The sequence below is a fragment of the Stenella coeruleoalba genome, assembly GCF_951394435.1.
Source record: "Stenella coeruleoalba genome assembly, contig: scaffold_84, whole genome shotgun sequence".
Lineage (NCBI taxonomy): Eukaryota > Metazoa > Chordata > Mammalia > Artiodactyla > Delphinidae > Stenella > Stenella coeruleoalba.
Genome location: NW_027646246.1, coordinates 1,202,940 through 1,347,118, shown reverse-complemented (window position 1 = coordinate 1,347,118; position 144,179 = coordinate 1,202,940).

Here is a 144,179-nt window from a genome sequence, read left to right as displayed (position 1 = left end):
AGCCTGACCATCACCCGTCGCCTAATCCTAACCCGTACGCTAACACTAACCCGCGCCCTCACACGCACGCTCCCCCTAAAGTGTTGCCGTACACTCACCTGGACCCTAAACCGTCCCCGTCCCCTAACCCTAACCCTAACCCGAACCCTAACCCTAACCCTTAGCCGAAGCCTGACCCTCACCCGTCGCCTAATCCTAACCCGTACGCTAACACTAACCCGCGCCCTCACACGCACGCTCCCCCTAAAGCGTTGCCGAACACTCACCTGGACCCTAAACCGTCCCCGTCCCCTAACCATAACCCTAGCCCGAACCCTAACCCTAACCCTTCCCTGAAGCCTGACCCTCACCCGTCGCCTAACCCTAACCCGTACGCTAACACTAACCCGCGCCCTCACACGCACGCTCCCACTAAAGCGTTGCCGTACCCTCACCTGGACCCTAAACCGTCCCCGTCCCCTAACCCTAACCCTAGCCCGAACCCTAACCCTAACTCCTCCCCGAAGCCTGACCCTCACCCGTCCCCTAATCCTAACCCGTACGCTAACACTAACCCGCGCCCTCACACGCACGGTCACCCTAAAGCGTTGCCGTACCCTCACCTGGACCCTAAACCGTCCACGTCCCCTAACCCTAACCCTAGCCCGAACCCTAAGCCTAAACCTTCCCCGAAGCCTGACCCTCACCCGTCCCCTAATCCTAACCCGTACGCTAACACTAACCCGCGCCCTCACACGCACGCTCCCCCTAAAGCGGTGCCGTACCCTCACCTGGACCCTAAACCGTCCCCATCCCCTAACCCTAACCCTAGCCCGAACCCTAACCCTAACCCTTCCCCGAAGCCTTACCCTCACCCGTCCCCTAATCCTAACCCGTACGCTAAAACTAACCCCCGCCCTCACACGCACGCTCCCCCTAAAGCGTTGCCGTACCCTCACCTGGACCCTAAACCGTCCCCGTCCCCTAACCCTAACCCTAGCCCGAACCCTAACCCTAACCCTTCCCCGAAGTCTGACCCTCACCCGTGCCCTAATCCTAACCCGTACGCTAACACTAACCCGCGCCCTCACACGCACGCTCCCCCTAAACCGTTGCCGTACCCTCACCTGGACCCAAAACCGTCCCCGTCCCCTAACCCTAACCTTAGCCCGAACCCTAACCCTAACACTTCCCCGAAGCCTGACCCTCACCCGTCCCCTAATTCTAACCCGTACGCTAACACTAACCCGCGCCCTCACACGCACGCTCCCCCTAAAGCGTTGCCGTACCCTCACCTGGACCCTAAACCGTCCCCGTCCCCTAACCCTAACCCTAGCCCGAACCCTAACCCTAACCCTTCCCCGAAGCCTGACCCTCACCCGTCACCTAATCCTAACCCGTACGCTAACACTAACCCGCGCCCTCACACGCACGCTCCCCCTAAAGCGTTGCCGTACGCTCACCTGGACCCTAAACCGTCCCCATCCCCTAACCCTAACCCTAGCCCGAACCCTAACCCTAACCCTTCCCCGAAGCCTGACCCACACCCGTCCCCTAATCCTAACCCGTACGCTAACACTAACCCGCGCCCTCACACGCACGCTCCCCCTAAAGCGTTGCCGTACCCTCACCTGGACCCTAAACCGTCCCCGTCCCCTAACCCTAACCCTAGCCCGAACCCTAACCCTAACCCTTCCCCGAAGCCTGACACTCACCCGTCCCCTAATCCTAACCCGTACGCTAACACTAACCCGCGCCCTCACACGCACGCTCCCCCTAAAGCGTTGCCGTACCCTCACCTGGACCCTAAACCGTCCCCGTCCCCTAACCCTAACCCTAGCCCGAACCCTAACCCTAACCCTTCCCCGAAGCTTGACCCTCACCCGTCCCCTAATCCTAACCCGTACGCTAACACTAACCCGCGCCCTCACACGCACGCTCCCCCTAAAGCGTTGCCGTACCCTCACCTGGACCCTAAACCGTCCCCGTCCCCTAACCCTAACCCTAGCCCGAACCCTAAGCCTAAACCTTCCACGAAGCCTGACCCTCACCCGTCCCCTAATCCTAACCCGTACGCTAACACTAACCCGCGCCCTCACACGCACGCTCCCCCTAAAGCGGTGCCGTACCCTCACCTGGACCCGAAACCGTCCCCGTCCCCTAACCCTAACCCTAGCCCGAACCCTAACCCTAACACTTCCCCGAAGCCTGACCCTCATCCGTCCCATAATCCTAACCCGTACGCTAACACTAACCTGCATCCTCACACGCACGCTCCCCCTAAAGCGTTGCCGTACCCTCACCTGGACCCTAAACCGTCCCCGTCCCCTAACCCTAACCCTAGCCCGAACCCTAACCCTAACCCTTCCCCGAAGCCTGACCCTCACCCGTCCCCTAATCCTAAGCCGTACGCTAACACTAACCAGCGCCCTCACACGCACGCTCCCCCTAAAGCGTTGCCGTACCCTCACCTGGACCCTAAACCGTCCCCGTCCCCTAACCCTAACCCTAGCCCGAACCCTAAGCCTAACCCTTCCCCGAAGCCTGACACTCACCCGTCCCCTACTCCTAACCCGTACGCTAACACTAACCCGCGCCCTCACACGCACGCTCCCCCTAAAGCGTTGCCGTACGCTCACCTGGACCCTAAACCGTCCCCGTCCCCTAACCCTAACCCTAGCCCGAACCCTAACCCTAACCCTTCCCGAAGCCTGACCCACACCCGTCCCATAATCCTAACCCGTACGCTAACACTAACCCGCGCCCTCACACGCACGCTCCCCCTAAAGCGTTGCCGTACCCTCACCTGGACCCTAAACCGTCCCCGTCCCCTAACCCTAACCCTAGCCCGAACCCTAACCCTAACCCTTCCCCGAAGCCTGACCCTCACCCGTCCCCTAATCCTAACCCGTACGCTAACACAAAACCACGCCCTCACACGCACGCTCCCCCTAAAGCGTTGCCGTACCCTCACCTGGACCCTAAACCGTCCCCGTCCCCTAACCCTAACCCTAGCCCGAACCCTAACCCTAACCCTTCCCCGAAGCCTGACCATCACCCGTCGCCTAATCCTAACCCGTACGCTAACACTAACCCGCGCCCTCACACGCACGCTCCCCCTAAAGTGTTGCCGTACACTCACCTGGACCCTAAACCGTCCCCGTCCCCTAACCCTAACCCTAACCCGAACCCTAACCCTAACCCTTAGCCGAAGCCTGACCCTCACCCGTCGCCTAATCCTAACCCGTACGCTAACACTAACCCGCGCCCTCACACGCACGCTCCCCCTAAAGCGTTGCCGAACACTCACCTGGACCCTAAACCGTCCCCGTCCCCTAACCATAACCCTAGCCCGAACCCTAACCCTAACCCTTCCCTGAAGCCTGACCCTCACCCGTCGCCTAACCCTAACCCGTACGCTAACACTAACCCGCGCCCTCACACGCACGCTCCCACTAAAGCGTTGCCGTACCCTCACCTGGACCCTAAACCGTCCCCGTCCCCTAACCCTAACCCTAGCCCGAACCCTAACCCTAACTCCTCCCCGAAGCCTGACCCTCACCCGTCCCCTAATCCTAACCCGTACGCTAACACTAACCCGCGCCCTCACACGCACGGTCACCCTAAAGCGTTGCCGTACCCTCACCTGGACCCTAAACCGTCCACGTCCCCTAACCCTAACCCTAGCCCGAACCCTAAGCCTAAACCTTCCCCGAAGCCTGACCCTCACCCGTCCCCTAATCCTAACCCGTACGCTAACACTAACCCGCGCCCTCACACGCACGCTCCCCCTAAAGCGGTGCCGTACCCTCACCTGGACCCTAAACCGTCCCCATCCCCTAACCCTAACCCTAGCCCGAACCCTAACCCTAACCCTTCCCCGAAGCCTTACCCTCACCCGTCCCCTAATCCTAACCCGTACGCTAAAACTAACCCCCGCCCTCACACGCACGCTCCCCCTAAAGCGTTGCCGTACCCTCACCTGGACCCTAAACCGTCCCCGTCCCCTAACCCTAACCCTAGCCCGAACCCTAACCCTAACCCTTCCCCGAAGTCTGACCCTCACCCGTGCCCTAATCCTAACCCGTACGCTAACACTAACCCGCGCCCTCACACGCACGCTCCCCCTAAACCGTTGCCGTACCCTCACCTGGACCCAAAACCGTCCCCGTCCCCTAACCCTAACCTTAGCCCGAACCCTAACCCTAACACTTCCCCGAAGCCTGACCCTCACCCGTCCCCTAATTCTAACCCGTACGCTAACACTAACCCGCGCCCTCACACGCACGCTCCCCCTAAAGCGTTGCCGTACCCTCACCTGGACCCTAAACCGTCCCCGTCCCCTAACCCTAACCCTAGCCCGAACCCTAACCCTAACCCTTCCCCGAAGCCTGACCCTCACCCGTCACCTAATCCTAACCCGTACGCTAACACTAACCCGCGCCCTCACACGCACGCTCCCCCTAAAGCGTTGCCGTACGCTCACCTGGACCCTAAACCGTCCCCATCCCCTAACCCTAACCCTAGCCCGAACCCTAACCCTAACCCTTCCCCGAAGCCTGACCCACACCCGTCCCCTAATCCTAACCCGTACGCTAACACTAACCCGCGCCCTCACACGCACGCTCCCCCTAAAGCGTTGCCGTACCCTCACCTGGACCCTAAACCGTCCCCGTCCCCTAACCCTAACCCTAGCCCGAACCCTAACCCTAACCCTTCCCCGAAGCCTGACACTCACCCGTCCCCTAATCTAACCCGTACGCTAACACTAACCCGCGCCCTCACACGCACGCTCCCCCTAAAGCGTTGCCGTACCCTCACCTGGACCCTAAACCGTCCCCGTCCCCTAACCCTAACCCTAGCCCGAACCCTAACCCTAACCCTTCCCCGAAGCTTGACCCTCACCCGTCCCCTAATCCTAACCCGTACGCTAACACTAACCCGCGCCCTCACACGCACGCTCCCCCTAAAGCGTTGCCGTACCCTCACCTGGACCCTAAACCGTCCCCGTCCCCTAACCCTAACCCTAGCCCGAACCCTAAGCCTAAACCTTCCCCGAAGCCTGACCCTCACCCGACCCCTAATCCTAACCCGTACGCTAACACTAACCCGCGCCCTCACACGCACGCTCCCCCTAAAGCGGTGCCGTACCCTCACCTGGACCCGAAACCGTCCCCGTCCCCTAACCCTAACCCTAGCCCGAACCCTAACCCTAACACTTCCCCGAAGCCTGACCCTCATCCGTCCCATAATCCTAACCCGTACGCTAACACTAACCTGCATCCTCACACGCACGCTCCCCCTAAAGCGTTGCCGTACCCTCACCTGGACCCTAAACCGTCCCCGTCCCCTAACCCTAACCCTAGCCCGAACCCTAACCCTAACCCTTCCCCGAAGCCTGACCCTCACCCGTCCCCTAATCCTAAGCCGTACGCTAACACTAACCAGCGCCCTCACACGCACGCTCCCCCTAAAGCGTTGCCGTACCCTCACCTGGACCCGAAACCGTCCCCGTCCCCTAACCCTAACCCTAGCCCGAACCCTAACCCTAACCCTTCCCCGAAGCTTGACCCTCACACGTCCCCTAATCCTAACCCGTACGCTAACACTAACCCGCGCCCTCACACGCACGCTCCCCCTAAAGCGTTGCCGTACCCTCACCTGGACCCTAAACCGTCCCCGTCCCCTAACCCTAACCCTAGCCCGAACCCTAAGCCTAAACCTTCCCCGAAGCCTGACCCTCACCCGTCCCCTAATCCTAATCCGTACGCTAACACTAACCCGCGCCCTCACACGCACGCTCCCCCTAAAGCGGTGCCGTACCCTCACCTGGACCCTAAACCGTCCCCATCCCCTAACCCTAACCCTAGCCCGAACCCTAACCCTAACCCTTCCCCGAAGCCTGACCCTCACCCGTCCCCTAATCCTAACCCGTACGCTAAAACTAACCCGCGCCCTCACACGCACGCTCCCCCTAAAACGTTGCCGTACCCTCACCTGGACCCGAAACCGTCCCCGTCCCCTAACCCTAACCCTAGCCCGAACCCTAACCCTAACCCTTCCCCGAAGTCTGACCCTCACCCGTCCCCTAATCCTAACCCGTACGCTAACACTAACCCGCGCCCTCACACGCACGCTCCCCCTAAACCATTGCCGTACCCTCACCTGGACCCACAACCGTCCCCGTCCCGTAACCCTAACCTTAGCCCGAACCCTAATCCTAACCCTTCCCCGAAGCCTGACCCTCACCCGTCGCCTAATTCTAACCCGTACGCTAACACTAACCCGCGCCCTCACACGCACGCTCCCCCTAAAGCGTTGCCGTACCCTCACCTGGACCCTAAACCGTCCCCGTCCCCTAACCCTAACCCTAGCCCGAACCCTAACCCTAACCCTTCCCCGAAGCCTGACCCTCACCCGTCCCCTAATCCTAACTCGTACGCTAACACAAACCCACGCCCTCACACGCACGCTCCCCCTAAAGCGTTGCTGTACCCTCACCTGGACCCTAAACCGTCCCCGTCCCCTAACCCTAACCCTAGCCCGAACCCTAACCCTAACCCTTCCCCGAAGCCTGACCATCACCCGTCGCCTAATCCTAACCCGTACGCTAACACTAACCCGCGCCCTCACACGCACGCTCCCCCTAAAGTGTTGCCGTACACTCACCTGGACCCTAAACCGTCCCCGTCCCCTAACCCTAACCCTAGCCCGAACCCTAACCCTAACCCTTAGCCGAAGCCTGACCCTCACCCGTCGCCTAATCCTAACCCGTACGCTAACACTAACCCGCGCCCTCACACGCACGCTCCCCCTAAAGCGTTGCCGTACACTCACCTGGACCCTAAACCGTCCCCGTCCCCTAACCATAACCCTAGCCCGAACCCTAACCCTAACCCTTCCCCGAAGCCTGACCCTCACCCGTCGCCTAATCCTAACCCGTACGCTAACACTAACCCGCGCCCTCACACGCACGCTCCCACTAAAGCGTTGCCATACCCTCACCTGGACCCTAAACCGTCCCCGTCCCCTAACCCTAACCCTAGCCCGAACCCTAACCCTAACTCCTCCCCGAAGCCTGACCCTCACCCGTCCCCTAATCCTAAACCGTACGCTAACACTAACCCACGCCCTCACACGCACGCTCACCCTAAAGCGTTGCCGTACCCTCACCTGGAACCTAAACCGTCCCCGTCCCCTAACCCTAACCCTAGCCCGAACCCTAACCCTAACACTTCCCCGAAGCCTGACCCTCACCCGTCCCATAATCCTAACCCGTACGCTAACACTAACCTGCGTCCTCACACGCACGCTCCCCCTAAAGCGTTGCCGTACCCTCACCTGGACCCTAAACCGTCCCCGTCCCCTAACCCTAACCCTAGCCCGAACCCTAACCCTAACCCTTCCCCGAAGCCTGACCCTCACCCGTCCCCTAATCCTAAGCCGTACGCTAACACTAACCCGCGCCCACACACGCACGCTCCCCCTAAAGCATTGCCGTACCCTCACCTGGACCCGAAACCGTCCCCGTCCCCTAACCCTAACCCTAGCCCGAACCCTAACCCTAACCCTTCCCCGAAGCCTTACCCTCACCCGTCCCCTAATCCTAACCCGTACGCTAAAACTAACCCGCGCCCTCACACGCACGCTCCCCCTAAAGCGTTGCCGTACCCTCACCTGGACCCTAAACCGTCCCCGTCCCCTAACCCTAACCCTAGCCCGAACCCTAACCCTAACCCTTCCCCGAAGTCTGACCCTCACCCGTCCCCTAATCCTAACCCGTACGCTAACACTAACCCGCACCCTCACACGCACGCTCCCCCTAAACCGTTGCCGTACCCTCACCTGGACCCAAAACCGTCCCCGTCCCCTAACCCTAACCTTAGCCGGAACCCTAACCCTAACACTTCCCCGAAGCCTGACCCTCACCCGTCCCCTAATTCTAACCCGTACGCTAACACTAACCCGCGCCCTCACACGCACGCTCCCCCTAAAGCGTTGCCGTACCCTCACCTGGACCCTAAACCGTCCCCGTCCCCTAACCCTAACCCTAGCCCGAACCCTAACCCTAACCCTTCCCCGAAGCCTGACCCTCACCCGTCACCTAATCCTAACCCGTACGCTAACACTAACCCGCGCCCTCACACGCACGCTCCCCCTAAAGCGTTGCCGTACGCTCACCTGGACCCTAAACCGTCCCCGTCCCCTAACCCTAACCCTAGCCCGAACCCTAACCCTAACCCTTCCCCGAAGCCTGACCCACACCCGTCCCCTAATCCTAACCCGTACGCTAACACTAACCCGCGCCCTCACACGCACGCTCCCCCTAAAGCGTTGCCGTACCCTCACCTGGACCCTAAACCGTCCCCGTCCCCTAACCCTAACCCTAGCCCGAACCCTAACCCTAACCCTTCCCCGAAGCCTGACACTCACCCGTCCCCTAATCCTAACCCGTACGCTAACACTAACCCGCGCCCTCACACGCACGCTCCCCCTAAAGCGTTGCCGTACCCTCACCTGGACCCTAAACCGTCCCCGTCCCCTAACCCTAACCCTAGCCCGAACCCTAACCCTAACCCTTCCCCGAAGCTTGACCCTCACCCGTCCCCTAATCCTAACCCGTACGCTAACACTAACCCGCGCCCTCACACGCACGCTCCCCCTAAAGCGTTGCCATACCCTCACCTGGACCCTAAACCGTCCCCGTCCCCTAACCCTAACCCTAGCCCGAACCCTAAGCCTAAACCTTCCCCGAAGCCTGACCCTCACCCGTCCCATAATCCTAACCCGTACGCTAACACTAACCCGCGCCCTCACACGCACGCTCCCCCTAAAGCGGTGCCGTACCCTCACCTGGACCCTAAACCGTCCCCGTCCCCTAACCCTAACCCTAGCCCGAACCCTAACCCTAACACTTCCCCGAAGCCTGACCCTCATCCGTCCCATAATCCTAACCCGTACGCTAACACTAACCTGCGTCCTCACACGCACGCTCCCCCTAAAGCGTTGCCGTACCCTCACCTGGACCCTAAACCGTCCCCGTCCCCTAACCCTAACCCTAGCCCGAACCCTAACCCTAACCCTTCCCCGAAGCCTGACCCTCACCCGTCCCCTAATCCTAAGCCGTACGCTAACACTAACCCGCGCCCTCACACGCACGCTCCCCCTAAAGCGTTGCCGTACCCTCACCTGGACCCGAAACCGTCCCCGTCCCCTAACCCTAACCCTAGCCCGAACCCTAACCCTAACCCTTCCCCGAAGCCTGACCCTCACCCGTCCCCTAATCCTAAGCCGTACGCTAACACTAACCCGCGCCCTCACACGCACGCTCCCCCTAAAGCGTTGCCGTACCCTCACCTGGACCCGAAACCGTCCCCGTCCCCTAACCCTAACCTTAGCCCGAACCCTAACCCTAACACTTCCCCGAAGCCTGACCCTCACCCGTCCCCTAATTCTAACCCGTACGCTAACACTAACCCGCGCCCTCACACGCACGCTCCCCCTAAAGCATTGCCGTACCCTCATCTGGACCCTAAACCGTCCCCGTCCCCTAACCCTAACCCTAGCCCGAACCCTAACCCTAACCCTTCCCCGAAGCCTGACCCTCACCCGTCACCTAATCCTAACCCGTACGCTAACACTAACCCGCGCCCTCACACGCACGCTCCCCCTAAAGCGTTGCCGTACGCTCACCTGGACCCTAAACCGTCCCCGTCCCCTAACCCTAACCCTAGCCCGAACCCTAACCCTAACCCTTCCCCGAAGCCTGACCCACACCCGTCCCCTAATCCTAACCCGTACGCTAACACGAACCCGCGCCCTCACACGCACGCTCCCCCTAAAGCGTTGCCGTACCCTCACCTGGACCCTAAACCGTCCCCGTCCCCTAACCCTAACCCTAGCCCGAACCCTAACCCTAACCCTTCCCCGAAGCCTGACACTCACCCGTCCCCTAATCCTAACCCGTACGCTAACACTAACCCGCGCCCTCACACGCACGCTCCCCCTAAAGCGTTGCCGTACCCTCACCTGGACCCTAAACCGTCCCCGTCCCCTAACCCTAACCCTAGCCCGAACCCTAACCCTAACCCTTCCCCGAAGCTTGACCCTCACCCGTCCCCTAATCCTAACCCGTACGCTAACACTAACCCGCGCCCTCACACGCACGCTCCCCCTAAAGCGTTGCCGTACCCTCACCTGGACCCTAAACTGTCCCCGTCCCCTAACCCTAACCCTAGCCCGAACCCTAAGCCTAAACCTTCACCGAAGCCTGACCCTCACCCGTCCCCTAATCCTAACCCGTACGCTAACACTAACCCGCGCCCTCACACGCACGCTCCCCCTAAAGCGGTGCCGTACCCTCACCTGGACCCTAAACCGTCCCCGTCCCCTAACCCTAACCCTAGCCCGAACCCTAAACCTAACACTTCCCCGAAGCCTGACCCTCATCCGTCCCATAATCCTAACCCGTACGCTAACACTAACCTGCGTCCTCACACGCACGCTCCCCCTAAAGCGTTGCCGTACCCTCACCTGGACCCTAAACCGTCCCCGTCCCCTAACCCTAACCCTAGCCCGAACCCTAACCCTAACCCTTCCCCGAAGCCTGACCCTCACCCGTCCCCTAATCCTAAGCCGTACGCTAACACTAACCCGCGCCCTCACACGCACGCTCCCCCTAAAGCGGTGCCGTACCCTCACCTGGACCCTAAACCGTCCCCGTCCCCTAACCCTAACCCTAGCCCGAACCCTAAGCCTAAACCTTCCCCGAAGCCTGACCCTCACCCGTCCCCTAATCCTAATCCGTACGCTAACACTAACCCGCGCCCTCACACGCACGCTCCCCCTAAAGCGGTGCCGTACCCTCACCTGGACCCTAAACCGTCCCCATCCCCTAACCCTAACCCTAGCCCGAACCCTAACCCTAACCCTTCCCCGAAGCCTGACCCTCACCCGTCCCCTAATCCTAACCCGTACGCTAAAACTAACCCGCGCCCTCACACGCACGCTCCCCCTAAAACGTTGCCGTACCCTCACCTGGACCCGAAACCGTCCCCGTCCCCTAACCCTAACCCTAGCCCGAACCCTAACCCTAACCCTTCCCCGAAGTCTGACCCTCACCCGTCCCCTAATCCTAACCCGTACGCTAACACTAACCCGCGCCCTCACACGCACGCTCCCCCTAAACCGTTGCCGTACCCTCACCTGGACCTAAAACCGTCCCCGTCCCGTAACCCTAACCTTAGCCCGAACCCTAACTCTAACCCTTCCCCGAAGCCTGACCCTCACCCGTCCCCTAATTCTAACCCGTACGCTAACACTAACCCGCGCCCTCACACGCACGCTCCCCCTAAAGCGTTGCCGTACCCTCACCTGGACCCTAAACCGTCCCCGTCCCCTAACCCTAACCCTAGCCCGAACCCTAACCCTAACCCTTCCCCGAAGCCTGACCCTCACCCGTCCCCTAATCCTAACCCGTACGCTAACACAAAACCACGCCCTCACACGCACGCTCCCCCTAAAGCGTTGCCGTACCCTCACCTGGACCCTAAACCGTCCCCGTCCCCTAACCCTAACCCTAGCCCGAACCCTAACCCTAACCCTTCCCCGAAGCCTGACCATCACCCGTCGCCTAATCCTAACCCGTACGCTAACACTAACCCGCGCCCTCACACGCACGCTCCCCCTAAAGTGTTGCCGTACACTCACCTGGACCCTAAACCGTCCCCGTCCCCTAACCCTAACCCTAGCCCGAACCCTAACCCTAACCCTTAGCCGAAGCCTGACCCTCACCCGTCGCCTAATCCTAACCCGTACGCTAACACTAACCCGCGCCCTCACACGCACGCTCCCCCTAAAGCGTTGCCGAACACTCACCTGGACCCTAAACCGTCCCCGTCCCCTAACCATAACCCTAGCCCGAACCCTAACCCTAACCCTTCCCCGAAGCCTGACCCTCACCCGTCCCCTAATCCTAAGCCGTACGCTAACACTAACCCGCGCCCTCACACGCACGCTCCCCCTAAAGCGTTGCTGTACCCTCACCTGGACCCGAAACCGTCCCCGTCCCCTAACCCTAACCCTAGCCCGAACCCTAACCCTAACCCTTCCCCGAAGCTTGACCCTCACCCGTCCCCTAATCCTAACCCGTACGCTAACACTAACCCGCGCCCTCACACTCACGCTCCCCCTAAAGCGTTGCCGTACCCTCACCTGGACCCTAAACCGTCCCCGTCCCCTAACCCTAACCCTAGCCCGAACCCTAAGCCTAAACCTTCCCCGAAGCCTGACCCTCACCCGTCCCCTAATCCTAATCCGTACGCTAACACTAACCCGCGCCCTCACACGCACGCTCCCCCTAAAGCGGTGCCGTACCCTCACCTGGACCCTAAACCGTCCCCATCCCCTAACCCTAACCCTAGCCCGAACCCTAACCCTAACCCTTCCCCGAAGCCTGACCCTCACCCGTCCCCTAATCCTAACCCGTACGCTAAAACTAACCCGCGCCCTCACACGCACGCTCCCCCTAAAACGTTGCCGTACCCTCACCTGGACCCGAAACCGTCCCCGTCCCCTAACCCTAACCCTAGCCCGAACCCTAACCCTAACCCTTCCCCGAAGTCTGACCCTCACCCGTCCCCTAATCCTAACCCGTACGCTAACACTAACCCGCGCCCTCACACGCACGCTCCCCCTAAACCGTTGCCGTACCCTCACCTGGACCCAAAACCGTCCCCGTCCCGTAACCCTAACCTTAGCCCGAACCCTAACCCTAACCCTTCCCCGAAGCCTGACCCTCACCCGTCCCCTAATTCTAACCCGTACGCTAACACTAACCCGCGCCCTCACACGCACGCTCCCCCTAAAGCGTTGCCGTACCCTCACCTGGACCCTAAACCGTCCCCGTCCCCTAACCCTAACCCTAGCCCGAACCCTAACCCTAACCCTTCCCCGAAGCCTGACCCTCACACGTCCCCTAATCCTAACCCGTACGCTAACACAAAACCACGCCCTCACACGCACGCTCCCCCTAAAGCGTTGCCGTACCCTCACCTGGACCCTAAACCGTCCCCGTCCCCTAACCCTAACCCTAGCCCGAACCCTAACCCTAACCCTTCCCCGAAGCCTGACACTCACCCGTCCCCTAATCCTAACCCGTACGCTAACACTAACCCGCGCCCTCACACGCACGCTCCCCCTAAAGCGTTGCCGTACCCTCACCTGGACCCTAAACCGTCCCCGTCCCCTAACCCTAACCCTAGCCCGAACCCTAACCCTAACCCTTCCCCGAAGCTTGACCCTCACCCGTCCCCTAATCCTAACCCGTACGCTAACACTAACCCGCGCCCTCACACGCACGCTCCCCCTAAAGCGTTGCCGTACCCTCACCTGGACCCTAAACCGTCCCCGTCCCCTAACCCTAACCCTAGCCCGAACCCTAAGCCTAAACCTTCCCCGAAGCCTGACCCTCACCCGTCCCCTAATCCTAACCCGTACGCTAACACTAACCCGCGCCCTCACACGCACGCTCCCCCTAAAGCGGTGCCGTACCCTCACCTGGACCCGAAACCGTCCCCGTCCCCTAACCCTAACCCTAGCCCGAACCCTAACCCTAACACTTCCCCGAAGCCTGACCCTCATCCGTCCCATAATCCTAACCCGTACGCTAACACTAACCTGCGTCCTCACACGCACGCTCCCCCTAAAGCGTTGCCGTACCCTCACCTGGACCCTAAACCGTCCCCGTCCCCTAACCCTAACCCTAGCCCGAACCCTAACCCTAACCCTTCCCCGAAGCCTGACCCTCACCCGTCCCCTAATCCTAAGCCGTACGCTAACACTAACCAGCGCCCTCACACGCACGCTCCCCCTAAAGCGTTGCCGTACCCTCACCTGGACCCGAAACCGTCCCCGTCCCCTAACCCTAACCCTAGCCCGAACCCTAACCCTAACCCTTCCCCGAAGCTTGACCCTCACACGTCCCCTAATCCTAACCCGTACGCTAACACTAACCCGCGCCCTCACACGCACGCTCCCCCTAAAGCGTTGCCGTACCCTCACCTGGACCCTAAACCGTCCCCGTCCCCTAACCCTAACCCTAGCCCGAACCCTAAGCCTAAACCTTCCCCGAAGCCTGACCCTCACCCGTCCCCTAATCCTAATCCGTACGCTAACACTAACCCGCGCCCTCACACGCACGCTCCCCCTAAAGCGGTGCCGTACCCTCACCTGGACCCTAAACCGTCCCCATCCCCTAACCCTAACCCTAGCCCGAACCCTAACCCTAACCCTTCCCCGAAGCCTGACCCTCACCCGTCCCCTAATCCTAACCCGTACGCTAAAACTAACCCGCGCCCTCACACGCACGCTCCCCCTAAAGCGTTGCCGTACCCTCACCTGGACCCGAAACCGTCCCCGTCCCCTAACCCTAACCCTAGCCCGAACCCTAACCCTAACCCTTCCCCGAAGTCTGACCCTCACCCGTCCCCTAATCCTAACCCGTACGCTAACACTAACCCGCGCCCTCACACGCACGCTCCCCCTAAACCGTTGCCGTACCCTCACCTGGACCCAAAACCGTCCCCGTCCCCTAACCCTAACCTTAGCCCGAACCCTAACCCTAACCCTTCCCCGAAGCCTGACCCTCACCCGTCGCCTAATTCTAACCCGTACGCTAACACTAACCCGCGCCCTCACACGCACGCTCCCCCTAAAGCGTTGCCGTACCCTCACCTGGACCCTAAACCGTCCCCGTCCCCTAACCCTAACCCTAGCCCGAACCCTAACCCTAACCCTTCCCCGAAGCCTGACCCTCACCCGTCCCCTAATCCTAACTCGTACGCTAACACAAACCCACGCCCTCACACGCACGCTCCCCCTAAAGCGTTGCCGTACCCTCACCTGGACCCTAAACCGTCCCCGTCCCCTAACCCTAACCCTAGCCCGAACCCTAACCCTAACCCTTCCCCGAAGCCTGACCATCACCCGTCGCCTAATCCTAACCCGTACGCTAACACTAACCCGCGCCCTCACACGCACGCTCCCCCTAAAGTGTTGCCGTACACTCACCTGGACCCTAAACCGTCCCCGTCCCCTAACCCTAACCGTAGCCCGAACCCTAACCCTAACCCTTAGCCGAAGCCTGACCCTCACCCGTCGCCTAATCCTAACCCGTACGCTAACACTAACCCGCGCCCTCACACGCACGCTCCCCCTAAAGCGTTGCCGTACACTCACCTGGACCCTAAACCGTCCCCGTCCCCTAACCATAACCCTAGCCCGAACCCTAACCCTAACCCTTCCCCGAAGCCTGACCCTCACCCGTCGCCTAATCCTAACCCGTACGCTAACACTAACCCGCGCCCTCACACGCACGCTCCCACTAAAGCGTTGCCGTACCCTCACCTGGACCCTAAACCGTCCCCGTCCCCTAACCCTAACCCTAGCCCGAACCCTAACCCTAACTCCTCCCCGAAGCCTGACCCTCACCCGTCCCCTAATCCTAAACCGTACGCTAACACTAACCCACGCCCTCACACGCACGCTCACCCTAAAGCGTTGCCGTACCCTCACCTGGAACCTAAACCGTCCCCGTCCCCTAACCCTAACCCTAGCCCGAACCCTAACCCTAACACTTCCCCGAAGCCTGACCCTCACCCGTCCCATAATCCTAACCCGTACGCTAACACTAACCTGCGTCCTCACACGCACGCTCCCCCTAAAGCGTTGCCGTACCCTCACCTGGACCCTAAACCGTCCCCGTCCCCTAACCCTAACCCTAGCCCGAACCCTAACCCTAACCCTTCCCCGAAGCCTGACCCTCACCCGTCCCCTAATCCTAAGCCGTACGCTAACACTAACCCGCGCCCACACACGCACGCTCCCCCTAAAGCATTGCCGTACCCTCACCTGGACCCGAAACCGTCCCCGTCCCCTAACCCTAACCCTAGCCCGAACCCTAACCCTAACCGTTCCCCGAAGCCTTACCCTCACCCGTCCCCTAATCCTAACCCGTACGCTAAAACTAACCCGCGCCCTCACACGCACGCTCCCCCTAAAGCGTTGCCGTACCCTCACCTGGACCCTAAACCGTCCCCGTCCCCTAACCCTAACCCTAGCCCGAACCCTAACCCTAACCCTTCCCCGAAGTCTGACCCTCACCCGTCCCCTAATCCTAACCAGTACGCTAACACTAACCCGCACCCTCACACGCACGCTCCCCCTAAACCGTTGCCGTACCCTCACCTGGACCCAAAACCGTCCCCGTCCCCTAACCCTAACCTTAGCCCGAACCCTAACCCTAACACTTCCCCGAAGCCTGACCCTCACCCGTCCCCTAATTCTAACCCGTACGCTAACACTAACCCGCGCCCTCACACGCACGCTCCCCCTAAAGCGTTGCCGTACCCTCACCTGGACCCTAAACCGTCCCCGTCCCCTAACCCTAACCCTAGCCCGAACCCTAACCCTAAACCTTCCCCGAAGCCTGACCCTCACCCGTCACCTAATCCTAACCCGTACGCTAACACTAACCCGCGCCCTCACACGCACGCTCCCCCTAAAGCGTTGCCGTACGCTCACCTGGACCCTAAACCGTCCCCGTCCCCTAACCCTAACCCTAGCCCGAACCCTAACCCTAACCCTTCCCCGAAGCCTGACCCACACCCGTCCCCTAATCCTAACCCGTACGCTAACACTAACCCGCGCCCTCACACGCACGCTCCCCCTAAAGCGTTGCCGTACCCTCACCTGGACCCTAAACCGTCCCCGTCCCCTAACCCTAACCCTAGCCCGAACCCTAACCCTAACCCTTCCCCGAAGCCTGACACTCACCCGTCCCCTAATCCTAACCCGTACGCTAACACTAACCCGCGCCCTCACACGCACGCTCCCCCTAAAGCGTTGCCGTACCCTCACCTGGACCCTAAACCGTCCCCGTCCCCTAACCCTAACCCTAGCCCGAACCCTAACCCTAACCCTTCCCCGAAGCTTGACCCTCACCCGTCCCCTAATCCTAACCCGTACGCTAACACTAACCCGCGCCCTCACACGCACGCTCCCCCTAAAGCGTTGCCATACCCTCACCTGGACCCTAAACCGTCCCCGTTCCCTAACCCTAACCCTAGCCCGAACCCTAAGCCTAAACCTTCCCCGAAGCCTGACCCTCACCCGTCCCATAATATTAACCCGTACGCTAACACTAACCCGCGCCCTCACACGCACGCTCCCCCTAAAGCGGTGCCGTACCCTCACCTGGACCCTAAACCGTCCCCGTCCCCTAACCCTAACCCTAGCCCGAACCCTAACCCTAACACTTCCCCGAAGCCTGACCCTTATCCGTCCCATAATCCTAACCCGTACGCTAACACTAACCTGCGTCCTCACACGCACGCTCCCCCTAAAGCGTTGCCGTACCCTCACCTGGACCCTAAACCGTCCCCGTCCCCTAACCCTAACCCTAGACCGAACCCTAACCCTAACCCTTCCCCGAAGCCTGACCCTCACCCGTCCCCTAATCCTAAGCCGTACGCTAACACTAACCCGCGCCCTCACACGCACGCTCCCCCTAAAGCGTTGCCGTACCCTCACCTGGACCCGAAACCGTCCCCGTCCCCTAACCCTAACCCTAGCCCGAACCCTAACCCTAACCCTTCCCCGAAGCCTGACCCTCACCCGTCCCCTAATCCTAAGCCCTACGCTAACACTAACCCGCGCCCTCACACGCACGCTCCCCCTAAAGCGTTGCCGTACCCTCACCTGGACCCGAAACCGTCCCCGTCCCCTAACCCTAACCTTAGCCCGAACCCTAACCCTAACCCTTCCCCGAAGCCTGACCCTCACCCGTCCCCTAATCCTAAGCCGTACGCTAACACTAACCCGCGCCCTCACACGCACGCTCCCCCTAAAGCGTTGCCGTACCCTCACCTGGACCCTAAACCGTCCCCGTCCCCTAACCCTAACCCTAGCCCGAACCCTAACCCTAACCCTTCCCCGAAGCCTGACACTCACCCGTCCCCTAATCCTAACCCGTACGCTAACACTAACCCGCGCCCTCACACGCACGCTCCCCCTAAAGCGTTGCCGTACCCTCACCTGGACCCTAAACCGTCCCCGTCCCCTAACCCTAACCCTAGCCCGAACCCTAACCCTAACCCTTCCCCGAAGCTTGACCCTCACCCGTCCCCTAATCCTAACCCGTACGCTAACACTAACCCGCGCCCTCACACGCACGCTCCCCCTAAAGCGTTGCCGTACCCTCACCTGGACCCTAAACTGTCCCCATCCCCTAACCCTAACCCTAGCCCGAACCCTAAGCCTAAACCTTCCCCGAAGCCTGACCCTCACCCGTCCCCTAATCCTAACCCGTACGCTAACACTAACCCGCGCCCTCACACGCACGCTCCCCCTAAAGCGGTGCCGTACCCTCACCTGGACCCTAAACCGTCCCCGTCCCCTAACCCTAACCCTAGCCTGAACCCTAACCCTAACACTTCCCCGAAGCCTGACCCTCATCCGTCCCATAATCCTAACCCGTACGCTAACACTAACCTGCGTCCTCACACGCACGCTCCCCCTAAAGCGTTGCCGTACCCTCACCTGGACCCTAAACCGTCCCCGTCCCCTAACCCTAACCCTAGCCCGAACCCTAACCCTAACCCTTCCCCGAAGCCTGACCCTCACCCGTCCCCTAATCCTAAGCCGTACGCTAACACTAACCCGCGCCCACACACGCACGCTCCCCCTAAAGCATTGCCGTACCCTCACCTGGACCCGAAACCGTCCCCGTCCCCTAACCCTAACCCTAGCCCGAACCCTAACCCTAACCCTTCCCCGAAGCCTTACCCTCACCCGTCCCCTAATCCTAACCCGTACGCTAAAACTAACCCGCGCCCTCACACGCACGCTCCCCCTAAAGCGTTGCCGTACCCTCACCTGGACCCTAAACCGTCCCCGTCCCCTAACCCTAACCCTAGCCCGAACCCTAACCCTAACCCTTCCCCGAAGTCTGACCCTCACCCGTCCCCTAATCCTAACCCGTACGCTAACACTAACCCGCACCCTCACACGCACGCTCCCCCTAAACCGTTGCCGTACCCTCACCTGGACCCAAAACCGTCCCCGTCCCCTAACCCTAACCTTAGCCCGAACCCTAACCCTAACCCTTCCCCGAAGCCTGACCCTCACCCGTCCCCTAATTCTAACCCGTACGCTAACACTAACCCGCGCCCTCACACGCACGCTCCCCCTAAAGCGTTGCCGTACCCTCACCTGGACCCTAAACCGTCCCCGTCCCCTAACCCTAACCCTAGCCCGAACCCTAACCCTAACCCTTCCCCGAAGCCTGACCCTCACCCGTCACCTAATCCTAACCCGTACGCTAACACTAACCCGCGCCCTCACACGCACGCTCCCCCTAAAGCGTTGCCGTACGCTCACCTGGACCCTAAACCGTCCCCGTCCCCTAACCCTAACCCTAGCCCGAACCCTAACCCTAACCCTTCCCCGAAGCCTGACCCACACCCGTCCCCTAATCCTAACCCGTACGCTAACACTAACCCGCGCCCTCACACGCACGCTCCCCCTAAAACGTTGCCGTACCCTCACCTGGACCCTAAACCGTCCCCGTCCCCTAACCCTAACCCTAGCCCGAACCCTAACCCTAACCCTTCCCCGAAGCCTGACACTCACCCGTCCCCTAATCCTAACCCGTACGCTAACACTAACCCGCGCCCTCACACGCACGCTCCCCCTAAAGCGTTTCCGTACCCTCACCTGGACCCTAAACCGTCCCCGTCCCCTAACCCTAACCCTAGCCCGAACCCTAACCCTAACCCTTCCCCGAAGCTTGACCCTCACCCGTCCCCTAATCCTAACCCGTACGCTAACACTAACCCGCGCCCTCACACGCACGCTCCCCCTAAAGCGTTGCCATACCCTCACCTGGACCCTAAACCGTCCCCGTCCCCTAACCCTAACCCTAGCCCGAACCCTAAGCCTAAACCTTCCCCGAAGCCTGACCCTCACCCGTCCCATAATCCTAACCCGTACGCTAACACTAACCCGCGCCCTCACACGCACGCTCCCCCTAAAGCGGTGCCGTACCCTCACCTGGACCCGAAACCGGCCCCGTCCCCTAACCCTAACCCTAGCCCGAACCCTAACCCTAACACTTCCCCGAAGCCTGACCCTTATCCGTCCCATAATCCTAACCCGTACGCTAACACTAACCTGCGTCCTCACACGCACGCTCCCCCTAAAGCGTTGCCGTACCCTCACCTGGACCCTAAACCGTCCCCGTCCCCTAACCCTAACCCTAGCCCGAACCCTAACCCTAACCCTTCCCCGAGGCCTGACCCTCACCCGTCCCCTAATCCTAAGCCGTACGCTAACACTAACCCGCGCCCTCACACGCACGCTCCCCATAAAGCGTTGCCGTACCCTCACCTGGACCCGAAACCGTCCCCGTCCCCTAACCCTAACCCTAGCCCGAACCCTAACCCTAACCCTTCCCCGAAGCCTGACCCTCACCCGTCCCCTAATCCTAAGCCGTACGCTAACACTAACCCGCGCCCTCACACGCACGCTCCCCCTAAAGCGTTGCCGTACCCTCACCTGGACCCGAAACCGTCCCCGTCCCCTAACCCTAACCTTAGCCCGAACCCTAACCCTAACACTTCCCCGAAGCCTGACCCTCACCCGTCCCCTAATTCTAACCCGTACGCTAACACGAACCCGCGCCCTCACACGCACGCTCCCCCTAAAGCGTTGCCGTACCCTCACCTGGACCCTAAACCGTCCCCGTCCCCTAACCCTAACCCTAGCCCGAACCCTAACCCTAACCCTTCCCCGAAGCCTGACACTCACCCGTCCCCTAATCCTAACCCGTACGCTAACACTAACCCGCGCCCTCACACGCACGCTCCACCTAAAGCGTTGCCGTACCCTCACCTGGACCCTAAACCGTCCCCGTCCCCTAACCCTAACCCTAGCCCGAACCCTAACCCTAACCCTTCCCCGAAGCTTGACCCTCACCCGTCCCCTAATCCTAACCCGTACGCTAACACTAACCCGCGCCCTCACACGCACGCTCCCCCTAAAGCGTTGCCGTACCCTCACCTGGACCCTAAACTGTCCCCGTCCCCTAACCCTAACCCTAGCCCGAACCCTAAGCCTAAACCTTCCCCGAAGCCTGACCCTCACCCGTCCCCTAATCCTAACCCGTACGCTAACACTAACCCGCGCCCTCACACGCACGCTCCCCCTAAAGCGGTGCCGTACCCTCACCTGGACCCTAAACCGTCCCCGTCCCCTAACCCTAACCCTAGCCCGAACCCTAACCCTAACACTTCCCCGAAGCCTGACCCTCATCCGTCCCATAATCCTAACCCGTACGCTAACACTAACCTGCGTCCTCACACGCACGCTCCCCCTAAAGCGTTGCCGTACCCTCACCTGGACCCTAAACCGTCCCCGTCCCCTAACCCTAACCCTAGCCCGAACCCTAACCCTAACCCTTCCCCGAAGCCTGACCCTCACCCGTCCCCTAATCCTAAGCCGTACGCTAACACTAACCCGCGCCCTCACACGCACGCTCCCCCTAAAGCGTTGCCGTACCCTCACCTGGACCCGAAACCGTCCCCGTCCCCTAACCCTAACCCTAGCCCGAACCCTAACCCTAACCCTTCCCCGAAGCTTGACCCTCACCCGTCCCCTAATCCTAACCCGTACGCTAACACTAACCCGCGCCCTCACACTCACGCTCCCCTAAAGCGTTGCCGTACCCTCACCTGGACCCGAAACCGTCCCCGTCCCCTAACCCTAACCCTAGCCCGAACCCTAAGCCTAAACCTTCCCCGAAGCCTGACCCTCACCCGTCCCCTAATCCTAATCCGTACGCTAACACTAACCCGCGCCCTCACACGCACGCTCCCCCTAAAGCGGTGCCGTACCCTCACCTGGACCCTAAACCGTCCCCATCCCCTAACCCTAACCCTAGCCCGAACCCTAACCCTAACCCTTCCCCGAAGCCTGACCCTCACCCGTCCCCTAATCCTAACCCGTACGCTAAAACTAACCCGCGCCCTCACACGCACGCTCCCCCTAAAACGTTGCCGTACCCTCACCTGGACCCGAAACCGTCCCCGTCCCCTAACCCTAACCCTAGCCCGAACCCTAACCCTAACCCTTCCCCGAAGTCTGACCCTCACCCGTCCCCTAATCCTAACCCGTACGCTAACACTAACCCGCGCCCTCACACGCACGCTCCCCCTAAACCGTTGCCGTACCCTCACCTGGACCCAAAACCGTCCCCGTCCCGTAACCCTAACCTTAGCCCGAACCCTAACCCTAACCCTTCCCCGAAGCCTGACCCTCACCCGTCCCCTAATTCTAACCCGTACGCTAACACTAACCCGCGCCCTCACACGCACGCTCCCCCTAAAGCGTTGCCGTACCCTCACCTGGACCCTAAACCGTCCCCGTCCCCTAACCCTAACCCTAGCCCGAACCCTAACCCTAACCCTTCCCCGAAGCCTGACCCTCACCCGTCCCCTAATCCTAACTCGTACGCTAACACAAACCCACGCCCTCACACGCACGCTCCCCCTAAAGCGTTGCCGTACACTCACCTGGACCCTAAACCGTCCCCGTCCCCTAACCCTAACCCTAGCCCGAACCCTAACCCTAACCCTTCCCCGAAGCCTGACCATCACCCGTCGCCTAATCCTAACCCGTACGCTAACACTAACCCGCGCCCTCACACGCACGCTCCCCCTAAAGTGTTGCCGTACACTCACCTGGACCCTAAACCGTCCCCGTCCCCTAACCCTAACCCTAGCCCGAACCCTAACCCTAACCCTTAGCCGAAGCCTGACCCTCACCCGTCGCATAATCCTAACCCGTACGCTAACACTAACCCGCGCCCTCACACGCACGCTCCCCCTAAAGCGTTGCCGTACACTCACCTGGACCCTAAACCGTCCCCGTCCCCTAACCATAACCCTAGCCCGAACCCTAACCCTAACCCTTCCCCGAAGCCTGACCCTCACCCGTCGCCTAATCCTAACCCGTACGCTAACACTAACCCGCGCCCTCACACGCACGCTCCCACTAAAGCGTTGCCGTACCCTCACCTGGACCCTAAACCGTCCCCGTCCCCTAACCCTAACCCTAGCCCGAACCCTAACCCTAACTCCTCCCCGAAGCCTGACCCTCACCCGTCCCCTAATCCTAACCCGTACGCTAACACTAACCCACGCCCTCACACGCACGCTCACCCTAAAGCGTTGCCGTACCCTCACCTGGAACCTAAACCGTCCCCGTCCCCTAACCCTAACCCTAGCCCGAACCCTAACCCTAACACTTCCCCGAAGCCTGACCCTCACCCGTCCCATAATCCTAACCCGTACGCTAACACTAACCTGCGTCCTCACACGCACGCTCCCCCTAAAGCGTTGCCGTACCCTCACCTGGACCCTAAACCGTCCCCGTCCCCTAACCCTAACCCTAGCCCGAACCCTAACCCTAACCCTTCCCCGAAGCCTGACCCTCACCCGTCCCCTAATCCTAAGCCGTACGCTAACACTAACCCGCGCCCACACACGCACGCTCCCCCTAAAGCATTGCCGTACCCTCACCTGGACCCGAAACCGTCCCCGTCCCCTAACCCTAACCCTAGCCCGAACCCTAACCCTAACCCTTCCCCGAAGCCTTACCCTCACCCGTCCCCTAATCCTAACCCGTACGCTAAAACTAACCCGCGCCCTCACACGCACGCTCCCCCTAAAGCGGTGCCGTACCCTCACCTGGACCCTAAACCGTCCCCATCCCCTAACCCTAACCCTAGCCCGAACCCTAACCCTAACCCTTCCCCGAAGCCTGACCCTCACCCGTCCCCTAATCCTAACCCGTACGCTAAAACTAACCCGCGCCCTCACACGCACGCTCCCCCTAAAACGTTGCCGTACCCTCACCTGGACCCGAAACCGTCCCCGTCCCCTAACCCTAACCCTAGCCCGAACCCTAACCCTAACCCTTCCCCGAAGTCTGACCCTCACCCGTCCCCTAATCCTAACCCGTACGCTAACACTAACCCGCGCCCTCACACGCACGCTCCCCCTAAACCGTTGCCGTACCCTCACCTGGACCCAAAACCGTCCCCGTCCCGTAACCCTAACCTTAGCCCGAACCCTAACCCTAACCCTTCCCCGAAGCCTGACCCTCACCCGTCCCCTAATTCTAACCCGTACGCTAACACTAACCCGCGCCCTCACACGCACGCTCCCCCTAAAGCGTTGCCGTACCCTCACCTGGACCCTAAACCGTCCCCGTCCCCTAACCCTAACCCTAGCCCGAACCCTAACCCTAACCCTTCCCCGAAGCCTGACCCTCACCCGTCCCCTAATGCTAACTCGTACGCTAACACAAACCCACGCCCTCACACGCACGCTCCCCCTAAAGCGTTGCCGTACCCTCACCTGGACCCTAAACCGTCCCCGTCCCCTAACCCTAACCCTAGCCCGAACCCTAACCCTAACCCTTCCCCGAAGCCTGACCATCACCCGTCGCCTAATCCTAACCCGTACGCTAACACTAACCCGCGCCCTCACACGCACGCTCCCCCTAAAGTGTTGCCGTACACTCACCTGGACCCTAAACCGTCCCCGTCCCCTAACCCTAACCCTAGCCCGAACCCTAACCCTAACCCTTAGCCGAAGCCTGACCCTCACCCGTCGCCTAATCCTAACCCGTACGCTAACACTAACCCGCGCCCTCACACGCACGCTCCCCCTAAAGCGTTGCCGTACACTCACCTGGACCCTAAACCGTCCCCGTCCCCTAACCATAACCCTAGCCCGAACCCTAACCCTAACCCTTCCCCGAAGCCTGACCCTCACCCGTCGCCTAATCCTAACCCGTACGCTAACACTAACCCGCGCCCTCACACGCACGCTCCCACTAAAGCGTTGCCGTACCCTCACCTGGACCCTAAACCGTCCCCGTCCCCTAACCCTAACCCTAGCCCGAACCCTAACCCTAACTCCTCCCCGAAGCCTGACCCTCACCCGTCCCCTAATCCTAACCCGTACGCTAACACTAACCCGCGCCCTCACACGCACGCTCACCCTAAAGCGTTGCCGTACCCTCACCTGGACCCTAAACCGTCCCCGTCCCCTAACCCTAACCCTAGCCCGAACCCTAACCCTAACACTTCCCCGAAGCCTGACCCTCACCCGTCCCATAATCCTAACCCGTACGCTAACACTAACCTGCGTCCTCACACGCACGCTCCCCCTAAAGCGTTGCCGTACCCTCACCTGGACCCTAAACCGACCCCGTCCCCTAACACTAACCCTAGCCCGAACCCTAACCCTAAACCTTCCCCGAAGCCTGACCCTCACCCGTCCCCTAATCCTAAGCCGTACGCTAACACTAACCCGCGCCCACACACGCACGCTCCCCTTAAAGCATTGCCGTACCCTCACCTGGACCCGAAACCGTCCCCGTCCCCTAACCCTAACCCTAGCCCGAACCCTAACCCTAACCCTTCCCCGAAGCTTGACCCTCACCCGTCCCCTAATCCTAACCCGTACGCTAACACTAACCCGCGCCCTCACACGCACGCTCCCCCTAAACCGTTGCCGTACCCTCACCTGGACCCAAAACCGTCCCCGTCCCCTAACCCTAACCTTAGCCCGAACCCTAACCCTAACACTTCCCCGAAGCCTGACCCTCACCCGTCCCCTAATCCTAACCCATACGCTAACACTAACCCGCGCCCTCACACGCACGCTCCCCCTAAAGCGTTACCGTACCCTCACCTGGACCCTAAACCGTCCCCGTCCCCTAACCCTAACCCTAGCCCGAACCCTAACCCTAACCCTTCCCCGAAGTCTGACCCTCACCCGTCCCCTAATCCTAACCCGTACGCTAACACTAACCCGCGCCCTCACACGCACGCTCCCCCTAAAGCGTTGCCGTACCCTCACCTGGACCCAAAACCGTCCCCGTCCCCTAACCCTAACCTTACCCCGAACCCTAACCCTAACCCTTCCCCGAAGCCTGACCCTCACCCGTCCCCTAATTCTAACCCGTACGCTAACACTAACCCGCGCCCTCACACGCACGCTCCCCCTAAAGCGTTGCCATACCCTCACCTGGACCCTAAACCGTCCCCGTCCCCTAACCCTAACCCTAGCCCGAACCCTAACCCTAACCCTTCCCCGAAGCCTGACCCTCACCCGTCTCCTAATCCTAACCCGTACACTAACACTAACCCGCGCCCTCACACGCACGCTCCCCCTAAAGCGTTGCCGTACCCTCACCTGGACCCGAAACCGTCCCCGTCCCCTAACCCTAACCCTAGCCCGAACCCTAACCCTAACCCTTCCCCGAAGCTTGACCCTCACCCGTCCCCTAATCCTAAGCCGTACGCTAACACTAACCCGCGCCCTCACACGCACGCTCCCCCTAAAGCGTTGCCGTACCCTCACCTGGACCCTAAACCGTCCCCGTCCCCTAACCCTAACCCTAGCCCGAACCCTAACCCTAACCCTTCCCCGAAGCCTGACCCTCACCCTTCACCTAATCCTAACCCGTACGCTAACACTAACCCGCGCCCTCACACGCACGCTCCCCCTAAAGCGTTGTCGTACGCTCACCTGGACCCTAAACCGTCCCCGTCCCCTAACCCTAACCCTAGCCCGAACCCTAACCCTAACCCTTCCCCGAAGCCTGACCCACACCCGTCCCCTAATCCTAACCCGTACGCTAACACTAACCCGCGCCCTCACACGCACGGTCCTCCTAAAGCGTTGCCGTACCCTCACCTGGACCCTAAACCGTCCCCGTCCCCTAACCCTAACCCTAGCCCGAACCCTAACCGTAACCCTTCCCCGAAGCCTGACCCTCACCCGTCCCCTAATCCTAACCCGTACGCTAACACTAACCCACTCCCTCACACGCACGCTCCCCCTAAAGCGTTGCCGTACCCTCACCTGGACCCTAAACCGTCCCCGTCCCCTAACCCTAACACTAGCCCGAACCCTAACCCTAACCCTTCCCCGAAGCCTGACCCTCACCCGTCGCCTAATCCTAACCCGTACGCTAACACTAACCCGCGCCCTCACACCCACGCTCCCCCTAAAGCGTTGCCGTACACTCACCTGGACCCTAAACCGTCCCCGTCCCCTAACCCTAACCCTAGCCCGAACCCTAACCCTAACCCTTCCCCGAAGCCTGACCCTCACCCGTACGCTAACACTAACCCGCGCCCTCACACGCACGCTCCCCCTAAAGCGTTGCCGTACCCTCACCTGGACCCTAAACCGTCCCCGTCCCCTAACCCTAACCCTAGCCCGAACCCTAAGCCTAAACCTTCCCCGAAGCCTGACCCTCACCCGTCCCCTAATCCTAACCCGTACGCTAACACTAACCCGCGCCCTCACACGCACGCTCCCCCTAAAGCGGTGCCGTACCCTCACCTGGACCCGAAACCGTCCCCGTCCCCTAACCCTAACCCTAGCCCGAACCCTAACCCTAACACTTCCCCGAAGCCTGACCCTCATCCGTCCCATAATCCTAACCCGTACGCTAACACTAACCTGCGTCCTCACACGCACGCTCCCCCTAAAGCGGTGCCGTACCCTCACCTGGACCCTAAACCGTCCCCGTCCCCTAACCCTAACCCTAGCCCGAACCCTAACCCTAACCCTTCCCCGAAGCCTGACCCTCACCCGTCCCCTAATCCTAAGCCGTACGCTAACACTAACCAGCGCCCTCACACGCACGCTCCCCCTAAAGCGTTGCCGTACCCTCACCTGGACCCGAAACCGTCCCCGTCCCCTAACCCTAACCCTAGCCCGAACCCTAACCCTAACCCTTCCCCGAAGCTTGACCCTCACACGTCCCCTAATCCTAACCCGTACGCTAACACTAACCCGCGCCCTCACACGCACGCTCCCCCTAAAGCGTTGCCGTACCCTCACCTGGACCCTAAACCGTCCCCGTCCCCTAACCCTAACCCTAGCCCGAACCCTAAGCCTAAACCTTCCCCGAAGCCTGACCCTCACCCGTCCCCTAATCCTAATCCGTACGCTAACACTAACCCGCGCCCTCACACGCACGCTCCCCCTAAAGCGGTGCCGTACCCTCACCTGGACCCTAAACCGTCCCCATCCCCTAACCCTAACCCTAGCCCGAACCCTAACCCTAACCCTTCCCCGAAGCCTGACCCTCACCCGTCCCCTAATCCTAACCCGTACGCTAAAACTAACCCGCGCCCTCACACGCACGCTCCCCCTAAAACGTTGCCGTACCCTCACCTGGACCCGAAACCGTCCCCGTCCCCTAACCCTAACCCTAGCCCGAACCCTAACCCTAACCCTTCCCCGAAGTCTGACCCTCACCCGTCCCCTAATCCTAACCCGTACGCTAACACTAACCCGCGCCCTCACACGCACGCTCCCCCTAAACCGTTGCCGTACCCTCACCTGGACCCAAAACCGTCCCCGTCCCCTAACCCTAACCTTAGCCCGAACCCTAACCCTAACCCTTCCCCGAAGCCTGACCCTCACCCGTCGCCTAATTCTAACCCGTACGCTAACACTAACCCGCGCCCTCACACGCACGCTCCCCCTAAAGCGTTGCCGTACCCTCACCTGGACCCTAAACCGTCCCCGTCCCCTAACCCTAACCCTAGCCCGAACCCTAACCCTAACCCTTCCCCGAAGCCTGACCCTCACCCGTCCCCTAATCCTAACTCGTACGCTAACACAAACCCACGCCCTCACACGCACGCTCCCCCTAAAGCGTTGCCGTACCCTCACCTGGACCCTAAACCGTCCCCGTCCCCTAACCCTAACCCTAGCCCGAACCCTAACCCTAACCCTTCCCCGAAGCCTGACCATCACCCGTCGCCTAATCCTAACCCGTACGCTAACACTAACCCGCGCCCTCACACGCACGCTCCCCCTAAAGTGTTGCCGTACACTCACCTGGACCCTAAACCGTCCCCGTCCCCTAACCCTAACCCTAGCCCGAACCCTAACCCTAACCCTTAGCCGAAGCCTGACCCTCACCCGTCGCCTAATCCTAACCCGTACGCTAACACTAACCCGCGCCCTCACATGCACGCTCCCCCTAAAGCGTTGCCGTACACTCACCTGGACCCTAAACCGTCCCCGTCCCCTAACCATAACCCTAGCCCGAACCCTAACCCTAACCCTTCCCCGAAGCCTGACCCTCACCCGTCGCCTAATCCTAACCCGTACGCTAACACTAACCCGCGCCCTCACACGCACGCTCCCACTAAAGCGTTGCCGTACCCTCACCTGGACCCTAAACCGTCCCCGTCCCCTAACCCTAACCCTAGCCCGAACCCTAACCCTAACTCCTCCCCGAAGCCTGACCCTCACCCGTCCCCTAATCCTAAACCGTACGCTAACACTAACCCACGCCCTCACACGCACGCTCACCCTAAAGCGTTGCCGTACCCTCACCTGGAACCTAAACCGTCCCCGTCCCCTAACCCTAACCCTAGCCCGAACCCTAACCCTAACACTTCCCCGAAGCCTGACCCTCACCCGTCCCATAATCCTAACCCGTACGCTAACACTAACCTGCGTCCTCACACGCACGCTCCCCCTAAAGCGTTGCCGTACCCTCACCTGGACCCTAAACCGTCCCCGTCCCCTAACCCTAACCCTAGCCCGAACCCTAACCCTAACACTTCCCCGAAGCCTGACCCTCACCCGTCCCCTAATCCTAAGCCGTACGCTAACACTAACCCGCGCCTACACACGCACGCTCCCCCTAAAGCATTGCCGTACCCTCACCTGGACCCGAAACCGTCCCCGTCCCCTAACCCTAACCCTAGCCCGAACCCTAACCCTAACCGTTCCCCGAAGCCTTACCCTCACCCGTCCCCTAATCCTAACCCGTACGCTAAAACTAACCCGCGCCCTCACACGCACGCTCCCCCTAAAGCGTTGCCGTACCCTCACCTGGACCCTAAACCGTCCCCGTCCCCTAACCCTAACCCTAGCCCGAACCCTAACCCTAACCCTTCCCCGAAGTCTGACCCTCACCCGTCCCCTAATCCTAACCCGTACGCTAACACTAACCCGCACCCTCACACGCACGCTCCCCCTAAACCGTTGCCGTACCCTCACCTGGACCCTAAACCGTCCCCGTCCCCTAACCCTAACCCTAGCCCGAACCCTAAGCCTAAACCTTCCCCGAAGCCTGACCCTCACCCGTCCCCTAATCCTAATCCGTACGCTAACACTAACCCGCGCCCTCACACGCACGCTCCCCCTAAAGCGGTGCCGTACCCTCACCTGGACCCTAAACCGTCCCCATCCCCTAACCCTAACCCTAGCCCGAACCCTAACCCTAACCCTTCCCCGAAGCCTGACCCTCACCCGTCCCCTAATCCTAACCCGTACGCTAAAACTAACCCGCGCCCTCACACGCACGCTCCCCCTAAAACGTTGCCGTACCCTCACCTGGACCCGAAACCGTCCCCGTCCCCTAACCCTAACCCTAGCCCGAACCCTAACCCTAACCCTTCCCCGAAGTCTGACCCTCACCCGTCCCCTAATCCTAACCCGTACGCTAACACTAACCCGCGCCCTCACACGCACGCTCCCCCTAAACCGTTGCCGTACCCTCACCTGGACCCAAAACCGTCCCCGTCCCCTAACCCTAACCTTAGCCCGAACCCTAACCCTAACCCTTCCCCGAAGCCTGACCCTCACCCGTCGCCTAATTCTAACCCGTACGCTAACACTAACCCGCGCCCTCACACGCACGCTCCCCCTAAAGCGTTGCCGTACCCTCACCTGGACCCTAAACCGTCCCCGTCCCCTAACCCTAACCCTAGCCCGAACCCTAACCCTAACCCTTCCCCGAAGCCTGACCCTCACCCGTCCCCTAATCCTAACTCGTACGCTAACACAAACCCACGCCCTCACACGCACGCTCCCCCTAAAGCGTTGCCGTACCCTCACCTGGACCCTAAACCGTCCCCGTCCCCTAACCCTAACCCTAGCCCGAACCCTAACCCTAACCCTTCCCCGAAGCCTGACCATCACCCGTCGCCTAATCCTAACCCGTACGCTAACACTAACCCGCGCCCTCACACGCACGCTCCCCCTAAAGTGTTGCCGTACACTCACCTGGACCCTAAACCGTCCCCGTCCCCTAACCCTAACCCTAGCCCGAACCCTAACCCTAACCCTTAGCCGAAGCCTGACCCTCACCCGTCGCCTAATCCTAACCCGTACGCTAACACTAACCCGCGCCCTCACATGCACGCTCCCCCTAAAGCGTTGCCGTACACTCACCTGGACCCTAAACCGTCCCCGTCCCCTAACCATAACCCTAGCCCGAACCCTAACCCTAACCCTTCCCCGAAGCCTGACCCTCACCCGTCGCCTAATCCTAACCCGTACGCTAACACTAACCCGCGCCCTCACACGCACGCTCCCACTAAAGCGTTGCCGTACCCTCACCTGGACCCTAAACCGTCCCCGTCCCCTAACCCTAACCCTAGCCCGAACCCTAACCCTAACTCCTCCCCGAAGCCTGACCCTCACCCGTCCCCTAATCCTAAACCGTACGCTAACACTAACCCACGCCCTCACACGCACGCTCACCCTAAAGCGTTGCCGTACCCTCACCTGGAACCTAAACCGTCCCCGTCCCCTAACCCTAACCCTAGCCCGAACCCTAACCCTAACACTTCCCCGAAGCCTGACCCTCACCCGTCCCATAATCCTAACCCGTACGCTAACACTAACCTGCGTCCTCACACGCACGCTCCCCCTAAAGCGTTGCCGTACCCTCACCTGGACCCTAAACCGTCCCCGTCCCCTAACCCTAACCCTAGCCCGAACCCTAACCCTAACACTTCCCCGAAGCCTGACCCTCACCCGTCCCCTAATCCTAAGCCGTACGCTAACACTAACCCGCGCCTACACACGCACGCTCCCCCTAAAGCATTGCCGTACCCTCACCTGGACCCGAAACCGTCCCCGTCCCCTAACCCTAACCCTAGCCCGAACCCTAACCCTAACCGTTCCCCGAAGCCTTACCCTCACCCGTCCCCTAATCCTAACCCGTACGCTAAAACTAACCCGCGCCCTCACACGCACGCTCCCCCTAAAGCGTTGCCGTACCCTCACCTGGACCCTAAACCGTCCCCGTCCCCTAACCCTAACCCTAGCCCGAACCCTAACCCTAACCCTTCCCCGAAGTCTGACCCTCACCCGTCCCCTAATCCTAACCCGTACGCTAACACTAACCCGCACCCTCACACGCACGCTCCCCCTAAACCGTTGCCGTACCCTCACCTGGACCCAAAACCGTCCCCGTCCCCTAACCCTAACCTTAGCCCGAACCCTAACCCTAACACTTCCCCGAAGCCTGACCCTCACCCGTCCCCTAATTCTAACCCGTACGCTAACACTAACCCGCGCCCTCACACGCACGCTCCCCCTAAAGCGTTGCCGTACCCTCACCTGGACCCTAAACCGTCCCCGTCCCCTAACCCTAACCCTAGCCCGAACCCTAACCCTAACCCTTCCCCGAAGCCTGACACTCACCCGTCCCCTAATCCTAACCCGTACGCTAACACTAACCCGCGCCCTCACACGCACGCTCCCCCTAAAGCGTTGCCGTACCCTCACCTGGACCCTAAACCGTCCCCGTCCCCTAACCCTAACCCTAGCCCGAACCCTAACCCTAACCCTTCCCCGAAGCTTGACCCTCACCCGTCCCCTAATCCTAACCCGTACGCTAACACTAACCCGCGCCCTCACACGCACGCTCCCCCTAAAGCGTTGCCATACCCTCACCTGGACCCTAAACCGTCCCCGTTCCCTAACCCTAACCCTAGCCCGAACCCTAAGCCTAAACCTTCCCCGAAGCCTGACCCTCACCCGTCCCATAATCCTAACCCGTACGCTAACACTAACCCGCGCCCTCACACGCACGCTCCCCCTAAAGCGGTGCCGTACCCTCACCTGGACCCTAAACCGTCCCCGTCCCCTAACCCTAACCCTAGCCCGAACCCTAACCCTAACACTTCCCCGAAGCCTGACCCTTATCCGTCCCATAATCCTAACCCGTACGCTAACACTAACCTGCGTCCCCACACGCACGCTCCCCCTAAAGCGTTGCCGTACCCTCACCTGGACCCTAAACCGTCCCCGTCCCCTAACCCTAACCCTAGCCCGAACCCTAACCCTAACCCTTCCCCGAAGCCTGACCCTCACCCGTCCCCTAATCCTAAGCCGTACGCTAACACTAACCCGCGCCCTCACACGCACGCTCCCCCTAAAGCGTTGCCGTACCCTCACCTGGACCCGAAACCGTCCCCGTCCCCTAACCCTAACCCTAGCCCGAACCCTAACCCTAACCCTTCCCCGAAGCCTGACCCTCACCCGTCCCCTAATCCTAAGCCGTACGCTAACACTAACCCGCGCCCTCACACGCACGCTCCCCCTAAAGCGTTGCCGTACCCTCACCTGGACCCGAAACCGTCCCCGTCCCCTAACCCTAACCTTAGCCCGAACCCTAACCCTAACACTTCCCCGAAGCCTGACCCTCACCCGTCCCCTAATTCTAACCCGTACGCTAACACGAACCCGCGCCCTCACACGCACGCTCCCCCTAAAGCGTTGCCGTACCCTCACCTGGAGCCTAAACCGTCCCCGTCCCCTAACCCTAACCCTAGCCCGAACCCTAACCCTAACCCTTCCCCGAAGCCTGACACTCACCCGTCCCCTAATCCTAACCCGTACGCTAACACTAACCCGCGCCCTCACACGCACGCTCCCCCTAAAGCGTTGCCGTACCCTCACCTGGACCCTAAACCGTCCCCGTCCCCTAACCCTAACCCTAGCCCGAACCCTAACCCTAACCCTTCCCCGAAGCCTGACCCTCACCCGTCCCCTAATCCTAACCCGTACGCTAACACTAACCCGCGCCCTCACACGCACGCTCCCCCTAAAGCGTTGCCGTACCCTCACCTGGACCCTAAACTGTCCCCATCCCCTAACCCTAACCCTAGCCCGAACCCTAAGCCTAAACCTTCCCCGAAGCCTGACCCTCACCCGTCCCCTAATCCTAACCCGTACGCTAACACTAACCCGCGCCCTCACACGCACGCTCCCCCTAAAGCGGTGCCGTACCCTCACCTGGACCCTAAACCGTCCCCGTCCCCTAACCCTAACCCTAGCCTGAACCCTAACCCTAACACTTCCCCGAAGCCTGACCCTCATCCGTCCCATAATCCTAACCCGTACGCTAACACTAACCTGCGTCCTCACACGCACGCTCCCCCTAAAGCGTTGCCGTACCCTCACCTGGACCCTAAACCGTCCCCGTCCCCTAACCCTAACCCTAGCCCGAACCCTAACCCTAACCCTTCCCCGAAGCCTGACCCTCACCCGTCCCCTAATCCTAAGCCGTACGCTAACACTAACCCGCGCCCACACACGCACGCTCCCTATAAAGCATTGCCGTACCCTCACCTGGACCCGAAACCGTCCCCGTCCCCTAACCCTAACCCTAGCCCGAACCCTAACCCTAACCCTTCCCCGAAGCCTTACCCTCACCCGTCCCCTAATCCTAACCCGTACGCTAAAACTAACCCGCGCCCTCACACGCACGCTCCCCCTAAAGCGTTGCCGTACCCTCACCTGGACCCTAAACCGTCCCCGTCCCCTAACCCTAACCCTAGCCCGAACCCTAACCCTAACCCTTCCCCGAAGTCTGACCCTCACCCGTCCCCTAATCCTAACCCGTACGCTAACACTAACCCGCACCCTCACACGCACGCTCCCCCTAAACCGTTGCCGTACCCTCACCTGGACCCAAAACCGTCCCCGTCCCCTAACCCTAACCTTAGCCCGAACCCTAACCCTAACACTTCCCCGAAGCCTGACCCTCACCCGTCCCCTAATTCTAACCCGTACGCTAACACTAACCCGCGCCCTCACACGCACGCTCCCCCTAAAGCGTTGCCGTACCCTCACCTGGACCCTAAACCGTCCCCGTCCCCTAACCCTAACCCTAGCCCGAACCCTAACCCTAACCCTTCCCCGAAGCCTGACCCTCACCCGTCACCTAATCCTAACCCGTACGCTAACACTAACCCGCGCCCTCACACGCACGCTCCCCCTAAAGCGTTGCCGTACGCTCACCTGGACCCTAAACCGTCCCCGTCCCCTAACCCTAACCCTAGCCCGAACCCTAACCCTAACCCTTCCCCGAAGCCTGACCCACACCCGTCCCCTAATCCTAACCCGTACGCTAACACTAACCCACGCCCTCACACGCACGCTCCCCCTAAAGCGTTGCCGTACCCTCACCTGGACCCTAAACCGTCCCCGTCCCCTAACCCTAACCCTAGCCCGAACCCTAACCCTAACCCTTCCCCGAAGCCTGACACTCACCCGTCCCCTAATCCTAACCCGTACGCTAACACTAACCCGCGCCCTCACACGCACGCTCCCCCTAAAGCGTTGCCGTACCCTCACCTGGACCCTAAACCGTCCCCGTCCCCTAACCCTAAACCTAGCCCGAACCCTAACCCTAACCCTTCCCCGAAGCTTGACCCTCACCCGTCCCCTAATCCTAACCCGTACGCTAACACTAACCCGCGCCCTCACACGCACGCTCCCCCTAAAGCGTTGCCATACCCTCACCTGGACCCTAAACCGTCCCCGTCCCCTAACCCTAACCCTAGCCCGAACCCTAAGCCTAAACCTTCCCCGAAGCCTGACCCTCACCCGTCCCATAATCCTAACCCGTACGCTAACACTAACCCGCGCCCTCACACGCACGCTCCCCCTAAAGCGGTGCCGTACCCTCACCTGGACCCGAAACCGTCCCCGTCCCCTAACCCTAACCCTAGCCCGAACCCTAACCCTAACACTTCCCCGAAGCCTGACCCTTATCCGTCCCATAATCCTAACCCGTACGCTAACACTAACCTGCGTCCTCACACGCACGCTCCCCCTAAAGCGTTGCCGTACCCTCACCTGGACCCTAAACCGTCCCCGTCCCCTAACCCTAACCCTAGCCCGAACCCTAACCCTAACCCTTCCCCGAAGCCTGACCCTCACCCGTCCCCTAATCCTAAGCCGTACGCTAACACTAACCCCCGCCCTCACACGCACGCTCCCCCTAAAGCGTTGCCGTACCCTCACCTGGACCCGAAACCGTCCCCGTCCCCTAACCCTAACCCTAGCCCGAACCCTAACCCTAACCCTTCCCCGAAGCCTGACCCTCACCCGTCCCCTAATCCTAAGCCGTACGCTAACACTAACCCGCGCCCTCACACGCACGCTCCCCCTAAAGCGTTGCCGTACCCTCACCTGGACCCGAAACCGTCCCCGTCCCCTAACCCTAACCTTAGCCCGAACCCTAACCCTAACACTTCCCCGAAGCCTGACCCTCACCCGTCCCCTAATTCTAACCCGTACGCTAACACGAACCCGCGCCCTCACACGCACGCTCCCCCTAAAGCGTTGCCGTACCCTCACCTGGACCCTAAACCGTCCCCGTCCCCTAACCCTAACCCTAGCCCGAACCCTAACCCTAACCCTTCCCCGAAGCCTGACACTCACCCGTCCCCTAATCCTAACCCGTACGCTAACACTAACCCGCGCCCTCACACGCACGCTCCCCCTAAAGCGTTGCCGTACCCTCACCTGGACCCTAAACCGTCCCCGTCCCCTAACCCTAACCCTAGCCCGAACCCTAACCCTAACCCTTCCCCGAAGCTTGACCCTCACCCGTCCCCTAATCCTAACCCGTACGCTAACACTAACCCGCGCCCTCACACGCACGCTCCCCCTAAAGCGTTGCCGTACCCTCACCTGGACCCTAAACTGTCCCCGTCCCCTAACCCTAACCCTAGCCCGAACCCTAAGCCTAAACCTTCCCCGAAGCCTGACCCTCACCCGTCCCCTAATCCTAACCCGTACGCTAACACTAACCCGCGCCCTCACACGCACGCTCCCCCTAAAGCGGTGCCGTACCCTCACCTGGACCCTAAACCGTCCCCGTCCCCTAACCCTAACCCTAGCCCGAACCCTAACCCTAACACTTCCCCGAAGCCTGACCCTCATCCGTCCCATAATCCTAACCCGTACGCTAACACTAACCTGCGTCCTCACACGCACGCTCCCCCTAAAGCGTTGCCGTACCCTCACCTGGACCCTAAACCGTCCCCGTCCCCTAACCCTAACCCTAGCCCGAACCCTAACCCTAACCCTTCCCCGAAGCCTGACCCTCACCCGTCCCCTAATCCTAAGCCGTACGCTAACACTAACCCGCGCCCTCACACGCACGCTCCCCCTAAAGCGTTGCCGTACCCTCACCTGGACCCGAAACCGTCCCCGTCCCCTAACCCTAACCCTAGCCCGAACCCTAACCCTAACCCTTCCCCGAAGCTTGACCCTCACCCGTCCCCTAATCCTAACCCGTACGCTAACACTAACCCGCGACCTCACACTCACGCTCCCCCTAAAGCGTTGCCGTACCCTCACCTGGACCCTAAACCGTCCCCGTCCCCTAACCCTAACCCTAGCCCGAACCCTAAGCCTAAACCTTCCCCGAAGCCTGACCCTCACCCGTCCCCTAATCCTAATCCGTACGCTAACACTAACCCGCGCCCTCACACGCACGCTCCCCCTAAAGCGGTGCCGTACCCTCACCTGGACCCTAAACCGTCCCCATCCCCTAACCCTAACCCTAGCCCGAACCCTAACCCTAACCCTTCCCCGAAGCCTGACCCTCACCCGTCCCCTAATCCTAACCCGTACGCTAAAACTAACCCGCGGCCTCACACGCACGCTCCCCCTAAAACGTTGCCGTACCCTCACCTGGACCCGAAACCGTCCCCGTCCCCTAACCCTAACCCTAGCCCGAACCCTAACCCTAACCCTTCCCCGAAGTCTGACCCTCACCCGTCCCCTAATCCTAACCCGTACGCTAACACTAACCCGCGCCCTCACACGCACGCTCCCCCTAAACCGTTGCCGTACCCTCACCTGGACCCAAAACCGTCCCCGTCCCGTAACCCTAACCTTAGCCCGAACCCTAACCCTAACCCTTCCCCGAAGCCTGACCCTCACCCGTCCCCTAATTCTAACCCGTACGCTAACACTAACCCGCGCCCTCACACGCACGCTCCCCCTAAAGCGTTGCCGTACCCTCACCTGGACCCTAAACCGTCCCCGTCCCCTAACCCTAACCCTAGCCCGAACCCTAACCCTAACCCTTCCCCGAAGCCTGACCCTCACCCGTCCCCTAATCCTAACTCGTACGCTAACACAAACCCACGCCCTCACACGCACGCTCCCCCTAAAGCGTTGCCGTACCCTCACCTGGACCCTAAACCGTCCCCGTCCCCTAACCCTAACCCTAGCCCGAACCCTAACCCTAACCCTTCCCCGAAGCCTGACCATCACCCGTCGCCTAATCCTAACCCGTACGCTAACACTAACCCGCGCCCTCACACGCACGCTCCCCCTAAAGTGTTGCCGTACACTCACCTGGACCCTAAACCGTCCCCGTCCCCTAACCCTAACCCTAGCCCGAACCCTAACCCTAACCCTTAGCCGAAGCCTGACCCTCACCCGTCGCCTAATCCTAACCCGTACGCTAACACTAACCCGCGCCCTCACATGCACGCTCCCCCTAAAGCGTTGCCGTACACTCACCTGGACCCTAAACCGTCCCCGTCCCCTAACCATAACCCTAGCCCGAACCCTAACCCTAACCCTTCCCCGAAGCCTGACCCTCACCCGTCGCCTAATCCTAACCCGTACGCTAACACTAACCCGCGCCCTCACACGCACGCTCCCACTAAAGCGTTGCCGTACCCTCACCTGGACCCTAAACCGTCCCCGTCCCCTAACCCTAACCCTATCCCGAACCCTAACCCTAACTCCTCCCCGAAGCCTGACCCTCACCCGTCCCCTAATCCTAAACCGTACGCTAACACTAACCCACGCCCTCACACGCACGCTCACCCTAAAGCGTTGCCGTACCCTCACCTGGAACCTAAACCGTCCCCGTCCCCTAACCCTAACCCTAGCCCGAACCCTAACCCTAACACTTCCCCGAAGCCTGACCCTCACCCGTCCCATAATCCTAACCCGTACGCTAACACTAACCTGCGTCCTCACACGCACGCTCCCCCTAAAGCGTTGCCGTACCCTCACCTGGACCCTAAACCGTCCCCGTCCCCTAACCCTAACCCTAGCCCGAACCCTAACCCTAACCCTTCCCCGAAGCCTGACCCTCACCCGTCCCCTAATCCTAAGCCGTACGCTAACACTAACCCGCGCCTACACACGCACGCTCCCCCTAAAGCATTGCCGTACCCTCACCTGGACCCGAAACCGTCCCCGTCCCCTAACCCTAACCCTAGCCCGAACCCTAACCCTAACCGTTCCCCGAAGCCTTACCCTCACCCGTCCCCTAATCCTAACCCGTACGCTAAAACTAACCCGCGCCCTCACACGCACGCTCCCCCTAAAGCGTTGCCGTACCCTCACCTGGACCCTAAACCGTCCCCGTCCCCTAACCCTAACCCTAGCCCGAACCCTAACCCTAACCCTTCCCCGAAGTCTGACCCTCACCCGTCCCCTAATCCTAACCCGTACGCTAACACTAACCCGCACCCTCACACGCACGCTCCCCCTAAACCGTTGCCGTACCCTCACCTGGACCCAAAACCGTCCCCGTCCCCTAACCCTAACCTTAGCCCGAACCCTAACCCTAACACTTCCCCGAAGCCTGACCCTCACCCGTCCCCTAATTCTAACCCGTACGCTAACACTAACCCGCGCCCTCACACGCACGCTCCCCCTAAAGCGTTGCCGTACCCTCACCTGGACCCTAAACCGTCCCCGTCCCCTAACCCTAACCCTAGCCCGAACCCTAACCCTAAACCTTCCCCGAAGCCTGACCCTCACCCGTCACCTAATCCTAACCCGTACGCTAACACTAACCCGCGCCCTCACACGCACGCTCCCCCTAAAGCGTTGCCGTACGCTCACCTGGACCCTAAACCGTCCCCGTCCCCTAACCCTAACCCTAGCCCGAACCCTAACCCTAACCCTTCCCCGAAGCCTGACCCACACCCGTCCCCTAATCCTAACCCGTACGCTAACACTAACCCGCGCCCTCACACGCACGCTCCCCCTAAAGCGTTGCCGTACCCTCACCTGGACCCTAAACCGTCCCCGTCCCCTAACCCTAACCCTAGCCCGAACCCTAACCCTAACCCTTCCCCGAAGCCTGACACTCACCCGTCCCCTAATCCTAACCCGTACGCTAACACTAACCCGCGCCCTCACACGCACGCTCCCCCTAAAGCGTTGCCGTACCCTCACCTGGACCCTAAACCGTCCCCGTCCCCTAACCCTAACCCTAGCCCGAACCCTAACCCTAACCCTTCCCCGAAGCTTGACCCTCACCCGTCCCCTAATCCTAACCCGTACGCTAACACTAACCCGCGCCCTCACACGCACGCTCCCCCTAAAGCGTTGCCATACCCTCACCTGGACCCTAAACCGTCCCCGTTCCCTAACCCTAACCCTAGCCCGAACCCTAAGCCTAAACCTTCCCCGAAGCCTGACCCTCACCCGTCCCATAATCCTAACCCGTACGCTAACACTAACCCGCGCCCTCACACGCACGCTCCCCCTAAAGCGGTGCCGTACCCTCACCTGGACCCTAAACCGTCCCCGTCCCCTAACCCTAACCCTAGCCCGAACCCTAACCCTAACACTTCCCCGAAGCCTGACCCTTATCCGTCCCATAATCCTAACCCGTACGCTAACACTAACCTGCGTCCTCACACGCACGCTCCCCCTAAAGCGTTGCCGTACCCTCACCTGGACCCTAAACCGTCCCCGTCCCCTAACCCTAACCCTAGCCCGAACCCTAACCCTAACCCTTCCCCGAAGCCTGACCCTCACCCGTCCCCTAATCCTAAGCCGTACGCTAACACTAACCCGCGCCCTCACACGCACGCTCCCCCTAAAGCGTTGCCGTACCCTCACCTGGACCCGAAACCGTCCCCGTCCCCTAACCCTAACCCTAGCCCGAACCCTAACCCTAACCCTTCCCCGAAGCCTGACCCTCACCCGTCCCCTAATCCTAAGCCGTACGCTAACACTAACCCGCGCCCTCACACGCACGCTCCCCCTAAAGCGTTGCCGTACCCTCACCTGGACCCGAAACCGTCCCCGTCCCCTAACCCTAACCTTAGCCCGAACCCTAACCCTAACACTTCCCCGAAGCCTGACCCTCACCCGTCCCCTAATTCTAACCCGTACGCTAACACGAACCCGCGCCCTCACACGCACGCTCCCCCTAAAGCGTTGCCGTACCCTCACCTGGAGCCTAAACCGTCCCCGTCCCCTAACCCTAACCCTAGCCCGAACCCTAACCCTAACCCTTCCCCGAAGCCTGACACTCACCCGTCCCCTAATCCTAACCCGTACGCTAACACTAACCCGCGCCCTCACACGCACGCTCCCCCTAAAGCGTTGCCGTACCCTCACCTGGACCCTAAACCGTCCCCGTCCCCTAACCCTAACCCTAGCCCGAACCCTAACCCTAACCCTTCCCCGAAGCCTGACCCTCACCCGTCCCCTAATCCTAACCCGTACGCTAACACTAACCCGCGCCCTCACACGCACGCTCCCCCTAAAGCGTTGCCGTACCCTCACCTGGACCCTAAACTGTCCCCATCCCCTAACCCTAACCCTAGCCCGAACCCTAAGCCTAAACCTTCCCCGAAGCCTGACCCTCACCCGTCCCCTAATCCTAACCCGTACGCTAACACTAACCCGCGCCCTCACACGCACGCTCCCCCTAAAGCGGTGCCGTACCCTCACCTGGACCCTAAACCGTCCCCGTCCCCTAACCCTAACCCTAGCCTGAACCCTAACCCTAACACTTCCCCGAAGCCTGACCCTCATCCGTCCCATAATCCTAACCCGTACGCTAACACTAACCTGCGTCCTCACACGCACGCTCCCCCTAAAGCGTTGCCGTACCCTCACCTGGACCCTAAACCGTCCCCGTCCCCTAACCCTAACCCTAGCCCGAACCCTAACCCTAACCCTTCCCCGAAGCCTGACCCTCACCCGTCCCCTAATCCTAAGCCGTACGCTAACACTAACCCGCGCCCACACACGCACGCTCCCTATAAAGCATTGCCGTACCCTCACCTGGACCCGAAACCGTCCCCGTCCCCTAACCCTAACCCTAGCCCGAACCCTAACCCTAACCCTTCCCCGAAGCCTTACCCTCACCCGTCCCCTAATCCTAACCCGTACGCTAAAACTAACCCGCGCCCTCACACGCACGCTCCCCCTAAAGCGTTGCCGTACCCTCACCTGGACCCTAAACCGTCCCCGTCCCCTAACCCTAACCCTAGCCCGAACCCTAACCCTAACCCTTCCCCGAAGTCTGACCCTCACCCGTCCCCTAATCCTAACCCGTACGCTAACACTAACCCGCACCCTCACACGCACGCTCCCCCTAAACCGTTGCCGTACCCTCACCTGGACCCAAAACCGTCCCCGTCCCCTAACCCTAACCTTAGCCCGAACCCTAACCCTAACACTTCCCCGAAGCCTGACCCTCACCCGTCCCCTAATTCTAACCCGTACGCTAACACTAACCCGCGCCCTCACACGCACGCTCCCCCTAAAGCGTTGCCGTACCCTCACCTGGACCCTAAACCGTCCCCGTCCCCTAACCCTAACCCTAGCCCGAACCCTAACCCTAACCCTTCCCCGAAGCCTGACCCTCACCCGTCACCTAATCCTAACCCGTACGCTAACACTAACCCGCGCCCTCACACGCACGCTCCCCCTAAAGCGTTGCCGTACGCTCACCTGGACCCTAAACCGTCCCCGTCCCCTAACCCTAACCCTAGCCCGAACCCTAACCCTAACCCTTCCCCGAAGCCTGACCCACACCCGTCCCCTAATCCTAACCCGTACGCTAACACTAACCCACGCCCTCACACGCACGCTCCCCCTAAAGCGTTGCCGTACCCTCACCTGGACCCTAAACCGTCCCCGTCCCCTAACCCTAACCCTAGCCCGAACCCTAACCCTAACCCTTCCCCGAAGCCTGACACTCACCCGTCCCCTAATCCTAACCCGTACGCTAACACTAACCCGCGCCCTCACACGCACGCTCCCCCTAAAGCGTTGCCGTACCCTCACCTGGACCCTAAACCGTCCCCGTCCCCTAACCCTAAACCTAGCCCGAACCCTAACCCTAACCCTTCCCCGAAGCTTGACCCTCACCCGTCCCCTAATCCTAACCCGTACGCTAACACTAACCCGCGCCCTCACACGCACGCTCCCCCTAAAGCGTTGCCATACCCTCACCTGGACCCTAAACCGTCCCCGTCCCCTAACCCTAACCCTAGCCCGAACCCTAAGCCTAAACCTTCCCCGAAGCCTGACCCTCACCCGTCCCATAATCCTAACCCGTACGCTAACACTAACCCGCGCCCTCACACGCACGCTCCCCCTAAAGCGGTGCCGTACCCTCACCTGGACCCGAAACCGTCCCCGTCCCCTAACCCTAACCCTAGCCCGAACCCTAACCCTAACACTTCCCCGAAGCCTGACCCTTATCCGTCCCATAATCCTAACCCGTACGCTAACACTAACCTGCGTCCTCACACGCACGCTCCCCCTAAAGCGTTGCCGTACCCTCACCTGGACCCTAAACCGTCCCCGTCCCCTAACCCTAACCCTAGCCCGAACCCTAACCCTAACCCTTCCCCGAAGCCTGACCCTCACCCGTCCCCTAATCCTAAGCCGTACGCTAACACTAACCCCCGCCCTCACACGCACGCTCCCCCTAAAGCGTTGCCGTACCCTCACCTGGACCCGAAACCGTCCCCGTCCCCTAACCCTAACCCTAGCCCGAACCCTAACCCTAACCCTTCCCCGAAGCCTGACCCTCACCCGTCCCCTAATCCTAAGCCGTACGCTAACACTAACCCGCGCCCTCACACGCACGCTCCCCCTAAAGCGTTGCCGTACCCTCACCTGGACCCGAAACCGTCCCCGTCCCCTAACCCTAACCTTAGCCCGAACCCTAACCCTAACACTTCCCCGAAGCCTGACCCTCACCCGTCCCCTAATTCTAACCCGTACGCTAACACGAACCCGCGCCCTCACACGCACGCTCCCCCTAAAGCGTTGCCGTACCCTCACCTGGACCCTAAACCGTCCCCGTCCCCTAACCCTAACCCTAGCCCGAACCCTAACCCTAACCCTTCCCCGAAGCCTGACACTCACCCGTCCCCTAATCCTAACCCGTACGCTAACACTAACCCGCGCCCTCACACGCACGCTCCCCCTAAAGCGTTGCCGTACCCTCACCTGGACCCTAAACCGTCCCCGTCCCCTAACCCTAACCCTAGCCCGAACCCTAACCCTAACCCTTCCCCGAAGCTTGACCCTCACCCGTCCCCTAATCCTAACCCGTACGCTAACACTAACCCGCGCCCTCACACGCACGCTCCCCCTAAAGCGTTGCCGTACCCTCACCTGGACCCTAAACTGTCCCCGTCCCCTAACCCTAACCCTAGCCCGAACCCTAAGCCTAAACCTTCCCCGAAGCCTGACCCTCACCCGTCCCCTAATCCTAACCCGTACGCTAACACTAACCCGCGCCCTCACACGCACGCTCCCCCTAAAGCGGTGCCGTACCCTCACCTGGACCCTAAACCGTCCCCGTCCCCTAACCCTAACCCTAGCCCGAACCCTAACCCTAACACTTCCCCGAAGCCTGACCCTCATCCGTCCCATAATCCTAACCCGTACGCTAACACTAACCTGCGTCCTCACACGCACGCTCCCCCTAAAGCGTTGCCGTACCCTCACCTGGACCCTAAACCGTCCCCGTCCCCTAACCCTAACCCTAGCCCGAACCCTAACCCTAACCCTTCCCCGAAGCCTGACCCTCACCCGTCCCCTAATCCTAAGCCGTACGCTAACACTAACCCGCGCCCTCACACGCACGCTCCCCCTAAAGCGTTGCCGTACCCTCACCTGGACCCGAAACCGTCCCCGTCCCCTAACCCTAACCCTAGCCCGAACCCTAACCCTAACCCTTCCCCGAAGCTTGACCCTCACCCGTCCCCTAATCCTAACCCGTACGCTAACACTAACCCGCGACCTCACACTCACGCTCCCCCTAAAGCGTTGCCGTACCCTCACCTGGACCCTAAACCGTCCCCGTCCCCTAACCCTAACCCTAGCCCGAACCCTAAGCCTAAACCTTCCCCGAAGCCTGACCCTCACCCGTCCCCTAATCCTAATCCGTACGCTAACACTAACCCGCGCCCTCACACGCACGCTCCCCCTAAAGCGGTGCCGTACCCTCACCTGGACCCTAAACCGTCCCCATCCCCTAACCCTAACCCTAGCCCGAACCCTAACCCTAACCCTTCCCCGAAGCCTGACCCTCACCCGTCCCCTAATCCTAACCCGTACGCTAAAACTAACCCGCGGCCTCACACGCACGCTCCCCCTAAAACGTTGCCGTACCCTCACCTGGACCCGAAACCGTCCCCGTCCCCTAACCCTAACCCTAGCCCGAACCCTAACCCTAACCCTTCCCCGAAGTCTGACCCTCACCCGTCCCCTAATCCTAACCCGTACGCTAACACTAACCCGCGCCCTCACACGCACGCTCCCCCTAAACCGTTGCCGTACCCTCACCTGGACCCAAAACCGTCCCCGTCCCGTAACCCTAACCTTAGCCCGAACCCTAACCCTAACCCTTCCCCGAAGCCTGACCCTCACCCGTCCCCTAATTCTAACCCGTACGCTAACACTAACCCGCGCCCTCACACGCACGCTCCCCCTAAAGCGTTGCCGTACCCTCACCTGGACCCTAAACCGTCCCCGTCCCCTAACCCTAACCCTAGCCCGAACCCTAACCCTAACCCTTCCCCGAAGCCTGACCCTCACCCGTCCCCTAATCCTAACTCGTACGCTAACACAAACCCACGCCCTCACACGCACGCTCCCCCTAAAGCGTTGCCGTACCCTCACCTGGACCCTAAACCGTCCCCGTCCCCTAACCCTAACCCTAGCCCGAACCCTAACCCTAACCCTTCCCCGAAGCCTGACCATCACCCGTCGCCTAATCCTAACCCGTACGCTAACACTAACCCGCGCCCTCACACGCACGCTCCCCCTAAAGTGTTGCCGTACACTCACCTGGACCCTAAACCGTCCCCGTCCCCTAACCCTAACCCTAGCCCGAACCCTAACCCTAACCCTTAGCCGAAGCCTGACCCTCACCCGTCGCATAATCCTAACCCGTACGCTAACACTAACCCGCGCCCTCACACGCACGCTCCCCCTAAAGCGTTGCCGTACACTCACCTGGACCCTAAACCGTCCCCGTCCCCTAACCATAACCCTAGCCCGAACCCTAACCCTAACCCTTCCCCGAAGCCTGACCCACACCCGTCCCCTAATCCTAACCCGTACGCTAACACTAACCCGCGCCCTCACACGCACGCTCCCCCTAAAGCGTTGCCGTACCCTCACCTGGACCCTAAACCGTCCCCGTCCCCTAACCCTAACCCTAGCCCGAACCCTAACCCTAACCCTTCCCCGAAGCCTGACACTCACCCGTCCCCTAAATCTAACCCATACGCTAACACTAACCCGCGCCCTCACACGCACGCTCCCCCTAAAGCGTTGCCGTACCCTCACCTGGACCCTAAACCGTCCCCGTCCCCTAACCCTAACCCTAGCCCGAACCCTAACCCTAACCCTTCCCCGAAGCTTGACCCTCACCCGTCCCCTAATCCTAACCCGTACGCTAACACTAACCCGCGCCCTCACACGCACGCTCCCCCTAAAGCGTTGCCGTACCCTCACCTGGACCCTAAACCGTCCCCGTCCCCTAACCCTAACCCTAGCCCGAACCCTAAGCCTAAACCTTCCCCGAAGCCTGACCCTCACCCGTCCCCTAATCCTAACCCGTACGCTAACACTAACCCGCGCCCTCACACGCACGCTCCCCCTAAAGCGGTGCCGTACCCTCACCTGGACCCTAAACCGTCCCCGTCCCCTAACCCTAACCCTAGCCCGAACCCTAACCCTAACACTTCCCCGAAGCCTGACCCTCATCCGTCCCATAATCCTAACCCGTACGCTAACACTAACCTGCGTCCTCACTCGCACGCTCCCCCTAAAGCGTTGCCGTACCCTCACCTGGACCCTAAACCGTCCCCGTCCCCTAACCCTAACCCTAGCCCGAACCCTAACCCTAACCCTTCCCCGAAGCCTGACCCTCACCCGTCCCCTAATCCTAAGCCGTACGCTAACACTAACCCGCGCCCTCACACTCACGCTCCCCCTAAAGCGTTGCCGTACCCTCACCTGGACCCGAAAACGTCCCCGTCCCCTAACCCTAACCCTAGCCCGAACCCTAACCCTAACCCTTCCCCGAAGCTTGACCCTCACCCGTCCCCTAATCCTAACCCGTACGCTAACACTAACCCGCGCCCTCACACGCACGCTCCCCCTAAACCGTTGCCGTACCCTCACCTGGACCCTAAACCGTCCCCGTCCCCTAACCCTAACCCTAGCCCGAACCCTAAGCCTAAACCTTCCCCGAAGCCTGACCCTCACCCGTCCCCTAATCCTAATCCGTATGCTAACACTAACCCGCGCCCTCACACGCACGCTCCCCCTAAAGCGGTGCCGTACCCTCACCTGGACCCTAAACCGTCCCCATCCCCTAACCCTAACCCTAGCCCGAACCCTAACCCTAACCCTTCCCCGAAGCCTGACCCTCACCCGTCCCCTAATCCTAACCCGTACGCTAAAACTAACCCGCGCCCTCACACGCACGCTCCCCCTAAAACGTTGCCGTACCCTCACCTGGACCCGAAACCGTCCCCGTCCCCTAACCCTAACCCTAGCCCGAACCCTAACCCTAACCCTTCCCCGAAGTCTGACCCTCACCCGTCCCCTAATCCTAACCCGTACGCTAACACTAACCCGCGCCCTCACACGCACGCTCCCCCTAAACCGTTGCCGTACCCTCACCTGGACCCAAAACCGTCCCCGTCCCGTAACCCTAACCTTAGCCCGAACCCTAACCCTAACCCTTCCCCGAAGCCTGACCCTCACCCGTCCCCTAATTCTAACCCGTACGCTAACACTAACCCGCGCCCTCACACGCACGCTCCCCCTAAAGCGTTGCCGTACCCTCACCTGGACCCTAAACCGTCCCCGTCCCCTAACCCGAACCCTAGCCCGAACCCTAACCCTAACCCTTCCCCGAAGCCTGACCCTCACCCGTCCCCTAATGCTAACTCGTACGCTAACACAAACCCACGCCCTCACACGCACGCTCCCCCTAAAGCGTTGCCGTACCCTCACCTGGACCCTAAACCGTCCCCGTCCCCTAACCCTAACCCTAGCCCGAACCCTAACCCTAACCCTTCCCCGAAGCCTGACCATCACCCGTCGCCTAATCCTAACCCGTACGCTAACACTAACCCGCGCCCTCACATGCACGCTCCCCCTAAAGTGTTGCCGTACACTCACCTGGACCCTAAACCGTCCCCGTCCCCTAACCCTAACCCTAGCCCGAACCCTAACCCTAACCCTTAGCCGAAGCCTGACCCTCACCCGTCGCCTAATCCTAACCCGTACGCTAACACTAACCCGCGCCCTCACACGCACGCTCCCCCTAAAGCGTTGCCGTACACTCACCTGGACCCTAAACCGTCCCCGTCCCCTAACCATAACCCTAGCCCGAACCCTAACCCTAACCCTTCCCCGAAGCCTGACCCTCACCCGTCGCCTAATCCTAACCCGTACGCTAACACTAACCCGCGCCCTCACACGCACGCTCCCACTAAAGCGTTGCCGTACCCTCACCTGGACCCTAAACCGTCCCCGTCCCCTAACCCTAACCCTAGCCCGAACCCTAACACTAACCCCTCCCCGAAGCCTGACCCTCACCCGTCCCCTAATCCTAACCCGTACGCTAACACTAACCCGCGCCCTCACACGCACGCTCCCCCTAAAGCGTTGCTGTACCCTCACCTGGACCCTAAACCGTCCCCGTCCCCTAACCCTAACCCTAGCCCGAACCCTAACCCTAACACTTCCCCGAAGCCTGACCCTCACCCGTCCCATAATCCTAACCCGTACGCTAACACTAACCTGCGTCCTCACACGCACGCTCCCCCTAAAGCGTTGCCGTACCCTCACCTGGACCCTAAACCGACCCCGTCCCCTAACCCTAACCCTAGCCCGAACCCTAACCCTAACCCTTCCCCGAAGCCTGACCCTCACCCGTCCCCTAATCCTAAGCCGTACGCTAACACTAACCCGCGCCCACACACGCACGCTCCCCCTAAAGCATTGCCGTACCCTCACCTGGACCCGAAACCGTCCCCGTCCCCTAACCCTAACCCTAGCCCGAACCCTAACCCTAACCCTTCCCCGAAGCTTGACCCTCACCCGTCCCCTAATCCTAACCCGTACGCTAACACTAACCCGCGCCCTCACACGCACGCTCCCCCTAAACCGTTGCCGTACCCTCACCTGGACCCAAAACCGTCCCCGTCCCCTAACCCTAACCTTAGCCCGAACCCTAACCCTAACACTTCCCCGAAGCCTGACCCTCACCCGTCCCCTAATCCTAACCCATACGCTAACACTAACCCGCGCCCTCACACGCACGCTCCCCCTAAAGCGTTACCGTACCCTCACCTGGACCCTAAACCGTCCCCGTCCCCTAACCCTAACCCTAGCCCGAACCCTAACCCTAACCCTTCCCCGAAGTCTGACCCTCACCCGTCCCCTAATCCTAACCCGTACGCTAACACTAACCCGCGCCCTCACACGCACGCTCCCCCTAAAGCGTTGCCGTACCCTCACCTGGACCCAAAACCGTCCCCGTCCCCTAACCCTAACCTTACCCCGAACCCTAACCCTAACCCTTCCCCGAAGCCTGACCCTCACCCGTCCCCTAATTCTAACCCGTACGCTAACACTAACCCGCGCCCTCACACGCACGCTCCCCCTAAAGCGTTGCCATACCCTCACCTGGACCCTAAACCGTCCCCGTCCCCTAACCCTAACCCTAGCCCGAACCCTAACCCTAACCCTTCCCCGAAGCCTGACCCTCACCCGTCTCCTAATCCTAACCCGTACACTAACACTAACCCGCGCCCTCACACGCACGCTCCCCCTAAAGCGTTGCCGTACCCTCACCTGGACCCGAAACCGTCCCCGTCCCCTAACCCTAACCCTAGCCCGAACCCTAACCCTAACCCTTCCCCGAAGCTTGACCCTCACCCGTCCCCTAATCCTAACCCGTACGCTAACACTAACCCGCGCCCTCACACGCACGCTCGCCTAAAGCGTTGCCGTACCCTCACCTGGACCCTAAACCGTCCCCGTCCCCTAACCCTAACCCTAGCCCGAACCCTAACCCTAACCCTTCCCCGAAGCCTGACCCTCACCCGTCACCTAATCCTAACCCGTACGCTAACACTAACCCGCGCCCTCACACGCACGCTCCCCCTAAAGCGTTGTCGTACGCTCACCTGGACCCTAAACCGTCCCCGTCCCCTAACCCTAACCCTAGCCCGAACCCTAACCCTAACCCTTCCCCGAAGCCTGACCCACACCCGTCCCCTAATCCTAACCCGTACGCTAACACTAACCCGCGCCCTCACACGCACGGTCCCCCTAAAGCGTTGTCGTACCCTCACCTGGACCCTAAACCGTCCCCGTCCCCTAACCCTAACCCTAGCCCGAACCCTAACCGTAACCCTTCCCCGAAGCCTGACCCTCACCCGTCCCCTAATCCTAACCCGTACGCTAACACTAACCCACTCCCTCACACGCACGCTCCCCCTAAAGCGTTGCCGTACCCTCACCTGGACCCTAAACCGTCCCCGTCCCCTAACCCTAACACTAGCCCGAACCCTAACCCTAACCCTTCCCCGAAGCCTGACCCTCACCCGTCGCCTAATCCTAACCCGTACGCTAACACTAACCCGCGCCCTCACACCCACGCTCCCCCTAAAGCGTTGCCGTACACTCACCTGGACCCTAAACCGTCCCCGTCCCCTAACCCTAACCCTAGCCCGAACCCTAACCCTAACCCTTCCCCGAAGCCTGACCCTCACCCGTCCCATAATCCTAACCCGTACGCTAACAATAACCCGCGTCTTCACACACACGCTCCCCCTAAAGCGTTGCCGTACCCTCACCTGGACCCTAAACCGTCCCCGTCCCCTAACCCTAACCCTAGCCCGAACCCTAACCCTTCCCCGAAGCCTGACCCTCACCCGTCCCCTAATCCTAACCCCTACGCTAACACTAACCCGCGCCCTCACACGCACGCTCCCCCTAAAGCGTTGCCCTACCCTCACCTGGACACTAAACCGTCCCCGTCCCCTAACCCTAACCCTAGCCCGAACCCTAACCCTAACCCTTCCCCGAAGCCTGACCCTCACCCGTCCCCTAATCCTAACCCGTATGCTAACACTAACCCGCGCCCTCATACGCACGCTCCACCTAAAGCGTTGCCGTACCCTCACCTGGACCCGAAACCGTCCCCGTCCCCTAACCCTAACGCTAGCCCGAACCCTAACCCTAACCCTTCCCCGAACCTTGACCCTCACCCGTCCCCTAATCCTAACCCGTACGCTAACACTAACCCACACCCTCACACGCACGCTCCCCCTAAAGCGTTGCCGTACCCTCACCTGGACCCTAAACCGTCCCCGTCCCCTAACCCTAACCCTAGCCCGAACCCTAACCCTAACCCTTCCCCGAAGCCTGACCCTCACCCGTCCCCTAATCCTAACCCGTACGCTAACACTAACCCGTGCCCTCACACACACGCTCCCCGTAAAGCGTTGCCGTACCCTCACCTGGACCCGAAACCGTCCCCGTCCCCTAACCCTAACCCTAGCCCGAACCCTAACCCTAACCCTTCCCCGAAGCCTGACCCTCACCCGTCCCCTAATCCTAACCCCAAGCTAACACTAACCCGCGCCCTCACACGCACGCTCCCCCTAAAGCGTTGCCGTACCCTCACCTGGACACTAAACCGTCCCCGTCCCCTAACCCTAACCCTAGCCCGAACCCTAAACCTAACCCTTCCGCGAAGCCTGACCCTCACCCGTCCCCTAATCCTAACCCGTACGCTAACACTAACCCGCGTCCTCACACGCACGCTCCCCCTAAAGCGGTGCCGTACCCTCACCTGGACCCTAAACCGTTCCCGTCCCCTAACCCTAACCCTAGCCCGAACCCTAACCCTAACCCTTCCCCGAAGCCTGACCCTCACCCGTCCCCTAATCCTAACCCCTACGCTAACACTAACCCGCGCCCTCACACGCACGCTCCCCCTAAAGCGTTGCCGTACCCTCACCTGGACACTAAACCGTCCCCGTCCCCTAACCCTAACCCTAGCCCGAACCCTAACCCTAACCCTTCCCCGAAGCCTGACCCTCACCCGTCCCCTAATCCTAACCCGTATGCTAACACTAACCCGCGCCCTCACACGCACGCTCCCCCTAAAGCGTTGCCGTACCCTCACCTGGACCCGAAACCGTCCCCGTCCCCTAACCCTAACCCTAGCCCGAACCCTAACCCTAACCCTTCCCCGAAACTTGACCCTCACCCGTCCCCTAATCCTAACTCGTACGCTAACACTAACCCACGCACTCACACGCACACTCCCCCTAAAGCGTTGCCGTACCCTCACCTGGACCCTAAACCGTCCCCGTCCCCTAACCCTAACCCTAGCCCGAACCCTAACCCTAAACCTTCCCCGAAGCCTGACCCTCACCCGTCCCCTAATCCTAACCCGTACGCTAACACTAACCCTTGCCCTCACACACACGCTCCCCCTAAAGCGTTGCCGTACCCTCACCTGGACCCTAAACCGTCCCCGTCCCCTAACCCTAACCCTAGCCCGAACCCTAACCCTAACCCTTCCCCGAAGCCTGACCCTCACCCGTCCCCTAATCCTAACCCGTACGCTAACACTAACCCGCGCCCTCACACGCACGCTCCCCCTAAAGCGTTGCCGTACCCTCACCTGGACCCTAAACCGTCCCCATCCCCTAACCCTAACCCTAGCCCGAACCCTAACCCTAACCCTTCCCCGAAGCCTGACCCTCACCCGTCCCCTAATCCTAACCCGTACGCTAACACTAACCCGCGTCCTCACACGTATGCTCCCCCTAAAGAGTTGCCGTACCCTCACCTGGACCCTAAACCGTCCCCGTCCCCTAACCCTAACCCTAGGCCGAACGCTAACACTAACCCTTCCCCGAAGCCTGACCCTCACCCGTCCCCTAATCCTAACCCGTACGCTAACACTAACCTGCGCCCTCACACGCACGCTCCCCCTAAAGCGTTGCCGTACCCTCACCTGGACCCTAAACCGTCCCCGTCCCCTAACACTAACCCTAGCCCGAACCCTAAACCTAACCCTTCCCCGAAGCCTGACCCTCACCCGTCCCCTAATCCTAAGCCGTACGCTAACACTAACCCGCGCCCTCACACGCACGCTCCCCCTAAAGCTTTGCCGTACCCTCACCTGGACTCTAAACCGTCCCCGTCCCCTAACCCTAACCCTAGCCCGAACTCTAACCCTAAGACCTTCCCCGAAGCCTGACCCTCACCCGTCCCCTAATCCTAACACGTACGCTAACACTAACCCGCGCCCTCACACGCACGCTCCCCCTAAAGCGTTGCCGTACCCTCACCTGGACCCTAAACCATCCCCGTCCCCTAACCCTAACCCTAGCCCGAACCCTAAACCTAACCCTTCCCCGAAGCCTGACCCTCACCCGTCCCCTAATCCTAACCCGTACGCTAACACTAACCCACGCCCTCACACGCACGCTCCCCCTAAAGCGTTGCCGTACCCTCACCTGGACCCTAAACCGTCCCCGTCCCCTAACCCTAACCCTAGCCCGAACCCTAACCCTAACACTTTCCCGAAGCCTGACCCTCACCCGTCCCCTAATCCTAACCAGTACGCTAACACTAACCCGCACCCTCACACGCACGCTCCCCCTAAAGCGTTGCCGTACCCTCACCTGGACCCTAAACCGTCCCCGTCCCCTAACCCTAACCCTAGCTCGAACCCTAACGCTAACCCTTCCCCGAAGCCTGACCCTCACCCGTCCCCTAATCCTAACCCGTACGCTAACACTAACCCGCGCCCTCACACGCACGCTCCCCCTAAAGCGTTGCCGTACCCTCACCTGGACCCTAAACCGTCCCCGTCCCCTAACCCTAACCCTAGCCCGAACCCTAACCCTAACCCTTCCCCGAAGCCTGACCCTCACCCGTCCCCTAATCCTAACCCGCACGCTAACACTAACCCGCGCCCTCACACGCACGCTCCCCTTAAAGCGTTGCCATACCCTCACCTGGACCCTAAACCGTCCCCGTCCCATAACCCTAACCCTAGCCCGAACCCTAACCCTAACCCTTCCCCGAAGCCTGACCCTCACCCGTCCCCTAATCCTAACCCGTACGCTAACACTAACCCGCGCCCTCACACGCACGCTCCCCCTAAAGCGTTGCCGTACCCTCACCTGGACCCTAAACCGTCCCCGTCCCCTAACCCTAACCCTAGCCCGAACCCTAACCCTAACCCTTTCCCGACGCCTGACCCACACCCGTCCCCTAATCCTAACCCGTACGCTAACACTAACCCGCGCCCTCACACGCACGCTCCCCCTAAAGCGTTGCCGTACCCTCACCTGGACCCTAAACCTTCCCCGTCCCCTAACCCTAACCCTAGCCAGAACCCTAACTGTAACCCTTCCCCGAAGCCTGACCCTCACCCGTCCCCTAATCCTAACCCGTACGCTAACACTAACCCGTGCCCTCACATGCACGCCCCCCCTAAAGTGTTTCCATACCCTCACCTGGACCCTAAGCCGTCCCCGTCCCCTAACCCTAACCATTCCCCGAAGCCTGACCCTCAACCGTCCCCTAATCCTAACCCGTACGCTAACACTAACCCGCACCCTCACACGCACGCTCCCCCTAAAGCGTTGCCGTACCCTCACCTGAAACCTAAACCTTCCCCGTCCCCTAACCCTAATCCTAGCCCGAACCCTAACACTAACACTTCCCCGAAGCCTGACCCTCACCCATCCCCTAATCCTAACCCGTACGCTAACACTAACCCGCGCCCTCACACGCACGCTCCCCCTAAATCGTTGCCGTACCCTCACCTGGACCCTAAACCGTCCCCGTCCCCTAAAGCTAACCCTAGCACGAACCCTAACCCTAACCCTTCCCCGAAGCCTGAACCTCACCCGTGCACTAATCCTATCCCGTACGCTAACACTAACCCGCGCCCTCACTCGCACGCTCCCCCTAAAGCGTTGCCGTACCCTCACCTCGACCCTAAACCGTCCCCGTCCCCTAACCCTAACCCTAGGCCGAACCCTAACCCTAACCCTTCCCCGAAGCCTGAGCCTCACCCGTCCCCTAATCCTAACCCGTACGCTAACACTAACCCGCGCCCTCACACGCACGCTCCCCCTAAAGCGTTGCCGTACCCTCACCTGGACCCTAAACCGTCCCCTAACACTAACCCTAACCCTAGACCGAACCCTATCCCTAACCCTTCCCCGAAGCCTGACCCTCACTCGTCCCCTAATCCTAACACGTACGCTAACACTAACCCGCGCCCTCACACGCACACTCCCCATAAAGCGTTGCCGTACCCTCACCTGAACCCTAAACCGTCCCCGTCCCCTAACCCTAACCCTAGCCCAAACCCTAACCCTTACCCTAACCCTTCCCCGAAGCCTGACCCTCACCCGTCCCATAATCCTAACCCGTACGCTAACACTAACCCGCGCCCTCACACGCACGCTCCCCCTAAAGCGTTGCCGTACCCTCACCTGGACCCTAAACCGTCCCCGTCCCCTAACCCTAACCCTAGCCCGAACCCTAACCCTAACCCTTCCCCGAAGCCTGACCCTCAATCGTCCCCTAATCCTAACCCGTACGCTAACACTAACGCGCGCCCTCACACCACGCTCCCCATAAAGCGTTGCCGTACCCTCACCTGGACCCTAAACCGTCCCCGTCCCCTAACCCTAACCCTAACCCGAACCCTAACCCTAACCCTTCCCCGAAGCCTGACCCTCACCCGTCCCCTAATCCTAAGCCGTATGCTAACACTAACCCGCGCCCTCACACGCACGCTCCCCCTAAAGCATTGCCGTACTCTCACCTGGACCCTAAACCGTCCCCGTCCCCTAACCCTAACCCTAGCCCGAACCCTAACCCTAACCCATCCTCGAAGCCTGACCCTCACCTGTCCGCTAATCCTAAGCCGTACGCTAACACTAACGCCCGCCTTCACACGCATGCTCCCCCTAAAGCGTTGCCGTACCCTCACCTGGACCCTAAGCCGTCCCCGTCCCCTAACCCTAACCCTAGCCCGAACCCTAACCCTAACCCTTCCCCGAAGCCTGACCCTCACCCGTCCCCTAATCCTAACCCGTACGCTAACACTAACCCGCGCCCTCACACGCACGCTCCCCCTAAAGCGTTGCCGTAACCTCACCTGGACCCTAAACCGTCCCCGTCCCCTAACCCTAACCCTAGCCCGAACCCTAACCCTAACCCTTCCCCGAAGCCTGACCCTCACCCGTTCCCTAATCCTAACCCGTACGCTAACACTAACCCGGGCCCTCACACGCACGCTCCCCCTAAAGCGTTGCCGTACCCTCACCTGGACCCTAAACCGTCCCCGTCCCCTAACCCTAACCCTAGCCCGAACCCTAACCCTAACCCTTCCCCGAAGCCTGACCCTCACCCGTCCCCTAATCCTAACCCGTACGCTAACATTAACCCGCGCCCTCACACGCACGCTCCCCCTAAAGCATTGCCGTACCCTCACCTGGACCCTAAACCGTCCCCATCCCCTAACCCTAACACTAGCCCGAACCCTAACCCTAACCCTTCCCCGAAGCCTGACCCTCACCCTTCCCCTAATCCTAACCCGTACGCTAACACTAACCCGCGCCCTCACACCCACGCGCCCCCTAAAGCGTTGCCATACCCTCACGTGGACCCTAAACCGTCCCCGTCCCCTAACCCTAACCCTAGCCCGAACCCTAACCCTATCCCTTCCCTGAAGCCTGACCCTCCCCCGTCTCCTAATCCTAACCCGTACGCTAACACTAACCTGTGCCCTCACACGCATGCTCCCGCTAAAGCGTTGCCGTAACCTCACCTGGACCCTAAACCGTCCCAGTCCCCTAACCCTAACCCTAGCCCGAACCCTAACGCTAACCCTTCCCCGAAGCCTGACCCTCACCCGTCCCCTAATCCTAACCCGTACGCTAACACTAACCCGCGCCCTCACACGCACGCTCCCCCTAAAGCGTTGCCGTACCCTCACCTGGACCCTAAACCGTCCCCGTCCCCTAACCCTAACCCTAGCCCGAACCCTAACCCTAACCCTTCCCCGAAGCCTGACCCTCACCCGTCCCCTAATCCTAACCCGTACGCTAACACTAACCCGCGCCCTCACACGCACGCTCCCACTAAAGCGTTGCCGTACCCTCACCTGGACCCTAAACCGTCCCAGTCCCCTAACCCTAAACCTAGCCCGAACCCTATCCCTAACCCTTCCCCGAAGCCTGACCCTCACCCATCCCCTAATCCTAACCCGTACGCTAACACTAACCCGCGCCCTCACACGCATGCTCCCTCTAAAGCGTTGCCGTACCCTCACCTGGACCCTAAACTGTCCCCGTCCCCTAACCCTAACCCTAGCCCGAACCCTAACCCTAACCCTTCCCCGAAGCCTGACCCTCACCCGTCCCCTAATCCTAACCCGTACGCTAACACTAACCCGCGCCCTCACACGCACGCTCCCCCTAAAGCGTTGCCATGCCCTCACCTGGACCCTAAACCGTCCCCGTCCCCTAACCCTAACCCTAGCCCGAACCCTAAACCTAAACCTAACCCTTCCCCGAAGCCTGACACTCACCCGTCCCCTAATCCTAACCCGTACGCTAACACTAACCCGCGCCCTCACACGCACGCTCCCCCTAAAGCGTTGCCGTACCCTCACCTGGACCCTAAACCGTCCCCTTCCCCTAACCCTAACCCTAGCCCGAACCCTAACCCTAACCCTTCCCCGAAGCATGACCCTCAGCCGTCCCCTAATCCTAACCCGTACGCTATCACTCACCCGCGCCCTCACACGCACGCTCCCCCTTAAGCGTTGCCGTACCCTCAACTGGACCCTAAACCGTCCCCGTCCCCTAACCCTAACCCTAGCCCGAACCCTAACCCTAACCCTTCCCCGAAGCCTGACCCTCACCCATCCCCTAATCCTAACCCGTACGCTAACACTAACCCTCGCCCTCACACGCACGCTCCCCCAAAGCGTTGCCGTACCCTCACCTGGACCCTAAACTGTCCCCGTCCCCTAACCCTAACCCTAGCCCGAACCCTAACCCTAACCCTTCCCCGAAGCCTGACCCTCACCCGTCCCCTACTCCTAACCCGTACTCTAACACTAACCCGCGCCCTCACACACACGCTCCCCCTAAAGCGTTGCCGTACCCTCACCTGGACCCTAAACCGTCCCTGTCCCGTAACCCTAACCCTAGCCCCAACCCTAACCCTAACCCTTCCCAGAAGCCTGACACTCACCCGTCCCCTAATCCTAACCCGTACGCTAACACTAACCCGCGCCCTCACACGCACGCTCCCCCTAAAGCATTGCCGTACACTCACCTGGACCCTAAACCGTCCCCGTCCCCTAACCCTAACCCTAGCCCGATCCCTAAACCTAACCCTTTCCCGAAGCCTGACCCTCACCCGTCCCCTAATCCTAACCCGTACGCTAACACTAACCCGCGCCCTCCCACGCACGCTCTCCCTGAAGCGTTGCCGTACCCTCACCTGGACCCTAAACCGTCCCCGTCCCCTTACACTAACCCTAGCCCGAACCCAAACTCTAACCCTTCCCTGAAGCCTGACCCTCAGCCGTCCCATAATCCTAACCCGTACGCTAACACTACCCCGCACCCTCACACGCACGCTCCCCCTAAAGCGTTGCCGTACCCTCACCTGGACCCTAAACCGTCCCCGTCCCCTAACCCTAACCCTAGCCCGAACCCTAACCCTAACCCTTCCCCGAAGCCTGACCCTCACCCGTCCCCTAATCCTAACCCGTACGCTAACACTAACCCGAGCCCTCACACGCACGCTCCCCCTAAAGCGTTGCCGTACCCTCACCTGGACGCTAAACCGTCCCCGTCCCCTAACCCTAACCCTAGCCCGAACCCTAACCCTAACCCTTCCCCGAAGCCTGACCCTCACACGTCCCATAATCCTAACCCGTACGCTAACACTAACCCGCCCCCTCACACGCACGCTCCCCCTAAAGCGTTGACGTACCCTCACCTGGACCCTAAACTGTCCCCGTCCCCTAACCCTAACCCTAGCCCGAACCCTAACACTAACCCTTCCCCGAAGCCTGACCCTCTACCGTCCCCTACTCCTAACCCGTACGCTAACACTAACCCGCGCCCTCACACACACGCTCCCCCTAAAGCGTTGCCGTACCCTCACCTGGACCCTAAACTGTCCCTGTCCGGTAACCCTAACCCTAGCCCGAACCCTAAACCTAACCCTTCCCCGAAGCCTGAGCCTCACCTGTCCCCTAATCCTAACCCGTACGGTAACACTAACCCGCGCCCTCACACGCACGCTCCCCCTAAAGCGTTGCCATACCCTCACCTGGACCCTAAACCGTCCCCGTCCCCTAACCCTAACCCTAGCCCGCACCCTAACCCTAACCCTTCCCCGAAGCCTGACCCTCACCCGTCCCCTAATCCTAACCCATACGCTAACACTAACCCGCGCCCTCACACGCACGCTCCCCCTAAAGCGTTGCCGTACCCTCACCTGGACCCTAAACCGTCCCCGTCCCCTAACCCTAACCCTAGCCCGAACGCTAACCCTAACCCTTCCCCGAAGCCTGACCCTCACCCGTCCCTTAATCCTAACCCGTACACTAACACTAACCCGCCCCCTCACACACACGCTCCCCCTAAAGCGTTGCCGTACCCTCACCTGGACCCTAAACCGTCCCCGTCCCCTAACCCTAACCCTAGCCCGAACCCTAAACCTAACCCTTCCCCGAAGCCTGACCCTCACCCGTCCCCTAATCCTAACCCGTACGCTAACACTAACCCACACCCTCACACGCACGCTCCTCCTAAAGCGTTGCCGTACCCTCACCGGGAACCTAAACCGTCCCTGTCCCCTAACCCTAACCCTAGCCCGAAACTTAACCCTAACCCTTCCCCGAAGCCTGACCCTCACCCGTCCCCTAATCCTAACCCGTACGCTAACACTAACCCGCGCCCTCACACGCACGCTCCCCCTAAAGCGTTGCCGTACCCTCACCTGGACCCTAAACCGTCCCCGTCCCCTAACCCTAACCCTAGCCCGAACCCTAACCCTAACCCTTCCCCGAAGCATGACCCTCAGCAGTCCCCTAATCCTAACCCGTACGCTATCACTCACCCGCGCCCTCACACGCACGCTCCCCCTTAAGCGTTGCCGTACCCTCAACTGGACCCTAAACCGTCCCCGTCCCCTAACCCTAACCCTAGCCCGAACCCTAACCCTAACCCTTCCCCGAAGCCTGACCCTCACCCATCCCCTAATCCTAACCCGTACGCTAACACTAACCCTCGCCCTCATACGCACGCTCCCCCTAAAGCATTGCCGTACACTCAACTGGACCCTAAACCGTCCCCGTCCCCTAACCCTAACCCTAGCCCGATCCCTAAACCTAACCCTTTACCGAAGCCTGACCCTCACCCGTCCCCTAATCCTAACCCGTACGCTAACACTAACCCACGCCCTCCCACGCACGCTCCCCCTGAAGCGTTGCCGTACCCTCACCTGGACCCTAAACCGTCCCCGTCCCCTTACACTAACCCTAGCCCGAACCCAAACTCTAACCCTTCCCCGAAGCCTGACCCTCACCCGTCCCATAATCCTAACCCGTATGCTAAAACTACCCCGCACCCTCACACGCACGCTCCCCCTAAAGCGTTGCCGTACCCTCACCTGGACCCTAAACCGTCCCCGTCCCCTAACCCTAACCCTAGCCCGAACCCTAACCCTAACCCTTCCCCGAAGCCTGACCCTCACCCGTCCCCTAATCCTAACCCGTAAGCTAACACTAACCCACGCCCTCACATGCACGCTCCCCCTAAAGCGTTGCCGTACCCTCACCTGGACCCTAAACCGTCCCCGTCCCCTAACACTAACCCTAGCCAGAACCCTAACCCTAACCCTTACCCGAAGCCTGACCCTCACCCGTCCCCTAATCCTAACCCGTACGCTAACACTAACCCGCGCCCTCACACGCACGCTCCCCCTAAAGCGTTGCCGTACCCTCACCTGGACCCTAAACTGTCCCTTTCCCGTAACCCTAACCCTAGCCCGAACCCTAAACCTAACCCTTCCCCGAAGCCTGACCCTCACCCGTCCCCTAATCCTAACCCGTACGGTAACACTAACCCGCGCCCTCACACGCACGCTCCCCCTAAAGCGTTGCCATACCCTCACCTGGACCCTAAACCGTCCCCGTCCCCTAACCCTAACCCTAGCCCGCACCCTAACCCTAACCCTTCCCCGAAGCCTGACCCTCACCCGTCCCCTAATCCTAACCCATACGCTAACACTAACCCGCGCCCTCACACGCACGCTCCCCCTAAAGCGTTGCCGTACCCTCACCTGGACCCTAAACCGTCCCCGTCCCCTAACCCTAACCCTAGCCCGAACGCTAACCCTAACCCTTCCCCGAAGCCTGACCCTCACCCGTCCCTTAATCCTAACCCGTACACTAACACTAACCCGCCCCCTCACACACACGCTCCCCCTAAAGCGTTGCCGTACCCTCACCTGGACCCTAATCCGTCCCCGTCCCCTAACCCTAACCCTAGCCCGAACCCTAAACCTAACCCTTCCCCGAAGCCTGACCCTCACCCGTCCCCTAATCCTAACCCGTACGCTAACACTAACCCACACCCTCACACGCACGCTCCACCTAAAGCGTTGCCGTACCCTCACCGGGAACCTAAACCGTCCCTGTCCCCTAACCCTAACCCTAGCCCGAAACTTAACCCTAACCCTTCCCCGAAGCCTGACTCTCACCCGTCCCCTAATCCTAACCCGTACGCTAACACTAACCCGCGCCCTCACACGCACGCTCCCCCTAAAGCGTTGCCGTACCCTCACCTGGACCCTAAACCGTCCCCGTCCCCTAACCCTAACCCTAGCCCGAACCCTAACCCTAACCCTTCCCCGAAGCCTGACCCTCACCCGTCCCCTAATCCTAACCCGTACGCTAACACTAACCCGCGCCCTCACACGCACGCTCCCCCTAAAGCGTTGCCGTACCCTCACCTGGACCCTAAACCGTCCCCGTCCCCTAACCCTAACCCTAGCCCGAACCCTAACCCTAACCCTTCCCCGAAGCCTGACCCTCACCCGTCCCCTACTCCTAACCCGTACGCTAACATTAACCCGCGCCCTCACACGCACGCTCCCCCTAAAGCGTTGCCGTACCCTCACCTGGACCATAAACCGTCCCCGTCCCCTAACCCTAACCCTAGCCCGAACCCTAACCCTAACCCTTCCCCGAAGCCTGACCCTCACCCGTCCCCAATCCTAACCCGTATGCTAACACTAACCCGCGCCCTCACACGCACGCTCCCCCTAAAGCTTTGCCGTACCCTCACCTGGACTCTAAACCGTCCCCGTCCCCTAACCCTAACCCTAGCCCGAACCATAACCCTAACCCTTCCCTGAAGCCTGACCCTCACCCGTCCCCTAATCCTAATCCGTACGCTAACACTAACCCGCGCCCTCACACGCACGCTCCCCCTAAAACGCTGCCGTACCCTCACCTGGACCCTAAACCGTCTCCGTCCCCTAACCCTAACCCTAGCCCGAACCCTAACCCTAACCCTTCCCCGAAGCCTCACCCTCACCCGTCCCCTAATCCTAACCCGTACGCTAACACTAACCCGCGCCCTCACACGCACGCTCCCCCTAAAGCGTTGCCGTACCCTCACCTGGACCCTAAACCGTCCCCGTCCCCTAACACTAACCCTAGCCCGAACCCTAACCCTAACCCTTCCCCGAAGCCTGACCCTCACCCGTCCCCTAATCCTAACCCGTACGCTAACACTAACCCGAGCCCTCACACGCACGCTCCCCCTAAAGCGTTGCCGTACCCTCACCTGGACGCTAAACCGTCCCCGTCCCCTAACCCTAACCCTAGCCCGAACCCTAACCCTAACCCTTCCCCGAAGCCTGACCCTCACACGTCCCATAATCCTAACCCGTACGCTAACACTAACCCGACCCCTCACACGCACGCTCCCCCTAAAGCGTTGCCATACCCTCACCTGGACCCTAAACCGTCCCCGTCCCCTAACCCTAACCCTAGTCCGAACCCTAACCCTATCCCTTCCCTGAAGCCTGACCCTCCCCCGTCCCCTAATCCTAACCCGTACGCTAACACTAACCCGTGCCCTCACACGCATGCTCCCGCTAAAGCGTTGCCGTAACCTCACCTGGACCCTAAACCGTCCCAGTCCCCTAACCCTAACCCTAGCCCGAACCCTAACGCTAACCCTTCCGCGAAGCCTGACCCTCACCCGTCCCCTAATCCTAACCCATACGCTAACACTAACCCGCGCCCTCACACGCACGCTCCCCCTAAAGCGTTGCCGTACCCTCACCTGGACCCTAAACCGTCCCCGTCCCCTAACCCTAACCCTAGCCCGAACCCTAACCCTAACCCTTCCCCGAAGCCTGACCCTCACCCGTCCCCTAATCCTAACCCGTACGCTAACACTAACCCGCGCCCTCACACGCACGCTCCCCCTAAAGCGTTGCCATACCCACACCTGGACCCTAAACCGTCCCCGTCCCCTAACCCTAACCCTATCCCGAACCCTAAACCTAAACCTAACCCTGCCCCGAAGCCTGACACTCACCCGTCCCCTAATCCTAACCTGTACGCTAACACTAACCCGCGCCCTCACACGCACGCTCCCCCTAAAGCGTTGCCGTACCCTCACCTGGACCCTAAACCGTCCCCTTCCCCTAACCCTAACCCTAGCCCGAACCCTAACCCTAACCCTTCCCCGAAGCATGACCCTCAGCCGTCCCCTAATCCTAACCCGTACGCTATCACTCACCCGCGCCCTCACACGCACGCTCCCCCTTAAGCGTTGCCGTACCCTCAACTGGACCCTAAACCGTCCCCGTCCCCTAACCCTAACCCTAGCCCGATCCCTAAATCTAACCCTTTCCCGAAGCCTGACCCTCACCCGTCCCCTAATCCTAACCCGTACGCTAACACTAACCCGCGCCCTCCCACGCACGCTCCCCCTGAAGCGTTGCCGTACCCTCACCTGGACCCTAAACCGTCCCCGTCCCCTTACTCTAACCCTAGCCCGAACCCAAACTCTAACCCTTCCCCGAAGCCTGACCCTCACCCGTCCCATAATCCTAACCCGTATGCTAACACTACCCCGCACCCTCACACGCACGCTCCCCCTAAAGCGTTGCCGTACCCTCACCTGGACCCTAAACCGTCCCCGTCCCCTAACCCTAACCCTAGCCCGAACCCTAACCCTAACCCTTCCCCGAAGCCTGACCCTCACCAGTCCCCTAATCCTAACCCGTAAGCTAACACTAACCCACGCCCTCACATGCACGCTCCCCCTAAAGCGTTGCCGTACCCTCACCTGGACCCTAAACCGTCCCCGTCCCCTAACACTAACCCTAGCCAGAACCCTAACCCTAACCCTTACCCGAAGCCTGACCCTCACCCGTCCCCTAATCCTAACCCGTACGCTAACACTAACCCGCGCCCTCACACGCACGCTCCCCCTAAAGCGTTGCCGTACCCTCACCTGGAACCTAAACCGTCCCCGTCCACTAACCCTAACCCTAGCCCGAACCCTAACCCTAACCTTTCCCCGAAGCCTTACCCTCACCCGTCCCCTAATCCTAACCCGTACGCTAACACTAACCCGAGCCCTCACACGCACGCTCCCCCTAAAGCGTTGCCGTACCCTCACCTGGACGCTAAACCGTCCCCGTCCCCTAACCCTAACCCTAGCCCGAACCCTAACCCTAACCCTTCCCCGAAGCCTGACCCTCACACGTCCCATAATCCTAACCCGTACGCTAACACTAACCCGCCCCCTCACACGCACGCTCCCCCTAAAGCGTTGACGTACCCTCACCTGGACCCTAAACTGTCCCCGTCCCCTAACCCTAACCCTAGCCCGAACCCTAACACTAACCCTTCCCCGAAGCCTGACCCTCTGCCGTCCCCTACTCCTAACCTGTACGCTAACACTAACCCGCGCCCTCACACACACGCTCCCCCTAAAGCATTGCCGTACCCTCACCTGGACCCTAAACCGTCCCCATCCCCTAACCCTAACACTAGCCCGAACCCTAACCCTAACCCTTCCCCGAAGCCTGACCCTCACCCTTCCCCTAATCCTAACCCGTACGCTAACACTAACCCGCGCCCTCACACCCACGCGCCCCCTAAAGTGTTGCCATACCCTCACGTGGACCCTAAACCGTCCCCGTCCCCTAACCCTAACCCTAGCCCGAACCCTAACCCTATCCCTTCCCTGAAGCCTGACCCTCCCCCGTCTCCTAATCCTAACCCGTACGCTAACACTAACCTGTGCCCTCACACGCATGCTCCCGCTAAAGCGTTGCCGTAACCTCACCTGGACCCTAAACCGTCCCAGTCCCCTAACCCTAACCCTAGCCCGAACCCTAACGCTAACCCTTCCCCGAAGCCTGACCCTCACCCGTCCCCTAATCCTAACCCGTACGCTAACACTAACCCGCGCCCTCACACGCACGCTCCCCCTAAAGCGTTGCCGTACCCTCACCTGGACCCTAAACCGTCCCCGTCCCCTAACCCTAACCCTAGCCCGAACCCTAACCCTAACCCTTCCCCGAAGCCTGACCCTCACCCGTCCCCTAATCCTAACCCGTACGCTAACACTAACCCGCGCCCTCACACGCACGCTCCCACTAAAGCGTTGCCGTACCCTCACCTGGACCCTAAACCGTCCCAGTCCCCTAACCCTAAACCTAGCCCGAACCCTATCCCTAACCCTTCCCCGAAGCCTGACCCTCACCCATCCCCTAATCCTAACCCGTACGCTAACACTAACCCGCGCCCTCACACGCATGCTCCCTCTAAAGCGTTGCCGTACCCTCACCTGGACCCTAAACTGTCCCCGTCCCCTAACCCTAACCCTAGCCCGAACCCTAACCCTAACCCTTCCCCGAAGCCTGACCCTCACCCGTCCCCTAATCCTAACCCGTACGCTAACACTAACCCGCGCCCTCACACGCACGCTCCCCCTAAAGCGTTGCCATGCCCTCACCTGGACCCTAAACCGTCCCCGTCCCCTAACCCTAACCCTAGCCCGAACCCTAAACCTAAACCTAACCCTTCCCCGAAGCCTGACACTCACCCGTCCCCTAATCCTAACCCGTACGCTAACACTAACCCGCGCCCTCACACGCACGCTCCCCCTAAAGCGTTGCCGTACCCTCACCTGGACCCTAAACCGTCCCCTTCCCCTAACCCTAACCCTAGCCCGAACCCTAACCCTAACCCTTCCCCGAAGCATGACCCTCAGCCGTCCCCTAATCCTAACCCGTACGCTATCACTCACCCGTGCCCTCACACGCACGCTCCCCCTTAAGCGTTGCCGTACCCTCAACTGGACCATAAACCGTCCCCGTCCCCTAACCCTAACCCTAGCCCGAACCCTAACCCTAACCCTTCCCCGAAGCCTGACCCTCACCCATCCCCTAATCCTAACCCGTACGCTAACACTAACCCTCGCCCTCACACGCACGCTCCCCCAAAGCGTTGCCGTACCCTCACCTGGACCCTAAACTGTCCCCGTCCCCTAACCCTAACCCTAGCCCGAACCCTAACCCTAACCCTTCCCCGAAGCCTGACCCTCACCCGTCCCCTACTCCTAACCCGTACTCTAACACTAACCCGCGCCCTCACACACACGCTCCCCCTAAAGCGTTGCCGTACCCTCACCTGGACCCTAAACCGTCCCTGTCCCGTAACCCTAACCCTAGCCCCAACCCTAACCCTAACCCTTCCCAGAAGCCTGACACTCACCCGTCCCCTAATCCTAACCCGTACGCTAACACTAACCCGCGCCCTCACACGCACGCTCCCCCTAAAGCATTGCCGTACACTCACCTGGACCCTAAACCGTCCCCGTCCCCTAACCCTAACCCTAGCCCGATCCCTAAACCTAACCCTTTCCCGAAGCCTGACCCTCACCCGTCCCCTAATCCTAACCCGTACGCTAACACTAACCCGCGCCCTCCCACGCACGCTCTCCCTGAAGCGTTGCCGTACCCTCACCTGGACCCTAAACCGTCCCCGTCCCCTTACACTAACCCTAGCCCGAACCCAAACTCTAACCCTTCCCTGAAGCCTGACCCTCACCCGTCCCATAATCCTAACCCGTACGCTAACACTACCCCGCACCCTCACACGCACGCTCCCCCTAAAGCGTTGCCGTACCCTCACCTGGACCCTAAACCGTCCCCGTCCCCTAACCCTAACCCTAGCCCGAACCCTAACCCTAACCCTTCCCCGAAGCCTGACCCTCACCCGTCCCCTAATCCTAACCCGTACGCTAACACTAACCCGAGCCCTCACACGCACGCTCCCCCTAAAGCGTTGCCGTACCCTCACCTGGACGCTAAACCGTCCCCGTCCCCTAACCCTAACCCTAGCCCGAACCCTAACCCTAACCCTTCCCCGAAGCCTGACCCTCACACGTCCCATAATCCTAACCCGTACGCTAACACTAACCCGCCCCCTCACACGCACGCTCCCCCTAAAGCGTTGACGTACCCTCACCTGGACCCTAAACTGTCCCCGTCCCCTAACCCTAACCCTAGCCCGAACCCTAACACTAACCCTTCCCCGAAGCCTGACCCTCTACCGTCCCCTACTCCTAACCCGTACGCTAACACTAACCCGCGCCCTCACACACACGCTCCCCCTAAAGCGTTGCCGTACCCTCACCTGGACCCTAAACTGTCCCTGTCCGGTAACCCTAACCCTAGCCCGAACCCTAAACCTAACCCTTCCCCGAAGCCTGAGCCTCACCTGTCCCCTAATCCTAACCCGTACGGTAACACTAACCCGCGCCCTCACACGCACGCTCCCCCTAAAGCGTTGCCATACCCTCACCTGGACCCTAAACCGTCCCCGTCCCCTAACCCTAACCCTAGCCAGCACCCTAACCCTAACCCTTCCCCGAAGCCTGACCCTCACCCGTCCCCTAATCCTAACCCATACGCTAACACTAACCCGCGCCCTCACACGCACGCTCCCCCTAAAGCGTTGCCGTACCCTCACCTGGACCCTAAACCGTCCCCGTCCCCTAACCCTAACCCTAGCCCGAACGCTAACCCTAACCCTTCCCCGAAGCCTGACCCTCACCCGTCCCTTAATCCTAACCCGTACACTAACACTAACCCGCCCCCTCACACACACGCTCCCCCTAAAGCGTTGCCGTACCCTCACCTGGACCCTAAACCGTCCCCGTCCCCTAACCCTAACCCTAGCCCGAACCCTAAACCTAACCCTTCCCCGAAGCCTGACCCTCACCCGTCCCCTAATCCTAACCCGTACGCTAACACTAACCCACACCCTCACACGCACGCTCCACCTAAAGCGTTGCCGTACCCTCACCGGGAACCTAAACCGTCCCTGTCCCCTAACCCTAACCCTAGCCCGAAACTTAACCCTAACCCTTCCCCGAAGCCTGACCCTCACCCGTCCCCTAATCCTAACCCGTACGCTAACACTAACCCGCGCCCTCACACGCACGCTCCCCCTAAAGCGTTGCCGTACCCTCACCTGGACCCTAAACCGTCCCCGTCCCCTAACCCTAACCCTAGCCCGAACCCTAACCCTAACCCTTCCCCGAAGCATGACCCTCAGCAGTCCCCTAATCCTAACCCGTACGCTATCACTCACCCGCGCCCTCACACGCACGCTCCCCCTTAAGCGTTGCCGTACCCTCAACTGGACCCTAAACCGTCCCCGTCCCCTAACCCTAACCCTAGCCCGAACCCTAACCCTAACCCTTCCCCGAAGCCTGACCCTCACCCATCCCCTAATCCTAACCCGTACGCTAACACTAACCATCGCCCTCACACGCACGCTCCCCCAAAGCGTTGCCGTACCCTCACCTGGACCCTAAACTGTCCCCGTCCCCTAACCCTAACCCTAGCCCGAACCCTAACCCTAACACTTCCCCGAAGCCTGACCCTCACCCGTCCCCTACTCCTAACCCGTACTCTAACACTAACCCGCGCCCTCACACACACGCTCCCCCTAAAGCGTTGCCGTACCCTCACCTGGACCCTAAACCGTCCCTGTCCCGTAACCCTAACCCTAGCCCCAACCCTAACCCTAACCCTTCCCCGAAGCCTGACACTCACCCGTCCCCTAATCCTAACCCGTACGCTAACACTAACCCGCGCCCTCACACGCACGCTCCCCCTAAAGCATTGCCGTACACTCAACTGGACCCTAAACCGTCCCCGTCCCCTAACCCTAACCCTAGCCCGATCCCTAAACCTAACCCTTTACCGAAGCCTGACCCTCACCCGTCCCCTAATCCTAACCCGTACGCTAACACTAACCCACGCCCTCCCACGCACGCTCCCCCTGAAGCGTTGCCGTACCCTCACCTGGACCCTAAACCGTCCCCGTCCCCTTACACTAACCCTAGCCCGAACCCAAACTCTAACCCTTCCCCGAAGCCTGACCCTCACCCGTCCCATAATCCTAACCCGTATGCTAAAACTACCCCGCACCCTCACACGCACGCTCCCCCTAAAGCGTTGCCGTACCCTCACCTGGACCCTAAACCGTCCCCGTCCCCTAACCCTAACCCTAGCCCGAACCCTAACCCTAACCCTTCCCCGAAGCCTGACCCTCACCCGTCCCCTAATCCTAACCCGTAAGCTAACACTAACCCACGCCCTCACATGCACGCTCCCCCTAAAGCGTTGCCGTACCCTCACCTGGACCCTAAACCGTCCCCGTCCCCTAACACTAACCCTAGCCAGAACCCTAACCCTAACCCTTACCCGAAGCCTGACCCTCACCCGTCCCCTAATCCTAACCCGTACGCTAACACTAACCCGCGCCCTCACACGCACGCTCCCCCTAAAGCGTTGCCGTACCCTCACCTGGACCCTAAACTGTCCCTGTCCCGTAACCCTAACCCTAGCCCGAACCCTAAACCTAACCCTTCCCCGAAGCCTGACCCTCACCCGTCCCCTAATCCTAACCCGTACGGTAACACTAACCCGCGCCCTCACACGCACGCTCCCCCTAAAGCGTTGCCATACCCTCACCTGGACCCTAAACCGTCCCCGTCCCCTAACCCTAACCCTAGCCCGCACCCTAACCCTAACCCTTCCCCGAAGCCTGACCCTCACCCGTCCCCTAATCCTAACCCATACGCTAACACTAACCCGCGCCCTCACACGCACGCTCCCCCTAAAGCGTTGCCGTACCCTCACCTGGACCCTAAACCGTCCCCGTCCCCTAACCCTAACCCTAGCCCGAACGCTAACCCTAACCCTTCCCCGAAGCCTGACCCTCACCCGTCCCTTAATCCTAACCCGTACACTAACACTAACCCCCCCCCTCACACACACGCTCCCCCTAAAGCGTTGCCGTACCCTCACCTGGACCCTAATCCGTCCCCGTCCCCTAACCCTAACCCTAGCCCGAACCCTAAACCTAACCCTTCCCCGAAGCCTGACCCTCACCCATCCCCTAATCCTAACCCGTACGCTAACACTAACCCACACCCTCACACGCACGCTCCACCTAAAGCGTTGCCGTACCCTCACCGGGAACCTAAACCGTCCCTGTCCCCTAACCCTAACCCTAGCCCGAAACTTAACCCTAACCCTTCCCCGAAGCCTGACTCTCACCCGTCCCCTAATCCTAACCCGTACGCTAACACTAACCCGCGCCCTCACACGCACGCTCCCCCTAAAGCGTTGCCGTACCCTCACCTGGACCCTAAACCGTCCCCGTCCCCTAACCCTAACCCTAGCCCGAACCCTAACCCTAACCCTTCCCCGAAGCCTGACCCTCACCCGTCCCCTAATCCTAACCCGTACGCTAACACTAACCCGCGCCCTCACACGCACGCTCCCCCTAAAGCGTTGCCGTACCCTCACCTGGACCCTAAACCGTCCCCGTCCCCTAACCCTAACCCTAGCCCGAACCCTAACCCTAACCCTTCCCCGAAGCCTGACCCTCACCCGTCCCCTACTCCTAACCCGTACGCTAACATTAACCCGCGCCCTCACACGCACGCTCCCCCTAAAGCGTTGCCGTACCCTCACCTGGACCATAAACCGTCCCCGTCCCCTAACCCTAACCCTAGCCCGAACCCTAACCCTAACCCTTCCCCGAAGCCTGACCCTCACCCGTCCCCAATCCTAACCCGTATGCTAACACTAACCCGCGCCCTCACACGCACGCTCCCCCTAAAGCTTTGCCGTACCCTCACCTGGACTCTAAACCGTCCCCGTCCCCTAACCCTAACCCTAGCCCGAACCATAACCCTAACCCTTCCCTGAAGCCTGACCCTCACCCGTCCCCTAATCCTAATCCGTACGCTAACACTAACCCGCGCCCTCACACGCACGCTCCCCCTAAAACGCTGCCGTACCCTCACCTGGACCCTAAACCGTCTCCGTCCCCTAACCCTAACCCTAGCCCGAACCCTAACCCTAACCCTTCCCCGAAGCCTCACCCTCACCCGTCCCCTAATCCTAACCCGTACGCTAACACTAACCCGCGCCCTCACACGCACGCTCCCCCTAAAGCGTTGCCGTACCCTCACCTGGACCCTAAACCGTCCCCGTCCCCTAACACTAACCCTAGCCCGAACCCTAACCCTAACCCTTCCCCGAAGCCTGACCCTCACCCGTCCCCTAATCCTAACCCGTACGCTAACACTAACCCGAGCCCTCACACGCACGCTCCCCCTAAAGCGTTGCCGTACCCTCACCTGGACGCTAAACCGTCCCCGTCCCCTAACCCTAACCCTAGCCCGAACCCTAACCCTAACCCTTCCCCGAAGCCTGACCCTCACACGTCCCATAATCCTAACCCGTACGCTAACACTAACCCGACCCCTCACACGCACGCTCCCCCTAAAGCGTTGCCATACCCTCACCTGGACCCTAAACCGTCCCCGTCCCCTAACCCTAACCCTAGCCCGAACCCTAACCCTATCCCTTCCCTGAAGCCTGACCCTCCCCCGTCCCCTAATCCTAACCCGTACGCTAACACTAACCCGTGCCCTCACACGCATGCTCCCGCTAAAGCGTTGCCGTAACCTCACCTGGACCCTAAACCGTCCCAGTCCCCTAACCCTAACCCTAGCCCGAACCCTAACGCTAACCCTTCCGCGAAGCCTGACCCTCACCCGTCCCCTAATCCTAACCCATACGCTAACACTAACCCGCGCCCTCACACGCACGCTCCCCCTAAAGCGTTGCCGTACCCTCACCTGGACCCTAAACCGTCCCCGTCCCCTAACCCTAACCCTAGCCCGAACCCTAACCCTAACCCTTCCCCGAAGCCTGACCCTCACCCGTCCCCTAATCCTAACCCGTACGCTAACACTAACCCGCGCCCTCACACGCACGCTCCCCCTAAAGCGTTGCCATACCCACACCTGGACCCTAAACCGTCCCCGTCCCCTAACCCTAACCCTATCCCGAACCCTAAACCTAAACCTAACCCTGCCCCGAAGCCTGACACTCACCCGTCCCCTAATCCTAACCTGTACGCTAACACTAACCCGCGCCCTCACACGCACGCTCCCCCTAAAGCGTTGCCGTACCCTCACCTGGACCCTAAACCGTCCCCTTCCCCTAACCCTAACCCTAGCCCGAACCCTAACCCTAACCCTTCCCCGAAGCATGACCCTCAGCCGTCCCCTAATCCTAACCCGTACGCTATCACTCACCCGCGCCCTCACACGCACGCTCCCCCTTAAGCGTTGCCGTACCCTCAACTGGACCCTAAACCGTCCCCGTCCCCTAACCCTAACCCTAGCCCGATCCCTAAATCTAACCCTTTCCCGAAGCCTGACCCTCACCCGTCCCCTAATCCTAACCCGTACGCTAACACTAACCCGCGCCCTCCCACGCACGCTCCCCCTGAAGCGTTGCCGTACCCTCACCTGGACCCTAAACCGTCCCCGTCCCCTTACTCTAACCCTAGCCCGAACCCAAACTCTCACCCTTCCCCGAAGCCTGACCCTCACCCGTCCCATAATCCTAACCCGTATGCTAACACTACCCCGCACCCTCACACGCACGCTCCCCCTAAAGCGTTGCCGTACCCTCACCTGGACCCTAAACCGTCCCCGTCCCCTAACCCTAACCCTAGCCCGAACCCTAACCCTAACCCTTCCCCGAAGCCTGACCCTCACCAGTCCCCTAATCCTAACCCGTAAGCTAACACTAACCCACGCCCTCACATGCACGCTCCCCCTAAAGCGTTGCCGTACCCTCACCTGGACCCTAAACCGTCCCCGTCCCCTAACACTAACCCTAGCCAGAACCCTAACCCTAACCCTTACCCGAAGCCTGACCCTCACCCGTCCCCTAATCCTAACCCGTACGCTAACACTAACCCGCGCCCTCACACGCACGCTCCCCCTAAAGCGTTGCCGTACCCTCACCTGGACCCTAAACCGTCCCCGTCCACTAACCCTAACCCTAGCCCGAACCCTAACCCTAACCTTTCCCCGAAGCCTGACCCTCACCCGTCCCCTAATCCTAACCCGTACGCTAACACTAACCCGAGCCCTCACACGCACGCTCCCCCTAAAGCGTTGCCGTACCCTCACCTGGACGCTAAACCGTCCCCGTCCCCTAACCCTAACCCTAGCCCGAACCCTAACCCTAACCCTTCCCCGAAGCCTGACCCTCACACGTCCCATAATCCTAACCCGTACGCTAACACTAACCCGCCCCCTCACACGCACGCTCCCCCTAAAGCGTTGACGTACCCTCACCTGGACCCTAAACTGTCCCCGTCCCCTAACCCTAACCCTAGCCCGAACCCTAACACTAACCCTTCCCCGAAGCCTGACCCTCTGCCGTCCCCTACTCCTAACCTGTACGCTAACACTAACCCGCGCCCTCACACACACGCTCCCCCTAAAGCGTTGCCGTACCCTCACCTGGACCCTAAACTGTCCCTGTCCCGTAACCCTAACCCTAGCCCGAACCCTAAACCTAACCCTTCCCCGAAGCCTGACCCTCACCCGTCCCCTAATCCTAACCCGTACGGTAACACTAACCCGCGCCCTCACACGCACGCTCCCCCTAAAGCGTTGCCGTACCCTCACCTGGACCCTAAACCGTCCCCGTCCCCTAACCCTAACCCTAGCCCGAACGCTAACCCTAACCCTTCCCCGAAGCCTGATCCTCACCCGTCCCTTAATCCTAACCCGTACACTAACACTAACCCGCCCCCTCACACACACGCTCCCCCTAAAGCGTTGCCGTACCCTCACCTGGACCCTAAACCGTCCCCGTCCCCTAACCCTAACCCTAGCCCGAACCCTAAACCTAACCCTTCCCCGAAGCCTGACCCTCACCCGTCCCCTATTCCTAACCCGTACGCTAACACTAACCCACACCCTCACACGCACGCTCCACCTAAAGCGTTGCCGTACCCTCACCGGGAACCTAAACCGTCCCTGTCCCCTAACCCTAACCCTAGCCCGAAACTTAACCCTAACCCTTCCCCGAAGCCTGACCCTCACCCGTCCCCTAATCCTAACCCGTACGCTAACATTAACCCGCGCCCTCACACGCACGCTCCCCCTAAAGCGTTGCCGTACCCTCACCTGGACCATAAACCGTCCCCGTCCCCTAACCCTAACCCTAGCCCGAACCCTAACCCTAACCCTTCCCCGAAGCCTGACCCTCACCCGTCCCCAATCCTAACACGTATGCTAACACTAACCCGCGCCCTCACACGCACGCTCCCCCTAAAGCTTTGCCGTACCCTCACCTGGACTCTAAACCGTCCCCGTCCCCTAACCCTAACCCTAGCCCGAACCCTAACCCTAACCCTTCCCTGAAGCCTGACCCTCACCCGTCCCCTAATCCTAATCCGTACGCTAACACTAACCCGCGCCCTCACACGCACGCTCCCCCTAAAACGCTGCCGTACCCTCACCTGGACCCTAAACCGTCTCCGTCCCCTAACCCTAACCCTAGCCCGAACCCTAACCCTAACCCTTCCCCGAAGCCTCACCCTCACCCGTCCCCTAATCCTAACCCGTACGCTAACTCTAACCCGCGCCCTCACACGCACGCTCCCCCTAAAGCGTTGCCGTACCCTCACCTGGACCCTAAACCGTCCCCGTCCCCTAACACTAACCCTAGCCTGAACCCTAAACCTAACCCTTCCCCGAAGCCTGACCCTCACCCGTCCCCTAATCCTAAGCCGTACACTAACACTAACCCGCGCCCTCACACGCACGCTCCCCCTAAAGCTTTGCTGTACCCTCACCTGGACCCTAAACCGTTCCCGTCCCCTAACCCTAACCCTAGCCCGAACCCTAACCCTAACACTTTCCCGAAGCCTGACCCTCACCCGTCCCCTAATCCTAACCCGTACGCTAACACTAACCCGCACCCTCACACGCACGCTCCCCCTAAAGCGTTGCCGTACCCTCACCTGGACCCTAAACCGTCCCCGTCCCCTAACCCTAACCCTAGCTCGAACCCTAACGCTAACCCTTCCCCGAAGCCTGACCCTCACCCGTCCCCTAATCCTAACCCGTACACTAACACTAACCCGCGCCCTCACACGCACGCTCCCCCTAAAGCGTTGCCGTACACTCACCTGGACCCTAATCCGTCCCCGTCCCCTAACCCTAACCCTAGCCCGAACCCTAACCCTAACCCTTCCCCGAAGCCTGACCCTCACCCGTCCCCTAATCCTAACCGGCACGCTAACACTAACCCGCGCCCTCACACGCACGCTCCCCCTAAAGCGTTGCCATACCCTCACCTGGACCCTAAACCGTCCCCGTCCCCTAACCCTAACCCTAGCCTGAACCCTAACCCTAACCCTTCCCCGAAGCCTGACCCTCACCCGTCCCCTAATCCTAACCCGTACGCTAACACTAACCCGCGCCCTCACACGCACGCTCCCCCTAAAGCGTTGCCGTACCCTCACCTGGACCCTAAACCGTCGATGTCCCCTAACCCTAACCCTAGCCCGAACCCTAACCCTAACCCTTCCCCAAAGCCTGACCCTCACCCGTCCCCTAATCCTAAGCCGTACGCTAACACTAACCCGCGCCCTCACACGCACGCTCCCCCTAAAGCGTTTCAGTACCCTCACCTGGACCCTAAACCGTCCCCGTCCCCTAACCCTAACCCTAGCCCGAACCCTAACCCTAACCCTTTCCCGACGCCTGACCCTCACCCGTCCCCTAATCCTAACCCGTACGCTAACACTAACCGGCGCCCTCACACGCACGCTCCCCCTAAAGCGTTGCCGTACCCTCACCTGGACCCTAAACCTTCCCCGTCCCCTAACCCTAACCCTAGCCCGAACCCTAACCGTAACCCTTCCCCGAAGCCTGACCCTCACCCGTCCTCTAATCCTAACCCGTACGCTAACACTAACCCGTGCCCTCACATTCACGCCTCCCCTAAATTGTTTTCATACCCTCACCTGGACCCTAAGCCGTCCCCGTCCCCTAACCCTAACCATTCCCCGAAGCCTGACCCTCAACCGTCCCCTAATCCTAACCCCTACGCTAACACTAACCCGCGCCCTCAAACGCACGCTCCCCCTAAAGCGTTGCCGTACCCTCACCTGAACCCTAAACCATCCCCGTCCCCTAACCCTAACCCTAGCCCGAACCCTAACCCTAACCCTTCCCCGAAGCCTGACCCTCACCCGTCCCCTAATCCTAAGCCGTACGCTAACACTAACCCGCGCCCTCACACGCACGCTCCCCCTAAAGAATTGCCGTACCCTCACCTGGACCCTAAACCGTCCCCGTCCCCTAACCCTAACCCTAGCCCGAACCCTAACCCTAACACTTCCCCGAAGCCTGGCCCTCACCCGTCCCCTAATCCTAACCCGTACGCTAACACTAACCCGCGCCCTCACACGCACGCTCCCCCTAAAGCGTTGCCGTACCCTCTTCTGGAACCTAAACCGTCCCCGTCCCCTAACCCTAACCCTAGCCCGAACCCTAACCCTAACGCTTCCCCGAAGCCTGACCCTCACCCGTCCCCTAATCCTAACCCGTACGCTAACACTAACCCGCGCCCTCACACGCACGCTCCCCCTAAAGCGTTGCCGTACACTCACCTGGACCCTAAACCGTCCCCTTCCGCTAACCCTAACCCTAGCCCGAAACCTAACCCTAACCCTTCCCCGAAGCCTGACCCTCACCCGTCCCCTAATCCTAACCCGTACACTAACACTAACCCGCGCACTCACACGCACGCTCCTCCTAAAGCGTTGCCGTACCCTCACCTGGACCCTAAACCGTCCCCGTCCCCTAAACCTAACCCTAGCCCGAACCCTAACCCTAACACTTCCCCGAAGCCTGACCCTCACCCGTCCCCTAATCCTAACACGTACGCTAACACTAACCCGCACCCTCACACGCACGCTCCCCCTAAAGCGTTGCCGTACCCTCAGCTGGACCCTAAACCGTCCCCGTCCCCGTCCCCTAACCCTAGCCCGAACCCTAACCCTAACCCTTCCCCGAAGCCTGACCCTCACCCATCCCCTAATCCTAACCCGTACGTTAACACTAACCCGCGCCCTCACACGCACGCTCCCCCTAAAGCGTTGCCGTACCCTCACCTGGACCCTAAACCTTCCCCGTCCCCCAACCCTAACCCTAGCCCGTACCCTAACCCTAACCCTTCCCCGAAGCCTGACCCTCACCCGTCCCCTAATCCTAACCCGTACGCTAACACTACCCCGCGCCCTCACACGCACGCTCCCACTAAAGCGTTGCCGTACCCTCACCTGGACCCTAAACCGTCCCCGTCCCCTAACTCTAACCCTAGCCCGAACCCTAACCCTAACCCTTCCCCGAAGCATGACCCTCAACCGTCCCCTAATCCTAACCCATACGCTAACACTAACCCGCGCCCTCACACGCACGCTCCCCCTAAAGCGTTGCCATACCCTCAACTCGACCCTAAACCGTCCCCGTCCCCTAACCCTAACCCTAGCCCGAACCCTAACCCTAACACTTCCCCAAAGCCTGACCGTCACCCGTCCCCTAATGCTAACCCGTACGATAACACTAACCCGCGCCCTCACACGCACGCTCCCCCTAAAGCGTTGCCGTACCCTCACCTGGACCCTAAACCGTCCCCGTCCCCTAACCCTAACCCTAGCCCGAACCCTAACCCTAACACTTCCCCGAAGCCTGACCCTCACCCGTCCCCTAATCCTAACCCGTACGCTAACACTAACCCGCGCCCTCACACGCATGCTCCCCCTAAAGCGTTGCCGTACCCTCACCTGGACCCTAAACTGTCCCCGTCCCCTTACCCTAACCCTAGCCCGAACCCTAACCCTAACCCTTCCCCGAAGTCTGACCCTCACCCGTCCCCTACTCCTAATCCGTACGCTAACACTACCCCGCGCCCTCACACGCACGCTCCCCCTAAAGCGTTGCCGTACCCTCACCTGGACCCTAAACCGTCCCCGTCCCCTAACCCTAACCCTAGCCCGAACCCTAACCCTAACCCTTCCCCGAAGCATGACCCTCAACCGTCCCCTAATCGTAACCCGTACGCTAACACTAACCCACGCCCTCACACGCACGCTCCCCCTAAAGCGTTGCTGTACCCTCACCTGGACCCTAAACCGTCCCCGTCCCCTAACCCTATCCCTAGCCCGAACCCTAACCCTAACCCTTCCCCGAAGCCTGACCCTCACCCGTCCCCTAATCCTAACCCGTACGCTAACACTAACCCGCGCCCTCACACGCACGCTCCCCCTAAAGCGTTGCCGTACCCTCACCTGGACCCTAAACCGACCCCGTCCCCTAACCCTAACCCTAGCCCGAACCCTAACCCTAACCCTTCCCCGAAGCCTGACCCTCACCCGTCCCCTAATCCTAACCCGTACGCTAACACTAACCGGCACTCTCACATGCATGCTCCCCCTAAAGCGTTGCCGTACCCTCACCTGGACCCTAAACCGTCCCCATCCCCTAACCCTAACCCTAGCCCGAACCCAAACCCTAACCCTTCCCCGAAGCCTGACCCTCACCCGTCCCCTAATCCTAACCCGTACGCTAACACTAACCTGCGCCCTCACACGCACGCTCCCCCTAAAGCGTTGCCGTACCCTCACCTGGACCCTAAACCGTCCCCGTCCCCTAACCCTAACCCTAGCCCGAACCCTAACCCTAACCCTTCCCCGAAGCCTGACGCTCACCCATCCACTAATCCTAAACCGTACACTAACACTAACCCGCGCCCTCACACCCACGCTCCCCCTAAAGCGTTGCCATACCCTCACCTGGACCCTAAACCATCCCCGTCCCCTAACCTTAACCCTAGCCCGAACCCTAACCCTAACCCTTCCCCGAAGCCTGACCCTCACCCGTCCCCTAATCCTAACCCGTACGCTAACACTAACCCGCGCCCTCACACGAACGCTCCCCCTAAAGCGTTGCCGTACCCTCACCTGGACCCTAAACCGTCCCCGTCCCCTAACCCTAACCCTAGCCCGAACCCTAACCCTAACCCTTCCCCGAAGCCTGACCCTCACCCGTCCCCTAATCCTAACCCGTACGCTAACACTAACCCGCGCCCTCACACGCACGCTCCCACTAAAGCGTTGCCGTACCCTCACCTGGACCCTAAACCGTCCCAGTTCCCTAACCCTAAACCTAGCCCGAACCCTAACCCTAACCCTTCCCCGAAGCCTGACCCTCACCCGTCCCCTAATCCTAACCCGTACGCTAACACTAACCCGCGCCCTCACACGCATGCTCCCTCTAAAGCGTTGCCGTACCCTCACCTGGACCCTAAACCGTCCCCGTCCCCTAACCCTAACCCTAGCCCGAACCCTAACCCTAACCCTTCCCCGAAGCCTGACCCTCACCCGTCCCCTAATCCTAACCCGTACGCTAACACTAACCCGCGCCCTCACACGCACGCTCCCCCTAAAGCGTTGCCATACCCTCACCTGGACCCTAAACCGTCCCCGTCCCCTAACCCTAACCCTAGCCCGAACCCTAACCCTAAACCTAACCCTTCCCCGAAGCCTGACACTCACCCGTCCCCTAATCCTAACCCGTACGCTAACACTAACCCGCGCCCTCACACGCACGCTCCCCCTAAAGCGTTGCCGTACCCTCACCTGGACCCTAAACCGTCCCCTTCCCCTAACCCTAACCCTAGCCCGAACCCTAACCCTAACCCTTCCCCGAAGCCTGACCCTCACCCTTCCCCTACTCCTAACCCGTACTCTAACACTAACCCACGCCCTCACACACACGCTCCCCCTAAAGCGTTGCCGTACCCTCACCTGGACCCTAAACCGTCCCTGTCCCGTAACCCTAACCCTAGCCCGAACCCTAACCCTAACCCTTCCCAAAAGCCTGACCGTCACCCGTCCCCTAATCCTAACCCGTACGCTAACACTAACCCGCGCCCTCACACGCACGCTCCCCCTAAAGTGTTGCCGTACCCTCACCTGGACCCTAAACCGTCCCCGTCCCCTAACCCTAGCCCGAACCCTAACCCTAAACCTTCCCCGAAGCCTGACCCTCACCCGTCCCCTAATCCTAACCCGTACGCTAACACTAACCCGCGCCCTCACACGCACGCTCCCCCTAAAGCGTTGCCGTACCCTCACCTGGACCCTAAACCGTCCCCGTCCCCTAACCCTAACCCTAGCCCGAACCCTAACCCTAACCCTTCCCCGAAGCCTGACCCTCACCCGTCCCCTAATCCTAACCCGTACGCTAACACTAACCCGCGCCCTCACACGCACGCTCCCCCTAAAGCGTTGCCGTACCCTCACCTGGACCCTAAACCGTTCCCGTCCCCTAACCCTAACCCTAGCCCTTAACACTAACCCTAACCCTTCCCCGAAGCCTGACCCTCACCCGTCCCCTAATCCTAACCCGTACGCTAACACTAACCCGCGCCCTCACACGCACGCTCTCCCTAAAGCGTTGCCGTACCTTCACCTGGACCCGAAACCGTCCCCGTCCCCTAACCCTAACCCTAGCCCGAACCCTAACCCTAACCCTTCCCCGAAGCCTGACCCTCACCCGTCCCCTAATCCTAACCCGTACGCTAACACTAACCCGCGCCCTCACACGCACGCTCCCCCTAAAGCGTTGCCGTACCCTCAGCTGGACCCAAAACCGTCCCCATCCCCGTCCCCTAACCCTAGCCCGAACCCTAACCCTAACCCTTCCCCGAAGCCTGACCCTCACCCATCCCCTAATCCTAACCCGTACGTTAACACTAACCCGCGCCCTCACACGCACGCTCCCCCTAAAGCGTTGCCGTACCCTCACCTGGACCCTAAACCTTCCCCGTCCCCCAACCCTAACCCTAGCCCGTACCCTAACCCTAACCCTTCCCCGAAGCCTGACACTCACCCGTCCCCTAATCCTAACCCGTACGCTAACACTACCCCGCGCCCTCACACGCACGCTCCCACTAAAGCGTTGCCGTACCCTCACCTGGACCCTAAACCGTCCCCGTCACCTAACTCTAACCCTAGCCCGAACCCTAACCCTAACCCTTCCCCGAAGCATGACCCTCAACCGTCCCCTAATCCTAACCCATACGCTAACACTAACCCGCGCCCTCACACGCACGCTCCCCCTAAAGCGTTGCCGTACCCTCACCTGGACCCTAAACCGTCCCCATCCCCTAACCCTAACCCTAGCCCGAACCCTAACCCTAACCCTTCCCCGAAGCATGACCCTCAACCGTCCCCTAATCGTAACCCGTACGCTAACACTAACCCGCGCCCTCACACGCACGCTCCCCCTAAAGCGTTGCTGTACCCTCACCTGGACCCTAAACCGTCCCCGTCCCCTAACCCTATCCCTAGCCCGAACCCTAACCCTAACCCTTCCCCGAAGCCTGACCCTCACCCGTCCCCTAATCCTAACCCGTACGCTAACACTAACCCGCGCCCTCACACGCACTCTCCACCTAAAGCGTTGCCGTACCCTCACCTGGAACCTAAGCCGTCCCCGTCCCCTAACCCTAACCCTAGCCCGAACCCTAACCCTAACCCTTCCCCGAAGCCTGACCCTCACCCGTCCCCTAATCCTAACCCGTACGCTAACACTAACCAACGCCCTCACATGCCTGCTCCCCCTAAAGCTTTGCCGTACCCTCACCTGGACTCTAAACCGTCCCCGTCCCCTAACCCTAACCCTAGCCCGAACCCTAACCCTAACCCTTCACCGAAGCCTGACCCTCACCCGTCCCCTAATCCTAACCCGTACGCTAACACTAACCCGCGCCCTCACACGCACGCTCCCCCTAAAGCGTTGCCGTACCCTCACCTGGACCCTAAACCGTCCCCATCCCCTAACCCTAACCCTAGCCCGAACCCAAACCCTAACCCTTCCCCGAAGCCTTACCCTCACCCGTCCCCTAATCCTAACCCGTACGCTAACACTAACCCGCGCCCTCACACGAACGCTCCCCCTAAAGCGTTGCCGTACCCTCACCTGGACCCTAAACCGTCCCCGTCCACTAACCCTAACCCTATCCCGAACCCTAACCCTAACCCTTCCCCAAAGCCTGACCGTCACCCGTCCCCTAATCCTAACCCGTACGCTAACACTAACCCGTGCCCTCACACGCACGCTCCCCCTAAAGCGTTGCCGTACCCTCACCTGGACCCTAAACCGTCCCCGTCCCCTAACCCTAACCCTAGCCCGAATCCTAACCCTAACACTTCCCCGAAGCCTGACCCTCACCCGTCCCCTAATCCTAACCCGTACGCTAACACTAACCCGCGCCCTCACAAGCACGCTCCCCCTAAAGCGTTGCCCTACCCTCACCTGGACCCTAAACCGTCCCCGTCCCCTTACCCTAACCCTAGCCCGAACCCTAAACCTAACCTTTCCCCGAAGCCTGACCCTCACCCGTCCCATAATCCTAACCCGTACGCTAACACTAACCCGCGCCCTCACATGCACGCTCCCCCTAAAGCGTTGCCGTACCCTCACCTGGACCCTATACCGTCCCCGTCACCTAACCCTAACCCTAGCCCGAACCCTAACCCTAACCCTTCCCCGAAGCATGACCCTCAACCGTCCCCTAATCCTAACCCGTACGCTAACACTAACCCGCGCCCTCACACACACGCTCCCCCTAAAGCGTTGCCGTACCCTCACCTGGAACCTAAACCGTCCCCGTCCCCTAACCCTAACCCTAGCCCGAACCCTAACCCTAACCCTTCCCCGAAGCCTGACCCTCACCCGTCCCCTAATCCTAACCCGTACGCTAACACTAACCCACGGCCTCACACGCACGCTCCCCCTAAAGCGTTGCCGTACCCTCACCTGGACCCTAAACCGTCCCCGTCCCCTAACCCTAACCCTAGCCCGAACCCTAAACCTAACCTTTCCCCGAAGCCTGACCCTCACCCGTCCCATAATCCTAACCCGTACGCTGACACTAACCCGCGCCCTCACATGCACGCTCCCCCTAAAGCGTTGCCGTACCCTCACCTGGACCCTATACTGTCCCCGTCACCTAACCCTAACCCTAGCCCGAACCCTAACCCTAACCCTTCCCCGAAGCATGACCCTCAACCGTCCCCTAATCCTAACCCGTACGCTAACACTAACCCACGCCCTCACATGCACGCTCCCCCTAAAGCGTTGCCGTACCCTCACCTGGACCCTAAACCGTCCCCGTCCCCTAACCCTAACCCTAGCCCGAACCCTAACCCTAACCCTTCCCCGAAGCCTGACCCTCACCCGTCCCCTAATCCTAACCCGTACGCTAACACTAACCCACGCCCTCACACGCACTCTCCCCCTAAAGCGTTGCCGTACCCTCACCTGGACCCTAAACCGTCCCCGTCCCCTAACCCTAACCCTAGCCCGAACCCTAACCCTAACCCTTCCCCGAAGCCTGACCCTCACCCGTCCCCTAATCCTAACCCGTACGCTAACACTAACCCGCGCCCTCACACCCACGCTCCCCCTAAAGCGTTGCCGTACCCTCACCTGGACCCTAAACCGTCCCCGTCCCCTAACCCTAACCCTAGCCCGAACCCGAACCCTAACCCTTCCCCGAAGCCTGACCCTCACCCGTCCCCTAAGCCTAACCCGTACGCTAACACTAACCCGCGCCCTCACACGCACGCTCCCCCTAAAGCGTTGCCGTACCCTCACCTGGACCCTAAACCGTCCCCGTCCCCTAACCCTAACTCTAGCCCGAACCCTAACCCTAACCCTTCCCCGAAGCCTGACCCTCACCCGTCCCCTAATCCTAACCCGTACGCTAACACTAACCCACGCCCTCACACACACGCTCCCCCTAAAGCGTTGCCGTACCCTCACCTGGACACTAAACCGTCCCCGTCCCCTAACCCTAACCCTAGCCCGAACCCTAACCCTAACCCTTCCCCGAAGCCTGACCCTCACCCGTCCCCTAATCCTAACCCGTACGCTAACACTAACCCGCGCCCTCACACGCACGCTCCCCGTAAAGTGTTGCCGTACCCTCACCTGGACCCTAAACTGTCCCCGTCCACTAACCCTAGCCCGAACCCTAACCCTAACCCTTCCCCAAAGCCTGACCCTCACCCGTCCCCTAATCCTAACCCGTACGCTAACACTAACACGCGCCCTCACACGCACGCTCCCCCTAAAGCGTTGCCGTACCCTCACCTGGACCCTAAACCGTCCCCGTCCCCTAACCCTAACCCTAGCCCGTACCCTAACCCTAACCCTTCCCCGAAGCCTGACACTCACCCGTCCCCTAATCCTAACCGGTACGCTAACACTAACCCGCGCCCTCACACTCACGCTCCCCCTAAAGCGTTGCCGTACCCTCACCTGGACCCTAAACCGTCCCCGTTCCCTTACCCTAACCCTAGACCGAACCCTAACCCTAACCCTTCCCCGAAGCCTGACCCTCACCCGTCCCATAATCCTAACCCGTACGCTAACACTACCCCGCGCCCTCACACGCACGCTCCCACTAAAGCGTTGCCGTACCCTCACCTGGACCCTAAACCGTCCCCGTCACCTAACTCTAACCCTAGCCCGAACCCTAACCCTAACCCTTCCCCGAAGCATGACCCTCAACCGTCCCCTAATCGTAACCCGTACGCTAACACTAACCCGCGCCCTCACACGCACGCTCCCCCTAAAGCGTTGCCGTACCCTCACCTGGACCCTAAACCGTCCCCGTCTCCTAACCCTAACCCTAGCCCGAACCCTAACCCTAACCCTTCCCCAAAGCCTGACCGTCACCCGTCCCCTAATGCTAACCCGTACGCTAACACTAACCCGCGCCCTCACACGCACGGTCCCCCTAAAGCGTTGCCGTACCCTCTTCTGGAACCTAAACCGTCCCCGTCCCCTAACCCTAACCCTAGCCCGAACCCTAACCCTAACCCTTCCCCGAAGCCTGACCCTCACCCGTCCCCTAATCCTAACCTGTACGCTAACACTAACCCACGCCCTCACACGCACGCTCCCCCTAAAGCTTTGCCGTACCCTCACCTGGACTCTAAACCGTCCCCGTCCCCTAACCATAACCCTAGCCCGAACCCTAACCCTAACCCTTCACCGAAGCCTGACCCTCACCCGTCCCCTAATCCTAACACGTACGCTAACACTAACCCTCGCCCTCACACGCACGCTCCCCTTAAAGCGTTGCCGTACTCTCACCTGGACCCTAAACCGTCCCAATCCCCTAACCCTAACTCTAGCCCGAACCCTAACCCTAACCCTTCCCCAAAGCCTGACCCTCACCCGTCCCCTAATCCTAACCCGTACGCTAACACTACCCCGCGCCCTCACACGCACGCTCCCCCTAAAACGTTGCCGTACCCTCACCTGGACCCTAAACCGTCCCCGTCATCTAACCCTAACCCTAGCCCGAACCCTAAACCTAACCCTTCCCCGAAGCATGACCCTCAACCGTCCCCTAATCCTAACCCGTACGCTAACACTAACCCGCGCCCTCACACGCACGCTCCCCCTAAAGCGTTGCCGTACCCTCACCTGGACCCTAAACCGTCCCCGTCCCCTAACCCTAACCCTAGACCGAACCCTAACCCTAACCCTTCCCCGAAGCCTGACCCTCACCCGTCCCCTAATCCTAACCCGTACGCTAACACTACCCCGCGCCCTCACACGCACGCTCCCCCTAAAGCGTTGCCGTACCCTCACCTGGACCCTAAACCGTCCCCGTACCCTAACCCTAACCCTAGCCCGAACCCTAACCCTAACCCTTCCCCGAAGCCTGACCCTCACCCGTCCCCTAATCCTAACCCGTACGCTAACACTAACCCGCACTCTCACATGCATGCTCCCCCTAAAGCGTTGCTGTACCCTCAACTGGACCCTAAACCGTCCCCATCCCCTAACACTAACCCTAGCCCGAACCCTAACCCTAACCCTTCCCCGAAGCCTGACCCTCACCCGTCCCCTAATCCTAACCCGTACGCTAACACTAACCCGCGCCCTCACATGCACGCTCCCCCTAAAGCGTTGCCGTACCCTCACCTGGACCCTAAACCGTCCCCATCCCCTAACCCTAACCCTAGCCCGAACCCTAACCATAACCCTTCCCCGAAGCCTGACCCTCTCCCGTCCCCTAATCCTAACCCGTACGCTAACACTAACCCGCGCCCTCACACGCACGCTCCCCCTAAAGTGTTGCTGTACCCTCACCTGGACCCTAAACCGTCACTGTCCCGTAACCCTAACCCTAGCCCGAACCCTAACCCTAACCCTTCCCCGAAGCCTGACCCACACCCGTCCCCTAATCCTAACCCGTAAGCTAACACTAACCCGCGCCCTCACACGCAGTCTCCCCTTAAAGCGTTGCCGTACCCTCACCTGGACCCTAAACCGTCCCCGTCCCCTAACCCTAACCCTAGCCCGAACCCTAATCCTAACCCTTCCCCGAAGCCTGACCCTCACCCGTCCCCTAATCATAACCCGTACGCTAACACTAACCCACGCCCTCACACGCACGCTCCCCCTAAAGCGTTGCCGTACCCTCACCTGGACCCTAAACCGTCCCCGTCCCCTAAACCTAACCCTAGCCCGAACCCTAACCCTAACCCTTCCCCGAAGCCTGACCCTCACCCGTCACCTAATCCTAACCCGTACGCTAACACTAACCCGCGCCCTCACACGCACGCTCCACCTAAAGCGTTGCCGTACCCTCACCTGGAACCTAAACCGTCCCCATCCCCTAACCCTAACCCTAGCCCGAACCCTAACCCTAAACCTTCCCCGAAGCCTGACCCTCACCCGTCCCCTAATCCTAACCCGTACGCTAACACTAACCCACGCCCTCACACGCACGCTCCCCCTAAAGCATTGCCGTACCCTCACCTGGACCCTAAACCGTCCCCATCCCCTAACCCTAACCCTAGACCGAACCCTAACCCTAACCGTTCCCCGAAGCCTGACCCTCACCCGTCCCCTAATCCTAACCCGTACGCTAACACTAACCCGCGCCCTCACACGCACGCTCCCCCTAAAGCGTTGCCGTACCCTCACCTGGACCCTAAACCGTCCCCGTCCCCTAACCCTAACCCTATCCCGAACCCTAACCCTAACCCTTCCCCAAAGCCTGACCGTCACCCGTCCCCTAATCCTAACCCGTACGCTAACACTAACCCGCGCCTTCACAAGCACGCTCCCCCTAAAGCGTTGCCGTACCCTCACCTGGACCCTAAACCGTCCCCGTCCCCTTACCCTAACCCTAGCCCGAACCCTAAACCTAACCTTTCCCCGAAGCCTGACCCTCACCCGTCCCATAATCCTAACCCGTACGCTAACACTAACCCGCGCCCTCACATGCACGCTCCCCCTAAAGCGTTGCCGTACCCTCACCTGGACCCTATACTGTCCCCGTCACCTAACCCTAACCCTAGCCCGAACCCTAACCCTAACCCTTCCCCGAAGCCTGACCCTCACCCGTCCCCTAATCCTAACCCGTACGCTAACACTAACCCACGCCCTCACACGCACGCTCCCCCTAAAGCGTTGCCGTACCCTCACATGGACCCTAAACCGTCCCCGTCCCCTAACCCTAACCCTAGCCCGAACCCTAACCCTAACCCTTCCCCGAAGCCTGATCCTCACCCGTCCCCTAATGCTAACCCGTACGCTAACACTAACCCGCGCCCTCACACGCACGCTCCCCCTAAAGCGTTGCCGTACCCTCACCTGGACCCTAAACCGTCCCCGTCCCCTAACCCTAACCCTAGCCCGAACCCGAACCCTAACCCTTCCCCGAAGCCTGACCCTCAACCGTCCCCTAATCCTAACCCGTACGCTAACACTAACCCACGCCCTCACACGCACGCTCCCTCTAAAGCGTTGCCGTACCCTCACCGGGACCCTAAACCGTCCCCGTCCCCTAACACTAACCCTAGCCCGAACCCTAACCCTAACCCTTCCCCGAAGCCTGACCCTCACCCGTCCCCTAAGCCTAACCCGTACGCTAACACTAACCCGCGCCCTCACACGCACGCTCGCCCTAAAGCGTTGCCGTACCCTCACCTGGACCCTAAACCGTCCCCGTCCCCTAACCCTAACTCTAGCCAGAACCCTAAACCTAACCCTTCCCCGAAGCCTGACCCTCACCAGTCCCCTAATCCTAACCCGTACGCTAACACTAACCCACGCCCTCACACACACGCTCCCCCTAAAGCATTGCCGTACCCTCACCTGGACCCTAAACCGTCCCCGTCCCCTAACCCTAACCCTAGCCCGAACCCTAACCCTAACCCTTCCCCGAAGCCTGACCCTCACCCGACCCCTAATCCTAACCCGTACGCTAACACTAACCCGCGCCCTCACACGCACGCTCCCCGTAAAGTGTTGCCGTACCCTCACCTGGACCCTAAACTGTCCCCGTCCACTAACCCTAGCCCGAACCCTAACCCTAACCCTTCCCCGAAGCATGACCCTCAATCGTCCCCTAATCGTAACCCGTACGCTAACACTAACCCGCGCCCTCACACGCACGCTCCCCCTAAAGCGTTGCCGTAACCTCACCTGGACCCTAAACCGTCCCCGTCCCCTAACCCTAACCCTAGCCCAAACCCTAACCCTAACCCTTCCCCAAAGCCTGACCGTCACCCGTCCCCTAATGCTAACCCGTACGCTAACACTAACCCGCGCCCTCACACGCACGCTCCCCCTAAAGCGTTGCCGTACCCTCACCTGGACCCTAAACAGTCCCCGTCCCCTAACCCTAACCCTAGCCCGAACCCTAACCCTAACCCTTCCCCGAAGCCTGACCCTCACCCATCCCCTAATCCTAACCCGTACGCTAACACTAACCCACGCCCTCACACGCACGCTCCCCCTAAAGCTTTGCCGTACCCTCACCTGGACTCTAAACCGTCCCCGTCTCCTAACCCTAACCCTAGCCCGAACCCTAACCCTAACCCTTCACCGAAGCCTGACCCTCACCCGTCCCCTAATCCTAACACGTACGCTAACACTAACCCTCGCCCTCACACGCACGCTCCCCTTAAAGCGTTGCCGTACTCTCACCTGGACCCTAAACCGTCCCAATCCCCTAACCCTAACTCTAGCCCGAACCCTAACTCTAACCCTTCCCCAAAGCCTGACCCTCACCCGTCCCCTAATCCTAACCCGTACGCTAACACTACCCCGCGCCCTCACACGCACGCTCCCCCTAAAACGTTGCCGTACCCTCACCTGGTCCCTAAACCGTCCCCGTCATCTAACCCTAACCCTAGCCCGAACCCTAAAGCTAACCCTTCCCCGAAGCATGACCCTCAACCGTCCCCTAATCCTAACCCGTACGCTACAACTAACCCGCGCCCTCACACGCACGCTCCCCCTAAAGCGTTGCCGTACCGTCACCTGGACCCTAAACCGTCCCCGTCCCCTAACCCTAACCCTAGACCGAACCCTAACCCTAACCCTTCCCCGAAGCCTGACCCTCACCCGTCCCCTAATCCTAACCCGTACGCTAACACTACCCCGCGCCCTCACACGCACGCTCCCCCTAAAGCGTTGCCGTACCCTCACCTGGACCCTAAACCGTCCCCGTACCCTAACCCTAACCCTAGCCCGAACCCTAACCCTAACCCTTCCCCGAAGCCTGACCCTCACCCGTCCCCTAATCCTAACCCGTACGCTAACACTAACCCGCGCCCTCACATGCACGCTCCCCCTAAAGCGTTGCCGTACCCTCACCTGGACCCTAAACCGTCCCCATCGCCTAACCCTAACCCTAGCCCGAACCCTAACCTTAACCCTTCCCCGAAGCCTGACCCTCACCCGTCCCCTAATCCTAACCCGTACGCTAACACTAACCCGCGCCCTCACACGCACGCTCCCCCTAAAGTGTTGCTGTACCCTCACCTGGACCCTAAACCGTCACTGTCCCGTAACCCTAACCCTAGCCCGAACCCTAGCCCTAACACTTCCCCGAAGCCTGACCCTCACCCGTCCCCTAATCCTAACCCGTAAGCTAACACTAACCCGCGTCCTCACACGCACTCTCCCCTTAAAGCGTTGCCGTACCCTCACCTGGACCCTAAACCGTCCCCGTCCCCTAACCCTAACCCTAGCCCGAACCGTAATCCTAACCCTTCCCCGAAGCCTGACCCTCACCCGTCCCCTAATCCTAACCCGTACGCTAACACTAACCGACGCCCTCACACGCACGCTCCCCCTAAAGCGTTGCCGTACCCTCACCTGGACCCTAAACCATCCACGTCCCCTAACCCTAACCCTAGCCCGAACCCTAAACCTAACCCTTCCCCGAAGCCTGACGCTCACCCATCCACTAATCCTAAACTGTACACTAACACTACCCCGCGCCCTCACACCCACGCTCCCCCTAAAGCGTTGCCGTACACTCACCTGGACCCTAAACCGTCCCCGTCCCCTAACCCTAACCCTAGCCCGAACCCTAACCCTAACACTTCCCCGAAGCCTGACCCTCACCCGTCCCCTAATCCTAACCCGTACGCTAACACTAACCCGCGCCCTCAGAAGCACGCTCCCCCTAAAGCGTTGCCGTACCCTCACCTGGACCCTAAACCGTCCCCGTCCCCTTACCCTAACCCTAGCCCGAACCCTAAACCTAACCTTTCCCCGAAGCCTGACCCTCACCCGTCCCCTAATCCTAAGCCGTACGCTAACACTAACCCGAGCCCTCATATGCACGCTCCCCTAAAGCGTTGCCGTGCCCTCACCTGGACCCTATACCGTCCCCGTCACCTAACCCTAACCCTTGCCCGAACCCTAACCCTAACCCTTCCCCGAAGCATGACCCTCAACCGTCCCCTAATCCTAACCCGTACGCTAACACTAACCCGCGCCCTCACACGCACGCTCCCCCTAAAGCGTTGCCGTACCCTCACCTGGACCCTAAACCGTCCCCGTCCCCTAACCCTGACCCTAGCCCGAACCCTAACCCTAACCTTTCCCCGAAGCATGACCATCACCCGTCCCCTAATCCTAACCCGTACGCTAACACTAACCCGCGCCCTCACACGCACGCTCCACCTAAAGCGTTGCCGTACCCTCACCTGGAACCTAAACCGTCCCCGTCCCCTAACCCTAACCCTAGCCCGAACCCTAACCCTAACCCTTCCCCGAAGCCTGACCCTCACCCGTCCCCTAATCCTAACCCGTACGCTAACACTAACCCACGCCCTCACACGCATGCTCCCCCTAAAGCATTGCCGTACCCTCACCTGGACCGTAAACCGTCCCCGTCCCCTAACCCTAACCCTAGCCCGAACCCTAACCCTAACCCTTCCCCGAAGCCTGACCCTCACCCGTCCCCTAATCCTAACCCGTACGCTAACACTAACCCGCGCCCTCACACGCACGCTCCCCCTAAAGCGTTGCCGTACCCTCACCTGGACCCTAAACCGTCCCCGTCCCCTAACCATAACCCTAGCCCGAACCCTAACCCTAACCCTTCCCCAAAGCCTGACCGTCACCCGTCCCCTAATCCTAACCCGTACGCTAACACTAACCCGCGCCTTCACAAGCACGCTCCCCCTAAAGCGTTGCCGTACCCTCACCTGGACCCTAAACCGTCCCCGTCCCCTTACCCTAACCCTAGCCCGAACCCTAAACCTAACCTTTCCCCGAAGCCTGACCCTCACCCGTCCCCTAATCCTAACCCGTACGCTAACACTAACCCGCGCCCTCACATGCACGCTCCCCCTAAAGCGTTGCCGTACCCTCACCTGGACCCTATACTGTCCCCGTCACCTAACCCTAACCCTAGCCCGAACCCTAACCCTAACCCTTCCCCGAATCATGACCCTCAACCGTCCCCTAATCCTAACCCGTACGCTAACACTAACCCACGCCCTCACATGCACGCTCCCCCTAAAGCGTTGCCGTACCCTCACCTGGACCCTAAACCGTCCCCGTCCCCTAACCCTAACCCTAGCCCGAACCCTAACCCTAACCCTTCCCCGAAGCCTGACCCTCACCCTTCCCCTAATCCTAACCCGTACGCTAACACTAACCCACGCCCTCACACGCACGCTCCCCCTAAAGCGTTGCCGTACCCTCACCTGGACCCTAAACCGTCCCCATCCCCTAACCCTAACCCTAGCCCGAACCCTAACCCTAACCCTTCCCCGAAGCCTGACCCTCACCCGTCCCCTAATCCTAACCCGTACGCTAACACTAACCCGCGCCCTCACACCCACGCTCCCCCTAAAGCGTTGCCGTACCCTCACCTGGACCCTAAACCGTTCCCGTCCCCTAACCCTAACCCTAGCCCGAACCCGAACCCTAACCCTTCCCCGAAGCCTGACACTCAACCGTCCCCTAATCCTAACCCGTACGCTAACACTAACCCGCGCCCTCACACGCACGCTCCCTCTAAAGCGTTGCCGTACCCTCACCGGGACCCTAAACCGTCCCCGTCCCCTAACCCTAACCCTAGCCCGAACCCTAACCCTAACCCTTCCCCGAAGCCTGACCCTCACCCGTCCCCTAAGCCTAACCCGTACGCTAACACTAACCCGCGCCCTCACACGCACGCTCGCCCTAAAGCGTTGCCGTAACCTCACCTGGACCCTAAACCGTCCCCGTCCCCTAACCCTAACCCTAGCCCGAACCCTAACCCTAACCCTTCCCCAAAGCCTGACCGTCACCCGTCCCCTAATGCTAACCCGTACGCTAACACTAACCCGCGCCCTCACACGCACGCTCCCCCTAAAGCGTTGCCGTACCCTCACCTGGACCCTAAACAGTCCCCGTCCCCTAACCCTAACCCTAGCCCGAACCCTAACCCTAACCCTTCCCCGAAGCCTGACCCTCACCCATCCCCTAATCCTAACCCGTACGCTAACACTAACCCACGCCCTCACACGCACGCTCCCCCTAAAGCTTTGCCGTACCCTCACCTGGACTCTAAACCGTCCCCGTCTCCTAACCCTAACCCTAGCCCGAACCCTAACCCTAACCCTTCACCGAAGCCTGACCCTCACCCGTCCCCTAATCCTAACCCGTACGCTAACACTAACCCGCGCCCTCACACTCACGCTCCCCTAAAGCGTTGCCGTACCCTCACCTGGACCCTAAACCGTCCCCGTCCCCTAACCCTAACCCTAGCCCGAACCCTAAGCCTAAACCTTCCCCGAAGCCTGACCCTCACCCGTCCCCTAATCCTAATCCGTACGCTAACACTACCCCGCGCCCTCACACGCACGCTCCCCCTAAAACGTTGCCGTACCCTCACCTGGTCCCTAAACCGTCCCCGTCATCTAACCCTAACCCTAGCCCGAACCCTAAACCTAACCCTTCCCCGAAGCATGACCCTCAACCGTCCCCTAATCCTAACCCGTACGCTACAACTAACCCGCGCCCTCACACGCACGCTCCCCCTAAAGCGTTGCCGTACCGTCACCTGGACCCTAAACCGTCCCCGTCCCCTAACCCTAACCCTAGACCGAACCCTAACCCTAACCCTTCCCCGAAGCCTGACCCTCACCCGTCCCCTAATCCTAACCCGTACGCTAACACTAACCCGCGCCCTCACACGCATGCTCCCCCTAAAGCGTTGCTGTACCCTCACCTGGACCCTAAACCGTCCCCGTCCCCTAACCCTAACCCTAGCCCGAACCCTAACCCTAACCCTTCCCCGAAGCCTGACCCTCACCCGTCACGTAATTCTAACCCATACGCTAACACTAACCCGCGCCCTCACACGCACGCTCCCCCTAAAGCGTTGCCGTACCCTCACCTGGACCATAAACCGTCCCCGTCCCCTAACCCTAGCCCGAACCCTAACCCTAACCCTTCCCCGAAGCCTGACCCTCACCCGTCCCCTAATCCTAACCCGTACGCTAACACTAACCCGCGCCCTCACACGCACGCTCCCCCTAAAGCGTTGCCGTACCCTCACCTGGACCCTAAACCGTCCCCTAACCCTAACCCTAACCCTAGCCCGAACCCTAACCCTAACCCTTCCCCGAAGCCTGACCCTCACCCGTCACCTAATCCTAACCCGTACGCTAACACTAACCCGCGCCCTCACACGCACGCTCCCCCTAAAGCGTTGCCGTACCCTCACCTGGACCCTAAACAGTCCCCGTCCCCTAACCCTAACCCTAGCCCGAACCCTAACCTTAACCCTTCCCCGAAGCCTGACCCTCACCCGTCCCCTAATCCTAACCCGTACGCTAACACTAACCCGCGCCCTCACACGCACGCTCCCCCTAAAGCGTTTCCGTACCCTCACCTGGACCCTAAACCGTCCCCGTCCCCTAACCCTAACCCTAGCCCGAACCCTAACCCTAACCCTTCCCCGAAGCCTGACCCTCACCCGTCCCCTAATCCTAACCCGTACTCTAACACTAACCCGCGCCCTCACACGCACGCTCCCCCTAAAGCGTTGCCGTACCCTCACCTGGACCCTAAACCGTCCCCGTCCCCTAGCCCTAACCCTAGCCCGAACCCTAACCCTAACCCTTCCCCGAAGCCTGACCCTCACCCGTCCCCTAATCCTAACCCGTACGCTAACACTAACCCGCGCCCTCACACGCACTCTCCCCCTAAAGCGTTGCCGTACCCTCACCTGGACCCTAAACCGTCCCCGTCCCCTAACCCTAACCCTAGCCCGAACCCTAACCCTAACCCTTCCCCGAAGCCTGACCCTCACCCGTGCCCTAATCCTAACCCGTACGCTAACACTAACCCGCGCCCTCACACCCACGCTCCCCCTACAGCGTTGCCGTACCCTCACCTGGACCCTAAACCGTCCCGGTCCCCTAACCCTAGCCCGAACCCTAACCCTAACCCTTCCCCGAAGCCTGACCCTCACCCGTCCCCTAATCCTAACCCGTACGCTAACACTAACCCGCGCCCTCACACGCACGCTCCCCCTAAAGCGTTGCCGTACCCTCACCTGGACCCTAAACCGTCCCCGTCCCCTAACCCTAACCCTAGCCCGAACCCTAACCCTAACCCTTCCCCGAAGCCTGACCCTCACCCGTCCCCTAATCCTAACCCGTACGCTAACACTAACCCGCGCCCTCACACGCACGCTCCCCCTAAAGCGTTGCCATACCCACACCTGGACCCTAAACCGTTCCCGTCCCCTAACCCTAACCCTAGCCCGAACCCTAACCCTAACACTTCCCCGAAGCCTGACCCTCACCCGTCCCCTAATCCTAACCCGTACGCTAACACTAACCCGCGCCCTCACACGCACGCTCCCCCTAAAGCGTTGCCGTACCCTCACCTGGACCCTAAACCGTCCCCGTCCCCTAACCCTAACCCTAGCCCGAACCCTAACTCTAACCCTTCCCCGAAGCCTGACCCTCACCCGTCCCCTAATCCTAACCCGTACGCTAACACTAACCCGCGCCCTCACACGCACGCTCCCGCTAAAGCGTTGCCGTACCCTCACCTGGACCCTAAACCGTCCCCGTCCCCTAACCCTAACCCTAGCCCGAACCCTAACCCTAACCCTTCCCTGAAGCCTGACCCTCACCCGTCCCCTAATCCTAACCCGTACGCTAACACTAACCCGCGCCCTCACACTCACGCTCCCCTAAAGCGTTGCCGTACCCTCACCTGGACCCTAAACCGTCCCCGTCCCCTAACCCTAACCCTAGCCCGAACCCTAAGCCTAAACCTTCCCCGAAGCCTGACCCTCACCCGTCCCCTAATCCTAATCCGTACGCTAACACTACCCCGCGCCCTCACACGCACGCTCCCCCTAAAACGTTGCCGTACCCTCACCTGGTCCCTAAACCGTCCCCGTCATCTAACCCTAACCCTAGCCCGAACCCTAAACCTAACCCTTCCCCGAAGCATGACCCTCAACCGTCCCCTAATCCTAACCCGTACGCTACAACTAACCCGCGCCCTCACACGCACGCTCCCCCTAAAGCGTTGCCGTACCGTCACCTGGACCCTAAACCGTCCCCGTCCCCTAACCCTAACCCTAGACCGAACCCTAACCCTAACCCTTCCCCGAAGCCTGACCCTCACCCGTCCCCTAATCCTAACCCGTACGCTAACACTAACCCGCGCCCTCACACGCATGCTCCCCCTAAAGCGTTGCTGTACCCTCACCTGGACCCTAAACCGTCCCCGTCCCCTAACCCTAACCCTAGCCCGAACCCTAACCCTAACCCTTCCCCGAAGCCTGACCCTCACCCGTCACGTAATTCTAACCCATACGCTAACACTAACCCGCGCCCTCACACGCACGCTCCCCCTAAAGCGTTGCCGTACCCTCACCTGGACCATAAACCGTCCCCGTCCCCTAACCCTAGCCCGAACCCTAACCCTAACCCTTCCCCGAAGCCTGACCCTCACCCGTCCCCTAATCCTAACCCGTACGCTAACACTAACCCGCGCCCTCACACGCACGCTCCCCCTAAAGCGTTGCCGTACCCTCACCTGGACCCTAAACCGTCCCCTAACCCTAACCCTAACCCTAGCCCGAACCCTAACCCTAACCCTTCCCCGAAGCCTGACCCTCACCCGTCACCTAATCCTAACCCGTACGCTAACACTAACCCGCGCCCTCACACGCACGCTCCCCCTAAAGCGTTGCCGTACCCTCACCTGGACCCTAAACCGTCCCCGTCCCCTAACCCTAACCCTAGCCCGAACCCTAACCCTAACCCTTCCCCGAAGCCTGACCCTCACCCGTGCCCTAATCCTAACCCGTACGCTAACACTAACCCGCGCCCTCACACCCACGCTCCCCCTACAGCGTTGCCGTACCCTCACCTGGACCCTAAACCGTCCCGGTCCCCTAACCCTAGCCCGAACCCTAACCCTAACCCTTCCCCGAAGCCTGACCCTCACCCGTCCCCTAATCCTAACCCGTACGCTAACACTAACCCGCGCCCTCACACGCACGCTCCCCCTAAAGCGTTGCCGTACCCTCACCTGGACCCTAAACCGTCCCCGTCCCCTAACCCTAACCCTAGCCCGAACCCTAACCCTAACCCTTCCCCGAAGCCTGACCCTCACCCGTCCCCTAATCCTAACCCGTACGCTAACACTAACCCGCGCCCTCACACGCACGCTCCCCCTAAAGCGTTGCCATACCCACACCTGGACCCTAAACCGTTCCCGTCCCCTAACCCTAACCCTAGCCCGAACCCTAACCCTAACACTTCCCCGAAGCCTGACCCTCACCCGTCCCCTAATCCTAACCCGTACGCTAACACTAACCCGCGCCCTCACACGCACGCTCCCCCTAAAGCGTTGCCGTACCCTCACCTGGACCCTAAACCGTCCCCGTCCCCTAACCCTAACCCTAGCCCGAACCCTAACTCTAACCCTTCCCCGAAGCCTGACCCTCACCCGTCCCCTAATCCTAACCCGTACGCTAACACTAACCCGCGCCCTCACACGCACGCTCCCGCTAAAGCGTTGCCGTACCCTCACCTGGACCCTAAACCGTCCCCGTCCCCTAACCCTAACCCTAGCCCGAACCCTAACCCTAACCCTTCCCTGAAGCCTGACCCTCACCCGTCCCCTAATCCTAACCCGTACGCTAACACTAACCCGTGCCCTCACACGCACACTCCCCCTAAAGCGTTGCCGTACCCTCACCTGGACCCTAAACCGTCCCCGTCCCCTAACCCTAACCCTAGCCCGAACCCTAACCCTAACCCTTCCCCGAAGCCTGACCCTCACCCGTCCCCTAATCCTAACCCGCACGCTAACACTAACCCGCGCCCTCACACGCACGCTCCCCCTAAAGCGTTGCCGTACCCTCACCTGGACCCTAAACCGTCCCCGTCCCCTAACCCTAACCCTAGCCCGAACCCTAACCCTAACCCTTCCCCGAAGCCTGACCCTCACCCGTCCCCTAATCCTAACCCGTACGCTAACACTACCCCGCGCCCTCACACGCACGCTCCCCCTAAACCGTTGCCGTACCCTCACCTGGACCCTAAACCGTCCCCGTCCCCTAACACTAACCCTAGCCCGAACCCTAACCCTAACCCTTCCCCGAAGCCTGACCCTCACCCGTCCCCTAATCCTAACCCGTAGGCTAACACTAACCCACGCCCTCACACGCACGCTCCCCCTAAAGCGTTGCCGTACCCTCACCTGGACCCTAAACCGTCCCTGTCCCCTAACCCTAACCCTAGCCCGAACCCTAACCCTAACCCTTCCCCGAAGCCTGACCCTCTCCCGTCCCCTAATCCTAACCCGTACGCTAACACTACCCCACGCCCTCACACGCACGCTCCCCCTAAAGCGTTGCCGTACCCTCACCTGGACCATAAACCGTCCCCGTCCCCTAACCCTAGCCCGAACCCTAACCCTAACCCTTCCCCGAAGCCTGACCCTCACCCGTCCCCTAATCCTAACCCGTACGCTAACACTAACCCGCGCCCTCACACGCACGCTCCCCCTAAAGCGTTGCCGTACCCTCACCTGGACCCTAAACCGTCCCCTAACCCTAACCCTAACCCTAGCCCGAACCCTAACCCTAACCCTTCCCCGAAGCCTGACCCTCACCCGTCACCTAATCCTAACCCGTACGCTAACACTAACCCGCGCCCTCACACGCACGCTCCCCCTAAAGCGTTGCCGTACCCTCACCTGGACCCTAAACAGTCCCCGTCCCCTAACCCTAACCCTAGCCCGAACCCTAACCTTAACCCTTCCCCGAAGCCTGACCCTCACCCGTCCCCTAATCCTAACCCGTACGCTAACACTAACCCGCGCCCTCACACGCACGCTCCCCCTAAAGCGTTTCCGTACCCTCACCTGGACCCTAAACCGTCCCCGTCCCCTAACCCTAACCCTAGCCCGAACCCTAACCCTAACCCTTCCCCGAAGCCTGACCCTCACCCGTCCCCTAATCCTAACCCGTACTCTAACACTAACCCGCGCCCTCACACGCACGCTCCCCCTAAAGCGTTGCCGTACCCTCACCTGGACCCTAAACCGTCCCCGTCCCCTAGCCCTAACCCTAGCCCGAACCCTAACCCTAACCCTTCCCCGAAGCCTGACCCTCACCCGTCCCCTAATCCTAACCCGTACGCTAACACTAACCCGCGCCCTCACACGCACTCTCCCCCTAAAGCGTTGCCGTACCCTCACCTGGACCCTAAACCGTCCCCGTCCCCTAACCCTAACCCTAGCCCGAACCCTAACCCTAACCCTTCCCCGAAGCCTGACCCTCACCCGTGCCCTAATCCTAACCCGTACGCTAACACTAACCCGCGCCCTCACACCCACGCTCCCCCTACAGCGTTGCCGTACCCTCACCTGGACCCTAAACCGTCCCGGTCCCCTAACCCTAGCCCGAACCCTAACCCTAACCCTTCCCCGAAGCCTGACCCTCACCCGTCCCCTAATCCTAACCCGTACGCTAACACTAACCCGCGCCCTCACACGCACGCTCCCCCTAAAGCGTTGCCGTACCCTCACCTGGACCCTAAACCGTCCCCGTCCCCTAACCCTAACCCTAGCCCGAACCCTAACCCTAACCCTTCCCCGAAGCCTGACCCTCACCCGTCCCCTAATCCTAACCCGTACGCTAACACTAACCCGCGCCCTCACACGCACGCTCCCCCTAAAGCGTTGCCATACCCTCACCTGGACCCTAAACCGTTCCCGTCCCCTAACCCTAACCCTAGCCCGAACCCTAACCCTAACACTTCCCCGAAGCCTGACCCTCACCCGTCCCCTAATCCTAACCCGTACGCTAACACTAACCCGCGCCCTCACACGCACGCTCCCCCTAAAGCGTTGCCGTACCCTCACCTGGACCCTAAACCGTCCCCGTCCCCTAACCCTAACCCTAGCCCGAACCCTAACTCTAACCCTTCCCCGAAGCCTGACCCTCACCCGTCCCCTAATCCTAACCCGTACGCTAACACTAACCCGCGCCCTCACACGCACGCTCCCGCTAAAGCGTTGCCGTACCCTCACCTGGACCCTAAACCGTCCCCGTCCCCTAACCCTAACCCTAGCCCGAACCCTAACCCTAACCCTTCCCCGAAGCCTGACCCTCACCCGTCCCCTAATCCTAACCCGTACGCTAACACTAACCCGTGCCCTCACACGCACACTCCCCCTAAAGCGTTGCCGTACCCTCACCTGGACCCTAAACCGTCCCCGTCCCCTAACCCTAACCCTAGCCCGAACCCTAACCCTAACCCTTCCCCGAAGCCTGACCCTCACCCGTCCCCTAATCCTAACCCGCACGCTAACACTAACCCGCGCCCTCACACGCACGCTCCCCCTAAAGCGTTGCCGTACCCTCACCTGGACCCTAAACCGTCCCCGTCCCCTAACCCTAACCCTAGCCCGAACCCTAACCCTAACCCTTCCCCGAAGCCTGACCCTCACCCGTCCCCTAATCCTAACCCGTACGCTAACACTACCCCGCGCCCTCACACGCACGCTCCCCCTAAACCGTTGCCGTACCCTCACCTGGACCCTAAACCGTCCCCGTCCCCTAACACTAACCCTAGCCCGAACCCTAACCCTAACCCTTCCCCGAAGCCTGACCCTCACCCGTCCCCTAATCCTAACCCGTAGGCTAACACTAACCCACGCCCTCACACGCACGCTCCCCCTAAAGCGTTGCCGTACCCTCACCTGGACCCTAAACCGTCCCTGTCCCCTAACCCTAACCCTAGCCCGAACCCTAACCCTAACCCTTCCCCGAAGCCTGACCCTCTCCCGTACCCTAATCCTAACCCGTACGCTAACACTACCCCACGCCCTCACACGCACGCTCCCCCTAAAGAGTTGCCGTACCCTCACCTGGACCCTAAACCGTCCCCGTCCCCTAACCCTAACCCTAGCCCGAACCCTAACCCTAACCCTTCCCCAAAGCCTGACCCTCACCCGTCCCCTAATCCTAACCCGTAGGCTAACACTAACCCACGCCCTCACACGCACGCTCCCCCTAAAGCGTTGCCGTACCCTCACCTGGACCCTAAACCGTCCCTGTCCCCTAACCCTAACCCTAGCCCGAACCCTAACCCTAACCCTTCCCCGAAGCCTGACCCTCTCCCGTCCCTTAATCCTAACCCGTACGCTAACACTAACCCGCGCCCTCACACGCACGCTCCCCCTAAAGCGTTGCCGTACCCTCACCTGGACCCTAAACCGTCCCCGTCCCCTAACCCTAACCCTAGCCCGAACCCTAACCCTAACCCTTCCCCAAGCCTGACCCTCACCCATCCCCTAATCCTAACCCGTACGCTAACACTAACCCGCGCCCTCACACGCACGCTCCCCCTAAAGCGTTGCCGTACCCTCACCTGGACCCTAAACCGTCCCTGTCCCCTAACCCTAACCCTAGCCCGAACCCTAACCCTAACCCTTCCCCGAAGCCTGACCCTCACCCGTCCCCTAATCCTAAGCCGTATGCTAACACTAACCCGCGCCCTCACACGCATGCTCCCCCTAAAGCGTTGCCGTACCCTCACCTGGACACTAAACCGTCCCGGTCCCCTAACCCTAACTCTAGCCCGAACCCTCACCCTAACCCTTCCCCGAAGCCTGACCCTCACCCGTCCCCTAATCCTAACCCGTACGCTAACACTAACCCGCGCTCTCACACGAATGCTCCCCCTAAAGCGTTGCCATACCCTCACCTGGACCCTAAACCGTCCCCGTCCCCTAACCCTAACCCTAGCCCGAACCCTAACCCTAACCCTTCCCCGAAGCCTGACCCTCACCCGTCACCTAATCCTAACCCGTACGCTAACACTAACCCGCGCCCTCACACGCACGCTCCCCCTAAAGCGTTGCCGTACCCTCACCTGGACCCTAAACCGTCCCCGTCCCCTAACCCTAGCCCGAACCCTAACCCTAACCCTTCCCCGAAGCCTGACCCTCACCCGTCCCCTAATCCTAACACGTACGCTAACACTAACCCGCGCCCTCACACGCACGCTCCCCCTAAAGCGTTGCCGTACCCTCATCTGGACCCTAAACCGTCCCCTAACCCTAACCCTAGCCCGAACCCTAACCCTAACCCTTCCCCGAAGCCTGACCCTCACCCGTCACCTAATCCTAACCCGTACGCTAACACTAACCCGCGCCCTCACACGCACGCTCCCCCTAAAGCGTTGCCGTACCCTCACCTGGACCCTAAACAGTCCCCGTCCCCTAACCCTAACCCTAGCCCGAACCCTAACCCTAACCCTTCCCCGAAGCCTGACCCTCACCCGTCCCCTAATCCTAACCCGTACGCTAACACTAACCCGCGCCCTCACACGCACGCTCCCCCTAAAGCGTTGCCGTACCCTCACCTGGACCCTAAACCGTCCCCGTCCCCTAACCCTAACCCTAGCCCGAACCCTAACCCTAACCCTTCCCCGAAGCCTGACCCTCACCCGTCCCCTAATCCTAACCCGTACGCTAACACTACCCCGCGCCCTCACACGCACGCTCCCCCTAAAGCGTTGCCGTACCCTCACCTGGACCCTAAACCGTCCCCGTCCCCTAACCCTAACCCTAGCCCGAACCCTAACCCTAACACATCCCTGAAGCCTGACCCTCACCCGTCCCCTAATCCTAACCCGTACGCTAACACTAACCCATGCCCTCACACGCACGCTCCCCTAAAGCGTTGCAGTACCCTCACTTGGACCCTAAACAGTCCCAGTCCCCTAACCTTAACCCTAGCCCGAACCCTAACCCTAACCCTTCCCCGGAGCCTGACCCTCACCCGTCCCCTAATCCTAACCCGTAGGCTAACACTAACCCACGCCCTCACACGCACGCTCCCCCTAAAGCGTTGCCGTACCCTCACCTGGACCCTAAACCGTCCCTGTCCCCTAACCCTAACCCTAGCCCGAACCCTAACCCTAACCCTTCCCCGAAGCCTGACCCTCTCCCGTCCCCTAATCCTAACCCGTACGCTAACACTACCCCACGCCCTCACACGCACGCTCCCCCTAAAGCGTTGCCGTACCCTCACCTGGACCATAAACCGTCCCCGTCCCCTAACCCTAGCCCGAACCCTAACCCTAACCCTTCCCCGAAGCCTGACCCTCACCCGTCCCCTAATCCTAACCCGTACGCTAACACTAACCCGCGCCCTCACACGCACGCTCCCCCTAAAGCGTTGCCGTACCCTCACCTGGACCCTAAACCGTCCCCTAACCCTAACCCTAACCCTAGCCCGAACCCTAACCCTAACCCTTCCCCGAAGCCTGACCCTCACCCGTCACCTAATCCTAACCCGTACGCTAACACTAACCCGCGCCCTCACACGCACGCTCCCCCTAAAGCGTTGCCGTACCCTCACCTGGACCCTAAACAGTCCCCGTCCCCTAACCCTAACCCTAGCCCGAACCCTAACCTTAACCCTTCCCCGAAGCCTGACCCTCACCCGTCCCCTAATCCTAACCCGTACGCTAACACTAACCCGCGCCCTCACACGCACGCTCCCCCTAAAGCGTTTCCGTACCCTCACCTGGACCCTAAACCGTCCCCGGCCCCTAACCCTAACCCTAGCCCGAACCCTAACCCTAACCCTTCCCCGAAGCCTGACCCTCACCCGTCCCCTAATCCTAACCCGTACTCTAACACTAACCCGCGCCCTCACACGCACGCTCCCCCTAAAGCGTTGCCGTACCCTCACCTGGACCCTAAACCGTCCCCGTCCCCTAGCCCTAACCCTAGCCCGAACCCTAACCCTAACCCTTCCCCGAAGCCTGACCCTCACCCGTCCCCTAATCCTAACCCGTACGCTAACACTAACCCGCGCCCTCACACGCACTCTCCCCCTAAAGCGTTGCCGTACCCTCACCTGGACCCTAAACCGTCCCCGTCCCCTAACCCTAACCCTAGCCCGAACCCTAACCCTAACCCTTCCCCGAAGCCTGACCCTCACCCGTGCCCTAATCCTAACCCGTACGCTAACACTAACCCGCGCCCTCACACCCACGCTCCCCCTACAGCGTTGCCGTACCCTCACCTGGACCCTAAACCGTCCCGGTCCCCTAACCCTAGCCCGAACCCTAACCCTAACCCTTCCCCGAAGCCTGACCCTCACCCGTCCCCTAATCCTAACCCGTACGCTAACACTAACCCGCGCCCTCACACGCACGCTCCCCCTAAAGCGTTGCCGTACCCTCACCTGGACCCTAAACCGTCCCCGTCCCCTAACCCTAACCCTAGCCCGAACCCTAACCCTAACCCTTCCCCGAAGCCTGACCCTCACCCGTCCCCTAATCCTAACCCGTACGCTAACACTAACCCGCGCCCTCACACGCACGCTCCCCCTAAAGCGTTGCCATACCCTCACCTGGACCCTAAACCGTTCCCGTCCCCTAACCCTAACCCTAGCCCGAACCCTAACCCTAACACTTCCCCGAAGCCTGACCCTCACCCGTCCCCTAATCCTAACCCGTACGCTAACACTAACCCGCGCCCTCACACGCACGCTCCCCCTAAAGCGTTGCCGTACCCTCACCTGGACCCTAAACCGTCCCCGTCCCCTAACCCTAACCCTAGCCCGAACCCTAACTCTAACCCTTCCCCGAAGCCTGACCCTCACCCGTCCCCTAATCCTAACCCGTACGCTAACACTAACCCGCGCCCTCACACGCACGCTCCCGCTAAAGCGTTGCCGTACCCTCACCTGGACCCTAAACCGTCCCCGTCCCCTAACCCTAACCCTAGCCCGAACCCTAACCCTAACCCTTCCCCGAAGCCTGACCCTCACCCGTCCCCTAATCCTAACCCGTACGCTAACACTAACCCGTGCCCTCACACGCACACTCCCCCTAAAGCGTTGCCGTACCCTCACCTGGACCCTAAACCGTCCCCGTCCCCTAACCCTAACCCTAGCCCGAACCCTAACCCTAACCCTTCCCCGAAGCCTGACCCTCACCCGTCCCCTAATCCTAACCCGCACGCTAACACTAACCCGCGCCCTCACACGCACGCTCCCCCTAAAGCGTTGCCGTACCCTCACCTGGACCCTAAACCGTCCCCGTCCCCTAACCCTAACCCTAGCCCGAACCCTAACCCTAACCCTTCCCCGAAGCCTGACCCTCACCCGTCCCCTAATCCTAACCCGTACGCTAACACTACCCCGCGCCCTCACACGCACGCTCCCCCTAAACCGTTGCCGTACCCTCACCTGGACCCTAAACCGTCCCCGTCCCCTAACACTAACCCTAGCCCGAACCCTAACCCTAACCCTTCCCCGAAGCCTGACCCTCACCCGTCCCCTAATCCTAACCCGTAGGCTAACACTAACCCACGCCCTCACACGCACGCTCCCCCTAAAGCGTTGCCGTACCCTCACCTGGACCCTAAACCGTCCCTGTCCCCTAACCCTAACCCTAGCCCGAACCCTAACCCTAACCCTTCCCCGAAGCCTGACCCTCTCCCGTCCCCTAATCCTAACCCGTACGCTAACACTACCCCACGCCCTCACACGCACGCTCCCCCTAAAGAGTTGCCGTACCCTCACCTGGACCCTAAACCGTCCCCGTCCCCTAACCCTAACCCTAGCCCGAACCCTAACCCTAACCCTTCCCCAAAGCCTGACCCTCACCCGTCCCCTAATCCTAACCCGTAGGCTAACACTAACCCACGCCCTCACACGCACGCTCCCCCTAAAGCGTTGCCGTACCCTCACCTGGACCCTAAACCGTCCCTGTCCCCTAACCCTAACCCTAGCCCGAACCCTAACCCTAACCCTTCCCCGAAGCCTGACCCTCTCCCGTCCCTTAATCCTAACCCGTACGCTAACACTAACCCGCGCCCTCACACGCACGCTCCCCCTAAAGCGTTGCCGTACCCTCACCTGGACCCTAAACCGTCCCCGTCCCCTAACCCTAACCCTAGCCCGAACCCTAACCCTAACCCTTCCCCAAGCCTGACCCTCACCCATCCCCTAATCCTAACCCGTACGCTAACACTAACCCGCGCCCTCACACGCACGCTCCCCCTAAAGCGTTGCCGTACCCTCACCTGGACCCTAAACCGTCCCCGTCCCCTAACCCTAACCCTAGCCCGAACCCTAACCCTAACCCTTCCCCGAAGCCTGACCCTCACCCGTCCCCTAATCCTAAGCCGTATGCTAACACTAACCCGCGCCCTCACACGCATGCTCCCCCTAAAGCGTTGCCGTACCCTCACCTGGACACTAAACCGTCCCCGTCCCCTAACCCTAACTCTAGCCCGAACCCTCACCCTAACCCTTCCCCGAAGCCTGACCCTCACCCGTCCCCTAATCCTAACCCGTACGCTAACACTAACCCGCGCTCTCACACGAATGCTCCCCCTAAAGCGTTGCCATACCCTCACCTGGACCCTAAACCGTCCCCGTCCCCTAACCCTAACCCTAGCCCGAACCCTAACCCTAACCCTTCCCCGAAGCCTGACCCTCACCCGTCACCTAATCCTAACCCGTACGCTAACACTAACCCGCGCCCTCACACGCACGCTCCCCCTAAAGCGTTGCCGTACCCTCACCTGGACCCTAAACCGTCCCCGTCCCCTAACCCTAGCCCGAACCCTAACCCTAACCCTTCCCCGAAGCCTGACCCTCACCCGTCCCCTAATCCTAACACGTACGCTAACACTAACCCGCGCCCTCACACGCACGCTCCCCCTAAAGCGTTGCCGTACCCTCACCTGGACCCTAAACCGTCCCCTAACCCTAACCCTAGCCCGAACCCTAACCCTAACCCTTCCCCGAAGCCTGACCCTCACCCGTCACCTAATCCTAACCCGTACGCTAACACTAACCCGCGCCCTCACACGCACGCTCCCCCTAAAGCGTTGCCGTACCCTCACCTGGACCCTAAACAGTCCCCGTCCCCTAACCCTAACCCTAGCCCGAACCCTAACCCTAACCCTTCCCCGAAGCCTGACCCTCACCCGTCCCCTAATCCTAACCCGTACGCTAACACTAACCCGCGCCCTCACACGCACGCTCCCCCTAAAGCGTTGCCGTACCCTCACCTGGACCCTAAACCGTCCCCGTCCCCTAACCCTAACCCTAGCCCGAACCCTAACCCTAACCCTTCCCCGAAGCCTGACCCTCACCCGTCCCCTAATCCTAACCCGTACGCTAACACTACCCCGCGCCCTCACACGCACGCTCCCCCTAAAGCGTTGCCGTACCCTCACCTGGACCCTAAACCGTCCCCGTCCCCTAACCCTAACCCTAGCCCGAACCCTAACCCTAACACATCCCTGAAGCCTGACCCTCACCCGTCCCCTAATCCTAACCCGTACGCTAACACTAACCCGTGCCCTCACACGCACGCTCCCCTAAAGCGTTGCAGTACCCTCACTTGGACCCTAAACCGTCCCAGTCCCCTAACCTTAACCCTAGCCCGAACCCTAACCCTAACCCTTCCCCGGAGCCTGACCCTCACCCGTCCCCTAATCCTAACCCGCACGCTAACACTAACCCGCGCCCTCACACGCACGCTCCCCCTAAAGCGTTGCCGTACCCTCACCTGGACCCTAAACCGTCCCCGTCCCCTAACCCTAACCCTAGCCCGAACCCTAACCCTAACCCTTCCCCGAAGCCTGACCCTCACCCGTCCCCTAATCCTAACCCGTACGCTAACACTAACCCACGCCCTCACACGCACGCTCCACCTAAAGCGTTGCCGTACCCTCACCTGGACCCTAAACCGTCCCCGTCCCCTAATCCTAACCCTAGCCCGAACCCTAACCCTAACACTTCCCCGAAGCCTGACCCTCACCCGTCCCCTAATCCTAACCTGTACGCTAACACTAACCCGCGCCCTCACACGCACGCTCCCCCTAAAGCGTTGCCGTACCCTCACCTGGACCCTAAACCGTCCCCTAACCCTAACCCTAACCCTAGCCCGAACCCTAACCCTAAACCTTCCCCGAAGCCTGACCCTCACCCGTCCCCTAATCCTAACCCGTACGCTAACACTAACCCGCGCCCTCACACGCACGCTCCCCCTAAAGCGTTGCTGTAACCTCACCTGGACCCTAAACCGTCCCCGTCCCCTAACCCTACCCTAGCCCGAACCCTAACCCTAACCCTTCCCCGAAGCCTGACCCTCACCCGTCCCCTAATCCTAACCCGTACGCTAACACTAACCCGCGCCCTCACACGCACTGTCCCCCTAAAGTGTTGCCGTACCCTCACCTGGACCCTAAACCGTCCCCGTCCCCTAACCCTAACCCTAGCCCGAACCCTAACCCTAACCCTTCCCCGAAGCCTGACCCTCACCCGTGCCCTAATCCTAACCCGTACGCTAACACTAACCCGCGCCCTCACACCCACGCTCCCCCTACAGCGTTGCCGTACACTCACCTGGACCCTAAACCGTCCCGGTCCCCTAACCCTAGCCCGAACCCTAACCCTAACCCTTCCCCGAAGCCTGACCCTCACCCGTCCCCTAATCCTAACCCGCACGCTAACACTAACCCGCGCCCTCACACGCACGCTCCCCCTAAAGCGTTGCCGTACCCTCACCTGGACCCTAAACCGTCCCCGTCCCCTAACCCTAACCCTAGCCCGAACCCTAACCCTAACCCTTCCCCGAAGCCTGACCCTCACCCGTCCCCTAATCCTAACCCGTACGCTAACACTAACCCACGCCCTCACACGCACGCTCCACCTAAAGCGTTGCCGTACCCTCACCTGGACCCTAAACCGTCCCCGTCCCCTAATCCTAACCCTAGCCCGAACCCTAACCCTAACACTTCCCCGAAGCCTGACCCTCACCCGTCCCCTAATCCTAACCTGTACGCTAACACTAACCCGCGCCCTCACACGCACGCTCCCCCTAAAGCGTTGCCGTACCCTCACCTGGACCCTAAACCGTCCCCTAACCCTAACCCTAACCCTAGCCCGAACCCTAACCCTAAACCTTCCCCGAAGCCTGACCCTCACCCGTCCCCTAATCCTAACCCGTACGCTAACACTAACCCGCGCCCTCACACGCACGCTCCCCCTAAAGCGTTGCTGTAACCTCACCTGGACCCTAAACCGTCCCCGTCCCCTAACCCTACCCTAGCCCGAACCCTAACCCTAACCCTTCCCCGAAGCCTGACCCTCACCCGTACCCTAATCCTAACCCGTACGCTAACACTAACCCGCGCCCTCACACGCACGCTCCCCCTAAAGCGTTGCAGTACCCTCACCTGGACCCTAAACCGTCCCCGTCCCCAAACCTAGCCCGAACCCTAACCCTAACCCTTCCCCGAAGCCTGACCCTCACCCGTCCCCTAATCCTAACCCGTACGCTAACACTAACCCGCGCCCTCACACGCACGCTCCCCCTAAAGCGTTGCCGTACCCTCACCTGGACCCTAAACCGTCCCCGTCCCCTAACCCTAACCCTAGCCCGAACCCTAACCCTAACCCTTCCCCGAAGCCTGACCCTCACCCGTCCCCTAATCCTAACCCGTACGCTAACACTAACCCGCGCCCTCACACGCACTGTCCCCCTAAAGCGTTGCCGTACCCTCACCTGGACCCTAAACCGTCCCCGTCCCCTAACCCTAACCCTAGCCCGAACCCTAACCCTAACACTTCCCCGAAGCCTGACCCTCACCCGTGCCCTAATCCTAACCCGTACGCTAACACTAACCCGCGCCCTCACACCCACGCTCCCCCTACAGCGTTGCCGTACACTCACCTGGACCCTAAACCGTCCCGGTCCCCTAACCCTAGCCCGAACCCTAACCCTAACCCTTCCCCGAAGCCTGACCCTCACCCGTCCCCTAATCCTAACCCGTACGCTAACACTAACCCGCGCCGTCACACGCACGCTCCCCCTAAAGCGTTGCCGTACCCTCACCTGGACCCTAAACCGTCCCCGTCCCCTAACCCTAACCCTAGCCCGAACCCTAACCCTAACCCTTCCCCGAAGCCTGACCCTCACCCGTCCCCTAATCCTAACCCGTACGCTAACACTACCCCGCGCCCTCACACGCACGCTCCCCCTAAAGCGTTGCCGTACCCTCACCTGGACCCTAAACCGTCCCCGTCCCCTAACCCTAACCCTAGCCCGAACCCTAACCCTAACACATCCCTGAAGCCTGACCCTCACCCGTCCCCTAATCCTAACCCGTACGCTAACACTAACCCGTGCCCTCACACGCACGCTCCCCCTAAAGCGTTGCAGTACCCTCACTTGGACCCTAAACCGTCCCAGTCCCCTAACCTTAACCCTAGCCCGAACCCTAACCCTAACCCTTCCCCGGAGCCTGACCCTCACCCGTCCCCTAATCCTAACCCGCACGCTAACACTAACCCGCGCCCTCACACGCACGCTCCCCCTAAAGCGTTGCCGTACCCTCACCTGGACCCTAAACCGTCCCCGTCCCCTAACCCTAACCCTAGCCCGAACCCTAACCCTAACCCTTCCCCGAAGCCTGACCCTCACCCGTCCCCTAATCCTAACCCGTACGCTAACACTAACCCACGCCCTCACACGCACGCTCCACCTAAAGCGTTGCCGTACCCTCACCTGGACCCTAAACCGTCCCCGTCCCCTAATCCTAACCCTAGCCCGAACCCTAACCCTAACACTTCCCCGAAGCCTGACCCTCACCCGTCCCCTAATCCTAACCTGTACGCTAACACTAACCCGCGCCCTCACACGCACGCTCCCCCTAAAGCGTTGCCGTACCCTCACCTGGACCCTAAACCGTCCCCTAACCCTAACCCTAACCCTAGCCCGAACCCTAACCCTAAACCTTCCCCGAAGCCTGACCCTCACCCGTCCCCTAATCCTAACCCGTACGCTAACACTAACCCGCGCCCTCACACGCACGCTCCCCCTAAAGCGTTGCTGTAACCTCACCTGGACCCTAAACCGTCCCCGTCCCCTAACCCTACCCTAGCCCGAACCCTAACCCTAACCCTTCCCCGAAGCCTGACCCTCACCCGTCCCCTAATCCTAACCCGTACGCTAACACTAACCCGCGCCCTCACACGCACGCTCCCCCTAAAGCGTTGCAGTACCCTCACCTGGACCCTAAACCGTCCCCGTCCCCAAACCTAGCCCGAACCCTAACCCTAACCCTTCCCCGAAGCCTGACCCTCACCCGTCCCCTAATCCTAACCCGTACGCTAACACTAACCCGCGCCCTCACACGCACGCTCCCCCTAAAGCGTTGCCGTACCCTCACTTGGACCCTAAACCGTCCCCGTCCCCTAACCCTAACCCTAGCCCGAACCCTAACCCTAACCCTTCCCCGAAGCCTGACCCTCACCCGTCCCCTAATCCTAACCCGTACGCTAACACTAACCCGCGCCCTCACACGCACTGTCCCCCTAAAGCGTTGCCGTACCCTCACCTGGACCCTAAACCGTCCCCGTCCCCTAACCCTAACCCTAGCCCGAACCCTAACCCTAACCCTTCCCCGAAGCCTGACCCTCACCCGTCCCCTAATCCTAACCCGTACGCTAACACTAACCCGCGCCCTCACACCCACGCTCCCCCTACAGCGTTGCCGTACCCTCACCTGGACCCTAAACCGTCCCGGTCCCCTAACCCTAGCCCGAACCCTAACCCTAACCCTTCCCCGAAGCCTGACCCTCACCCGTCCCCTAATCCTAACCCGTACGCTAACACTAACCCGCGCCCTCACACGCACGCTCCCCCTAAAGCGTTGCCGTACCCTCACCTGGACCCTAAACCGTCCCCGTCCCCTAACCCTAACCCTAGCCCGAACCCTAACCCTAACCCTTCCCCGAAGCCTGACCCTCACCCGTCCCCTAATCCTAACCCGTACGCTAACACTAACCCGCGCCCTCACACGCACGCTCCCCCTAAAGCGTTGCCATACCCTCACCTGGACCCTAAACCGTTCCCGTCCCCTAACCCTAACCCTAGCCCGAACCCTAACCCTAACACTTCCCCGAAGCCTGACCCTCACCCGTCCCCTAATCCTAACCCGTACGCTAACACTAACCCGCGCCCTCACACGCACGCTCCCCCTAAAGCGTTGCCGTACCCTCACCTGGACCCTAAACCGTCCCCGTCCCCTAACCCTAACCCTAGCCCGAACCCTAACTCTAACCCTTCCCCGAAGCCTGATCCTCACCCGTCCCCTAATCCTAACCCGTACGCTAACACTAACCCGCGCCCTCACACGCACGCTCCCGCTAAAGCGTTGCCGTACCCTCACCTGGACCCTAAACCGTCCCCGTCCCCTAACCCTAACCCTAGCCCGAACCCTAACCCTAACCCTTCCCCGAAGCCTGACCCTCACCCGTCCCCTAATCCTAACCCGTACGCTAACACTAACCCGCGCCATCACACGCACGCTCCCCCTAAAGCGTTGCCGTACCCTCACCTGGACCCTAAACCGTCCCCGTCCCCTAACCCTAACCCTAGCCCGAACCCTAACCCTAACCCTTCCCCGAAGCCTGACCCTCACCCGTCCCCTAATCCTAACCCGCACGCTAACACTAACCCGCGCCCTCACACGCACGCTCCCCCTAAAGCGTTGCCGTACCCTCACCTGGACCCTAAACCGTCCCCGTCCCCTAACCCTAACCCTAGCCCGAACCCTAACCCTAACCCTTCCCCGAAGCCTGACCCTCACCCGTCCCCTAATCCTAACCCGTACGCTAACACTACCCCGCGCCCTCACACGCACGCTCCCCCTAAACCGTTGCCGTACCCTCACCTGGACCCTAAACCGTCCCCGTCCCCTAACCCTAACCCTAGCCCGAACCCTAACCCTAACCCTTCCCCGAAGCCTGACCCTCACCCGTCCCCTAATCCTAACCCGTAGGCTAACACTAACCCACGCCCTCACACGCACGCTCCCCCTAAAGCGTTGCCGTACCCTCACCTGGACCCTAAACCGTCCCTGTCCCCTAACCCTAACCCTAGCCCGAACCCTAACCCTAACCCTTCCCCGAAGCCTGACCCTCTCCCGTCCCCTAATCCTAACCCGTACGCTAACACTACCCCACGCCCTCACACGCACGCTCCCCCTAAAGAGTTGCCGTACCCTCACCTGGACCCTAAACCGTCCCCGTCCCCTAACCCTAACCCTAGCCCGAACCCTAACCCTAACCCTTCCCCAAAGCCTGACCCTCACCCGTCCCCTAATCCTAACCCGTAGGCTAACACTAACCCACGCCCTCACACGCACGCTCCCCCTAAAGCGTTGCCGTACCCTCACCTGGACCCTAAACCGTCCCTGTCCCCTAACCCTAACCCTAGCCCGAACCCTAACCCTTCCCCGAAGCCTGACCCTCTCCCGTCCCTTAATCCTAACCCGTACGCTAACACTAACCCGCGCCCTCACACGCACGCTCCCCCTAAAGCGTTGCCGTAACCTCACCTGGACCCTAAACCGTCCCCGTCCCCTAACCCTAACCCTAGCCCGAACCCTAACCCTAACCCTTCCCCGAAGCCTGACCCTCACCGATCCCCTAATCCTAACCCGTACGCTAACACTAACCCGCCCCCTCACACGCACGCTCCCCCTAAAGCGTTGCCGTACCCTCACCTGGACCCTAAACCGTCCCCGTCCCCTAACCCTAACCCTAGCCCGAACCCTAACCCTAACCCTTCCCCGAAGCCTGACCCTCACCCGTCCCCTAACACTAAGCCATATGCTAACACTAACCCGCGCCCTCACACGCATGCTCCCCCTAAAGCGTTGCCGTACCCTCACCTGGACCCTAAACCGTCCCCGTCCCCTAACCCTAACTCTAGCCCGAACCCTCACCCTAACCCTTCCCCGAACCCTGACCCTCACCCGTCCCCTAATCCTAACCCGTACGCTAACACTAACCCGCGCTCTCACACGCATGCTCCCCCTAAAGCGTTGCCGTACCCTCACCTGGACCCTAAACCGTCCCCGTCCCCTAACCCTAACCCTAGCCCGAACCCTAACCCTAACCCTTCCCCGAAGCCTGACCCTCACCCGTCACCTAATCCTAACCCGTACGCTAACACTAACCCGCGCCCTCACACGCACGCTCCCCCTAAAGCGTTGCCGTACCCTCACCTGGACCCTAAACCGTCCCCGTCCCCTAACCCTAGCCCGAACCCTAACCCTAACCCTTCCCCGAAGCCTGACCCTCACCCGTCCCCTAATCCTAACACGTACGCTAACACTAACCCGCGCCCTCACACGCACGCTCCCCCTAAAGCGTTGCCGTACCCTCACCTGGACCCTAAACCGTCCCCTAACTCTAACCCTAGCCCGAACCCTAACCCTAACCCTTCCCTGAAGCCTGACCCTCACCCGTCACCTAATCCTAACCCGTACGCTAACACTATCCCGCGCCCTCACACGCACGCTCCCCCTAAAGCGTTGCCGTACCCTCACCTGGACCCTAAACAGTCCCCGTCCCCTAACCCTAACCCTAGCCCGAACCCTAACCCTAACCCTTCCCCGAAGCCTGAACCTCACCCGTCCCCTAATCCTAACCCGTACGCTAACACTAACCCGCGCCCTCACACGCACGCTCCCCCTAAAGCGTTGCCGTACCCTCACCTGGAACCTAAACCGTCCCCGTCCCCTAACCCTAACCCTAGCCCGAACCCTAACCCTAACCCTTCCCCGAAGCCTGACCCTCACCCGTCCCCTAATCCTAACCCGTACGCTAACACTAACCCACGCCCTCACACGCACGCTCCCCCTAAAGCGTTGCCGTACACTCACCTGGACCCTAAACCTTCCCCGTCCCCTAACCCTAACCCTAGCCCGAACCCTAACCCTAACCCTTCCCCGAAGCCTGACCCTCACCCATCCCCTAATCCTGACCCGTACGCTAACACTAACCCACGCCCTCACACGCACACTCCCCCTAAAGCGTTGCCGTACACTCACCTGGACCCTAAACCGTCCCCGTCCCCTAACCCTAACCCTAGCCCGAACCCTAACCCTAACCCTTCCCCGAAGCCTGACCCTCACCCGTCCCCTAATCCTAACCCGTACGCTAACACTAACCCACGCCCTCACACGCACGCTCCCCCTAAAGCGTTGCCGTACCCTCACCTGGACCCTAAACCGTCCCCGTCCCCTAATCCTAACCCTAGCCCGAACCCTAACCCTAACCCTTCCCCGAAGCCTGACCCTCACCCGTCCCCTAATCCTAACCCGTACGCTAACACTACCCCGCGCCCTCACACGCACGCTCCCCCTAAAGCGTTGCCGTACCCTCACCTGGACCCTAAACCGTCCCCGTCCCCTAACCCTAACCCTAGCCCGAACCCTAACCCTAACCCTTCCCCGAAGCCTGACCCTCACCCGTCCCCTAATCCTAACCCGTACGCTAACACTAACCCACGCCCTCACACGCACGCTACCCCTAAAGCGTTGCTGTACCCTCACCTGGACCCGAAACCGTCCCCGTCCCCTAACCCTAGCCCTAGACCGAACCCTTACCCTAACCCTTCCCCGAAGCCTGACCCTCACCCGTCCCCTAATCCTAACCCGCACGCTAACACTAACTCGCGCCCTCACACGCACGCTCCCCCTAAAGCGTTGCCGTACCCTCCCCTTGACCCTAAACCGTCCCCGTCCCCTAACCCTAACCCTAGCCCGAACCCTAACCCTAACACTTCCCTGAAGCCTGACCCTCACCCGTCCCCTAATCCTAACCCGTACGCTAACACTAACCCGTGCCCTCACACGCACGCTCCCCCTAAAGCGTTGCCGTACCCTCACTTGGACCCTAAACCGTCCCAGTCCCCTAACGCTAACCCTAGCCCGAACCCTAACCCTAACCCTTCCCCGGAGCCTGACACTCACCCGTCCCCTAATCCTAACCCGCACGCTAACACTAACCCGCGCCCTCACACGCACGCTCCCCCTAAAGCGTTGCCGTACCCTCACCTGGACCCTAAACCGTCCCCGTCCCCTAACCCTAACCCTAGCCCGAACCCTAACCCTAACCCTTCCCCGAAGCCTGACCCACAACCGTCCCCTAATCCTAACCCGTACGCTAACACTAACCCGCGCCCTAACATGCACGCTCCCCCTAAAGCGTTGCCGTACCCTCACCTGGACCCTAAACCGTCCCCGTCCCCTAACCCTAACCCTAGTCCGAACCCTAACCCTAACCCTTCCCCGAAGCCTGACCCTCAGCCATCCCCTAATCCTAACCCGTACGCTAACACTAACCCACGCCCTCACACGCACGCTCCACCTAAAGCGTTGCCGTACCCTCACCTGGACCCTAAACCGTCCCCGTCCCCTAATCCTAACCCTAGCCCGAACCCTAACCCTAACCCTTCCCCGAAGCCTGACCCTCACCCGTCCCCTAATCCTAACCCGTACGCTAACACTAACCCGCGCCCTCACACGCACGCTCCCCCTAAAGCGTTGCCGTACCCTCACCTGGACCCTAAACCGTCCCCGTCCCCTAACCCTAACCCTAGCCCGAACCCTAACCCTAACCCTTCCCCGAAGCCTGACCCTCACCCGTCCCCTAATCCTAACCCGTACGCTAACACTAACCCGCGCCCTCACACGCACACTCCCCCTAAAGCGTTGCCGTACCCTCACCTGGACCCTAAACCGTCCCCGTCCCCTAACCCTAACCCTAGCCCGAACCCTAACCCTAACCCTTCCCCGAAGCCTGACCCTCACCCGTCCCCTAATCCTAACCCGTACGCTAACACTAACCCGCGCCCTCACACGCACGCTCCACCTAAAGCGTTGCCGTACCCTCACCTGGACCCTAAACCGTCCCCGTCCCCTAACCCTAACCCTAGCCCGAACCCTAACCCTAACCCTTCCCCGAAGCCTGACCCTCACCCGTCCCCTAATCCTAACCCGTACGCTAACACTAACCCGCGCCCTCACACGCACGCTCCCCCTAAAGCGTTGCCGTACCCTCACCTGGACCCTAAACCGTCCCCGTCCCCTAACCCTAACCCTAGCCCGAACCCTAACCCTAACCCTTCCCCGAAGCCTGACCCTCACCCGTCCCCTAATCCTAACCCGTACGCTAACACTAACCCGCGCCCTCACACGCACGCTCCCCCTAAAGCGTTGCTGTAACCTCACCTGGACCCTAAACCGTCCCCGTCCCCTAACCCTACCCTAGCCCGAACCCTAACCCTAAACCTTCCCCGAAGCCTGACCCTCACCCGTCCCCTAATCCTAACCCGTACGCTAACACTAACCCGCGCCCTCACACGCACGCTCCCCCTAAAGCGTTGCAGTACCCTCACCTGGACCCTAAACCGTCCCCGTCCCCAACCCTAGCCCGAACCCTAACCCTAACCCTTCCCCGAAGCCTGACCCTCACCCGTCCCCTAATCCTAACCCGTACGCTAACACTAACCCGCGCCCTCACACGCACGCTCCCCCTAAAGCGTTGCCGTACCCTCACCTGGACCCTAAACCGTCCCCGTCCCCTAACCCTAACCCTAGCCCGAACCCTAACCCTAACCCTTCCCCAAAGCCTGACCCTCACCCGTCCCCTAATCCTAACCCGTACGCTAACACTAACCCGCGCCCTCACACGCACGCTCCCCCTAAAGCGTTGCCGTACCCTCACCTGGACCCTAAACCGTTCCCGTCCCCTAACCCTAACCCTAGCCCGAACCCTAACCCTAACCATTCCCCGAAGCCTGACCCTCACCCGTCCCCTAATCCTAACCCGTACGCTAACACTAACCCGCGCCCTCACACGCACGCTCCCCCTAAAGCGTTGCCGTACCCTCACCTGGACCCTAAACTGTCCCCGTCCCCTAACCCTAACCCTAGCCCGAACCCTAACTGTAACCCTTCCCCGAAGCCTGACCCTCACCCGTCCCCTAATCCTAACCCGTACGCTAACACTAACCCGCGCCCTCACACGCACGCTCCCCCTAAAGCGTTGCCGTACCCTCACCTGGACCCTAAACCGTCCCCGTCCCCTAACCCTAACCCTAGCCCGAACCCTAACCCTAACCCTTCCCCAAAGCCTGACCCTCACCCGTCCCCTAATCCTAACCCGTACGCTAACACTAACCCGCGCCCTCACACGCACGCTCCCCCTAAAGCGTTGCCGTACCCTCACCTGGACCCTAAACCGTCCCCGTCCCCTAACCCTAACCCTAGCCCGAACCCTAACCCTAACCCTTCCCCGAAGCCTGACCCTCACCCGTCCCCTAATTCTAACCCGCACGCTAACACTAACCCACGCCCTCACACGCACGCTCCCCCTAAAGCGTTGCCGTACCCTCACCTGGACCCTAAACCGTCCCCGTCCCCTAACCCTAACCCTAGCCCGAACCCTAACCCTAACCCTTCCCCGAAGCCTGACCCTCACCCGTCCCCTAATCCTAACCCGTACGCTAACACTACCCCGCGCCCTCACACGCACGCTCCCCCTAAACCGTTGTCGTACCCTCACCTGGACCCTAAACTGTCCCCGTCCCCTAACCCTAACCTTAGCCCGAACCCTAACCCTAACCCTTCCCCGAAGCCTGACCCTCACCCGTCCCCTAATCCTAACCCGTACGCTAACACTAACCCGCGCCCTCACACGCACGCTCCCCCTAAAGAGTTGCCGTACCCTCACCTGGACCCTAAACCGTCCCCGTCCCCTAACCCTAACCCTAGCCCGAACCCTAACCCTAACCCTTCCCCGAAGCCTGACCCTCACCCGTCCCCTAATCCTAACCCGTAGGCTAACACTAACCCACGCGCTCACACGCACGCTCCCCCTAAAGCGTTGCCGTACCCTCACCTGGACCCTAAACCGTCCCCGTCCCCTAACCCTAACCCTAGCCCGAACCCTAACCCTAACCCTTCCCCAAAGCCTGACCCTCACCCGTCCCCTAATCCTAACCCGTACGCTAACACTAACCCGCGCCCTCACACGCACGCTCCCCCTAAAGCGTTGCCGTACCCTCACCTGGACCCTAAACCGTTCCCGTCCCCTAACCCTAACCCTAGCCCGAACCCTAACCCTAACCATTCCCCGAAGCCTGACCCTCACCCGTCCCCTAATCCTAACCCGTACGCTAACACTAACCCGCGCCCTCACACGCACGCTCCCCCTAAAGCGTTGCCGTACCCTCACCTGGACCCTAAACTGTCCCCGTCCCCTAACCCTAACCCTAGCCCGAACCCTAACTGTAACCCTTCCCCGAAGCCTGACCCTCACCCGTCCCCTAATCCTAACCCGTACGCTAACACTAACCCGCGCCCTCACACGCACGCTCCCCCTAAAGCGTTGCCGTACCCTCACCTGGACCCTAAACCGTCCCCGTCCCCTAACCCTAACCCTAGCCCGAACCCTAACCCTAACCCTTCCCCGAAGCCTGACCCTCACCCGTCCCCTAATCCTAACCCGTACGCTAACACTAACCCGCGCCCTCACACGCACGCTCCCCCTAAAGCGTTGCCGTACCCTCACCTGGACCCTAAACCGTCCCCGTCCCCTAACCCTAACCCTAGCCCGAACCCTAACCCTAACCCTTCCCCGAAGCCTGACCCTCACCCGTCCCCTAATTCTAACCCGCACGCTAACACTAACCCACGCCCTCACACGCACGCTCCCCCTAAAGCGTTGCCGTACCCTCACCTGGACCCTAAACCGTCCCCGTCCCCTAACCCTAACCCTAGCCCGAACCCTAACCCTAACCCTTCCCCGAAGCCTGACCCTCACCCGTCCCCTAATCCTAACCCGTACGCTAACACTACCCCGCGCCCTCACACGCACGCTCCCCCTAAACCGTTGTCGTACCCTCACCTGGACCCTAAACTGTCCCCGTCCCCTAACCCTAACCTTAGCCCGAACCCTAACCCTAACCCTTCCCCGAAGCCTGACCCTCACCCGTCCCCTAATCCTAACCCGTACGCTAACACTAACCCGCGCCCTCACACGCACGCTCCCCCTAAAGAGTTGCCGTACCCTCACCTGGACCCTAAACCGTCCCCGTCCCCTAACCCTAACCCTAGCCCGAACCCTAACCCTAACCCTTCCCCGAAGCCTGACCCTCACCCGTCCCCTAATCCTAACCCGTAGGCTAACACTAACCCACGCGCTCACACGCACGCTCCCCCTAAAGCGTTGCCGTACCCTCACCTGGACCCTAAACCGTCCCCGTCCCCTAACCCTAACCCTAGCCCGAACCCTAACCCTAACCCTTCCCCGAAGCCTGACCCTCACCCATCCCCTAATCCTAACACGTACGCTAACACTAACCCGCGCCCTCACACGCACGCTCCCCCTAAAGCGTTGCCGTACCCTCACCTGGACCCTAAACCGTCCCCGTCCCCTAACCCTAACCCTAGCCCGAACCCTAACCCTAACCCTTCCCCGAAGCCTGACCCTCACCCGTCCCCTAATCCTAAGCCGTATGCTAACACTAACCCGCGCCCTCACACGCATGCTCCCCCTAAAGCGTTGCCGTACCCTCACCTGGACCCTAAACCGTCCCCGTCCCCTAACGCTAACTCTAGCCCGAAACGTCACCCTAACCCTTCCCCGCAGCCTGACCCTCACCCGTCCCCTAATCCTAACCCGTACGCTAACACTAACCCGCGCCCTCACACGCATGCTCCCCCTAAAGCGTTGCCGTACCCTCACCTGGACCCTAAACCGTCCCCGTCCCCTAACCCTAACCGTAGCCCGAACCCTAACCCTAACCCTTCCCCGAAGCCTGACCCTCACCCGTCCCCTAATCCTAACCCGTACGCTAACACTAACCCGCGCCCTCACACGCACGCTCCCCCTAAAGCGTTGCCGTACCCTCACCTGGACCCTAAACCGTCCCCGTCCCCTAACCCTAGCCCGAACCCTAACCCTAACCCTTCCCCGAAGCCTGACCCTCACCCGTCCCCTAATCCTAACACGTACGCTAACACTAACCCGCGCCCTCACACGCACGCTCCCCCTAAAGCGTTGCCGTACCCTCACCTGGACCCTAAACCGTCCCCTAACCCTAACCCTAGCCCGAACCCTAACCCTAACCCTTCCCCGAAGCCTGACCCTCACCCGTCCCCTAATCCTAACCCGTACGCTAACACTACCCCGCGCCCTCACACGCACGCTCCCCCTAAAGCGTTGCCGTACCCTCACCTGGACCCTATACCGTCCCCGTCCCCTAACCCTAACCCTAGCCCGAACCCTAACCCTAACCCTTCCCCGAAGCCTGACCCTCACCCGTCCCCTAATCCTAACCCGTACGCTAACACTAACCCGCGCCCTCACACGCACGCTCCCCCTAAAGCGTTGCCGTACACTCACCTGGACCCTAAACCGTCCCCGTCCCCTAACCCTAACCCTAGCCCGAACCCTAACCCTAACCCTTCCCCGAAGCCTGACCCTCACCCATCCCCTAATCCTAACCCGTACGCTAACACTAACCCACGCCCTCACACGCACGCTCCCCCTAAAGCGTTGCCGTACACTCACCTGGACCCTAAACCGTCCCCGTCCCCTAACCCTAACCCTAGCCCGAACCCTAACCCTAACCCTTCCCCGAAGCCTACCCTCACCCGTCCCCTAATCCTAACCCGTACGCTAACACTAACCCACGCCCTCACACGCACGCTCCCCCTAAAGCGTTGCCGTACCCTCACCTGGACCCTAAACCGTCCCCGTCCCCTAATCCTAACCCTAGCCCGAACCCTAACCCTAACCCTTCCCCGAAGCCTGACCCTCACCCGTCCCCTAATCCTAACCCGCACGCTAACACTAACCCACGCCCTCACACGCACGCTCCCCCTAAAGCGTTGCCGTACCCTCACCTGGACCCTAAACCGTCCCCGTCCCCTAACCCTAACCCTAGCCCGAACCCTAACCCTAACCCTTCCCCGAAGCCTGACCCTCAACCGTCCCCTAATCCTAACCCGTACGCTAACACTAACCCGCGCCCTCACATGCACGCTCCCCCTAAAGCGTTGCCGTACCCTCACCTGGACTCTAAACCGTCCCCTTCCCCTAACCCTAACCCTAGCCCGAACCCTAACCCTAACCCTTCCCCGAAGCCTGACCCTCACCCATCCCCTAATCCTAACCCGTACGCTAACACTAACCCGCGCCCTCACACGCACGCTCCCCCTAAAGCGTTGCCGTACCCTCACCTGGACCCTAAACCGTCCCCGTCCCCTAACCCTAGCCCGAACCCTAACCCTAACCCTTCCCCGAAGCCTGACCCTCACCCGTCCCCTAATCCTAACCCGTACGCTAACACTAACCCGCGCCCTCACACGCACGCTCCCCCTAAAGCATTGCCGTACCCTCACCTGGACCCTAAACCGTCCCCTAACCCTAACCCTAACCCTAGCCCGAACCCTACCCCTAACCCTTCCCCGAAGCCTGACCCTCACCCGTCACCTAATCCTAACCCGTACGCTAACACTAACCCGCGCCCTCACACGCACGCTCCCCCTAAAGCGTTGCCGTACCCTCACCTGGACCCTAAACCGTCCCCGTCCCCTAACCCTAACCCTAGCCCGAACCCTAACCCTAACCCTTCCCCGAAGCCTGACCCTCACCCGTCCCCTAATCCTAACCCGTACGCTAACACTAACCCGCGCCCTCACACGCACGCTCCCCCTAAAGCGTTGCCGTACCCTCACCTGGACCCTAAACCGTCCCCGTCCCCTAACCCTAACCCTAGCCCGAACCCTAACCCTAACCCTTCCCCGAAGCCTGACCCTCACCCGTCCCCTAATCCTAACCCGTACGCTAACACTAACCTGCGCCCTCACACGCACGCTCCCCCTAAAGCGTTGCCGTACACTCACCTAGACACTAAACCGTCCCCGTCCCCTAACCCTAACCCTAGCCCGAACCCTAACCCTAACCCTTCCCCGAAGCCTGACCCTCACCCGTCCCCTAATCCTAACCCGTACGCTAACACTAACCCGCGCCCTCACACGCACGCTCCCCCTAAAGCGTTGCTGTACACTCACCTGGACCCTAAACCGTCCCCGTCCCCTAACCCTAACCCTAGCCCGAACCCTAACCCTAACCCTTCCCCGAAGCCTGACCCTCACCCGTCCCCTAATCCTAACCCGTACGCTAACACTAACCCACGCCCTCACACGCACGCTCCCCCTAAAGCGTTGCCGTACCCTCACCTGGACCCTAAACCGTCCCCGTCCCCTAATCCTAACCCTAGCCCGAACCCTAACCCTAACCCTTCCCCGAAGCCTGACCCTCACCCGTCCCCTAATCCTAACCCGTACGCTAACACTACCCCGCGCCCTCACACGCACGCTCCCCCTAAAGCGTTGCCGTACCCTCACCTGGACCCTAAACCGTCCCCGTCCCCTAACCCTAACCCTAGCCCGAACCCTAACCCTAACCCTTCCCCGAAGCCTGACCCTCACCCGTCCCCTAATCCTAACGCGTACGCTAACACTAACCCGCGCCCTCACACGCACGCTCCCCCTAAAGCGTTGCTGTACCCTCACCTGGACCCTAAACCGTCCCCGTCCCCTAACCCTAACCCTAGCCCGAAACCTTACCCTAACCCTTCCCCGAAGCCTGACCCTCACCCGTCCCCTAATCCTAACCCGCACGCTAACACTAACCCGCGCCCTCACACACACGCTCCCCCTAAAGCGTTGCCGTACCCTCACCTGGACCCTAAACCGTCCCCGTCCCCTAACCCTAACCCTAGCCCGAACCCTAACCCTAACCCTTCCCCGAAGCCTGAACCTCACCCGTCCCGTAATCCTAACCCGTACGCTAACACTAACCCGCGCCCTCACATGCACGCTCCCCCTAAAGCGTTGCCGTACCCTCACCTGGACCCTAAACCGTCCCCGTCCCCTAACCCTAACCCTAGCCCGAACCCTAACCCTAACCCTTCCCCGAAGCCTGACCCTCACCCGTCCCCTAATCCTAACCCGTACGCTAACACTAACCCACGCCCTCACACGCACGCTCCACCTAAAGCGTTGCCGTACCCTCACCTGGACCCTAAACCGTCCCCGTCCCCTAACCCTAAACCTAGCCCGAACCCTAACCCTAACCCTTCCCCGAAGCCTGACCCTCACCCGTCCCCTAATCCTAACCCGTACGCTAACACTAACCCGCGCCCTCACACGCACGCTCCCCCTAAAGCGTTGCCGTACCCTCACCTGGACCCTAAACCGTCCCCGTCCCCTAACCCTAACCCTAGCCCGAACCCTAACCCTAACCCTTCCCCGAAGCCTGACCCTCACCCGTCCCCTAATCCTAACCCGTACGCTAACACTAACCCGCGCCCTCACACGCACGCTCCCCCTAAAGCGTTGCCGTACCCTCACCTGGACCCTAAACCGTCCCCGTCCCCTAACCCTAACCCTAGCCCGAACCCTAACCCTAACCCTTCCCCGAAGCCTGACCCTCACCCGTCCCCTAATCGTAACCCGTACGCTAACACTAACCCGCGCCCTCACACGCACGCTCCCCCTAAAGCGTTGCCGTACCCTCACCTGGACCCTAAACCGTCCCCGTCCCCTAACCCTAACCCTAGCCCGAACCCTAACCCTAACCCTTCCCCGAAGCCTGACCCTCACCCGTCCCCTAATCCTAACCCGTACGCTAACACTAACCCGCGCCCTCACACGCACGCTCCCCCTAAAGCGTTGCCGTACCCTCACCTGGACCCTAAACCGTCCCCGTCCCCTAACCCTAACCCTAGCCCGAACCCTAACCCTAACGCTTCCCCGAAGCCTGACCCTCACCCGTCCCCTAATCCTAACCCGTACGCTAACACTAACCCGCGCCCTCACACGCACGCTCCCCCTAAAGCGTTGCTGTAACCTCACCTGGACCCTAAACCGTCCCCGTCCCCTAACCCTACCCTAGCCCGAACCCTAACCCTAACCCTTCCCCGAAGCCTGACCCTCACCCGTCCCCTAATCCTAACCCGTACGCTAACACTAACCCGCGCCCTCACACGCACGCTCCCCCTAAAGCGTTGCCGTTCCCTCACCTGGACCCTAAACCGTCCCCGTCCCCTAACCCTAACCCTAGCCCGAACCCTAACCCTAACCCTTCCCCGAAGCCTGACCCTCACCCGTCCCCTAATCCTAACCCGTACGCTAACACTAACCCGCGCCCTCACACCCACGCTCCCCCTAAAGCGTTGCCGTACCCTCACCTTGACCCTAAACCGTCCCCGTCCCCTAACGCTAACCCTAGCCCGAACCCTAACCCTAACCCTTCCCCGAAGCCTGACCCTCACCCGTCCCCTAATCCTAACCCGTACGCTAACACTAACCCGCGCCCTCACACGCACGCTCCCCCTAAACCGTTGCCGTACCCTCACCTGGACCCTAAACCGTCCCCGTCCCCTAACCCTAACCCTAGCCCGAACCCTAACCCTAACCCTTCCCCGAAGTCTGACCCTCACCCGTCCCCTAATCCTAACCCGTACGCTAACACTAACCCGCGCCCTCACACGCACGCTCCCCCTAAAGCGTTGCCGTACACTCACCTGGACCCTAAACCGTCCCCGTCCCCTAACCCTAACCCTAGCCCGAACCCTAACCCTAACCCTTCCCCGAAGCCTGACCCTCACCCGTCCCCTAATCCTAACCCGTATGCTAACACTAACCCACGCCCTCACACGCACCCTCCCCCTAAAGCGTTGCCGTACCCTCACCTGGACCCTAAACCGTCCCCGTCCCCTAATCCTAACCCTAGCCCGAACCCTAACCCTAACCCTTCCCCGAAGCCTGACCCTCACCCGTCCCCTAATCCTAACCCGTACGCTAACACTAACCCGCGCCCTCACACGCACGCTCCCCCTAAAGCGTTGCCGTACCCACACCTGGACCCTAAACCGTCCCCGTCCCCTAACCCTAACCCTAGCCCGAACCCTAACCCTGACCCTTCCCCGAAGCCTGACCCTCACCCGTCCCCTAATCCTAACCCGTACGCTAACACTAACCCGCGCCCTCACACGCACGCTCCCCCTAAACCGTTGCCGTACCCTCACCTGGACCCTAAACCGTCCCCGTCCCCTAACCCTAACCCTAGCCCGAACCCTAACCCGAACCCTTCCCCGAAGCCTGACCCTCACCCGTCCCCTAATCCTAACCCGTACGCTAACACTAACCCGCGCCCTCACACCCACGCACCCTCTAAACCGTTGCCGTACCCTCACCTGGACCCTAAACCGTCCCCGTCCCCTAACCCTAACCCTAGCCCGAACCCTAACCCTAACACTTCCCCGAAGCCTGACCCTCACCCGTCCCCTAATCCTACCCCGTACGCTAACACTAACCTGTGCCCTCACACGCACGCTCCCCCTAAAGCGTTGCAGTACCCTCACCTGGACCCTAAACCGTCCCCGTCCCCTAACCCTAACCCTAGCCCGAACCCTAACCCTAACCCTTCCCCGAAGCCTGACCCTCACCCGTCCCCTAATCCTAACCCGCACGCCAACACTAACCCGCGCCCTCATACGCACGCTCCCCCTAAAGCGTTGCCGTACCCTCACCTGGACCCGAAACCGTCCACGTCACCTAACCCTAACCCTAGCCCGAACCCTAACCCTAACCCTTCCCCGAAGCCTGACCCTCACCCGTCCCCTAATCCTAACCCGTACGCTAACACTAACCCGCGCCCTCACACCCACGCTCCCCCTAAACCGTTGCCGTACCCTCACCTGGACCCTAAACCGTCCCCGTCCCCTAACCCTAACCCTAGCCCGAACCCTAACCCTAACCCTTCCCCGAAGCCTGACCCTCACCCGTCCCCTAATCCTAACCCGTACGCTAACACTAACCCACGCCCTCACACCCACGCTCCCCCTAAAGCATTGCCGTACCCTCACCTGGACCCTAAACCGTCCCCGTCCCCTAACCCTAACCCTAGCCCGAACCCTAACCCTAACCCTTCCCCGAAGCCTGACCCTCACCCGTCCCCTAATCCTAACCCGTAGGCTAACACTAACCCACGCGCTCACACGCACGCTCCCCCTAAAGCGTTGCCGTACCCTCACCTGGACCCTAAACCGTCCCCGTCCCCTAACCCTAACCCTAGCCCGAACCCTAACCCTAACCCTTCCCCGAAGCCTGACCCTCACCCATCCCCTAATCCTAACACGTACGCTAACACTAACCCGCGCCCTCACACGCACGCTCCCCCTAAAGCGTTGCCGTACCCTCACCTGGACCCTAAACCGTCCCCGTCCCCTAACCCTAACCCTAGCCCGAACCCTAACCCTAACCCTTCCCCGAAGCCTGACCCTCACCCGTCCCCTAATCCTAAGCCGTATGCTAACACTAACCCGCGCCCTCACACGCATGCTCCCCCTAAAGCGTTGCCGTACCCTCACCTGGACCCTAAACCGTCCCCGTCCCCTAACGCTAACTCTAGCCCGAACCCTCACCCTAACCCTTCCCCGAAGCCTGACCCTCACCCGTCCCCTAATCCTAACCCGTACGCTAACACTAACCCGCGCCCTCACACGCATGCTCCCCCTAAAGCGTTGCCGTACCCTCACCTGGACCCTAAACCGTCCCCGTCCCCTAAACCTAACCGTAGCCCGAACCCTAACCCTAACCCTTCCCCGAAGCCTGACCCTCACCCGTCCCCTAATCCTAACCCGTACGCTAACACTAACCCGCGCCCTCACACGCACGCTCCCCCTAAAGCGTTGCCGTACCCTCACCTGGACCCTAAACCGTCCCCGTCCCCTAACCCTAGCCCGAACCCTAACCCTAACCCTTCCCCGAAGCCTGACCCTCACCCGTCCCCTAATCCTAACACGTACGCTAACACTAACCCGCGCCCTCACACGCACGCTCCCCCTAAAGCGTTGCCGTACCCTCACCTGGACCCTAAACCGTCCCCTAACCCTAACCCTAGCCCGAACCCTAACCCTAACCCTTCCCCGAAGCCTGACCCTCACCCGTCCCCTAATCCTAACCCGTACGCTAACACTACCCCGCGCCCTCACACGCACGCTCCCCCTAAAGCGTTGCCGTACCCTCACCTGGACCCTAAACCGTCCCCGTCCCCTAACCCTAACCCTAGCCCGAACCCTAACCCTAACCCTTCCCCGAAGCCTGACCCTCACCCATCCCCTAATCCTAACCCGTACGCTAACACTAACCCACGCCCTCACACGCACGCTCCCCCTAAAGCGTTGCCGTACACTCACCTGGACCCTAAACCGTCCCCGTCCCCTAACCCTAACCCTAGCCCGAACCCTAACCCTAACCCTTCCCCGAAGCCTGACCCTCACCCGTCCCCTAATCCTAACCCGTACGCTAACACTAACCCACGCCCTCACACGCACGCTCCCCCTAAAGCGTTGCCGTACCCTCACCTGGACCCTAAACCGTCCCCGTCCCCTAATCCTAACCCTAGCCCGAACCCTAACCCTAACCCTTCCCCGAAGCCTGACCCTCACCCGTCCCCTAATCCTAACCCGTACGCTAACACTACCCCGCGCCCTCACACGCACGCTCTCCCTAAAGCGTTGCCGTACCCTCACCTGGACCCTAAACCGTCCCCGTCCCCTAACCCTAACCCTAGCCCGAACCCTAACCCTAACCCTTCCCCGAAGCCAAACCCTCACCCGTCCCCTAATCCTAACCCGTACGCTAACACTAACCCGCGCCCTCACACGCACGCTCCCCCTAAACCGTTGCTGTACCCTCACCTGGACCCTAAACCGTCCCCGTCCCCTAACCCTAACCCTAGCCCGAACCCTTACCCTAACCCTTCCCCGAAGCCTGACCCTCACCCGTCCCCTAATCCTAACCCGCACGCTAACACTAACTCGCGCCCTCACACGCACGCTCCCCCTAAAGCGTTGCCGTACCCTCACCTGGACCCTAAACCATCCCCGTCCCCTAACCCTAACCCTAGCGCGAACCCTAACCCTAACACTTCCCTGAAGCCTGACCCTCACCCGTCCCCTAATCCTAACCCGTACGCTAACACTAACCCGTGCCCTCACACGCACGCTCCCCCTAAAGCGTTGCCGTACCCTCACTTGGACCCTAAACCGTCCCAGTCCCCTAACGCTAACCCTAGCCCGAACCCTAACCCTAACCCTTCCCCGGAGCCTGACCCTCACCCGTCCCCTAATCCTAACCCGCACGCTAACACTAACCCACGCCCTCACACGCACGCTCCCCCTAAAGCGTTGCCGTACCCTCACCTGGACCCTAAACCGTCCCCGTCCCCTAACCCTAACCCTAGCCCGAACCCTAACCCTAACCCTTCCCCGAAGCCTGACCCTCAACCGTCCCCTAATCCTAACCCGTACGCTAACACTAACCCGCGCCCTCACATGCACGCTCCCCCTAAAGCGTTGCCGTACCCTCACCTGGACTCTAAACCGTCCCCTTCCCCTAACCCTAACCCTAGCCCGAACCCTAACCCTAACCCTTCCCCGAAGCCTGACCCTCACCCATCCCCTAATCCTAACCCGTACGCTAACACTAACCCGCGCCCTCACACGCACGCTCCCCCTAAAGCGTTGCCGTACCCTCACCTGGACCCTAAACCGTCCCCGTCCCCTAACCCTAGCCCGAACCCTAACCCTAACCCTTCCCCGAAGCCTGACCCTCACCCGTCCCCTAATCCTAACCCGTACGCTAACACTAACCCGCGCCCTCACACGCACGCTCCCCCTAAAGCATTGCCGTACCCTCACCTGGACCCTAAACCGTCCCCTAACCCTAACCCTAACCCTAGCCCGAACCCTACCCCTAACCCTTCCCCGAAGCCTGACCCTCACCCGTCACCTAATCCTAACCCGTACGCTAACACTAACCCGCGCCCTCACACGCACGCTCCCCCTAAAGCGTTGCCGTACCCTCACCTGGACCCTAAACCGTCCCCGTCCCCTAACCCTAACCCTAGCCCGAACCCTAACCCTAACCCTTCCCCGAAGCCTGACCCTCACCCGTCCCCTAATCCTAACCCGTACGCTAACACTAACCCGCGCCCTCACACGCACGCTCCCCCTAAAGCGTTGCCGTACCCTCACCTGGACCCTAAACCGTCCCCGTCCCCTAACCCTAACCCTAGCCCGAACCCTAACCCTAACCCTTCCCCGAAGCCTGACCCTCACCCGTCCCCTAATCCTAACCCGTACGCTAACACTAACCTGCGCCCTCACACGCACGCTCCCCCTAAAGCGTTGCCGTACACTCACCTAGACACTAAACCGTCCCCGTCCCCTAACCCTAACCCTAGCCCGAACCCTAACCCTAACCCTTCCCCGAAGCCTGACCCTCACCCGTCCCCTAATCCTAACCCGTACGCTAACACTAACCCGCGCCCTCACACGCACGCTCCCCCTAAAGCGTTGCCGTACACTCACCTGGACCCTAAACCGTCCCCGTCCCCTAACCCTAACCCTAACCCGAACCCTAACCCTAACCCTTCCCCGAAGCCTGACCCTCACCCGTCCCCTAATCCTAACCCGTACGCTAACACTAACCCACGCCCTCACACGCACGCTCCCCCTAAAGCGTTGCCGTACCCTCACCTGGACCCTAAACCGTCCCCGTCCCCTAATCCTAACCCTAGCCCGAACCCTAACCCTAACCCTTCCCCGAAGCCTGACCCTCACCCGTCCCCTAATCCTAACCCGTACGCTAACACTACCCCGCGCCCTCACATGCACGCTCCCCCTAAAGCGTTGCCGTACCCTCACCTGGACCCTAAACCGTCCCCGTCCCCTAACCCTAACCCTAGCCCGAACCCTAACCCTAACCCTTCCCCGAAGCCTGACCCTCACCCGTCCCCTAATCCTAACGCGTACGCTAACACTAACCCGCGCCCTCACACGCACGCTCCCCCTAAAGCGTTGCTGTACCCTCACCTGGACCCTAAACCGTCCCCGTCCCCTAACCCTAACCCTAGCCCGAAACCTTACCCTAACCCTTCCCCGAAGCCTGACCCTCACCCGTCCCCTAATCCTAACCCGTACGCTAACACTAACCCACGCCCTCACACGCACGCTCCACCTAAAGCGTTGCCGTACCCTCACCTGGACCCTAAACCGTCCCCGTCCCCTAACCCTAAACCTAGCCCGAACCCTAACCCTAACCCTTCCCCGAAGCCTGACCCTCACCCGTCCCCTAATCCTAACCCGTACGCTAACACTAACCCGCGCCCTCACACGCACGCTCCCCCTAAAGCGTTGCCGTACCCTCACCTGGACCCTAAACCGTCCCCGTCCCCTAACCCTAACCCTAGCCCGAACCCTAACCCTAACCCTTCCCCGAAGCCTGACCCTCACCCGTCCCCTAATCCTAACCCGTACGCTAACACTAACCCGCGCCCTCACACGCACGCTCCCCCTAAAGCGTTGCCGTACCCTCACCTGGACCCTAAACCGTCCCCGTCCCCTAACCCTAACCCTAGCCCGAACCCTAACCCTAACGCTTCCCCGAAGCCTGAACCTCACCCGTCCCGTAATCCTAACCCGTACGCTAACACTAACCCGCGCCCTCACATGCACGCTCCCCCTAAAGCGTTGCCGTACCCTCACCTGGACCCTAAACCGTCCCCGTCCCCTAACCCTAACCCTAGCCCGAACCCTAACCCTAACCCTTCCCCGAAGCCTGACCCTCACCCGTCCCCTAATCCTAACCCGTACGCTAACACTAACCCACGCCCTCACACGCACGCTCCACCTAAAGCGTTGCCGTACCCTCACCTGGACCCTAAACCGTCCCCGTCCCCTAACCCTAAACCTAGCCCGAACCCTAACCCTAACCCTTCCCCGAAGCCTGACCCTCACCCGTCCCCTAATCCTAACCCGTACGCTAACACTAACCCGCGCCCTCACACGCACGCTCCCCCTAAAGCGTTGCCGTACCCTCACCTGGACCCTAAACCGTCCCCGTCCCCTAACCCTAACCCTAGCCCGAACCCTAACCCTAACCCTTCCCCGAAGCCTGACCCTCACCCGTCCCCTAATCCTAACCCGTACGCTAACACTAACCCGCGCCCTCACACGCACGCTCCCCCTAAAGCGTTGCCGTACCCTCACCTGGACCCTAAACCGTCCCCGTCCCCTAACCCTAACCCTAGCCCGAACCCTAACCCTAACCCTTCCCCGAAGCCTGACCCTCACCCGTCCCCTAATCCTAACCCGTACGCTAACACTAACCCGCGCCCTCACACGCACGCTCCCCCTAAAGCGTTGCTGTAACCTCACCTGGACCCTAAACCGTCCCCGTCCCCTAACCCTACCCTAGCCCGAACCCTAACCCTAACCCTTCCCCGAAGCCTGACCCTCACCCGTCCCCTAATGCCGGGAGCCGTATAGGAAGTGCCTTTGAGTCTCAGCACGGACGAGCCTTTGAGTCTCAGCACGGACGAGACCCATAGTGCCAAGCAAAGCTGGTACTGCCAGGTACAAATATGGAGAAGCAAAACTCTCCTCTGTATGGTTCCCCTTGCCTCCCCCCCTGCTTTTGCTTAAGGTGATTTTAATGGGATTGCTATTGGTGTTGGGAAATGTTTGCAGCTCCGATGGAGGGTTTAGAGAAAGACCCCTACCTATAAAATTAAGCGGGATTGTGATTACTCCGGCTCCCTTAATGATTATGCCTGAAATTTTCACTCCCAGGTTGAGGTGTTAGGTTTAAGGAAATACAATAGAAGCATTTATGTGGCAAAAGCCTATTTTAGAAAACAAGTTGAAAGAGTTATGGCCTCCCAGTGGAGTTATAAACATGCTGGGAAATACCTGGGTATGGTGGCAAGGTTTTATGCAACAGTGAGTTTAATCAATGAGTTTATGGTACAATGCCCGCTCCCATAGTTTTTTAGAAGCATAAAAATAATGTGTATTGTTTTGATTATTATGGTAGGGTTGGGAAATTTGTAGATGAAATGTTATTTGAATATTGTTAATCACTAATAGAATTATATGTTTAAGTTTATGGTTTGATCAAGCAGAATGTGCAAGTACAAGAACATTTTAATCTCCTGAGAAGAACAAACAGAGTTCCTGACCTAGATGTGACCAACATGTGACTAACCACAGGAGAAGAAAGAGACTCTGGGCGATGGGAAAATTACCTAACCTGTTTTAATCAATCTGCTGATGTAAATTACCTTTGTTTTGTGGCCTATGTGGGGGAGTTTTTGGCGTGGGTATGAGAATGTTAAATTTGAAAATGAGATCACTTTATAGTATAAAAGCTTTTGGAATCTTGAAAATAAATTTGTCAGATCCTTGCATCCTCTGAGGTGTACTGAGTTCTGTCCACGCCGACTCCGTCTTCTCCTTTGGGTGAATCCTGTTCAGCTGGGGCTGGTCCCCGGCAAGTGGCGCCCGAACAGGGACCTGAAGGGGTAAGTATAATTTTCGGACGGATAGGAGTCTCACCGTAGGGTGCTGCAGACCCCCAGTTAAAGGAGAACTGGTTAGGAAGGTGAGTAAGGCGGTGTCAAGATGGGACACGCTGAGTCCAAAGAGAGGCTCTTATTTATTGATATAGTTAAACATATGATAAATGGAAGAGGAATTAAGGTAACTAATAAGCAATTAACTCAGTTTTTTCAGTTTGTACAGGAACAATGTCCTTGGTTTCCAGAAGAGGGAACAGTTAATATAGAAACCTGGCAAAAAGTGGGGCAAACTTTGCAAGTATATTACAGTCATTTTGGACCTGAGAAGGTTCCAGTAGATACTTTTACTTTATGGAACCTTATTAGAGAGAGCATTGCTCCCTTGCCTGAAGGTCAAAAGACCCCATATAAATATCCTGCAGAAGTAATAGATGAATGTACTCCGTTACTTTCTCCAAAAACATCAAAAGGAACTGAGGTCTTGGCTACAGCTTTAAAAGGTTGTAACCTTAACGATAATGATTCAGAGGAGGAAACTGAGTCACCTATTGATAATAAGTTTAATTTGTTAAAAAACCCTCCTTTTGATGATGAATTGCCTCCTGCAGATCAGGATGATTTAGATGCTGCTGCATATGATTATGAAAGAAGGAAGTATGAACCTCATGATGCTTTTTCAATACAAGAAACTAAGAAAAATAGGCCTAAATTACAGGATATGCGCCCTTTGGGTCGTTTACCGACCGCCCCACCAGCACCTTTAAGTTCTTCACTTCCCCCTTTAAAAGGGTCAGGGCATTCAATTTTAAATGTTGGGGGCCTACCGCCTCCACCACCTTTTAAGGCCAAGGGCCCACCACCTCCACCACCTTTTAATAATAATCAAGGCAAAAATAAAAAGCATAGGAGAATAAACGGTGAAGATGATGATTATGCTTTTGCAGCCTGTTTTCCAGTTATTTTTGATGATTTTGATGATGATGATGCGGTATATTGGGAACCCTTACCTTTAAAACTTTTAAAAGAGCTTAAAAAGGCCTGTATAGATTATGGACCGTTAGCGCCTTATACTATGACTCTTATAGATGCCTTAGCAAATAGATGGATGACTCCATATGACTGGATTCAGGTTACCAAGGCCTGTTTATCGGGAGGACAATATTTACTTTGGAAGGCAGAATATGAGGAACAGGTGGCTAAACAAAATGCTTTAAATAAGAAATGGGATAAATTTAATATTACTAAAGATATGTTATTAGGTCAAGGAGAATATGACTCAACCCAACAGCAGATGCATATGGGAAAGGAGGCCTTATGGCAAATAACTACATGTGCAGTGAATGCCTGGAAGTCTTTGCCTTTGACTCCAGGAAAAGCTTCCATTTTAACAGATCTAAGACAAAAGCCTGAAGAACCATATGAAGATTTTGTTTCTCGCTTGTTAACAGAGATAAAACGAGTAATAACTGATGAGGATGCAGCTAGCATGTTAGCTAAACAATTAGCCTTTGAAAATGCCAATCCTGTTTGTCAGAATTTAATTCGACCAATTAGAAAAACTGGCAGCATTTTAGATTTTATTAAACAGTGTTCTGATGTGGGTCCCTCTTATATGCAAGGGATTGCTCTGGCAGCCGCTCTAAAAGGAGAAACACTTCCTCAATGTATGATGAATATGGTTCAAAAAACAAAAAACCCTAAGGGATTAAAAGGAAATAATTGTTTTGCTTGTGGAAGTGCAGGTCATTTTAGTAGGGAATGTCCCAATAAAAATATACCTCCAGCAGGCCCTGTTAGAATGATATCTCCTGGTAATGTTGGGGTCCCAAAGACTCCTTGCCAAAGATGTGGGAAAGGAAATCATTGGACTAAATTGTGTCGGAGTAAATATCATAAGGACGGACACATTCTTCCCCCTAGTGGGGTTTCTGCAGTGCCTCAGGCTGGAGCTCAGATGCCAATATTTCCTGCACCTGTTTTTCCAGGTACACCTGCTGAAACTAATTCGGGAAACTTACTTCGGGCCCAACCCCGGGCCCAACAAACAATAGGGGCCATTCACCAGACGCTCAATCCCTTTCTTCCCTCAGGGGAATCGATGAATTGTTTAGGGCCACCCCAGGCAGCGCAGGATTGGACCTCTGTGCCACCTCCGCAACAATATTAACTCCTGACTCTCCAGTTATAAAAATACCAACTGGGATTAAAGGTCCATTGCCCCCAGGAGTAATGGGTTTAATTATTGGTAGGAGTTCAACTTCCTTATCTGGCTTAACAGTTTTGCCTGGAGTAATTGACTCTGATTATACAGGAGAAATTCAAATAATGGTGGCTCCCTCTAATAAGACGCAGCAAATTTATGTGGGACAAAGAATAGCACAATTGTTATTGCTACCATATTATAAGACAGGAAAGAATGTAATTCAAGAAACCAGGAATGAGAAAGGATTTGGCTCCAGTGATATGGCATTTTGGATTCAAGAGATTACCAGAAATAGACCCTTGAAAATTTTAAAAATTAATGGAAAAAATATTCAAGGTTTATTAGACACAGGTGCAGATGCTTCCTGCATAGCAGGAAAAGATTGGCCTAGCAGCTGGCCCACCAAACATGCTGACAATATGTTAGCAGGTCTGGGGACTGCTCCAACAGTAGCTAAGAGTGCCCAGATTTTAACTTGGGAGAATACTGCTAATAAACAAGCAGGCTCCTTTTGTCCTTATGTAATACCTGGCTTGCCAATTTCCCTTTGGGGAAGAGATATACTTATGCAGATGGGAATGCTCCTGTATAGTCCAGATGATTGGGTTTCCTCACAAATGTTAAATATGGGTTATGACCCAGATAAAGGTTTAGGAAAAAATCAGGAGGGAAGATTATATCCTGTGGTTGCTGAGCCCAAAAATGATAAACATGGAGTGGGCTATCCAAATTTATAAAGGGGGCCATTGTTCTAAAAGCAGCTGACCCTATAGTGTGGCTTTCAGAGGAACCTGTATGGGTAGAACAATGGCCCCTAACTTCTGAGAAATTAGCAGCTGCAGAAGAATTAGTGGAACAGCAATTATTGGCAGGACATATTGAACCCTCTAATAGTCCTTGGAATACTCCTATATTTGTTATAAAGAAAAAATCAGGAAAATGGAGATTATTACAAGATCTTAGAGCAATAAATAAAACAATGGAAACAATGGGGGCTCTACAGCCTGGACTTCCCTCTCCAGTAGCCATCCCTAAAGATTATGCTATTATAGTCATAGACCTGCAAGATTGCTTTTTTACGATCCCCTTACATAAGGAGGACAGAAAGAGGTTTGCGTTTAGTGTGCCCTCTCCTAATTTTACCAGACCATATCAGCGGTATCAATGGAAAGTTTTACCGCAGGGCATGAAAAATAGCCCTACCTTATGTCAGAAATATGTAGACCAAGCCATATGTAATATAAGACAAAAATATGAGGAAATATATTTAATACATTATATGGATGATATATTATTGGCCCATAAAGATAAGGCCTATCTACATCAGGCATTGCAGGATATGATGGAAGCCTTACAGGAGTATGGATTAAAAGTTGCTCCAGAGAAAATTCAAACTGAGCCTCCTTATAATTATTTGGGCAGATTAATACAGGAATTTTCCATTCAGCATATACCCTTTCAGCTAAGAACCGATCATTTGGTTACTTTAAATGATTTTCAAAAGTTTTTAGGAGATATAAATTGGATAAGGCCTTTATTAAAAATTACTACTGTGGAATTAAAACCTTTGTTTTTGATATTACAAGGAGATCCTAACCCCTTATCCTCTAGAGAGTTAACTGCAGAAGGAAAACAAGCCATAGAAAAAATAGAAAAAGCTTTAAAAAATGTTTTTATTAAAAGACTAGATTATACCAAACCTTGGGATTTAATTATTTTAAGGACTCCAGTTATTCCTACAGGATTATTATGGCAAGATGGACCATTAGAATGGATACATTTGGCTGCTAGTCCAAAAAAGATTGTTGCCTCATACCCTTTTATGGTTAGTTTGCTAATTATTAAAGGTAGAAAGAGAAGTAGAGAGTTATTTGGAAAAGATATGGATAACATAATTATACCTTATAATAAAGATCAATTAGAGGCCTTGTTGTTGTTAGAAGATTCATTAGGAATAGCCCTGGCCTCATTTGGAGGTCAGATTTTATTTCATCTGCCTAAAAGTGTATTGTTACAGTTTTTTAAGGAACATATGGTGGTTTTTCCTACATATTATAAGATGAAACCTTTGGAAGAGGCCATATTAGTATTTACTGATGGATCCTCCTCAGGGAGGGCAGCCTATATTATTAATAATGAAAAGAAAGTATTAAATACAGAAAATTGCTCAGCACAGCAATCAGAAATTATGGCAGTTATAGAAGTGATAAAATTAACCAGGGATAAAAAGATTAATTTATATACTGATTCCTTATATATAGTTAAATTATTTCCAGCAATAGAAACAGCGGCCTTTCCTGAGAATAAGAGTACAATTATTAAGTTGCTTAAGAGACTACAAAAGAGTATATGGAAAAGAACACAACCTTATTATATAGGCCACATTAGAGCTCACTCTGGATTGCCAGGGCCTTTAGCAGAAGGCAATGCCTCTGCTGATGCCCTGACTAAAATTTTTATAGTAGATGAGGATAAAGTACAAGAAGCAATAGAATCTCATCAGCTGCATCATCAAAATGCTAATGCCTTAAGATATCAGTTTAGCCTAACTAGAGAAGCAGCAAGGGAAATAGTAAAAAATTGCTCTGTGTGTCCTACACAAACTAATGTACCTCAACAAGGAGTAAATCCCCGAGGTTTGCGAGCTAATGATTTGTGGCAAATGGATGTGACTCATGTACCCAGTTTTGGAAAGCTGTCATATGTACATGTTTGTGTAGATACCTTTTCACATGTAATTGTAGCCTCAGCTAGGACCGGAGAGGCCTTTAAGGATGTGTGCCAGCACTTGATGTTTTGCTTTAGTTATTTGGGAATTCCCCGAAAGTTAAAAACTGACAATGGCCCTGCTTATGTTTCTAAATCTTTTCAGCAATTATGCCAGCAGTTTGGCATAGCCCATAGTACAGGAATTCCTTATAATCCACAAGGACAAGCTATAATTGAAAGAACTAACCAGGTATTAAAAAATATGATTTATAAATTGCAAAATGGAGATTTAAAATATTTTTCTCCTCATCATTTACTTAACCATTCTATGTTTGTATTAAATTATTTAAATATGAATGATAAAGAGAAAACTCCTATGATGAGACATTGGGAGATAAATGAAGAAAGTATAAAACCAAAGGTATTATGGAAGGATGTTTTAACAGGAAAATGGAATGGACCAGATATATTACTAACTAGTGGTAGAGGATATGCTTGTATTTTTCCTCAGAATTTTGATTCACCAATTTGGATTCCTGATCGATTAATTAGACACCCTGAGGTGGGAAATTTATCGAAGCATTTTTCAGAGAAGAAATTACACTGCCGAGATGGCGGAATCACATCCCCAGGAAGTAAAACCAAATAGCCCTATGGCTACGACGTTAGTTCCCCAGATAAAACAATTGTCACTTAAATCATTCTGTGATGAAGAAGTACAAGATAAAGAAGTACAAGTTTCTCCAGAACTTTTGGAGAAAAAACCTTCATTGCCTTCTCGTTCACGAAAGAGAAGGTACGCTGTCTCCACCACTGAAGCGGCTCCAATAACCTGGGGAGCAATTAAAAAGCTTTGCCTGACTGCTGAAAATGCTGTGAATGCTCAAGAATTGCCTTTGACGACTGCTAATTTTTTTGTGGCTATGCTTAGCTTACTTTCCGTTCAGGATCAAGATCCGATCTGGGTGCCATCAAGACTGACGAGAATTATTGAAGAAAACTTCGGAGATTAGTTGGAATTCCACAAAGGATTATTCAGATTGTACAACTGAGTGCTGCCGGGCTGGAGCCCGTTGCCTTTGGAGATTTTGCCTCTTGGCTCTCTTCTGCCTTTTCCTTCTTTGGGGAGTGGGTGGGGGTAGGAATCTTTGGAGTCTGCTGTGTATTTGGGATTATGCTGTGTCTCTGGTTGGTCTGTCGTGTGCGCATCAGGGCACATCGAGATAGGGTCCTGCTCACTCAGGCACTTCTGGCTATTAATGAAGGAGATTCTCCCGCAGCCTGGCTCTCCGCCCTGAATAATTCGAAATGATTGCCCTTGCACAGAGAGGCCTTGTTGCCATTGCACCTCTATAGGGAATCATCCATTGTCCTGATTGCCCTTGCACAGAGAGGCCTTGTCGCCATCGCACCTCTATAGGGAATCAGCCATTATTCTGAGGCAGCCCTTGCACCCTGCGGCCCTTGTTGGCATTGCACGCAGGAGGGTGCCTCAGACATGCCAACAGAAAACTGCCCTCGTACGGGCTATGTTCTGTTTGGTGTTCTAATAAATAAAAAAGGGGGAGATGCCGGGAGCCGTATAGGAAGTGCCTTTGAGTCTCAGCACGGACGAGCCTTTGAGTCTCAGCACGGACGAGACCCATAGTGCCAAGCAAAGCTGGTACTGCCAGGTACAAATATGGAGAAGCAAAACTCTCCTCTGTATGGTTCCCCTTGCCTCCCCCCCTGCTTTTGCTTAAGGTGATTTTAATGGGATTGCTATTGGTGTTGGGAAATGTTTGCAGCTCCGATGGAGGGTTTAGAGAAAGACCCCTACCTATAAAATTAAGCGGGATTGTGATTACTCCGGCTCCCTTAATGATTATGCCTGAAATTTTCACTCCCAGGTTGAGGTGTTAGGTTTAAGGAAATACAATAGAAGCATTTATGTGGCAAAAGCCTATTTTAGAAAACAAGTTGAAAGAGTTATGGCCTCCCAGTGGAGTTATAAACATGCTGGGAAATACCTGGGTATGGTGGCAAGGTTTTATGCAACAGTGAGTTTAATCAATGAGTTTATGGTACAATGCCCGCTCCCATAGTTTTTTAGAAGCATAAAAATAATGTGTATTGTTTTGATTATTATGGTAGGGTTGGGAAATTTGTAGATGAAATGTTATTTGAATATTGTTAATCACTAATAGAATTATATGTTTAAGTTTATGGTTTGATCAAGCAGAATGTGCAAGTACAAGAACATTTTAATCTCCTGAGAAGAACAAACAGAGTTCCTGACCTAGATGTGACCAACATGTGACTAACCACAGGAGAAGAAAGAGACTCTGGGCGATGGGAAAATTACCTAACCTGTTTTAATCAATCTGCTGATGTAAATTACCTTTGTTTTGTGGCCTATGTGGGGGAGTTTTTGGCGTGGGTATGAGAATGTTAAATTTGAAAATGAGATCACTTTATAGTATAAAAGCTTTTGGAATCTTGAAAATAAATTTGTCAGATCCTTGCATCCTCTGAGGTGTACTGAGTTCTGTCCACGCCGACTCCGTCTTCTCCTTTGGGTGAATCCTGTTCAGCTGGGGCTGGTCCTCGGCACCCTAATCCTAACCCGTACGCTAACACTAACCCGCGCCCTCACACGCACGCTCCCCCTAAAGCGTTGCCGTTCCCTCACCTGGACCCTAAACCGTCCCCGTCCCCTAACCCTAACCCTAGCCCGAACCCTAACCCTAACCCTTCCCCGAAGCCTGACCCTCACCCGTCCCCTAATCCTAACCCGTACGCTAACACTAACCCGCGCCCTCACACCCACGCTCCCCCTAAAGCGTTGCCGTACCCTCACCTTGACCCTAAACCGTCCCCGTCCCCTAACGCTAACCCTAGCCCGAACCCTAACCCTAACCCTTCCCCGAAGCCTGACCCTCACCCGTCCCCTAATCCTAACCCGTACGCTAACACTAACCCGCGCCCTCACACGCACGCTCCCCCTAAACCGTTGCCGTACCCTCACCTGGACCCTAAACCGTCCCCGTCCCCTAACCCTAACCCTAGCCCGAACCCTAACCCTAACCCTTCCCCGAAGTCTGACCCTCACCCGTCCCCTAATCCTAACCCGTACGCTAACACTAACCCGCGCCCTCACACGCACGCTCACCCTAAAGCGTTGCCGTACACTCACCTGGACCCTAAACCGTCCCCGTCCCCTAACCCTAACCCTAGCCCGAACCCTAACCCTAACCCTTCCCCGAAGCCTGACCCTCACCCGTCCCCTAATCCTAACCCGTATGCTAACACTAACCCACGCCCTCACACGCACCCTCCCCCTAAAGCGTTGCCGTACCCTCACCTGGACCCTAAACCGTCCCCGTCCCCTAATCCTAACCCTAGCCCGAACCCTAACCCTAACCCTTCCCCGAAGCCTGACCCTCACCCGTCCCCTAATCCTAACCCGTACGCTAACACTAACCCGCGCCCTCACACGCACGCTCCCCCTAAAGCGTTGCCGTACCCACACCTGGACCCTAAACCGTCCCCGTCCCCTAACCCTAACCCTAGCCCGAACCCTAACCCTGACCCTTCCCCGAAGCCTGACCCTCACCCGTCCCCTAATCCTACCCCGTACGCTAACACTAACCTGTGCCCTCACACGCACGCTCCCCCTAAAGCGTTGCAGTACCCTCACCTGGACCCTAAACCGTCCCCGTCCCCTAACCCTAACCCTAGCCCGAACCCTAACCCTAACCCTTCCCCGAAGCCTGACCCTCACCCGTCCCCTAATCCTAACCCGCACGCCAACACTAACCCGCGCCCTCATACGCACGCTCCCCCTAAAGCGTTGCCGTACCCTCACCTGGACCCGAAACCGTCCACGTCACCTAACCCTAATCCTAGCCCGAACCCTAACCCTAACCCTTCCCCGAAGCCTGACCCTCACCCGTCCCCTAATCCTAACCCGTACGCTAACACTACCCCGCGCCCTCACACGCACGCTCCCCCTAAAGCGTTGCCGTACCCTCACCTGGACCCTAAACCGTCCCCGTCCCCTAACCCTAACCCTAGCCCGAACCCTAACCCTAACCCTTCCCCGAAGCCTGACCCTCACCCGTCCCCTAATCCTAACCCGTACGCTAACACTAACCCACGCCCTCACACCCACGCTCCCCCTAAAGCATTGCCGTACCCTCACCTGGACCCTAAACCGTCCCCGTCCCCTAACCCTAACCCTAGCCCGAACCCTAACCCTAACCCTTCCCCGAAGCCTGACCCTCACCCGTCCCCTAATCCTAACCCGTACGCTAACACTAACCCGCGCCCTCACAGGCACGCTCCCCCTAAAGAGTTGCCGTACCCTAACCTGGACCCTAAACCGTCCCCGTCCCCTAACCCTAACCCTAGCCCGAACCCTAACCCTAACCATTCCCCGAAGCCTGACCCTCACCCGTCCCCTAATCCTAACCCGTAGGCTAACACTAACCCGCGCCCTCACACGCACGCTCCCCCTAAAGCGTTGCCATACCCTCACCTGGACCCTAAACCGTCCCCGTCCCCTAACCCTAACCCTAGCCCGAACCCTAACCCTAACCCTTCCCCGAAGCCTGACCGTCTCCCGTCCCCTAATCCTAACACGTACGCTAACACTAACCCGCGCCCTCACACACACGCTCCCCCTAAAGCGTTGCCGTACCCTCACCTGGACCCTAAACCTTCCCCGTCCCCTAACCCTAACCCAAGCCCGAATCCTAACCCTAACCCTTCCCCGAAGCCTGACCGTCACCCGTCCCCTAATCCTAACCCGTACGCTAACACTAACCCGCGCCCTCACACGCACGCTCCCCCTAAAGCGTTGCCGTACCCTCACCTGGACCCTAAACCGTCCCCTAACCCTAACCCTAACCCTAGCACGAACCCTAACCCTAACCATTCCCCAAAGCCTGACCCTGACCCGTCCCCTACTCCTAACCCGTACGCTAACACTAACCCGCAACCTCACACGCACGCTCCCCCTAAAGCGCTGCCGTACCCTCACCTGGACCCTAAACCGTCCCCGT